General features: G+C 37.1%; 7 protein-coding genes across 8 annotated transcripts; 4 read left to right on the plus strand and 3 right to left on the minus strand.

Moving 5' to 3' along the window:
• Window positions 1–3,499: 3,499 nt before the first annotated feature.
• Window positions 3,500–26,621, plus strand: ell2 (elongation factor for RNA polymerase II 2). The gene is made up of 12 exons (XM_052104535.1): window positions 3,500–3,673; window positions 7,563–7,610; window positions 8,861–8,973; window positions 9,065–9,228; window positions 12,511–12,770; window positions 15,590–15,714; window positions 15,828–15,894; window positions 19,839–20,493; window positions 22,075–22,138; window positions 22,306–22,477; window positions 24,025–24,069; window positions 24,187–26,621. The coding sequence occupies exons 1-12, from the start codon at window positions 3,542–3,544 to the stop codon at window positions 24,301–24,303; spliced, it is 1,962 nt and encodes a 653-aa protein (XP_051960495.1). The 5' UTR covers window positions 3,500–3,541; the 3' UTR covers window positions 24,304–26,621.
• A 1,163-nt stretch (window positions 26,622–27,784) lies between these two features.
• glrx (glutaredoxin (thioltransferase)) lies at window positions 27,785–37,297 on the plus strand. The gene is made up of 3 exons (XM_052104579.1): window positions 27,785–28,103; window positions 29,277–29,392; window positions 36,931–37,297. Exons 1-2 carry the CDS (start codon window positions 27,897–27,899, stop codon window positions 29,388–29,390), a joined length of 321 nt encoding a protein of 106 aa, XP_051960539.1. The 5' UTR covers window positions 27,785–27,896; the 3' UTR covers window positions 29,391–29,392; window positions 36,931–37,297.
• Window positions 36,946–66,220, minus strand: rhobtb3 (Rho related BTB domain containing 3). Its single transcript, XM_052104580.1, has 12 exons — window positions 65,603–66,220; window positions 63,085–63,325; window positions 61,283–61,475; window positions 58,044–58,201; window positions 56,305–56,413; window positions 50,946–51,332; window positions 44,600–44,709; window positions 42,239–42,345; window positions 41,862–42,031; window positions 40,023–40,189; window positions 38,735–38,831; window positions 36,946–37,064 (listed from the first exon to the last, which is right to left on the minus strand). Coding segments are annotated over exons 1-12 (1,860 nt in total). The 5' UTR covers window positions 65,605–66,220.
• Window positions 66,221–81,914: 15,694 nt separating this feature from the next.
• On the minus strand, window positions 81,915–87,960 carry rfesd (Rieske (Fe-S) domain containing). The gene is made up of 4 exons (XM_052104777.1): window positions 87,833–87,960; window positions 83,020–83,192; window positions 82,761–82,795; window positions 81,915–82,645 (listed from the first exon to the last, which is right to left on the minus strand). Exons 2-4 carry the CDS (start codon window positions 83,165–83,167, stop codon window positions 82,340–82,342), a joined length of 489 nt encoding a protein of 162 aa, XP_051960737.1. The 5' UTR covers window positions 83,168–83,192; window positions 87,833–87,960; the 3' UTR covers window positions 81,915–82,339.
• A 430-nt stretch (window positions 87,961–88,390) lies between these two features.
• On the plus strand, window positions 88,391–89,826 carry nudt2 (nudix (nucleoside diphosphate linked moiety X)-type motif 2). Its single transcript, XM_052104472.1, has 3 exons — window positions 88,391–88,532; window positions 88,857–88,983; window positions 89,229–89,826. Exons 2-3 carry the CDS (start codon window positions 88,860–88,862, stop codon window positions 89,546–89,548), a joined length of 444 nt encoding a protein of 147 aa, XP_051960432.1. The 5' UTR covers window positions 88,391–88,532; window positions 88,857–88,859; the 3' UTR covers window positions 89,549–89,826.
• Window positions 89,827–90,014: 188 nt separating this feature from the next.
• LOC127627875 (ubiquitin-conjugating enzyme E2 R2-like) lies at window positions 90,015–102,659 on the minus strand. 2 transcript variants are annotated; one of them, XR_007968590.1, is made up of 7 exons: window positions 101,962–102,659; window positions 101,009–101,209; window positions 96,032–96,118; window positions 95,739–95,836; window positions 94,433–94,567; window positions 91,045–92,652; window positions 90,015–90,923 (listed from the first exon to the last, which is right to left on the minus strand). XR_007968590.1 is itself a non-coding variant. In XM_052104471.1 (6 exons), exons 2-6 carry the CDS (start codon window positions 101,183–101,185, stop codon window positions 92,400–92,402), a joined length of 750 nt encoding a protein of 249 aa, XP_051960431.1. In that variant the 5' UTR covers window positions 101,186–101,209; window positions 101,962–102,659; the 3' UTR covers window positions 90,015–92,399. The 2 variants fall into 2 exon arrangements, 1 of the variants encoding a protein (XP_051960431.1); XM_052104471.1 differs by having other exon boundaries at window positions 90,015–92,652.
• A 1,927-nt stretch (window positions 102,660–104,586) lies between these two features.
• ubap1 (ubiquitin associated protein 1) lies at window positions 104,587–110,774 on the plus strand. The gene is made up of 7 exons (XM_052104264.1): window positions 104,587–104,743; window positions 105,702–105,750; window positions 105,872–105,996; window positions 106,759–107,562; window positions 108,208–108,378; window positions 108,489–108,590; window positions 109,812–110,774. The coding sequence occupies exons 2-7, from the start codon at window positions 105,711–105,713 to the stop codon at window positions 109,950–109,952; spliced, it is 1,383 nt and encodes a 460-aa protein (XP_051960224.1). The 5' UTR covers window positions 104,587–104,743; window positions 105,702–105,710; the 3' UTR covers window positions 109,953–110,774.
• The last annotated feature ends 7,257 nt before the right edge of the window (window positions 110,775–118,031 follow it).

Below are 118,031 nucleotides of genomic sequence, written 5' to 3' on the forward strand. Positions count from 1 at the left end.
TTGTGCACATTGCAAACGGCACCGGGATTGTGTTGACTGGGCTCTGAATTTGTGTGGGGAATGGATCTGACTGGTTTTCAGATGATTTTAACCATCAAGTGCCATCTACATGAATATTTCAGGTCAAATACAACTTAAACTTGAAGACTTGAAGACAAACTTAAAGATGCAGTTGATGACTGCAGAAAACAAATGTACCTAAAAATGTATTTAAAAAAAAAAAAAAAGCATTTACAGTAAAGCACTTAAAGAGGAAGCCTATGGGGCAAGTGTACTGGATGGTTGAAAAGCCTAAATGTTAAGCTTGTATTTGTACTAAAGCAATTACATTATTTATTCAGTAAAATGTTTATTATTTCATCTGAAAAGTTGTCTAAATTGTCCTTTTGAGGTGGGACTACTTTTCCAGGAGTATGAAATTCTGGTTCTGTGGCTATTAATAGAGCTCACTTTGTAATATTGATGATGTTTTTCTTCTATCAATCCACAGTGTCATTGGCATTACCTTGTGCTATATTTATCCATCTTTCCTTCACTTTCCAAAAATTCTAAAATCGCTTCTTTGAAATGCTTAGCCAGGTGGGTTTCTCTCACATTTTTTTGTTTTCTGCTCGTGGGCATGGACATGTGTTTAGGTCCCACAAGGAGTACGAAGGTCAGAACCACAGTCTTGTAATCTAACTCTGGCCAGCTAAAGTAAGCAGAACGAGTTTGGGTGATTGTACACACAGACTCACACCCATTTAAATAACATAAAAAAAAAAATATAAAAAAAAAATAAATAAAAACAATTCACCAACACAACCAGATGCCTTCAAATAGTTAGACTTCCCAAAGGAAAATTGTTTTACTCAGAGGATTGTGAAAAAGTGGGCATTACAGAGCAGAATGGAGCCAGGTGGTTGTAGGGGAGGGGCTACAAAAATAAAAGGGTTTGGTGATGTCAGATGAAAATAAAAGCTGTTTTAGAGGTGGAGCAAGTTATTACATTTCACTGAACGATTGTAAAGACACGTACCAAAAAACGTGCCCTGATGAATCATGCAAAATTAGACTAGAAATGTGTATTAAGAAAGTAAATGGGGTCAATTTTGATTTCAAAATGACTGGAAATGTGTTTCTTTGTTAGGTTTAATTGAGCCATCTACTTTGTCTCAGATGATTCTCTTATGTCTATTTGGAAACAGTCCATTTTAAGAGAGGATTTAAGAGAGAGCACTCATTGCTCTCGTTAATCAGTGGTAAACCACATTAATTGCTACAATCCTGTCTTTTCTTTATTGTGTCAGCCATGGCTTTATGATCAACCAGCCCGGTTTAGCAGGATTTAGCCATGACAACACCTTGATGACACATGAGTGTGTCATCAATGCAGTCGAAATCAGAGTAAATGCAATCAGATGCGAGGACTTTAACATGCCCGAATGGTTTCACTACTAAACCATTGTTAAACGGACAGATGCGTCAGCATTACAAGATACTAATTAACACCCACTCAATTAAGTGTTCATTCAGAACACATTTCATGCAGAAACCACTTATAATCCTGTTACTCTGTCTCTGTAGCACTCTCAACCAGCATGCATTGCAGGACTGACACTTTAAACTCTAAATCAACTAAATAATGTTTTCAGCAATGGGTGTGGTAGGCTTTTGCAGGCCTAATCTCAAGGATTCACAGTGGCTTCCCTACACCCAGCCTAAAACTACAACACCACACCAAGACATTCTGCATAATCACACTGTTCCATACGGTTCACTCTTTAAGACAGAGCAGGTGTGCATGCTGGTGTAAAATATCCAGGTGCCAGTTTTGCAACGAGAGATGCTTGCAAACAAATGGCCAACCTTCTTGGCTGACACTGTAGATGATCTAATGTTTTGATCAGTTTCAGGTAAATAAAATGGCTTGATTTAGATAAGGTTTTGTTTGTTTGCTGTATTACGTAATAAGAGTTATGCAATAGTTCACTTCTACCTGTGCAAAAATTGGTCTATTAATCATATTTTGAAACTGTTGTTTCTAATTCAGCTTGTTCCTGAAAATGATCATAATATAAAGCTTTGAGGTCACCATTATTAAAAAAAATGTGTAAGCAATCACACTGTATGCATTGCATTGCTGTATGCATCCTGAAGTAGGACTGCTGATTATATATCAATCATATATATTTATTTTAATACACTTAAATATTCATCCTTTTTCAAGAAGTCAATACCCCCAATTCCATATTACTTTCAAGAAAAAAGGAAAAGCATGCACTTGGTTCACAACCGTGATGATGCAATTGGCCTACATGGTTGGGAGAGTTACTTTTGAAATGTATTCCAATACAGATTACAGAATACAAGCTGTAAAATATCATTTGTAGCATATTCCATTAGATTACTCAAACTCAGTAACATATTATAAATACTTTGGATTACTTCTTCAGCACTGGTAGATTTTTTTCACTTGTTTTGACTATAAAAACTAAATATGTTATGCAGTGTTGTTTCTAAAACAAGATCAATCGAATTGGTCTTGTTTTAAGGATTTTTAGATATTTTTACAGGAAAACAATACAAACATTATCATCAAGAATACGATTTTTGCCCTAAAAGAAATTATGATCCAACGTGAATTTTCTTGATAAAAACATATGATTGTGCCTGGTAACATGTGCATGTAAAATGGCTAGAAAAATAATTTTGGCTTAGCGTAAAGCTGACAATGTACATAAGGTTTATTTCTATTTCTTGTGCTCCAAACTTACTTCAAACTTACTTATCTGTCTGCTCGTATGAATGTAACGCATCATAAGAAAGTGTTTCACCGCTGTTCAAATGCACTTTGGATCGCTTTGGATCATTTATATGTAGAAATGTTTTCCATCTGAAAGGACTAAATATTAAATTAAACAAATGACAATAAAATGCAAAGTACTTTTTGAATGTAACTGTATTCTAATTACCAATAATTCCGTTACTCCCCAACCCTGTTGGCCTATTACTGCAATGTATCACTACTTACTGAGGCATGTACAGTAAAACACCTAAAAAAGCCAAACACTTATTTAACACCTATTGCAGTGCTTCCAAGAATGCCTTGATAAAGAAAGGGAGTGGTGAGTATGACAGCAGGCTAACCAAATTTGAGTCCAAAATGTAGGGACTATGGATAAAGAAAAAAGAAAAAAATTCCGAACAAAGCAATTCTGTTTGTTTTTTAACGAAGGAAGGGGAAAGCGAAAAGGACAAACAAACCCAAACAGCCTATTAATATTATATTAAATATTATAAAACAATATAAATTGTATGTTATTTTATTCTATTAAAATGGAAAGTGCTTTGCCCCGGATGGAGGAAAATGATAACAAGTCTCCAAACTTAATAACGGTATTACAGATATATATTACAGAGAGAAACAACTTTATATCAGTATAGACTAGACAAGAGAGAGTGAAGAAAATAGGACTTTTGATAAGGTCCCTCCCTCTGTGCGCATTAGAGTAAGAGTGTGCACGTATGTCAGAGGGACTATGGTGGAGGGCTGGTGAAGATGATGGCAGCTCTCTGCGAGGATGGCACATATGTACTCAACTGTGGGCGCAGAAGCGACAAAATCTCAGTTTTACATGTCAAACTGACAGAATCAACCTTTAAAGCGCTAGAAAACTACCAAAACTGTAAGGTGAGTGTTAAACAAATAGCATTTTATGGTGAGAGAGAGAGAGATAGAGAGGAGTGAGTGAGTGAGTGAGAGAGAGACAGAGAGCTTGATGGCCCTAAAAGGCATTGGAGATGTCAAATAATGTTGTTTTATTCCTGCTTAAGCAATGCAACATGTATCTCAAGTTAATAAATGTTGGTTCTTTGTTGATGTCCTTGTAATCTAAGTAGAATTGGTTGAAAAATAATTATTTAAAAAAAAGGACAAAACACTTTAGTGGCTGAACGGCATGCCAACACGCCATTTAAAGTGCTATAAACTCTCTGCATGTCATTTCCTTTATAAAAGCACATTTTTCCAATCTTAAGGAGCTTCCGAAGTCAAAGTGAATCAAAAGGTACGCATTAACGGAATACAGGCGGAATCGTTGCGTTATTGTAATGTTTTATTGTGTTTCATCCCCGAAAGATTAGCTAAAATGCTAAGGCTTAGGAAAAAACTTTCTTTACAAATGAATAACATCGATTCTGTTGTCTGTCATTTCGACCTTTTGGTCAATTGTGTTAGTTTACACTATTTTATGATTAATTTATTCATGTACAATGAGAAAATTAAAGTTTGGTGAGATGCTAATGAATAAGCATTGCTAATGTTACTAGCTGGCAAGTCTTCAACAATGGTTTATTTAATAAATCTGTCATTATTCGGCATATATTTATATTTTATTTACATATTCATGATGGGTATGTCAAATATACAATGTTTAGATTTACCATAAGACCAAATGGTATCTACATTTCTCTGAATAACATCTAAGCTAAATTTGCCTGCTGACTTGGCTAGTTAGCTTCAAACCCCCACACCTGAAGAGTTTGTGTTTTATGAAGACGGATTATACTGGTTTAAACAACAATAATCATCGTTATTCATGCACCAACCATACATAATTCACCTTAAAGACAAGGCAAGTAAATTCAGTTTGGTTTGGACTTAATATTTCCCCTTTGCTGTTTGGCTAAATGGGGAAACTCCACTTTTTCTTAGGAATAAAATACACGAATCATCTTCCTTTTTAGATGTGTAATTTTTTTTTACCAACTTTCTTATGTAGTCAGCTAGTCCTGACTACAAATGATGCATACAGTTATTTCCATTTGGGTCATTCAAGTGGGTGTGGATTAAAAGTACAAAAGTGTCAAAAAGTCAAAGCCTATATCACCAAGATTAAAAATTGAATATCAATTTGGATGCAGTCCTTCTGGGCATTTCTGTCAGTTCAATAGGCTGAACAGAAAAAACTTTCTATTGGCTTACTAGGAGAAATCAGTCAGCTTCAATGAAGAGCTGCATTGTCTGGATTTTTTTTAAAGCTCTATGCTGCTCAAAGTGCTTACCAGGCAGTGTTTGACTTAAAGCTACAGCTGGCCAGTTGAAAAACCATGCACCGGGTTCATAGCGAGATGGTTCATTCGATTCTAAAAGGCCAAATCTGTGGCAGTTAGGCCTCAGATTTGATTTGGGGTTTTGGTGATTGGTCATTCGTTCCACACGTTTAATCCAGGTCATCGATAAACGAACAAACCGTTTAAGTAAACCCATTTTGTTTCTAATTTATTCTCAAAAGACATTGGACTTTGAAGCCTGTTTGAGACTAAATTTAGCTTGGCAATCAATCAGGTCCCTGGCTGCATTTCTTCTGTGTGTTGTTAATTAAGTATCTAGGCCTATATATTTTGGTGTGTTTGTGTGTGTGTGTGTGTGTGTGTATATATATATATATATATGTATGTATGTGTGTGTGTGTGTGTGTATATGTATGTATGTGTGTGTGTGTATATATATGTATGTATGTATGTGTGTGTGTATATAAAAATCGGATGGTAGCGAGGAATTACTACTTTATCCATTGAGATTTTAAACCATCTGCTTTTGTAGGCTTAATAAACAGAATGCTTTCTGTAGTTGGTCTATCTCATCTGTTTTTGTGTAGTTGACATGAAATACTTTAGGGAAGGTGACATTTTCTGTTGTGACATGCTACACTCCCACTTAAACCATTCTAAATGGCATTTTGCTATGTTTTAACTCTACTAAGCTTGCAGTTTTATAATAATAAAGAGACTACATTAAATATTTTAGACTGTCAAATATCATAATCTAAAATTTGTCACACCGAAGGGCCATTTAAAATAAACTAGTGCAGGCAAAAAAAAAGTGATTAAAGTCATAATATGTAAAATAAAAACTTTACTCTATATATTATACGTTCATCTAAAATCGTGCCGTTGATTAAAAAAATATTTGAAGTATGAGTTAAGGCTATGGTATACTTCGGTTTTCCGCATGCTGTTACGTATCATGCACGGTTGAACACTCTAGCCTTCCAAGTATACTCTCTTGACCACAAGCACGTACATACATGGTTGGCGCATATCAGCTTTTTGATTCTCTTCAGTAGTCAACTCAAGGCGCATGTGCAGATGACAGAGTCGGCATCTCTAGAAAAACTAGGCTGCACACGTACTATGCTGATGACGACATTTGCGCCACGCACAGTGGATATGTTGTAGCACTACGCGGAAAACTAATGAATACTTTGGCCTTTGTGTCTCGTGCACAGAGCATGCGATGCATATTTCGTCATCGGCACAGCGGACTGTCAGCGTGCAGCACGGTTTTTCTAAACATGCGGACAGTCATAGTCTTTGCATGTTGTTGATGCATGTGCATGGAGTAAGAGTAAAGCAGTCGTTGCAGAGACTATTTAGCAGAGACTCGCAAATTCTATTAAAATAAATGGGAGAAATTGGAACACCAAACGGTCAACAGATGTAGAAAATGAAGTCCCGTCTTACAGGTAAAAGAGCCAATCACCGTTTAGATACAAACATCGCCTGTCAATCAATTTGAGAACGCACATGCACATTTGCTAGACAAGCCAGGAAAATTGCGTTTTCTACCGTAACCTGAAGTTAAGTAGCACAATTTATGAGACCAGTGTTGTCAGATTTGACTGCTGATTGAAATGGGTTCTTTTATCGTAATCTTGACCTACCGTTTTGGAGATTTCAATCTTCCCCATTGAAGTAGCTAGTACTTGTATTCTGTTTTTTTACATAGAAAAATAGCTGCACAGTCTGCCCGAGAGCGTTCCAAAGATGGACGCAGAGTGGACTGATTTGCTAAAAAGACTTTGGTCGTAGTAAGAATGTGACGAACGCATCCGTACGGGCTTGCAGTCTAGAGTGCTCTATTGTGCATGAGAAGTAATATCACACTGAAAAACAAGGTGTACCCTAGCCTTTGTGTAAAATAAACATTTAGTTTTGCCTACTTTTAAATTAGCTACAGGAAGCTAGTTAGTTAGCTAGCTTGATTCTTTCTCTCAGTGAACAGAGTATTGACAGTCTTGGCTCATGTTGTCCTGGTCTAGACCTGTTCTGTCTTGCAGCCTAGCTGAGCTTGTGGTTAATCATTATTTATTTCTCTGCAGTGGTACAAGAGAGCCAGGGTAAAAGACAGGGAATGTGTTAACCTTAACAGATCATTATGGAGCCGTTTTTATCTCCGTATGAGCAGAATTCAGGACTCTCCAAAACCATGTCTGTGGTTTGGAGTTTATTTGTAATGTTTGCCCTGCAAGGGGACTGCTTATGTAATTGTATGTATTGTATTTTTGCTGTCACTGCCCCAGAGGTGTTTCTATCTCTTGTATTTATTGGTGGTTTAGGCATGACAATCAGAAAGCTTAGATCCTGGTTCTTCATGCTTCTGTAATGTGATCTTGTCTGCATACAAGAGTTTTTGGGGGTGGGGGTTCTTGTGAAACTTTTTAAACTTTTTTCATAATTTCTTTTTAAATCCTGGTTTGTTGTGTATTTTCATATTGTAATATTCTTACCTTTTTCAGAATGCACCATCCTCGCAGACAACAATACGTTTCCAGGGTCTTCAAGGGGTAAGATGTCATCAGAGTGACTGCAATATGGACCCGTTGTTATGATTTAGCACGCAAGTGTGTTTTTAGCTTTGCCTCAGTCTGTATCATCTCTGGCAGAAGTGTGGGGGTAACTCGTCAAGTACTCTTTAATTGCGAACCTGTTGTCTTAATGGAGAGCCTTCAGCCCTCTCTGGTTTTATGGGGCAGCTTCTTGTCAGGTCTCACTTTTCCTCTATGAAAGTGCCTGGCTAACCTCTGACCCTGTGCACCATGCCGTAGTTTACTTCAAACACTGTGTGACTATAAATACTAGGCCAGTGAGAGAGAGGTTCTGGTTCATTCTGTTTTACACTCATGAATTCACTCTCAAAAGACACACTTGAATGTGTTGCATCACATAAAAAAAAAGAAATGGTCTAACTGATCTGAAAACAATAGTTCTGTTCCAAAAACCTAGAGAGCTGCCTTGCTTTCTAGTCCTAATTGAGATTGAACCTCATTAATAACTGATTTGAAATGTTCAACATGGGCAGCAGCCCTCACATAGGGAGCACGCATGTGGTGCATTGAAATGCATTCTTGTTAGGCAGCAGACTATGGTTTGGAACAAAGCTAATCTTTGTAAATTATTGAAGTTGAGCACTTTATTTGGAACATTATTGTCCTAATAAAGTGCCCGACATGGTCTTCTGCTGTTGTTGCCCATCCGCCTCAAGGTTTGACATGTTGTGCCTTCTGATATGCAATTATGCTCACTATAATTGCACAGAGTGGTTGTCTGATTACCGTAGCCTTTCTGTCAGCTCGAACCAGTCTGGCCATTCTGTGTTGACCTCTCTCATCATTAAGGCTTTTCTGTCTGCTCACTGGATGTTTTTATTTTTGGCACCATTCTAGAGACTGTTGTGCATGAAAATCCCAGGATATCAGCAGTTACAGAAATATTCAAACTAGCCCATCTGGCACCAACAATCATGCCCTTGTCAAAATAAATTTTCTCTGTTTTGATGGATGATGTGAATATTTACTGAAGCTACTGACCCATATTTGTGTGATTTTTATGCATTGCACTGCTGCCACACGATTGGCCGATTAGATAATTGCAGTAGGTGTACAGGTGTTCCTAATAAAGTGCTCAGTGAGTGTATACCTGTACTTGCACTTCTAAATCAATAAATACAATTTGTTCTGTCATAATTATGCTGATTTATATATATATATTTTTTTTTTAATGTGTTTTTTTTTTTTTTTTTTCTATGCTTTTTTAGCACATTAAAATTCCAAGAGCAGATGGGTCACATAACTTCGACTTCTATCTGTCCAACTTTGGCAAGGACAATCCTCAAGGGAGCTTTGAGTGTATTCACCAATACACATCCAGGTAAGGTGTAGGCCAGTCTCCTAAAGTGAGAGAAATTATGGCTAATTTTGCTGTTGTCCCTTTTCTTAAACTGCTTTCTGTGTCCTGTTAGCTATAGTGTACCCCACCTGTCTTCCTTGGGAACAATTCAGGACAAAATCACAGTATGTGCCACCAACAACTCCTACCAGGTGACCAAAGAGCGTGTGACCCAGGCAGAAGGGGATACACAAAAGAATGGCAACAAATTCATCAAACCTAGAGGACCAATCAGAGGTTGGTGTATGTTTTAGATATTGGGTAAAATACCTTGCAATTTGTAACCCACACACTAGTCATTAATGCTTGGAAAGTACTCTAAAGGAGTGGTTCTCAACTGGTTTTGCTTCTGTAGCCAGATTTTACATTGGACATCAAGTGGCTCCCCAACTCAAATTATTTATCATATATTTTGTTAAACAAATTTAAATTACTGAAATGTATCAATACTATGGCTTTTGAAGATGAGGCCAAGTGAATCAACCTGTCCATGTTAGCCTGAGAAATTTGCGCCACAACACCATAGTTTGATTGTCCAAGCCTTTGACATTAACAACAAAGATATGGGAAGCTTTTTCTTCTCACTTTTAAAAGTTTATAAGACCATTTTATTACTATCGTAACTATACAATGATTATATGCTTGGTTGCATTTAATTGTTTTTATTTAGCATTGTTTTTTCCATGTTGTCCGCAGCCCTACCAGAACAGACCTGCAGTCCACTTTTGGGTTGCGACTCACCCATTTACATACATTACCATAAATTATTGTGTTACTGATGTTTAAGGCCTTTGGCCAGTCTACATAGCAAGTTAGCATTTCAATTGAAACATTTCTTGTTTGAATAACACATCTGATGATTACTGGAATCTGTACAGGATGGGGTTTTGTTTTCAGTTTCTGTTTTCAATTGCATTTCAGATCTTTATTTAGAAAAACGGTATACAAGTGTGTCTGTATACGAAGTGGTTTTCAAATTCCTATAGATTAATAAAGGTGATGTCGCTTTTGTCCTTTTGAGACAGCCTTACCTGTAAAACTTTGTCAATTTAGATGTCCCTGTACCATATATCCATGCACTGTTAAACCAATTGAAAGCTTTACAGGGGTGATGTTAGGATTAGGGTCAGGAGAAAAAGTAAAAGTTCATCCTATTTATCTGACATGGCTTAAGGCCTTTGCACACCAAACGCAATCGGTTTCGCGCCACAATCAACGTTTGGAATCGAAACAATAGATTCCTAATGAGCCATTCTCACCTATAGCGAACATTTGCACCGAATGACTTTCTGTCCGACAAAGAAAAATCCTGACCAATAATACATAGGCTTTAGATCACGTATCAGAAGCCGTGGCAGTTACCAGAACCAGATCAACAGGTGTCACTTAAGCACAGAGAGCTGTTTTGACCACCAAAATTAAACGCTGAAGTAACTCGAAGAAATCCTGAAATCCAGTAGTGAAGATGTTTATTACATCTGCATCAAATGCATTAAAAACTGAAAGAAAATACATTCTCATATGGGTTCTTTTAACATGTAAATTATATTGCTGCATCACTGATGTTTTTCACAAATATTTACATGTATTTGTATTTATTTATTTTAAGGCATAATTTACAATATCGTTTTTTTTTTATCAAACTGCACAACTATGACTCTCAGACGTTACAGAAATGAGTTTCTTTTTCTGTTTAAGCATAAGTTTGTTTAAAACTGCTTTGAAATGATGTGTTGTGAAAAGCACTATACAAATAAAAACTCATGTCCAGCTCATTATATTTCCCTTCTGCCAGGCAAGACCTGTCTCTCAGCACCTGTTCAGTTGTCACTCCCCTTTGGGAGGCCATGTTCTCCTTACCACAGCTGGCTTCCACTACCAAACTGGAAAAGTCAGTTTCGCCTCAATCCCTCGGCGCTAAACCGCAGGGGGCATTTGCATTTTGCGCAACCAAAGGAAATGCTAAGAAAGCTAGAGGTTTTTTTGTTATGTGAGGCTTTACAGCAGCAGCTGGCAATCAGGAAGCCAGGTCTCACTATTTTGTGTGTGGATTTGAATTTAACCTTAGAGATGCAATAAGTAATATCAGAAGTCTAAATTTCCAAAATTATTGTTTTGATTTTTTGTCAATGATAACGTATACAAGACTAAAGACACACATCATGACGATAATTAAACTAGTTTATTAAAGCTTATTGTTGATGAAAATATGCGAAAAAAATTATAATGCAAGATATTAACAGTGCAAGATTTGAACAAGAAGAAACATTTTGAGAAACATCTGTATATAGAACAAGATATAAGATATGGAGTCATCTAATCTAATAATCCAGTATGTTGAGAATTTCACCGCTTGAGCTGCGTGTTGAACGCGCTGTAAAATTAACCGCTTTAAAATTGGTTAATTACCTCACTCTAACATATCCTATTTATAGTCTGCATGAGATTATAATGTAATGTACTTCAGTATAGTCATTATATGCTATTTTTCAGGAGCTCAGGTTTTCACACCATGAACCGTTGCAGAGTATTTAGTATGTAGCCTATCTTTTATATGTTTGATACATGCTTAAATTAAGAATGTTTATACATTAGTTTTTTAAATGTTTGAATATTATTATTAAAGTTTGGTCTGTTACAGATTGATATTAGATTTTGTCATTTTGTGCATTATCAACCAAAATATTATTTTCGCGGCTATTAAAACGGCTATTATGATATTCTCTTCCATAAATTCTGCTGGTCTGCCTTAGGTGGGGTATGGCCAAGTTAGATGTGTGATGGCCAAAGCTTATTATCCACTGACGCAAAAGTTTCACCTAACTGGCAGGAGGTGTGACAGTGAAAGTTTGAGCCTGAATCTTGTCCAGTCATCAGCACATGTTCAGGCAAAAAAGTCAGTGAGAAAGACCGAAGGATGGATGGTTAACAAGTTGCTACTCTTAATCTTTTAAATAGCTTCTGAGAATTGCATAACAGCTGGGGAAAGGTATTGAGAAAATATCAAGGTTACTCAGAGCTTCCTTAGACAGTTGAAAGTTTCTAATCTGGGTCTCCTACATAACTGTTTGCATTCTATTTGCATGCTTCTATGCAATAGAAATGTGTACTTCACTAGTGTTTGGAGAGTATGTTCTTTTGAGCAGTGATTAACTGATATCAAGCATACTGTAAATTTAGGCCTGTCACGTTAGTTAGGCTTGCAGTCAGCTGATGCTCAGCTGATCATGGTGTCTACAATACAATTCAGATGCTTATCAAAGCCGTTCGGTTTAAGTTCTATTTAAATGTGTTCTTTAATCCATTATGCAAAATGGGACTGCAATCTTAATCTTACATGCTATTTAGTAAAAATAGTAGGCTAAGCTAATTGGAATTTAGCTCCTTTTGCTTTGTTCACCTCAAAATAATGTGCAAGGAGATTTTCCCAAAATTCCTTAACATAATATCTAAATTTGTCACTGTTGTTGCTTCTCCTCTAATTGATCTCCAATCTTTCTGTTAATGGTGTTTGCATAGACAAAAAAGTCCATGTCCGCAAGCCAGCTCCCTCAGCCCCCGACCCGGTTCCGGAGAGGAAGCAGACCACCCCCATCAACCCAGCCAACACGATCCGCAAGTGCCTAGCCAACAACCCCGTGTCCCAGCGGCCGTACCGGGACCGCGTCATCCACCTCCTGGCCCTGCGCTCATACAAGAAACTAGAGATGATGGCCAGACTGCAACGAGACGGCATCAGCCAGAAAGATCGCAACTCTCTGGGCACTACACTACATCAGGTAAGAGCGAGACTGCATATGAAATCGTGAAAAAACTTTAGTTAATAAATCAAACCTCTTCCATGTTAATTCAACATTTTGGTCACTTCTGTTTTGATCATGATGTGCGGGGTAGCTCCAGCCATAGTGAAGTCTTATTTGGTCCAAAATCATGCACCGCAAAGCTGCATATTATAAATTATTTTTACAGGCCCAGAAGGAATCTGCCATTTTTTTTTTTTTTTTTATTTTGTTTGTGGTGGGAGGGGGTGCAAAATCTGTAATTTTCTCTGGCAACTTCAGAAATCTGTGGAGCTAGCATGGGCCTACACATGTTATTTTGTCACTTTTCACAGTATTTTCAGTGAATATGAAAGAAGTGATGCTTTAAACTTGTTAATCGCTTCCTGACTGACCTACTGTCCATTCTTCCATTCTCTTCATGGCAACTCCTTTTAATGATTGTTTATTAAGGTTAACGGTGCCCCTGATTGGCTCCAAAGTGCGTCGGCCCACCGGGAAAATGCCTGGTATGTCAGATTACAATCCAGCCCTGTCTGTGGCATGTAGGTAAATTGCAGACAAACTTTTATCTTATCTATGCTTTAAGTCTCTGCGAACCTTCCTGAACACATCTGACAGTCTTAAAGTTGCATTAAGAGAATTCATGTTTATTTGCTCTGGATTATGTTAATGCCTTTGCAAGTCTCTTTAAGACTGTCAGATGTGTTCAGGAAGGTTCGCAGAGACTTAAAGCATAGATAAGATACAAGTTTGTCTGCAATTTACCTACATGCCACAGACAGGGCTGGATTGTAATCTGACATACCAGGCATTTTCCCGGTGGGCCGACGCACTTTGTGGCCAATCAGGGGCGGACTGGACATCGTGAGAACCGTGTGGGCCGGCCGCGAAACGGGCCAAATGGGCAGCGATAAGTTGAACGGGCCACAAAATGCCGTTGCAATATGCCAAAGGGAGCAGCGATATACAGAAAAGTTCAGCGACCAGTCTCTATGTAAAGTCCTGGGCTGATTTCTCTTCCCAGTCCACTCTTTGCAGCAGACTTCTGCAGACGTACGGTCATGTATTGCAAGTTACCCTTTAACAGCCTCGACACAAAAACCTGCTTTCACCTCGGCTGCATGTATAGCACAAGGCAAATTATACAACCGTAAATTAAGCCTATTAGAGCAATTATGCACATGCACACTCGCTCAAATAGCTCACATGCTGAAGAGAACTGTGTACTTAATTTCACATGGTTAATCTATGGTCACGCTACATACAGTTGTTTAATTATTTTCATCAATATGTTGAGTATAACTAGCTATTTCAGTTCTCCCCTCTATTTTCAATGGAGAAATATTGTGATTCTTCTCTTTTAAAGCATCTTTATGATGTCTGGGGTGAATTCATTCAAGCTTCATAAAGGAAGTGTGAATCAAGTCTCCTTTTTTGGAAATGCAGGAAGGACTGAGAAACTGTCCATTCACCGGGTTGTAATGAAATCAATTCTTCAAAACTGGAAGTCAAAGCGCTTACTCAATTTAAATCAGTGGAATAATCTAATAATAGAGTACATATCTATTACAAAAATCAGCTCTCCATAAATCTGCATGCCGCCCTTTGGGGAAAACTGGAAACCATTCCTAAACCGTTTCAAACTTAAAATAAAAACAGATTGATGCCACACACATCTCTGTGAAGACCTTAATGTACATACACTACCGGTCAAAAGTTTTGAAACACATTATTTATTATAATATTTTTTTCTTCATATTTTAGAATAATAGTGAAGTCATCAAAACTATGGAATAGCATAAATGGAAATATGGGAATTATGTTGTGACTAAACAAAATCCAAAATAAATCAAAACTATGTTATATTTTACATCTTCAAAGTAGTCCCTTTGCCTAGAATTTGCAGACATGAACTCTTGACGTTTTCTCAACCAACTTCTTGAGATATCACCCTGGGATGCTTTTTCAACAATATTGAATGAGTTCCCATCTATGTTGGGCTTCTTTTTTTTTATTCGGTCCAATTTCAAACTTTTTTATTTTTATTTTAGTTTTGTAATAAAATAAATTAATATGGTGGCACAATTATATTTTTTTCTAATTTCAAAAAAAAAAAAATATTTAAGTATACACCTTCAGATCAAAAGATTTTTAAGATCATAAGAAACATTTCAGTCAAGTGTTTCAAAACTTTTGTCCGGTAGTGTATATTGTTTTCCTTTTTTGTCTGTTTCTTTACCTATTTTTGTTATTATGGTGGTTGCTGCCATTTATTTTTCACATTAGCACTATAATATGTATTATTGGTCATAACATCTATGGTATAACTTACTAAATATTTTTATTTTGATATGTATTACTAGTTATAGTATTTGTTTGTCTGCCTGTTTTAAATATACCTACTTAATACTAGTTGGCTATACAAAGCATACACTCTCACTCCCATTAAATTTGCAAGAATAATACGTGTAAGTAGTGGTGCTTGCTTTTAAGCATCATTGTTACTATTGCTTGTTAGTGTTTCCTACTGAATTCAGCTCTTGCAGCAGGGGAAAATGCTCTAAATCCCCCTTTATTAATGATATGATTCTTCTAGTGAAATTGGTAACTAAATTATAAATTTATATTATTTGTATAGTTTTTCATTTTTACATTTATTTAAACACCACCCAGAATACCTTAGCAACTGCATAGCAACACTCCACATACAACCACCAAGGACACCCTAGAATCATAGTGGGAGTTTTGCACAGCCAAGCACCAAGCTTCAGATAGACGGAAATGTGATGAATGCAAAGTATTTTTCATTCCAATAGGTGGCCAATCTAAATCCAAAGGATAACTCCTATTCACTGAAAGACTTTATCTTCCGTGAGGTCCAAAGGAACTGGCCGGGCTACACGGAGGATGAACGCGTTCAGGTTGACAGGATTCTGGCACGGTAAGTCTCACTGGTTACATACAATTAAATGAAGAGTTACTCTTTAATTGAACATGAATAATGATTTAAATAAATAATTTTGAGAGCTTGAAATATAATTTTTTTTTTTCCAGTAAACTGGGCTTGAACTCTGAGTCTGTCTCATCCAGCAGTCCAACCAAAGAGCCCGCGTCCCCTCTGGTAAGAGACCCATACACATTTTGCGTGTATACAGTACTGTGCAAAAGTCTTTTTATTTATTTCTTCCACTTTAGTGTGTCAATAGGAAATATAAATTTTAGACTCCCAAACATTCCTTTTGTGAATAGAATAGAAGAACAGGGAGCACTGCAACAGATGGCATGGTCCTCACAGAGCCCCCCACTGAGAAATGAGTCAGTCTGGGATTATATGAAGAGACGGAAGCAATTGAGACAGACTAAATAGATAGAAGAACTGTGGTGAATTCTCCAAAAAGCTTGGAGCATTCTATCTGCTAACAACCAAGAAAAACCATCCAGGTGTAGCTAGGAGAATTGGTATGGTTTAAAAAGCAGATATGGACAAACCTCACAATGCAACATTTTCACAAGGGCCTAAAATTTTGCACAGTACTGTATATAAATATTATATATTTTGTATTAAAGGTATATATTTTGTATTAGATACACTCAGTAACTTTTGTCTTTGTGTCATCTTGGTCTTGCTCGGACACCTAGCGGCTTGGGTACAGCATAATTTAAAATCAATAGTTTTATGTTTTAGAAAGTATTTTAGAAATTTAGTATTAACAGTCAACCATGACTGTGAATACTAATTACTTAAATCAATGAGTGAAAGCGTCAAATAACAGGATGGTTACTGAGATTAAGTGAGTAGTATTCAACTGGTCATGTGATTCTAACATGGCAGCCCCGTGTGCGCGTGGACTAAAAACATTTATTTTATAATTAATTTTTTTCATTTCAGTTTGTACTGAGCAAATACATTTTTTCCGATCAAGTTAAAATGTTCCGTGGCCTCCTTTCCAAATGGTTACTGGTTAGAACGAAATAAAGAACTGTTAATAAAGTTCTGTTTTAAATGACAGTACTCTGCGCTAAGGGGGTGGGTGAAATACCAATTGCAGCGTGGCAAGATCTCACAACAGAAGCAAGCAATCTGGTCTGGATAAACAAGCTCAAAATAAGCCTCTTCTCTTAAATCTGCACTATGTAACTTTGTGCTGTCTAGCGACATCTGTGGTTGAAAACTACACTTGTATTCACATATTTTGAATAAATTAATTTGAATGTAGTGTCTGAAAAGTGCTAAAAGTGTCTAAGTGCTTTTACATAAAGAACAGGGGACTCAATCACTACCAGTATATTTTGAAATAATTATCTACTATTAATGTTTGTATTGTACTACACTTATCAATTTAAGAGGTGATACTCGTGATATGGCCAGGGTTGGGAGAGTTACTTTTGAAATGTATTCCATTACAGAATACATGCTATAAAATGTAATTTGTAACGCATTCCATTAGATTACTCAAGGTCAGTAATGTATTCTAAATACTTTGGATTACTTCTTCAGCACTGGTAGATTTTTTTTCACTTGTTTTGACTATAAAACTCTGCCAGTACAGTAAAACACGTGTTATTAATACACGTGTTAAAAATTCATTCTCTGAAAAACCTAAATATGTTATGCAGTGTTGTTTCTGAAACAAGATCAGTGAAATGTATCTTGTTTTAAGGAATTTTAGATATTTTTACAGGAAAGCAATACAAACATTATTATCAAAAATAAGATTTTTGCCCTAATATCTAAGGTCTTTCTAGAGAAAAAAAAGAAATGATGATCCAGCGTGAGTTTTCTTGATAAAAAAAAAATATGATCGTGTCTGGTAAAATAGCATTTTAGCTTTGCGTAAAGCTGACAATTTACACAAGGTTTATTTATATTTATTGTGCTCCAAACTTACTTCAAACATACTTTTCTGTCTGATCGCATGAATGTAACACATCATAAGAAAGTGTTTTACCGCTGTTCAAATGCACTTTGGATTGCATCATAAATGTTTTCCATTTGAAAGGACTGCATTTTATTGCCATTTGTTTCATTTAAAATGTAAAGTAATCTCTTCAGTAATCAAAATACATTTTTGAATGTAACTATTCTAATTACCAATTATTTAAATAGTAACTGTAGTGGAATACAATTACTTATATTTTGTATTTTAAATATGTAATCCCGTTACATGTATTCCATTACTCTCCAACCATGGATATTATATTGTACAGCCTCAGTTGATGATGCAAATGAACTGTAAAATATTATGTCAATGAATGCACACAATAACATAGTAAACTAAAAACGTAAAACAAGTATTCAATAATGATGGGGATAAAATATACTTTATTAAACATGAAATGCAATATAACAGTTAGCAGTCAATTTCAAAAGTCAAAAATATTAGTTAACATGCCACAGTAATTCCCCTGACAACGTAGATGCATCGTGATCGGTTAACGCACGAGTATTGTTCGATTCATACAAGCAACATTAGCTTCAACAACCCTACCAGACAATATATCCAAGCACTAAAGCAGGTAAACAACTTCGGCAAAAGTTCAACAGATAAACATCCGTCCAGGTTGTTGCGATGCTGTCTGTAACGATGTGTGTGTGAGTGAACTGAACTGTATTTTCTTCTTTTTAACGGCTACTCGCAAACTAAAACAGTGCATTACTGCCATCTACTGTTTACTTGGAACGAGACAGATGGGTCTTCTTTCCATGTCCATGGACATAGTCCATTTTAATAGTTTTTCAAAAATGTGCATTTTCAAAATTTGCTCTGTGACTTGAGATTAAAGCTTCCAGGATCAGTGAAGACAGCAGAGACCCTGTGTAATGTCCTGCTAATGACAACAAGCATTAATTGAATATAACTAGGTTCACCATGTAGCACAAAAGGAGATGCGTGTAAGCTGCGCTTAAGGGACATTCACCAATTAAAGGGAGATCTGCGCTTCACTCCCAAAATTGATAATGGTAACAGCAATGATACGCAACCTGTGTGATACTACACAACGTGGTGCGGGCGAGAGTGTCTTTATAAGTCCTATATGCTTACGATGTTCTTGGCGCTATACGATTACGCCAGAGCACTCATTAATCTACGAGCATTACTAAAGTTGCCATGCTTTTGGGAAACGGGTCGCAAAACTAAAATGAATCATAAAATTAATTCTACAATCTACTTAGATTATGATGCTTTTGCGAAACGAGGCCCTGTACAGTTGTGGTGAGTAGAACAGCATCTCAGAATGATTAACTGATGGAATAAAAAAAGCAGACTTATTTAATAACATCAATGAACTCCTGTTTTGACATGAGCCATCAAGGAGCTTCAGGTAATAAAGTAGCTATCTAGGAAGGCCTACATTTCTAGATATTTTTTTAATTGAATAGGCTAAATTAAAAATGTAGCCTATTTCAGGATGTGACTATAGCTGATTTTAGTTTTTAAACAATGTAAATCCTGAACTCAAACTTGGGTTTTACTCAGATCTCATTGACCGTGTTTTACATCACAACATAATTGTTTTTAATTATTATTATCATTTGTTTTACATATGTAAATTAGGGATGTGTGAGACTAGTCGACTAAATGGTACAGCTGCTGCTAGTCGGCATTGGAAATAATAGTCTGTTAATATTGAATTCACAATTTTATTTACACATTGCGTTATATTGTTTTTATCATTACTTCTTAAATAATTGTGTTAATAATTATTTTTTAAGCGTTTATCTGGAGGATGATTTCATTCTTCTCTTTCACTCGCGGTGTGCACCGAACAATGTTCTGATGAGCAAAACATGGTATGTTATCAAACCGTCACACTGATGGTACTCAAAAAAAAATGTCCAAGGTTGGCAGGTCTGTATATATAATATTATTATTTTCAAACCAAAAGACAAGACAAGACAAGACAAGACAAGACAAAACTGTTCATATCAAACAAATAAGTCTGGCATCGGTGCAAAAAAAAAAAAACAAAAGCTCAAAACAGTCAAACTTGCATGACAAAATGAATGGGTCAGGCTTTACATTAAACTAAAGCACCCAGGATTTGTTTTTCTTTGCTATTCAGAAGCGCCAGCTTGAGACCGACTTCATTGATCCTCTGATGTCTAAGAAGCCACGAATCTCCCACCTCAGCAATCGAGGGCCACCTGCCTCATCAGGCCGTCCTTCGGAGACAGAGGACAAAAAACCCACACCCCCCGTCACTGCTGCCTGCCCGGGACCTTCTTTGCACCCTCCCCGTGCCTCAGGCTCCAGTTCAAACTCCCCGAGCACACCAGAGGGTCGGGGCTCTCAGGATCTGCCCCTGGACCAGAGCTCTATATGCGGGACCTCCTCGGAGAGCTACGCCCCCCGCAACCACACACTCAGTCCCCGCAGCCGGCCTGTTCCCACAACTTCCCACTCGTCCTCCTCCACCTGTACTGTCTCGACAACCACCATCACCTCCACCACGACCACCAGCAGTGGCCTCCACATTTCCTCTGCCACATCTACAGCCGGCCGCGACTGCAGCAAAAAGCCCAAGAAGTCAAAGAAGCACAAAGATAAAGAAAGTAAAAGAGAAGGTGAGCGAGAGAGGGATAAGGAACGGAAGAGGGAAAAAGAGCACCGCAAGGAGGATCTTTGCAATAATGAAGTGAAGCCTAAGAAGAAACATCGCAATGAGGCAGAACAAAAACACATTCCTGCCAAGATCAGCCATGAATCAGAGGGAGAAGGTTTGTTTTGTCCGTCATTGTCTCTCTGATTTGCGAACAATCCTTTTGGTTTTGGTTTAATTCCTATTACTGTTCATTAGGGATGCACCGATCCGATACCTTGATTGGTATCGGCTCCGATACTGAAGATTTTAGACAAATCGGGTATCGGTCCAACGAGCTCGATCCAAATCAGAAACTGTGTGTTAGACATGTTCGTTACTGTCAAGCTCAAAAAATTATGTAAAAGAACCATAAAAACACAGTTAAAGCAGTTCATATGACTTAGCCACTTGAAGTCGTGTGATGGCTCTGTGAATCACAAAAGGCTGTGTTTAATAAGTAAATATATAGTATGCGCAGCACCAGCGTGTTCAGAGTGACTTGTGGCTATTTTTAGCCTTCACAGCGTTGTGCAACATTTGTGCAAAATCTCATATTTAGATGCTCAATAGTGCGGTTCACTTATAATATCCATTTAGAATGGCACCGAGTTGCATTTTACCAGAATTTGAATAACAAGCTAATTAAACTACTGTGAACTTGCCTACAAACAGACACATACAGGACGTCCTGGAGAGTTTAGAAAGCGTGAGGGTTTAAAAAGTGCACGATTAAATACATTACTGTTGTATTTAAAATGATAAGTCAATAATAATTATTATAATATTAATAACAATTCATTATATTATTATTTATTATTATTATTATTATTGTCATAAATATTTGTTTACAATTTATAACAATATTTAAGTTGAATGGGTTCCAAAAAATTTGAGAATGAAAAGTAGACTGATGTCTTACAACTAAATTGAACAAAAAAGAGATCTGAATCCTTTGAAGTCCAGATGCAATTTGAAACATTTTTGTAAAAAGAAGACTTGAAGATTATCCAGTATACTAGTTAATAATGAAGTGTTTCTTAATAAGCTATACATTTATATTGAAATAATGTTAGAGGTTTGTGTTTCTTTACATATTAAAGAGTAATCCCAATTAGTTCCACACAGTAATGTAAAGATATTCTAAACTGATTCTGCAAAAAAAAACAACACTGGTATCGGATCGGCGTCGGCCGATACTGAGATTTCCAGTATCCGAATCGGAACGGAAGAGAAAAAGTGGTATCTGTGCATCCCTACTGTTCATTATTACTATTATTCATACATGGCATTAGGGATTTGGACAATACCATAACTCGAAGTGTACTTTCATGGGTAACTCTTCATGCACCATTTGTGCTATGTACATTCAAATTATGTGATTTGAGCTGAATCATTCTTGTTTGACTCGAAATTGACCGCCTGTAATTTAGCTGATTACAGCAGCACTAAAAGTTTCATTTAATAATGGTAGCAGGCAAAACTTTTCCAGAAAAAGATAATATAATTACCTGGATGGCAACAATAATAAATGAAAATTGAATTCTGCTCCGTTATGGCTAGTTTTTTAGGTCAAATCATGTTCCTTTTGCCTCTGACCCATAAACTGCATGTCACATTTAGGTTAGTCAGATCCTGAAGACTCAGAGATCATACATAACATGTGGTTGTGAAAGGGCACATTTCCATGTTTGTACATAACTTGTGTATCTCTTTACAGCTGGCAAAGACAAGCCTGTCCATACCACTGAACTTCCTGTCCCAGTGAAGTCTGATTACATAGTGTATGTGACCTTTGACCTTTTATCAATGACTGTTTATGGTGCATGTTTCTGCATAATCCTACTGTATGTAGATTAAAAAGGACAAGCTAATTGACAATAAATGACAAGTTTGACAAAAACAATTTCTAGCTGTAGCATCATTGGCTTTTGGTGTTGTTTTATTGCAGTAAATACACTGCAGTGATATCTATGGATCAGAGGCAGCGCTATAAGGACGACTTCAACTCAGAGTACGATGAGTATCGTGGCCTTCATGCTCGTGTTGAAAGTGTTACACGCCGATTTACACAATTGGATGCCCAATGCAGAAGGCTAGCACCAGGAACCAAGCAGTACCAAGTAAGGGAACAAAGGACAAAAATTGTTAACTGAAACATTTTTTTAAAAGTTCAGTTTGTGCCCCACAGTTTGTGACTGTGAGGGCATTTACATGCACAACAATACTCTGATAACCCTTTGTAGCAACTGATAACGTAATAATAATGTCATTATTAAAAGTTTAAAGTATTTAAATTTAAATGTTCATAATGTAAGAATTCTCTCAAAATATAATTATTACATTATGTTAGAGCGCATAATGTAATGGATTATTAGAAATGTATTACATTTATAAGCACATCAAAACATTTTAATAAAAAATATAATAATTTTTGTCACATTGTAATAATTTTCCAAATCAAAAAATAGTAGCCTTTTTAAGGCATAGAATTTATTTATTTTTTATCTGAATCTACACTGGATTGAAATAATCATGCATTTGTTATTATTATTACCGTACATTACTAATATATTTACAGTATACCATTACTAATGATAATAATAATCAAATGTTATATATTTGTTTTTATTTACTATACATGAGACGATGACACTTGTAGTCTTCAGTTAAGAGCATATTAAATGTTTTTCAATTTGACAACTGAAATACATACTGATAAATGACAGTGTGAGATGATGATGATAATAATAAAATATACAAATATAGCCTACATTGTCAAAAAAAAACACCGGGTATATTATTCAATATGTCTAAAAACGCGAGTGAACCGATCATTTTCTGTACTTTTAAAACAAGTGATAACACAAAATAGAATATGAATGAACATAAGAGGACATGTTGAAAGGTACAGTACACCTCACATTAATGTATTGTCTCATATAATCGCACAATCTGTGTTTCATTCACGGGAAGTTGTCAATAAAACCTATCATCTAATGTTACATTTACCTCAGTTGAGTTAGGCCTGTAATGTCCTTGGCTTGTTAGGTTTGCTAGAAAAAATGAACTGTAGAGGAGCATATAGCTAAACATATAAATGCTTTATTAATATATGCAGAGTGTATGTACATTATGTGACATTTTTTTGCAATATGTGCTCAGACATTTATGTTTTGAGAATTACATTATGAACATTTATTACATTTAATTTATTACAAGATGTGCTGTTGTTACATTGTTTTATTACATTTCAGTTGCTACACCCTTAAAAGCAGATTTTTATGTTTACATGGAAATCATTGAACTTACAATGCAAGAATATTTTATTTTTTTTTTTTAATACCGCTTCCCTGTTCTTGACCTCTAAAGAAAACACTCAAAACTCAAAAGAATGTTAAAACTTAAGCTTGGAAAAAATACATATTTAAATGCAAATAAAGGTGTTTCCATGCTGAGGAAAATTGGGATAAAGGGCAAAAATCAAGTTTTCTTAAAACATTTATTAACATTATTGAATGTATTTAAAAGGTCTTAGACATACATTAGTTGATGTAAGATCATTCATATAGACACTTTTTTTTTTTCATAAACACTGCTTTCTCAAATGGTACCTGCTTTTAAAATTGCTCTGTTTGAAGAATAAGTGTCTCTTTGTCTTGTCTAACAGGAGGTACATGAACGGGTGCTGCAGGAATACAAAAAAATTAAACGAGTAAGTGTATATGTTTAACCCAATATTTTGATTCCTTTAGACTTCTGCTATTACTGTCATACAGATATTTATTCATAGAGGCTGTGTTTTAATATAGAGTTTATGTTTGTCTTACAGCACAGCCCGAAATACTATGAAGAAAAGCAACGCTGTGAGTACCTGCACAACAAACTGACCCACATCAAACGGCTCATCGCCGACTTCGACCAGCGGAAGGGGCAGTCCTGGTTGTAGGGCGTGGGACTAATCAACCCCCTCAGTCAATCAAGAGCGCTTCTTAGCCAGAGGGCCATCTTTACGGGAGTGCGGGGATCAGACAGCTCCTTATTTATTCTTATCAATTTCCCGCTCACCTTTTCCCATACCTGGCCTTCTTTATCAGTCTATTTCTTCCTTTCCTTCTTCTTTTCCCATCCCTTTATTCAAAGCACTATTTCTTCTGAACACCACCTTTTGTTTTACCAAGAAGAGAAAACCACTCTTCCGTCTAGTGATGTCATGTGTTCAGGGGAGTAGCGCTTATCTCTTTCTTTCTTTCTTTTTTATTTGAAGGACTTCGAAGAAAATAAAATTAAACTTTTTTTGAAAGCATAAAGAAAACCCATCTGTAGTTATGCAATGCAAAACCGTGGGCCTTACATACAGCGCATATTTCTTGAAGCCTTTTGCACAGGGGTGATTGAGACCTTTTATGTGAAAATGTGTCCATAAAAAAGGTGTTTCCAAAAGCCTTGATGCTTTCTTTTCTCCCGGGGCCCTGATTTTGAACAGCTTCAGTATTCACACCCACAGTGCAAATGCCTTAAGGTATTAATACAGACATATCGATGTGGAGTCAGTGAGACTTTCAAGCACCCAGGCCAGTGGGGAGAAATTATGACCTGATCACAGGTCCAGCGCACATTCGTGGAAGGTTTGAGCGATATGTGTGTGATTGTGTTGAATGAAAGGACAGGGAAAGCAACGAGTGAAAGTTGTACATTTTTTTTTTTTTTTTTTTGGGAAGGATTGGGCCAGAAAGGATTAAAAGAACAATGTTTGGGGAGAAGGGTTGGTATAGATATCTATAAAAGAGGAAAAAAAGGCAGAAAATGAAAATCCCTTAAAAAAAAAAAGCTGCTATATATTCTTTGAACAGCCAGAGCCATTGGGATCAACCGGGCTTGTGTTAAATGTTATTAATTGGGCCTGCTGTGTTTAAGAAAATTATCAAACCATCTAAGGAAAAGGTGCTACTTATTAATAAGGAAATGCATCAAGCAGAGACAGACCTGTATATCCATTTCAAATGTATTAATTATTAAGTCTCAGAGCAGAGTTATTTATGAAATATGAATGGCGCTATATATATATATATATATATATTATGTGGTTCTGAATTGAAAGGAATTGCTGGAATTTTCTTTAAAATGAGAGTATTGAAGATAAAACTGATATACAAATATATGTAAAAGTCTATTTCATGTATCATTAGTGAAGAGCTACTTAAAGATTAAGGGAAACGTTATGTTTACATAACCTGTGTGGTTGGACGTTTTGCCAAAAAGAGAGAAAGCGAAATAAAAATGCTATCAATCTTATGTTGATGGTATGGAATAAAACTTGTTTCTCTGAGCGCAATAATGACACTTTGGTATCTATAAAAGAGAGCTTTTGGAGCATGGTTGAACACCTACAGTGTCCTCGTTTGTTATTTAAATCTTATGATAGGGAAACGATCCAGAGCATATCACTTACAAATATGCAAATTCTCCACAGTGGATTCTGATTGGCTAGTTATTTATTTAAGGCTTGCTGCTTTATATTTGCACAATGTTTTAAGATGTCATTTTAAGGGCATCTGAAAACAGTATCTCTAAAATCAACTTGCAGATACTCATTTCAGGATCACAATTATTCCATTTGTTAAAAGCTGAAAGCCAAAGAGGTGTTCTCTTTGTTATGTAAGTGTTGTAAATTCAATATAAACTCAAGTGAGCCATTCTCAAAATAACTAATGACAAATGTTCATGTGATGTTTTTGGGTCAGCAGATGGGATCTTATCTGCTTTATTTAGGGGATTAAAGTTAAGTCCCCATTATGGATTTATCATCAATGGTGTATGACAGCCAAATACCTGTCATGGTTATTTATCAGAGAACATTAGCAGCACTTTACCTGCAGACTCTCTTTCCAGCATCTCTCAGTCCCTCTGCAGTTTGTCCAGAGATAATTTGATCCTCTTTTGACATTACTATTTATGCCTCTTACACCACTAAAGAGAGATGTTTATGTTGAATAATAAGCCGAGAATCTCATAACACTGTCATCTCTTGTTTTAAAGGTGGTATGGGGGTTGTTTCAGACTGTAAAAGAATTACTGATCTGTCCACCTGAAAATCTAGTAAATCATTTCAATAAAATGTGAACATGAACATTAATTGTTCTCCCTTCTGTACTTGTTTTCGTTTGATATTAATTGTTATTTCCATTCTACTCTTGATACTTTCAGTGTCTGTTTGTACAGATGATAATCAAAAGATCCATGCCTCAAATAAAATACCTGGACATCTGTTTGGCATGTTTTTGCAATCCTATCTGACAGGGCCAAGACACAAACTTAGGCCATTGCTGTCATGGAAAAATGTAACCTGAGTTGGTTCTCTTAATTGGGGGTGAGAGGTAGACATTAAAGGGATGTTCACCCAAAAGGAAAATTATCTAATTTTCCCACCCTTATGCCCATATGCTTCTGGTCACCTTTAACTTAAATTTTATGATCCTACAGAGGTGAGAAATTCTTCTAAAATCTTTGTTCATTTTTGGGTGGACTATCCCTTTAAATGTGCACTCATTTTTTCCTCATTGAGAAGTTTGACTTTTAAAGAAATTGGTTTTAATTCTAAAAATATTGAAATATGAATAAAATCGGGTCCATTCACATGAGATGAAGACTCCATATCAGTAGCCTAATAAAAGCTGTTTTATTGTACTTCGAGAAGGTCTCCTCATGGGCGCTGCCATGTTAGGTTCACGTGACCTGCTGAATACTGCTTGCTTGATCTCAGTAACTTTTATTCAAATGTTAAATGAATCATGGCTGACTGTGAATAGGGAAATACTACAGTGGCATTAGTTACTGAAAACTAGTGTGTTTGAATGATGCCGCAGTCCAAGAACAACAAAATCACTTGAGTGTCCCTTGAAAGCATGGATCTTTTCACAATATTGCAACTTTCAGATTCACAGTTTCCGCATCTTTTCAAATAATGTTTCCCCTGTTGCCTTGGTTTGTATTCTAAGGTTTATACGTCACACTCCATTACCATCCATAGGAAAACCAATAATGTCAATGGCGTCAAATCTGCTTGCCATTGTCCCATCATGAATGTGCTTACAATGTATGAAAAAGAGCTGCATAAACGTTCAAAACATCTACTTTTGTGTCCTTTGGAAGAAAGGTCATACGTGTTTGAAACGACATGAGAGTGAGTATATTATAGAATTCCCTTTTCTTTGTGTGAACTGACCTTTTAAATATGTGACTGCATTGTAAACATTATATTATATATTACAATTTATTAGAAAAAGGGAAGGTCGTCTTGTGGATTTGTCATCTGACTCCAAGTTAACCGTTACCCACTGACGTACATTTGAAACTATTTTGTGCGGGTTTATGCACATTTTACCAAGGAGGGAGTGGTTAAATGTTAATCCCGCCTTTCTTTTAAAGGAAGTGCCCTTAAAGAAAGTGTGTGTACCGAGTTACATTTTGTCTGTGTTGACCTGAAGGTTTAAAGCTTTGCTAGTTCTGGTGGCGGTCGGATAAATAATACTATAAAGAACAATGGCAGAAGAATTTGTGAAAGCGCAAATTAAGGGAGACAAAGTCGTTGTGTTTTTAAAACCGAAGTGCCCATACTGCACGCTGGCCAAAAGTGTTTTGTCAAAGTATAAATTCAAAGGTGGACACTTGGAGTTCATCGACATCAGTGGACGGAACGATATGGGCAGCATACAAGATTATCTGCAACAGATCACTGGCGCTCGAACTGTGAGTATTCTGTTACACTGTTGCATTTGTGTTACATAATCGTTCTGACGTCACAATGCAAAGTATAGCGCTAGTGCTGAACTTCAGACATAAATAAAGTCCATCAAATGCTATTTTTGTCTGTTTGTGGTTTTTATTATTATAATTTTTTTAATTGTTTTATATATATATATATATATATTAGTACCTTAGAATACAGAAGCTCTGAACCGCAAGGTGTCTCAGTTCCCTAAAAAAATGTCTCTTCTAAAAATGTTTTTTTCTCTCTTATTGGACATTATTGTTTACTTCTGCAATTAATAGAAGGTGTTGGCTCGCCACTTGATGTCATGTATAAAATCTGCATACTGAAGCAAAACCAGATGAGAATTACTGGTTTAAAGAATATATATTTTTGAGTCACTTTAACCCCCCAATTTTTTGTTTTGTTTTATGCACTTAAAATTCTCTCATTTTCTCACCATCATGCCATCCCAGATGTATATGACTTTCTTTATTCTGCTAAACACAAACAAAGATTTGTACAAGAATATATCAACTCTGTACTTCCATACAGTTTTTCAGATGTAAATGTAAAACTAACCAGGCACCATGTTACTTTCAGATGTGAAAGTGAAGATTTAGAGAAAATAAAGGACTTAAATATTGAAAGTTTCTCTCCCACACCTGAAGATATGGATTTAACCTTTTAATATAATTACATTTCAGCATGAAAGTCTGCACATGATGCATAGCAACAGAGAAAGCATTAAAAGCAAAAGATTGCATGTTTACTGATAGGTGGCACCTGGTGGCCAAGGTTGGTACCTCATTCCTTTTTTTGAAGAGAGAAAAAATTTTAATTTGAAGAGAGAAAAAAAAATTAAAGGGAGAAAAAAATGTAAGACTTATGCCCAGGAAGGAACTGAGACACTTTTTTCCTTCTTTTTTTTTTGGATTATAATACGGAGCTTCCATATTATAATCCATACTTGCCATACATTTAATAACAGGGTAGCCAATATGGTGAGGCAACTTGTTTTGCTGAGTGGACCATAAGTTTTGGCCCTGACCATTGCAAATATAAATTCAAGATCTTCAAATATCTGTTATCCATATGTTTATTAATCTTCCGTTATAATATATTACGTTTATTTACACCCATGCTTGTTTTCTTCTGTGCGTTCTTGGTAGGTTCCTCGAATCTTCATAGGGGAGCAGTGTATCGGAGGAGGAAGTGATGTCCAGAATCTTGACAGCTCTGGAAAACTGGAAGGCATGTTGCAGGCAATCAGAGCGTTGCAATGAAGGTATACTGTACTTACCTCTCCTTTAGCAAATATTGAAACAATTTGTGACCTGCTTTTGAGTTATTTTGTCACAGAAACACATTTTGAGTATTGTGCAATAAAGTAAAAAGAAAAGTCGCAGCTTTCTAGAAATGTAATTATTATGTTTCTTCTCCAAAACATTGTCATGTAATAATTTGAATACTTTCCTCTTCATTTAAAGGGATAGTTCACCCAAAAATGTATATTCTCTCATCATTAACTCACCCTCATGCAGTCCAAGAGGCGTATGACTTTCTTTTACCAGCAGAATATAAAAAAGATTTTTAGAAGAATATCTCAGCTCTATAGGTCCTTGTACGTGCTGCAAGTGAATAGAGGCCAGAACTTTGAAGCTCCACAAATCACAGAAAGAAAACATCAAATGAAGTCATATGAATCCAGAGGTTAAATCCATATCTTCAGAAGTGATCTGATGGGTGTGGGTGAAAAACTTTCAATATTTAAGTCCTTTATTTACTCTAAATCTTCACTCTCACATCTGAAAGTAACACGGTGTCTGTTTAGTTTCAGTTTTACATCTGAAAGCATTGTATGGACCTACAGAGTTGAAATATTCTTCTAAAAATCTTTGTTGGTGTTCAGCAGAATAAAGAAAGTCATACACCTCTGGGATGGCATGAGGGTGAGAAAATGAGAGAAATTCTCTCTGAACTATCCCTAAACTATACTTGAGTTCATAAAACTCAAAAATGTTTTTTTAAACCAGTGATTCACAACTGGTTTTGCTTCAGGATGCAGATTTTACATATGACATCAAGTGGCGAGCCAACACCGCACCAAAATTATTATTTGCAGAAGTAAACAATGTCCTTGAAATATAAAAAAAAAAAAATGTATTACATTTTTATTGTATTAATTTTATTTAAATTCGTTTCATGCTCTTAGTATCCAATAACTCATCACGAAAAACATATTGTTGTTGGCACAAACCATGTTTATCTTTGTTGCAAGCAGTGTTGGGTAAGTTATTATAGTTATAAAAATATTAATTAATTACATCTTCTACAGTTTAATGAATTACTATACTAACTATTTCTGAAAAGTAATTGTATAACTTATTTCAAATTACTTTCTAAAACCTTGATCAACCTCAACCAGATGAAAAATACAAGGATAAGCATGAAACTGTTCTTTTAATTAGCTCAAATATATAATATAAAATCATATAAATTATTCATGAACTGGTCAAAGAATTGGTATTAAATTAGAGAATATAAATTTTAATGTTAGACATAAAATTTTGATTGAAAATTCACCATTGTTTTACAGAATTGTTATAGAGTTTATACAGTATTTAATGCATTACATCTGAAGTAACATTAAATAAATTACAAAAAAATTAAGAGTAATCCCTTTTACTTTTTTCAATGAAAAAGTAATTTACAGTAATTACTTGCTTAGTAATGCATTACACCCAACACTGGTTGCAAGTAAACTTATATTTAAAGGAATTTTCCGGTACAATTTAAGCTCAATAAACAACATTTGTGGCATAATATTGATTACCACAAAAACAAATTTAGAAAAAAATCACGGTTACAGTAAGGCACTAACAATGAATGTGAATTGGGCCGGCCCATAAATGTTTAAATACACACTGTTTCAAAAGTATAGCCACAAGACGTAAAGATTATACATATGTGTTAACATGATTTAGTGTGATAAAATCAGGGATTTACCAACGTTATGACTGTAACCCGAGTTTTACCTGTGTTACGTCATGACAGCAAAGTTGTAATATTGGATATAGATTTACACAGATAAGGTTAGTAAGCGATTTGATTTCACTAAAATCAAGTTAACACATGTATTGTTTACATCTTGTGGCTATACTTTTGAAACAGTGTGTATTTGAATGTTTATGGACTGGCCCTTCCAATTTCTTATTTATTTTTTCTTAATAAACGAGGGGTGAGTCAAAATATATTTTTGTGGCCTTCAATATTATGCCAAAAATGCTGATTAAGCTTAACTTTTATTGAACCGGAACATTCCTTTAATGTAGTCTGGGTGGTTCTTTCTGTTACCTAACATGGTTTTATTAATGGTTTTCCAGGATGGCGGCATGTCACGCAACCTGTCCATGTTGGCATCTGCCTAGTCTGCCATCCTAACAATACATAATTATATTTTACATTTTATTATTTGCATTTAGTATTGTTTTCTCTGCTATTCGTAACCCAATCAGAACAGACATGTGGCCCATTTTTGGGTCGCAAACATGACAGTTGAAAACCACTGCTTTAGACTTAAAATATCCAAACTCACATATTCTGTGAACATAGGCATATATCCTTCTAAAATGTCTTTATTCAGCATGAGATGAGGGTCAACATAACTGGATTAGACTGAAGATAGCCAGAATAGGCTCTATGTCAACCAGACCAAATGCACAAAGAGGCAATCCACATGTTTTTTTTTTTTCTTGAAAAAAATACCAGATGTACGTGTTACAAAAATAGTTGCCTCAAATTAAAATGTTATGGGGGAAAAAAATAAACATTTAAAATAATGGTCGACCGATACGGTGTTTCTTTAGAGCCATTACCGATAATGATTATTAGTAATCAAGGAGACCGATAACCAATATTTGATTTTGATTTTTAAATGAACAGTCAAAAAGTCTTTTAAGAACTGGGCAAAAATGAGGACATTGTGGCCCAAAGACAACCAAAGTAGTGGACTATGAGGGATCTTCTACCATTTATATATATACATAAGAAAGATACTGTATGGGGGTTCAGGGGTAACCCCTGAGAGAAAATGTATGAAAAGTCTTAATGAACCATTTTTTTCCTTCAAATGCAAATCTACCAAAAACAAACCAACAATGTACATCTAAATAATGCAGTTTAAAAAGATAATTTGCTGTGAAATGTCTGGGTCACGTGATGCCATGCGAAGACCAGACTTGCTCAAGCTGAAAGCTCTGATAGGCCTGCAGACCGGGGACTCGATTTGGATGACGCGGCGGGAGAAGAAATCCAGCGTCAACTGTCCAACGTGTCTGTGATGCTGACGAAGGTTGTCGCTGACTTGGAGGATCTCGCTGTAATACGTTGATCGATTATAGCAATGGAAACTAAATTCTCTGAGTTGGTAACAAGAGTGGCAGATCTTGAGAATTGATCGATTATCTGGAGTCATTGGAAAGGGAATTATTCGCTAATCTGCTCGTGACCAAAATAGACGTGGAATTGTTGTTTGTTTTTTTTAAACTGGAAGATCTCGAAAATCGGAGCTGAAAAAATTATGTACGGATTGTTGGAATTCCTGAGCATGAAGAAGGCAGAGATATGGTGAAATTCCTAGACGAACTCTTCCCGAGTCTGCTCGACTTAACAGGCCACAAGCTGGAAATCGAGCTAGCTCGCAGATCGGCTGAGAGAGAAAGGCCCTGATCAATTCTGGCCCAATTTTTTATATCATCTGATAAAGATCTCGTGTTGCATGAGGTGAGGAGCAAAGGAAAGCTTTCTTGGAAGAATCACAATATTTTCTTGTTCCCGGATTTTGCAAATTCGACAAGATAGAAACGCGATCGATTTCAAGGAGTGTAAGAAACTCTTGCATCAACAGAAGATTGCTTTTGCACTGATGTTTCCGGCCAAACTGAGAATAGATATGAAGGATGGCCACAAAGTATTTACATGTCCCAAACAAGCACCTTCATAAATACATTGGAGTAAGTCATTTGGGGGGGTTTGATTGTTGCAATAATGTTGGAATGTGGTCTGTATAATCTTGTTTTTGACACATTTTATTTTGGCTAATATATAAAAATGTCAAATGTTAATATGAGTGGGTTATCTTTCTCCACATGGGATGTGAATAGGCTGGGGCACCCCATAAAAAGAAGGCAGGTTATTTATTTTCTTAAGGGTGAGAAATGTGATATAGTGTTTCTTCAAGAAAGGCATTTTTCCCCACAGGAAGCTGAAAAAATTGGGAAGATATGGGTGGGCATGTTTTCTTTAGCGCTGGCTTAAGTAAGAGCAGAGGAGTTATTATATTGAGAAGTAAACATCTACAATTCAAATCTCTCAAACAGATTGAAGATAAATTAGGGAGAATCATTATTGTTTTAGCAGAAATTCAGGGGCATAGTTTGATTTTGGCTATTATCAACGTTGATGATCAGGGCTTTTTTATTGATCTTGAAGGGATGTTGCAAGCCACTGGCACCCCTCATGATATTATATTGGGAGGAGACTTTAATCTTTTGATGGACTCAGTCCTTGATCATCGTAAAGCAAAAGTGTGTAAGCCACCTAGAGCAACATCAGGATGTGTTCAAATCTTGGTCTTGCAGATATTTGGCGACTTTTGAACCCATCTGGTATGAACTATACATTATTTTCATCAGTCCATAAGATTTATTCTAGAATAGATTTTTTTATATATCTAAGTCCCTCATTTCATCTGTTGTTGATTGCTCAATTGGAAACATCTTAGATCACACCCTGGTTTATTTAGAGATGTTGCCATATATGGAGAAAAATAAATCATATAGTTGTATCCCAGTTGCAAAATCCTGATTTCCAACAAATATTAAAGACTGGAAATCAATGTTTATATGGAGACCAACTGGTCCTCCTCAGTACTTAAGGCGGTTCTTAGGGGTCGGATTATACTGTATGCCTCATTTACCAAAAAATGCCATGTGAATGTCATCTGCAGAATGTCATCTGATGGCCTACAGATATAAAACTATTTTGTCACGGAAAGTGGAGTTTTGGTTATTTAGGTTAAGGCAGTCATACTTTGTGTTGGGGGACAAAGTAGGGAAGCTTTCGGCTAGATATATAAAGTGGAGAGAGTCTTTTTTTTACCATTCCCTCAGTGATATCTGCTGGTGGTGAAATTTTTACCTTGGCCATTGATATTAATAATCCCTTTAAAGAATTCTATCTTGATCTCTATAGTTCCACATCTTCGTCTACTGATGAAGATATTAGAAACTTTGTGGAACTATTAGAACTCCCTAAACTGACGACTGGGCAAAATATTTCTCTTGATTTTTAGAGGGAGGAGTTTGGCGAGGTAATTAAGGCCTTACCTACAGGCAAGTCTCCGTGGCCAGATGGTTTTGCTGCTGAATTTATTTGATCTTATGCTACAGAACTGGCTCCACTTTTGTTAGAAGTTTATACAGAATCATTGAAGAATGCAAAGCTTCCCCCAACCATGACACAAGCCTGGAAATTTATAAAAAGGACCAAGCGAGTGTAAAAGTTACCATCCAATTGCTGCTGACAATGCCATTCAGAAGTTGGAGACACAACCCATGTCTTTTGGGGATGTTTTAAGATCTAAGATTTTTGTTAAAGGTTCAGAATTATTTGTGTGACGTTTTGGGCACAAAAATTTTACTTTGCCCCTGGCTTTGTATTTTGGGTGATGGGGCAGTTATAAATTGGGGGCTCTGACTAGCATGACTTGCAAATTATTTTAAAGGGTTGGATGTCCGACGGAGCGCCACCATTTCCGAAGTGGTGTGTGGAGATGGGGAGGGTGGCGGCTTTTGAAGAGCTGACAGATAGAAGACTGTGTTTGGGGGACTAGTTTTTCAGGAAGTGGGGTAGGTATTTGGTGGTTTTGGGGACTCTCGGGGAAGGGATGAGGAGAGAGAAGTTTAATTAATTAATTAATTATATATGTTTATTATATATATATATATATATATATATATATATATATATATATATATATATATATATATATATATATATATTTGTATCTATTTTGTATTTATTTATTTTTGTGTGTTTATTATTTTATGTGACCAGAGGGGTGTTCTTTGCGGTTGGTGTTTTGGGAGGGATATTAGTGAGGGTTAAAAGTTCAATGTTGATTCGTTGTGTATGTGTTGTGTTTTTTTCTCTTGTGTTATTTTCTTTGAATCATAAAAAAAATTAATTGCAAGAAAAACAAAAAAATACTATTTGCTATAGTTAACTATAAATGGCCTGACTATCAAATGATGGAAATGTTTTTCATCATAAGAAGAGAAATCGTAATTTCAAAATTTTGGTTGTCTTTCTTGCCATCCATGCCAGAGATGATGTTGTCTCTTCACAAAATGTAAACAAAAATCTGTTTATTATCAATAGGCTCGAAACAACATGTTGATTAATAAAGCTAATTTTAGATTAAAAATAATAGTTTCTAGTCTAAAAACGCTCTGGAACCACGATAAATTGTCCTGTTACAAACCTTGCTTAGCTTAACCGTCAGAGTCATATCAGACACATGAAGATTGTTTCTGCTTCCTTTTTGTTTTCTGCCGTGTATTTAAGCAAAAGATGTCAGTATCATCTATATTGCTGCTCACCGTATTTCTCTGCTATGGTCTTCTGTCGTGAAAATAACAGCATCTGCAGCTCTACTATGCGGCGCCTCGTGTCGCGGGCCTGCTGGCAAACCATGCGGAGCATGAAAGGGCATTAATGAAGTGTGTTTGGTGCTAGAGAAAAATATTCAAGGATATATTGCTGAAAGATCAGTGCTATCTACGCACACAACTCTGTTGTTTTGTCATGCTGCCAAACTAAAGTGTAGTAATGGTGAGATGGGCAACAGTTGTAATATTGTCTCGCAGCAAGATGGAGCAATACCGGAGTCTGGACCCTGACCATGTACCTATAATTTGTGACCGCTGGCATAGAGTATTGTGATGTTTATTGCCACTTCAGTATCTGCATTCATACCTTTGGAAAACAGCTTCTCCTCTCAGTGATGCATCTTTCTCTTGCTGCTGCTTTCCTCTTTCCCACCTCTCCCCCATGAATTCGGAGTACAGTGTTGACTGGCCATTTACACATGACATATAACCAATCTGATTATACTGTGGGCGAGACACTAAGCCAGACTACAAGCAGTAACCTTTACAAGAGAGGCAGTGGCATCAGAGCCAACGGAGTGCATTTTAAAATTGATCAGCAATCAGATCAGACAAAATTATGATCCTGATAATTAGAAAAAGTATGAATATCAGATCGGCCAGGCATCCTAATTTGAAGAACTATTCAAGTTATATTGCAGGAGTACCACTGATCAGAAAGAAACACATTATCTCACCATGAAATAACATGGTTAACTATGAGAGTATGATGTTGGCCCTACCCTGTTTAACTCTTTTGGGTTTTATCCATCGTAGAGGAAGTTTATTGCACCATCCAGGCACCATTGTTTGGCCGTGGTCATACAGATAATATAGTTACAGTATTATCCACAAAGAGTGACAGTCTTTGATATAGCTGTGCTATTAGGCTCTATATGACATCACCACATTCCCAGGCATAGGATCCATTGTCCACTGAGAATTCCTGGCTGTCTGTTTTTATGTCACAGGGTCAGAGGTCAAAGTTCATGTAAATGCAGTACATCACAATCCACACTCGGCCCAGAGGTCAAACACGGGTCTCTTGCATCCTGAATGTACTTGTGACTTGACTTCGTGTCCTCTCTGTTTCGCCCCTCTTTTCGGTCAACAGGGCATCAAGACGGGGTCACATGATGCTGCAGCGAGATTTGCGGGCCTGCCGTCTGCGTTGCTGGTACTCGCTGAGCTCCTGTAGGTATCCTCTGGAGGGCCAGCGCAGTCGCTCCACCTGCTCACGCTCCTGGTCTGTCAAATATCATGCATCACCATGACAATGCAGAATGCAACAACATACCACCCACCCTTTCAATACCACCATGGCATGTTTTTTAACTTTGGTTAATCTCCGTCCAACACATTTCTATATTATATCTCTTTATAATGTGCTTCAACTGCAGTATATGCTGTTGCAAGCTATTACATGTTTGCATTTATATATTAAAGGGAGATTGATGAAAAATAAAATGATTCCAATTAAAGTTTGCTTGTTGTATTTATGGGCACACACATGTATTGCTGTCTTAAAGGAATAGTTCACCCAAAAATTAAAATTCTCTCATCATTTACTCACCCATATGCCATCCCAGATGTGAATGACTTCCTTCTGCAAAACACAAAGATTTTTATAAGAAAATTTCAACTCTTTAAGTCCATACAATGCAAGTGAATGGTGACCTAAACTTTGAAGCTCTAAAAAGCACATAAAGGCAGCATACAATTAATACATAAAACTCCAGTGGTTTAATCCATGTTTTCTGAAGCGATCCAATCAATTTTAGGTGAGAACAGACCACAATATAACTCTTCCTTTATTATAAACCTTGACATCAGCAGTCTTCTTCGCAATCATGATTACAAGCTCAATTACACTTCCTACGCTTCCATTTTGAAATCATGGTTGTGTCTAGAGACTGCAATGGCAAGATTTATAGTGAAAAAGGAGCTGTATATTTTGGTATTTTCTGGCACAAAATTGATTGGATTATTTAGGAAGTCATGGTTTAAACCCCCGGAGTCTTATGGATTACTTTTATGCTGACTTTATGTGGTTTTTGGAGCTTCAAAGTTTTGGTCACCATTCACTTGCATTGTTTGGACCTACAGAGCTGAAATATTCTTCTAAAAATCTTTGTTTCTGTTCTACAGAATAAAGAAAGTCATTAACAACTGGGATGGCAAGAGTTTTTTTATTTTAACTCGTATGATTTTATTTCTAAGGTGGAACACAAAAGGAGATGTCACCATCATCTCAGTCACCATTCACTTATTTTATGGAAAAGTGAATACTGGCTGAGGCGTTCACTCTGTTTGATCTCCCCATTTGTTTTCCACACAAAAGGAGATATCATAGAATATTGTCTGAAAATACTGTACTTTCAGTATATCAAAGTTTTATGCTTATACATTTTATACTTGATTTGCATACATACATACATGCGAACATAACAAGGTGCTGCATGGCCTGCTGTAATTGCTGTATTGAAAATAATTAAATCAATTTACTTTTATCAAAAACCTGTCCATTATAATAATGGATGCTTGATGAAAAATGAAAATACTCCAGTCACAGTTTACTTGTTTTTTGTTGACATACAAATCTATTGCTGTCTCTTAAACTATATTTACTATATAAACTATATACTCTTATTTATTTTGCTAAGTGTGCATGGAAGGGCAGGACGTACTAACTAGGTGTGGAAGTTATGCATTCATTTTAAAACTGACCTTACATTTGCACTCAGTGTTTGCATAGACGAACCCTGTAGTGATTTGTATGGGCTTGTCTACAGCACCAGCTGTTAGCAGTGGTGTCAGGGAGATAGAAACAGGCTTTTGTAAGAGTCAAAGATAATTGTGTGTGTATGCATACTAATGCTCATAAACATCTTTCCCAGATGGTCAATGAGGCAGCTCACCTGATAGCTCCAGGAAGTCAGGCTTGTGGCTGAAGATTAAGTAGTTATTGGCAATGAAATGAAGGAGCCAAACATAAAGCTGATCAGCATTGTGGCACTGTGATAAGAGAGTAAACAAGGGATGAGATAGAACATGAAAGAACTTTGTCAAAGTATCACACATGGTGTTTGGAAAGGCTTGTAACGGTAGTATTCATACTATTTCATGTTGTGGACGATATGCACATTTTGTGTATGCATGGAAAACCTGGATGACCTGTTACTTTTAGAAAATTGCAATTGCACATTTCAAATGTTATGAATGGATCATGAGCAATATCAACCATTAACCTTTTTTATATATATATATATATTTTACTTGACTCATTATTTGACCAGATTGCCAAAGTTAAGATATTTTAACAAAACATTTTTTTTTTAATAAAATGCAAATTAACTATATATATTTTTTTTAAATGAAAACTGGATGCCACTTGCTGACTTAAACATGTAACATCGTTTAAGGTCATATGATAACAGTGTAGCATACTGTTTGAAATGTTTAGTACTGCACAATGCATACTGTTTCATATGCATTTATTTGAAAAAAGCATACAAACTCTATGTATTGTGCAGTGAGAAGTATGCTTGTATTGCTAATATAGCCACACTTTGTCTTTAAAAAGTGTTTACACTTTTTAAACCTTAGAAATATGCGTTCTGTTTCACATAGATAAAATCTATGTGAAACAGAACGCATTACAGTAGTATGCTGTATTGTTGTCACATGACCTCATTAAGCTGATTTAGTTATCCTCTTACCAATAAAAGCTGCCATTTTTACAATATTAATCAATATTAACCATTTTTAATTATGTGTAAAAATGTCTTGGCATTCTGATAAAATAATGAGTTAATAAGGAGGTGTTGAACATTATGGCTGATATTACATCTGATTCATTCATAACACTTGAAATGCAAGGTCAAGTCGAGTGAGGGTGTATACTACACATTTTGACAAAAGAAGTACATCATCTGGGTATTCCATGTATACAGACAAATCACATACTGTGCACAATATGCAGTACATATTGCAGAAATAGTATGAGTATTATGGTACTATGCTATTCCAAACATAGCCGTTGTGTTTTGCCAATAATTATTGTAATGTTATATTACATATAAAACTCTCAAGTTGTTTAATCCCATGTATATTTTTTTAGCCCATAAAGATATTATAGGTTAATGGTATTTAAAGCAAAATCAGATTGGGGATAGCCACGAAGACCTAAATGTGATTCGCACTCACCTTTGCCCTTTTCAGCAAGCGAATCACGCTGATGCCTGTAGACGCTAGCTCTCGACTGGGCATGCTCTGTAGATAAGCGCAGACACACACCTCGCACAGGTGCTGCAACCGTTTCACCTGATACATTTCTGCGCAGACGAGAACGGCCATGGCCTGCAGCACACTGGCTGAACACACAAACGCACACCAACATTAGACATCTACTCTTTTTCCTCCCCCTCATCCATCTCCTGCAGCGTATAATCACCTACTGTCAATCAAGCTCAGCTTTTGTCTGCTTTTTTTTTGTATTATTATTATTTGTTTGATGCACAGCAGAGCATCCATCAACTTGATTGACAGACTGAGTGGAGCGATCTGACTCACTGACGAAGCATTCCTTGTTTCATGATAAATACAACCTGAACTACTCCATGTCATTGTCATTTAATCATTTGAAATGCGTCTTTCTATGAAGCTGGTTGCTTCTTGTTGGTGTTTAATGCGTTTATATCCATTAAAGGGATGGTTCACCCAAATCTGAAAATTCGAAAACATTTACTCAAAACAAAAAGTCTTTTGTTCTTCCATGGAACACAGGAGAAATGATTGAAGAATGTTGTTGACCGTGCTTTTCCTCCAAACAATGAAAATGAATGGTGACTGAGGCTAACAAGGAAGATAGAAAGTGAGTATATGATCGCAAATTTTTAGATTTAAACTAACCCTTTTAAGTCTTGAAGAATGAATTTGTGTAACACTGAAAAATAATAATAATAAAAACTTTTCCTACAGAGTTTTTATTTTGTCTTGTTTTCAGAGAAATCAGACCAAATTTAGGAACATTTATGCTTAAGCTAAAACAAGATAAACACTTATTTTAACATAAATTTAAAATGTTTTATATGGATAGTTCACCCAAAAATGAAAATTCTCTAATTATTTACTCACCCTCATGCCATCCCAGATGTGCATGACTTAATTTCTTCTGCTGAACACAGACAACAATTTTAAAAGATTGAATTCAGCTCTGTAGATCAATACAATGTAAGTGAATGGTGGCTAGAACTTTTGAAGTTTCAAAAAGCACATAAAGGCACCATAAAAGTAATCCATATGACTCCAGTGTTTTAATCCATGTCTTCAGAAGATATATGATAGTGTGGGTGAGAAACATCAATATTTAAGTCATTTTTTTATAATAAATCTCCACTTTCACTTCACTATGAGCTTTTTGGACCTTCAAAGTTCTGACCACCATTCACATGCATTGTATGCACAGCAGAAGAAAGAAAGTCTTGAGTGTGAGAAACTGATGAGAGCATTTTCCTTTTTGGATGAACTATCCCTTTAAGCATAAACTCCACTAAATTTGGTTAGATTTCTTTAAAAACAAGACAGTCAGTATGCTTCTCAAGTCATTTCTTCTTGATTTAAGGATTAGATATTTTTACTGGAAAATAAGATAAGATACACATTTTTGCATTGACGGTACAAAAGGCTGTCCTATTTTGTGAAAATAATCATGGCTAAAGGGAGTTTTTGGGTACAATACACAGCACATTCACAATATAGTGTAGCCACAATTTATTTATTACTTTTTATAAAATATGATGGACACCAATTTTAGTTTAAACAATACAAGGCAAATTAATTAAGTGCTATTCTTCCACTAGAACATATTATCCCCGGCTGTTTTGGAAAATAGTCATCATCTATGAGTAGTTATATGATCGTGTTTTTCCTCTCACCTGTTACTATATCATATATTGTAGCACAGCAGGAATGCTGTATTGACCAAATCAGAATCCAGGACCAGAACTATCTGTTTTATAAGAGCATTTAAAAGCACACACTCACCTGGACAGCAGGTGTCAGTGTAGAGGTACTCTAGGAAAGCAAGGAAGGTGTCTGATGAGACTCCGTGGATTGGCACCACACGACTTCGTGCCTCTGCGTACTTCCCACTAAACATGGCAGCCATAACATCACACCGGGCCACAAGCACAGCTCTGTGTGCTGGCAACACGCTTCCTAAAGCAGACCCACAGAAGACCTCTTAAGCAAAAACGCACTTACACACACAGAGTCTAGCATTACACATGGGCTTTGATGGAGACAAGCCTTTCCCTTGCAATTAGCATTTTTAACCTCTGTGAATCAATGTATGCCATTGTGTATGCATGTGAGGGTGTTTTTATACAGTATTTGTGCACATGCAGGGTTAACATTGAAACTTGCCTTGCACCATGAAGATCACATCGGAGTACAGAGGAGAATTAAACAGGCTGCCCAGTGTCAGAGGACCTTGTTGAGAGCGGGGTGTGGGTGTGTCCCTGGGGGCCTGCATACAGAACAAGTCAACACAGCAGTGTATAGTCTTGTGAGATCTGATTAGTACTGTTAGTATGGAGTTTCCTTTGTGTCTTTATTATTCAATCAAACATACTTTGTTTGAGAGTAAAATTTATTATTTTGTAATTAAAAAAAAATAAAAGAGTGCAAAAAAGTCTTCTAAATGCTCAAAAATAAAGAAGTTGATAACAAAATTATTTGCAGTGCGTGTAATCTTTTGAAAACTTTTTTTTTTTTTGTGCACTTCAAAAACTTTTCATCACAAACCCACACATCTCTTTTCTGCTGTCTTTTTTGCCGCTGTAAATATTTTGCTTGCGAGTTGAAAAGTTTTGCTTGCGAGTTGAAAAGTTTTGCTTGCGCGTAAAGCTGTACCTCAGTGAGCGGTCTCTAACAACCAGATGAAAGGCATTTTTCTATTGGTCACCCTCGATTGAAGTGACCGGTTGGCCACGCCCATTACAGTTTCCCGCCGCTGCTGCTGCCATCATCGTCGCACTGCGGTCAAGCCAGCCGTGGTTTGAAAATACACGGTCAAGCCCAGCCGCCAAAAAAAGAAGTGTGTGCGCCTATTACTATGAATACGGTAATTTCAGTAACAGCACAGAAAGAACGCGCTTTCAGAGCACTTGAGTTGCCCAGATCGATCCGTCCGTCTGTCTATCTATCTTTTTTCTTTCTTTCTATGTCTTTTTTATCTATCTATCTATCTATCTATCTATCTATCTATCTATCTATTTCTAAAGGCCAAATTTCTAATAAGTAGAAAAAACTAATGGTCAGTTCTTGTAGGGGACGTCCCATACCATACAGTATACTCACCTCATATCAAACCAGTTTACTGTAGCATTTTGGAGAAATGTCACATTATTTGACTTCAGAGGCCCATTAATACCTCATTTCTAATAAGTAGAAAAAAATAATGGTCAGTTCTTGTGGGGGACGTCCCATACAGTATACACACCTCATATCAAACAATTTTACTGTAGCATTTTGGAGAAATGTCACATTATTTGACTTCTGAGGCCCATAAAGACCTCATTTCTAATAAGTAGAAAAAAACTAATGGTCAGTTATTATACGGGACGTCACATACATTATACTCACTTCATATCAAACCATTTTACTGCAGCATTTTGGAGAAATGTCACATTATTCGACTTCAGAGGCCCATTAATACCTCATTTCTAAGTAGAAAAAAATAATGGTCAGTTCTTATACGGGACGTCCCATACTGGGCTGGCTTGACCGTGTATTTTCAAACCACGGCTGGCTTGACCGCAGTGCGACGATGATGGCAGCAGCAGCGGCGGAAACTGTAATGGGCGTGGCCAACCGGTCACTTCAATCGAGGGTGACCAATAGAAAAATGCCTTTCATCTGGTTGTTAGAGACCGCCCACTGAGGTACAGCTTTACGGCGCAAGCAAAACTTTTCAACTCGCAAGCAAAACTTTTCAACTCGCTAAGCAAAATATTTACAGCGGCAAAAAAGACAGCAGAAAAGAGAGCAAAATGTGTGGGTTTGTGATGAAAAGTTTTTGAAGTGCACAAAAAAAAAACAAGTTTTCAAAAGATTACACGCACTGCAAATAATTTTGTTATCAACTTCTTTATTTTTGAGCATTTAGAAGACTTTTTTGCACTCTTTTATTTTTTTTAATTACAAAATAATTAATTTTACTCTCAAACACAGTATGTTTGATTGAATAATAAAGACACAAAGGAAACTCCATATGTTAGTACCGTGAACATTTCTAATTAGGAAATCGGGTCAACCATGCAAATCTCCTTGGGCAAGCCCTTGAAAAATATATATTAACACTAACTTTAGTAACTATGAAAGAAATAGAGATAATTTTGAAGTTTCATACTAAATCTGTTAGGGGAGAGATGGAACCTATTTTATTTAAACTATGGCAGTTTTAGTGGGGGGTATGCAAGGAGAATGCAATACCATGACTGCACAACTTCTTTTAATTAGTTCTGCAACCTTTTCTGCATTTTGGTTATCCACTCCATCTCGAAAGCCCTGGTCTTAGTGCAAGTACCACAGGAAAAATAATTTTGTTACTATGCTATATTTCTATGATGGAAACTATTGATTGGTGTGTACATCCATGAATATGCCTTGTGCAGTTCATTTCTATTTTTAATGTCTCCATTAAACCTCAAAGATTTGCCAAGAACTCAAAGTGCAGTCATAAGTAAAGTGCACCGTGCTAGTTAGAAGAATAGGCCTACCTTTTCTCTCCCAACGAATGAGTGTATTCTGTCCATCAGCTGGGCTACAGCCAAAGAGTTCTTCAGTTTTTCAGCGATGGCTTCCTCCAGGTATTCCCATTCCCAGGCCCCTGCAAAGAATACACATCACAACAGTGCACTGACCCGTTAACACATCATGCTTGCTCATGCATTAACTGGCTGTCCGTTTGACCACGGCATACATTTCGACCTTTTACACTGGCTGCTCAGATTGGCTGCTGTTTAACCAGCAATTCAACCTCTCAAAGGAGGCAGAGAGCTATTAGATTCTGTTACAGCTTTAAAAGCAACGTTGTTGGAGCCTTGGCATAGCAGTTAACATGTTGAGCCATGGTACTTATGCAGGATACAAAGATTCAAATCTGACTCACAATATCCTGTTTTCCCATCCTTTTCGTGTAATTTCCTGTCCCTTTATAGCAAGGGGTCTTTAACATGGGATCTGCCAATTATTGTTTGATCACAAACAATTTTGGTGAAAAAATTCCAGTATGTGTTAAAGTTTAAGTTTGTAATTTCTCCTACACCAGTAGCATCATCAAACAATATTGGTAAATCACAATCAATTTATTGTAAGGCAACGTCGACAATTAAAAATTGTTGACAAAAATGTTCTTTGTCGAATTGACTTCCCAGATGCACCCTAAACTTTCCAAACAGCTTCAGGTGATGTAGATTGCAAAGTATGAGGGAATTATACAAATAAGTAAATACAGAAGCACTCTCGTTGTGGAATATGTGAAGCCGGAGCTCTTTAAAGGAAACACCCCAGTGTTACATCTTAAATGCAATTATTTCAAGTTCAAACAACATGGAAGCAGGTCATGTAAATAACTACAAACTCTGAAACTGCCATTCCTCTGTGCAGTCAGCACCACTTCTATGGGCAAAGTGTCCCGATCTAAGGGTTTAGAGATTGAAACCGCACCCGGCTGATGCACACTGTCACGGGGACGCTCGTCCCTTGAGCGCGTATGCTTAGTGCAGCTAGATTATAACGTGATGACTCGTGACTTATTGAATCATAATATATGTCACTTTGTTTCTTATCGTGAAAACAATTGGCAATACGCAACTTTATTAATAAAAGACAGTTGTTGTTTTTTTGTGAGTTAAAGATGGATTGAAGTGAACAGAATGGTGAGATAGTCTATGCCCCATTATACACTGAAACAAAATATGTTTTTGATTTGTCCTTGTTTTGGCTTGTTCTCCAATACAAATATCTAAAACACCTTTAAAGCAGAATTTTTTTTTATCTTAGATTGTTGAATATAATATTACAAATACAAAACAATATCTAAAAATCCTTTAAAAGAAGATGCATTCACCTGAGAAGCAGCATTTAAGATATTTAGACTTGCTTTTCAAGAATAGATCTTGAATATAATTATATTTTGTCTTTACTGCACTCGCAGATGTACGTATAAGTGAAAAAATACACTTATATACAAAATACACTTGTATTTAAGAGACATTCTCTTAAAGGGGTCATGACATGGTTTTTTTTATTGTATTATTATGTTCCCTTAGGTGCAATTATAGTATTAATATATTTTTTTTTAAGAAAAACTTTTAAAATCTAGTGATTTATGACCTTTTCCCACCCTGTTTCTCATCCTCTGATTCAAACAGTCTGTTTTGGGGGCGTTTTCCATTTAAGACTTCAGTGTTAACGCCCACTGTTATGATTGGCTAACGTCAGTGCCTATGTATCAATTATTGACGCCCCAGCCAGAACAATATGCAAGTAAACTAAGTAAAAACACTGTGATTATTCATAATGAATGAAATTGCGCTTTAAAAAGTAGTTTAAAGTTTAAAAGAGATTACTTACAGTTTGCGTCGTCGTTGTTCCCAGAATAGTCGGCACGGACTTATCTTTGAGCAACAGTTTTCTGGCAAAGCCAGCATCATGTTGAGATTTGTTCTCAAAACAGTCATCCTTAAAATGTACAGAACAAACGCTTAAGTTAACACTGCCGTGACTGGGTCGTCCGCAAAAAATAAACTACATCCATTTTTCCCTGACGTCTGGATCTTTCGGCAGCTTATTCAGAGGTTTTGTTTGACCACAGCCAGGAACAGCACATCTGTGTGGCATCGTAATTTTCCTGTGCACAAGTAGTCTCTGTCAGAGCTCGCTGTCCATCGACTGAACACTTGTGAGGCGCACGGCGATACTGAAATGAGCGTAGTCTTGCGCTTAAAGCGTAGTTATCTTGTGCTGGAGGCGGTCATATGCAAACGCTGTTACGTCACTTCTAACCGACACGTCACTTCTAACCATGAATCCAGAACGAGCTGTATTTTGAGCTTGATTAAATAAATGATTCGTTTAGAATGGGGAGGACGTCTTAAAATATTAAACTTGCAGGACGTTTTAATGATACAAAGACCTCTTATATACCAAAAGATCAAGGCAAATTTGGTTTCTCATGTCATGACCCCTTTAAATCAAGTCTAATGTTGCTTCTCAAGTTAATGTATCTTGTTTTATAGATTTTTAGCTGAATAACTGAATAGTTGGTCAAGAGCTAATGATAATCATTGCAATAATCAGCAAATAGTCGAATAATTGTTCTAATAATCATTAGATTAATCGATTATCAAAGTAATCATTAGTTGCAGCCCTATAATGCACAAGCAGTGCTGGGTATTAATTGATTACATGTAACTGGATTCAATTACATTTTAAAATACTCATAATCAGACTACAGTAACTTTTTTATAGATTACATATTAACTATACAATGGCAGTAAATTGTTAATAATTTATTGATCACTTTCATATCAATATCATCATATTCTTTCCCCAAAGCGCAATAGTCTCACAGATGAACATTTTGAGCATGTGCTCCTTTTACATTACAACAGGAAGATATGCATCCCAGCGCTGGATTAGGTGATGACTATTACTAAGTAGTTTTGAACTGCTAGCTTTGGCCTAGCAATGTCATTGCTGTTGATTTTTGGTTCATTAATGTTTGTTCATGTAATGTTTCTATTGTTTTATGCACTTAAAATGAGCTAGATATGTTTTTTCAAAAATTATTATTATTTCTTACTACCTCACCAATGGTGTGCAGCTCACACGTTGAATTTAATTCCTTCAAAGGATCTAGTGGATGTTATCTCTATGGGTCCTGCCTGCAGGGTACACAATAGTTCAAAGAATGGAATACATTTTCTTCTTCTTTGTACTATTATGTTAAAATGATTATCCTCAAATGCATGTGACATAACATAGAATTAGGTTGAAAGTATTCTAAAAGTAATCGGATTAGATTACCTCAAAAATGTGAGAGATTTTAGAGATTACGTTACTTATTGCATTTACTGAAATAAATTCAAGACCACTTATCTATACTATATTGTGTTACAAATGGCAAAAAGGCTAAACGTACTGTAAGGTGGTGGTAAAGGCAGACTAACAAGTTGATCTCCATAAAAATCAAATTGTGAAAAGATATGTGCTGTTATTGACCTATTTGAGACATAACATTTACCTTTTGACAGCTATCACAAAAGAAAAAAAAATCAATTTAAACATTGCTTTGACATTTGTCACATAAAAACATTCGTCAGTCACAGTTCAGATGCTATAATGTTAACTCAGCCTTGTTCATAGATCTGTCTAGACAAGGGCTGAGCAAGTTCTTAAAGAAACCTCGCTGAATGACTTTCCGTGCCTCATTTCCGTTAATGTAACGATCGCCCTTGGAAACGGCCTCTGCAAAATCACACCATATATCAACACAGGGATGAGCTGATCTCATCAGTAAGGGACTCACCTTCAGAGCTTGGCCTCACTCTGATAAATGACTCTATAATATCCATTCAATTTTCCCAGAATGTTAAAGCCACATATGTGAACACCTAATTGAGATGTATGTCCATCCACCTGCCTCCATTTTACATTGGAGGTCCCAAAGAACAGGAAACGGGATGTTATATTCCTGGCTTAGGTAGAATGCAGGTTGTGCCGGCCTGATATCAGCAAAGATTCACAATTGTGTATTCGGTGTATCTCATGCAAAAACATGTTCGGGTCACATTTCACCACAAAAATCAAAACAACCATTATAAGACACTAGGGCAAAAATCATAGTTGGCAATTATTTTCCTTGATGTTGTAATTGCGATTCATTTATATTTATAGATTTTACATTAAAATACTTATTTTATGTGGGGCAAATTCATGCCATTTTCTAAATGTATGCAACACATCCAAAAGAAGCCAAGAACTGTGATTTACATGTAAATTATTGCTGTTTTATACATCAGTAAATCAACTTAACATTACAACAAGGTTCCATTTGTTAACATTAGTTAATGGATTAAGTATCATGAATTAACAATGAACAATATTTTACAGCATTTATTAATCTTTGTTAAGGCTTGATATGAAATAAAATGGTTCATTGTTAGTTCATGTTAGGTCATAGTTCATTATGTTAACATATAAAACTTTTGGAGGGGTTAAAAAAAATCATTTTTGTGGAATCACAATTATGCCTTTTATTAATTATGCTGTTGATTGATCTTAACTTGTATTAAATTAGTGTAATGTGTGTGTAAGTTTTACTTTTAATGTTATTTCTTATTCCCATTTTTCTCAATTGTGATTGTCATTACTGGTATGCAGTTTTGTAGTATTCTCATAGTATATTATAATTTAATTAATAGGTAATTTAGTATAGCTAATTTATATTTAATGTTATGGTATGATGTATAAAGTTTATCAGTATTTATAGAATCTAATTTAAAAAAAAAATGTAATGTAATACAATGCTTTTTTTGGTTTCAGCATAAAATATGGGCAGTACAAGAATTACTAGAATGCAGTAAAAACACTTTACAGTAATGAGAATGGGGATGTGCTTAACTGTCATGAAAATAAGGTCACAATTAATTCAATCAAAATAGGCTTCCTTTTATTTAAAAAAAATATTGTTTCATATTTCTTTGTGGTAAAATATATCTTGGACATGTTCATGGGAGGATTCCTGAGATTCACCCATTCAGCACTATATGGCCACAAAGTGTCCTATATATCAAGATGTCCTATAGAGGCACATATATTTTATATTTCTCATTTCACTTCATATGCATTTACAGACACACACATATACACATTTAAGCATACAAACAAGCGCACACACATATCTCTCTGTCCTCCCAACCATGGTAATCAGCTTCACAGCTCCAGGGTTTTATAGAGTGGACTGCCGTCATACAAGGCACGTGCAGAGAACCATAAATCAGGCCGGCCTAAGATAAAAACACACAGCCTCCATACTATCCAACTTGTAATTAAGAAACAGTTCCATACAAATGCCTCTATTCAAAGACGAAAGAAAACACAATTGCAGAGCTGAAGAGATAAGGCAGGAGAACAGAGGAAGCGTTTGTAAGCTGTTTTCTTCAATAACGCTATTTTCAATTCGGATTTTCTTGGAAGATATTTTTATTGCTCTATTTTATTGCGTTCAGTAGCACAGGAGATTTAATTGAGTTTTCAGTCATGTTTCATTTAAGTATACATTTTTTTCTCTGATGTTTCTCCTAAAATCTGTCTCCTAAAATTCAATTGTTTTGCTTTTTTTAAACAAATAAGGGACAAGTCTAAATAATGTTTTGTGGTAATTAACAGTGTAAGTGTTTGAGTAAGTTACTCAAAAGTAATCCACTACAAATTACTCATTACTTATCTCAAATTGTAATCAGATTACTTTACTGATCACTTCACTGGAAAGTAATCACATTACTAAATACTTTACTTTTAAAATTACTTTCTAAATGATTTTTCTCAGAAAAGTTGTTTTGTTTGTTTCCTCGACAAATTCAAAATAATTTGCAGTCGCATGCAAGTCATGCACTCGTTTCTCCCTTACAATGACTCGTTAGGAGGCGTACGCCTTTCAGCTGTCACAGAAAACGCAAACAGATGTACATAAGAACATATTTCATTTAAATGATAAATAAATCTATTTTAGAAAATTTGTATCCAAGTAATGCACTTAAAAGTAATATACTTTATTGAAAATGAGTAATTGTAATCTGAAAAACTGCATTACTAGCATTGAAAAACTGTAAAGATTACACCCAACATGGTAACCAACATTATGCCACAAATGCTGTCGTTTGATCTTAACTTGTATTGAACCCAGAACATTCCTTTAAAGAGATCTCATTTGTGATTTTTCTTCACCATATTTTTTTTCACCTTGAAGAGCCAAAATATTATATATTGTTGTTTTTCCGACATAGATTGCCTTGAACAACATCAGCTTTAATATTTCAAACAGTGCAACTGTCTCACCTCTGTAAAGAAACATTAACGTCTCCCAAAGGCATAAACACAGCAGCGGGTCCTTCACAACCAGCCGGGATAGGTGTCCAGGAGGGTGTCCGTCTGCTCTAGGCAGATCATCCACGGCTCCATCCCAGGTGGTTAAAAGAGAGTGCGGGCCATCTCTGTCCCTACAGGTGCAACGTGAGACGGGTCTTTCCCAGGCTTGTCGTCCCACTAGCAGCTGTCTGAAGTAGGGGCTGATGGCACACAGCAGGGATGCGTGCGCCCAGCCCAGCTCCTTCCCAGAGTCGGCAGCGTAGAACGCCACATCGGCAAACTGAACGCCACGTTCGAGCAGCCACTGCAGGTCTTGAGAGAAACTGGATTCCTCTACTCTCACCGGTGGAAGACGTGCTGGAAGACATATAGGTCATGAGGGTTCTAAGTTATGTTTCATTCAAGTATAAACTTTGTCGCAGATATCCCTGCTGAAAATCAACAGCTTATTCCATCTTAAGGTTATTAGATGATCTCCAATACTGGTTAAGCTGGTCTGTTTGAATGGTTTTAGAAAGGTTTGGGGAGTTTGATGCTGGTCAGCCTGGGAGAACTTTAAAATGAATGTGGAAAGCATAGCTCAGATCATTTGGAAGGATGGAAATGTTTGAGTTCATATTGATCTTTAGGTTAAACAACGCAAGTTATCATGTGAGCATGCGAGCCACTGTGAATGAGCGCTCATGAATGCAACAGACTCAATGGTCATCAAGATTTTAACTAAAACAATTACTTAAATGTTCAGTTGTTTCTCACCAAAACCCATCTTATATTTTAGAAGACATGGATATGACATACAAGTCACATGAAAAGCGAGACTACTTCTATGACCCCATTTACCAGTGGTGGGCCGTGCATTTAAAATCTAGGCCTTCTGTGTGATTCATGCCATTAAGAAAACACAGTTTCACAATGAATAAGACACCCTATGTGCCTTTGAGCATCATACATAATGTTACAGCTAACTAGTAATACCAATTGACATTTTAAAAACACGTCCACACACGAAAGCCAGAAATTGAAATGACACTCAATACAAAAGCAAGCCTAACTTTAACTGCCGCATGACTGTTTTGTGAAAAGCAGGTCTTTCAACAGACATTCAAAAATCATAATTTTTCATATGAATCTATCAAGGAGGTCTATAATACCTGGAAAAATCTATCTAATAATATTTGCAATTTAAATGTTGCTTGCAATACATTTCGTTTTGTCAGGGTACACAGTTATGCTGCGTTCCATTCAAGTTGGATGAGGGATATTCCTACTAGATATCTTTGACCATAAATGCATTCCATTCCCCAATATTCAGAACTGCAATGCTCCCGTTAGCTTAGCAGGGGTTTGACTCTCATTAGAGATGTATCCTAGCAACCCAACTGATAAACAATGCTGCAGCACTAGCATTTGTGCTTCAGGTGTACGATTAGTTGTTGAGAATTTCTGCACAAGCCTACAAGTTGTAATTCCGCGTTGAATAGAACGCAGCACTACTTTTCAAAACTTAATCTGACACTGAATGCTCAAGCAGCCTAATTTACACTTGTCGCTATAGCAATGCAAAAAGCACTTACCAATTTACTTGAAGTGAAAATCAGTCCTCCTTTCCTGTTTAATAAATTAAACAATCACACGGTCATACAGAACATCTCGTGTTTTTAAATCCATAAGGATCTCTTTCTCAATGGTGATGTGGCAGTAAGCCGACTTGTCAGCAAGATCTGGCACTTTTCGCTCTTGAAATACATACATCACTTTAAGTGTGATTGCATCATTCAACGCCAGCTTGAAGGCCTCGACTGGGACATATCCGAAAGACCACACCCACAAGAACAAATAAATCAATCTAATAAATTGGCTGATGAATCTGACAATCTGATTCACTGCAGTGTTGAGGGGATTCTGTGGAAATTCTGAAGGCCTGATGGGGTGGAGCTCAGACTCACACGCTGCTTCGGCTAAGGAGCTTGGCTTCGGGCATGCGATTTGTGAAACATTTGTAACACTTTGATTGTAAACATCAAGGAATAAATTCTGACTGGATAAACTAAGTTTTTCACAATTGTTTGTAGATTATTTGTAGATAGTGTAGATTGTAGAGTGGAAAAGATTGATTGATTATGATAGGATCAAAATATTTATTTATTTGGCATGTTAGGCCAGCAGAGAAGGCTTTACTAGCCCTGAGAATTCGCCACTGCAGTTTACACTTGGTATTAAGATGCGTCTCGGGTGATCCGATCACATGTGGTCAGGTAAGACACATCGCTGTTTACCACTGGTAGCTTAAATGCATCTCCTGTGACCACTTGTGATTGGATTTGGAGGGCAGGGTCTGTTTCATGACGACATACATCACTTACTATGTCAATGTGTTACTGCATGATAACAAAGTGCAACAAAGTTAGAAAAGACAAAGCATGTATGGAAAAAGTGGTGCACTGTTTCTCCCAGATGTGGTTGAAATGTAATCTAAGCACAAATGCATCATGTCAAGTAGAATAATCCGTTATTTTAGTGGATTACTTGTTTTAAAGGAGCTTCAGGTGTTCGTGCTTCTCATCTGTGTTGATATCAGACAAACTAAAGAAGATCTGTGAAGCTCTCGTGCATGTGTATGTATCCGCTTTTTAAATTTTTCAATCGGACGGTTATTTCCTTTTAAAGCCACTTGTAATCGGCAAAGTTTAAACCCAAATTAAAACTGTGCAGCAGTTGATTGACAGGTGAGGGGTGGCTCTTCACTGCTGCTGGGATGCATACAGGATGGATTAGCGTTTGAACATCAAATGTGATGTATCACATGCGTGTTTGACTACATTCGTATGTAGTTTTTGTGATCTGATCACAAAATAGTTCAGACCCGGTTTACACCTGTATTTAAGGTTGACCACATGTGATCGGATTACCCGAAACACATCTTAATACCAGGTGGAAACAAAGTCTTTGATACTTTTGGGTCTATGATGTTTTTAAGCTTTAAAGTGCATCCCTATCACTTGCCATTGCAGTCATTAATATTTTTCACTTGTGTTACGCATGAGAAAAAGTCATAAGGGTTTGGAATGATATGAGGGTCAGAAAATTTAGACAGAATTTTCATTTTTGGGTGAACTATCACTTTAATCTCCTTTCCTATGGGAAATGTTAAAGAATTTATGGAAACACAAATGGAAGAGTAAAGGATTTGAGAAAGGGGGAAAAAGTAATGGGTGAGACCGAGAGAGAAACAAGGTGAGCTAAGCAGAGGATGATGGGTAAGGAATTTTTAAGTGTGAAGGAAACAAGAGAGAGAAAGAGAATGATGAGGCCAGCAAAACAAAGAAGTATGGATGATCAAGGGGATACAGTAATAAAAAAATACAAAACGACAGTAGTGCAGAGAAAATAAGATGACTTGTGGGTCTTAGCTGGTTTAAGATGGCCTTAACTGGTTTAAACTAGTTTGCCAGGATGGTCTAGCTGGTCTCCTAGCTTGATCAACTGACAAGGGCCCATAACCACCTTAAACCCAGGCAAGAGACCAGCCAGACCAGGCTCAGAGACCAGGTAAGACTAGAGTTCGCTGTTTTTTCCAACAGGGTAACCATTAAAACTGCGAATAAGACTACCCTTCCGAAAAACATCTCAAACCAGCTTAAGATTGTTTGCTGGTTTCAGCTAGTCTCTCACTCTGAAACCAGGCAAGAGACCAGCCAGGGAGACCAGCTAAGACCAACCAACAAACTTTAGCTGTTTTTATTTTTAACAAGTTAAGCACTGAAAACAAGCAAATAAGACTACCTTGCAAAAGAAAAAAAACATCTTAAAGCAGCTTGACATTGTTTATTGGTCTTAGATAGTTTAAACTGTTTTCTTGGGCTGGCCAAGCTGGTCTCCCAGCCTGATCAGCTTAAAAGTACCCAAAACCACTTTAACCACAAAAGAAACCAAGTTGGGGGACCAGCTAAGACCAGCCAACTAATTTTAGTCCTCTGCTAAATAATAAATCTTGAATCATCTTAAGCTGGTTTGCTGGTCTAAGCTGATTTAAGTTGGTCTTAGCTGGTTTAAGCTAGTTTCTTGGGTTGTCCAAGCTGGTCTCCCAGCCTTATCAGCTTAAAAGTCCCCAAAACTACTCAAACTAGCTAACTGACAAGCTTGACCAGAATGGGAAACAGGCTAAGGCCAGCCAACTAATTCAAAAGGGCAAGCATGCATCAAAAACAAACAAATAAAACTACCCAGCTGAACATTTTTTAACCACCTTAAGATGGTTTGCTGGTCTTAGCTAGTTTAAGCTGTTTACTCAGGATGGCCAAACCCACTCTAAAGCCAGCAAACAGACCAGCCAGACCAGGATGGGAGACCTGCTAAGACCAGCCAACTAACTTTAGATACTTTTTCAACAGGGTAAGCATGCATTAAAAAATGAGAAAATAAGACATCTCAAACCAGCTTAAGATGGTTTGCTGGTCTTAGCTGAGTTAAGGTAGTTTCTCAGGCTGGCCAAGCTGGTCTCCAATCAGCTGAAAAGTGGCAAAACCCACATTAAAACCGGTATCAGACCAACCTGTCCTGAATGGGAGACTGGCTAAGACCAGCAAACTAGCTAAAAACAAGCAAAACGGAAACAAGAAGACAAGAATACACTGCTGAAAAAAAAAACTGCTGGTCTTAGCAGGTTTAAGATGGTCTCTAAGACCAACTAGCAAAACGTTTTTTCAACAAGGTAAGCATTGGAAATGAGAAAGTGACATGAAAGTAAATGTTAAACGAGGTGTTTTATAGGAAGGGCACATTAACTCCACATGTTAAAAAGCAATATATTACGTGTACAACAAACAGACGTTTATCCATCATGTCTTTTATTGGCATATTTGTGATATATTACTGCTGCACTTTCATACACCCCATAACCATTCAGTTATGACCATGCCAAAAGTTTCCCAGGATTCATTTCTTTCATATTTTATGGGCTGTGCTCTATAAAAAGAGCCTAAGTGGTACTGGTGCCACACATACAGAAAGCTTTTGGCTTTTCTTTCTCAGTGCCACTGCTCATAGCACTGTGTTCATATTGTGTAGAATGCTCCTAGCCATTTTTTCTTTATGAAATCCTGTAAAGCAAATGCCAGACAAGCCATTGACTTGGTTACTGATGAACACTGTCATTCTGTGCATACTGTGCAGCCTAAGAGCATTGTAGATATTAAGATAATGTGTCCAGCAAATTATCAGTGGTTATTAAGGAGATATTCTTATGAGAGGATACTTAGAGTGGAAATCATCAGCTTTAATGTGCACAATAAAGAGATATCATATTTGAAAAATCTCTTCGCCCACTAACCTGGTTGGTCCAGATGAGGGGGGCGCGGCTCGTTAAACCTCTGGCCCCGTCGCTTGTCTGGACGCTCTTTGGCTTTCTGCTTCAGACACTGAATCATAAAGTATTCCAGCTATATGAAGATTAAAAATACAAGAAAAAAATTTTTAAATACATTTTCATAACATTTAAAACACCCAAATCAAATATGGTAGAATAGAGATTTAAACATACATCCAAGAAGGAATCTATTTCAGGTTTGATTAGTTGACAAGTTATGCTTTGTCGACCACTAGATAGAGCGTTGCACTTGCGATGCAAAGGACCGGAGTACGAGTGCTGAAGAGAATGTGAGTCGACACGACACAAGAGTGTACAGACGTAGCAGACATTTAGATCAAAGGTTTAGGTCAAAATCCATTGATATTTATCACTTCGTGCTAATAGTTTTGAATGAATACATCACATCCGTTCGGTTGGTCGCATACGGTCTAGTTAAAATATTAGTTAAAATATTTCAACTCGGATCCGGAAATGTCATATATGTCTGTAAACGAGTTTAATGGAAAGGAGGAGGCGAGAACCGGCTTAACAATATAAATAATATTTTAATGAGAATCTTAAAAGACAAACACACACTTGACGGACATGTCCGTAAACTATCACCACGTCTGCCATCGGCCTTTATCCCTCTCTGAGGCTTAATTAGCCTGATAAGGGACCGGGTGTGTATAATCACGACCCAGCCCCGCCCTCCACCCTGCCACAATGTCATATCTGTCTGCCGCAGATAGTCAGAACTCAACGCAGCCCCCGCACGACTCAACGGCCCCCCGGTCTATCATCTGTCGTTTGCCTGATGCAGTGAATAGCCGGCTTTAGAGAAGCACCACAAAATGACGTGGTTGCTTTAGCTCACATTTGCTTTTGTGACACTATTTGTTAGGTTTAGGTTTAAGGTTTAAGGTAGGGATGAAGATTTTGTTTATTTTTTCCTCATTAAAATGTTTAATTCCTAAAGACTTGAATTGTAATTTTGCAATATATGTAGGAAATTATGAGCACTCACATTAAAATGATGACTCCAGTCATATCAGTAACCTTATAAAAGCTGTTTTATTCTACATGGAGCGGGTCCGCACATGGAGGCTGCCATGTTAGAATCACATGACCAGCTGAATACTACTCGCTTAATCTCAGTAACGTCCTGTTATTTGACACTTTCACTCATTGATTAAAGTAATCATGGCTGACTGTGAATATTACATTTCTACAATGGCATCTGAAACTGAAAACTATTGATTTTAAAATGCTGCATCCACACCACTAGGTGTCAGTGTAAGTCCAAGGTGACACAAAGACAAAAGTTACTGAACCTCATTTGTTTTTAATCTAACATTTGATTTTCTGACACTACTATATTAGATTTAGGTTAAAGGTTTTCTGTAATACTTGTAAGGAACTATTATTATTTAGCAAAAATGTTGCCTCAGATACGTAGTTTGCATGACATTAGACTTGAGATATAATAATAATAATTCTTTGCAATCAGATGGAATGTTTTATGTTTTGATGTTTATTTATCTTTCATTTCCACTTATGCATTTTAGTAATTGTTCTACTCTGTTCAAGTTTTATTCCTTGTAATCCTTGCCAATGCTTTGGCAAAACGGTACCTTTTGTCATGCCAATAAAACACATTTGAATTGAGAAATGAAGAGTGATAGAATTTGTGGCGTGTGATGGCTAATGCTGCTACTCACCACACTTCCAAAGTAACGGCCCACAAAAAAGTTGTTTAGAGAGGGCAGCTCCAGGTAAGTGGCCCCCAGGTCCCTGGACAGCTGCAACCCCTCACTATGCGGCACACAGCTGCTCCAGTCCGATGCACACAGAGGGCACGTGCATGGTGGGCCTTCATCTGCGGAGGATGACAGTGAATAATGCAATACAAACATGTACATGCACATAAATTAATGTGCTACTTTTATGAAGCACAGTGCAAATGGCATTAATAGGTCATGTGGCCAAATAAAGCAAACCATGCAAACATCCCAACTCGTAGTGACAGAGGGCACATAACATTCTGAGCCATGTCAACAGGCAGACATATGGAGCGATGGAATCCGAGTAGTTATTACATAATAATACACACCAGCTCAAGTTTATACCAGCATAAAATGAAACCCTAGCATGAAAGACTCCATTTGCTCTCTATTTAATCTCACATGCTGTCTAAGAGTAACAATTGAGATTTTAAAGAGATCTCGTTTGTGATTTAGTTTCCTACAAGGCGGCACTGACAATGAAAGAGCAAGGATAGCTGGCTAAAATTGTGTGCGCGCGCTGTGGCGAGTTTGACATGCCAATAATAGGGCGATTGCCCTGGGGAAGAAAAGAGCAAGGAAAGAGATTGTAGGAAGAGACAGCTAAATGGATAGAGAGATAGATGGCGTGAGAATGGAAGAAAAGAGAGGAAGAGGGCATGGTCAGCTTACTGGCAGAGTAAGGTATGAATCACTGCAGCCAATAAAGGCACAAGCCTGGAGAAATAGATAGAGACATATAGTGTGCATATGTGTGAGTTTGTTTTGTGTGTTTACACTCTCAGTCTTCCTTGAGTCCTTCTATGGCCAAGCAACAAGAAATACAGCACAAATCTCATGCCAAGAATGAATTAATGGTGTTTACTAATGTAAATAATTTAAACAAACACGTAACCCCAAGAATTAAACTTTGGCATGTAACCCAGCCTGTGCTCAAGCTCAAATTGCATGGCTTGTTGAGTAAAGGTTTAAGCGATCCGATGATTTTTGCCTGGAGGACCATAAAATAAAGCATGTTCTCATGGAAATTACATGACTGTGGCAACATTTTTGTAAAATTATATTAAGTGGTTCCATACATGTATTGCGGCAGTTCCGACGTGAAATGTCCACTTTGTGGTGCTAAAAGCAAGTCGAATGCTTTTAAGGCTAAAGGTGCTGTAAGCGATTTTTTTTAACGGAAAGGTGAGCAAAAAAAATTCAGACTCCCTGAAAAATGTTAATGAAATAAGTGTCGTGAGACATCTCACCGGTCTCTATGACAGCTCTCGACTCTGCAAATATCAAGCAAAAACGTGTCTGCGGGCCACGGTCTCTGATGCTTTCTGCCTGTCAATCATTTTTGCGCATTCTCAAAGTATTGTAGTTGCAGAGAATTATTGAGGCTAATGCCATTTCATGCCATGTTGCTCATAAAAGTTGTCAGTTGAGGGTGCTATTTTGCTGCTGTTGTTTTTGACAAAAGCTGCTGCTCAATGCCTCAATAAAGCTTGTTTGCGCTGCATCCGAATATCCATACTTCTCTACTATATAGTATGCCAAAAACAGTGTGACAATGGAGTAGTATGTCCGAATCCACTGTATTCATATAGCATTAAGCGAGAAATACCCAGATGACCTACTATTTATTCCTCACTATCTATTTATTTTTATAATACTATATTTTATTTGTAATTATTTAAATATAACTATTTATAATTATTTAATCATGATATATTAAATTATTGTTATTTGTGGGCTTTCACTGTAAATATTCATATATGCGATTCATTGCGATTCATTAGATTAATTATTCAGAATACCATGTAATTAATTTGATTAAAAATTGTAATCGATTGACAGCCCGAGTTAATATGTAACACCGTACAAGTCATGCACTAAATTAAAAGTGTTTGATGACAAAAGATAGCATTATGTGAATCATATGGCAAAAAGTAAGTGTTTATGAACTGATAATCTGCAGTTTTACTCATCATTTGTGTGAAAGTGAATAAAAGTCATTGTTTTTTGCAGCGCCTCTAGTGTAGCATTTAATCAAGAAAGTGCCACGATATGTTCATTGAGCCACTTAAAAATAATTTTGCAAGAATTTAGGTATAATCTAGTTTCAAATTATGGTTTTCAGAAGCAGAACTCTAGCGAAACCTCAGGTCTAACGCAAACCCATCAGTTCACTACTTTCCCCCATCATCCTTCAGGGATAAGTGATGTAGCTGGATGGAATCACATCTTGATAAATTATACATCTCAAAGGTCACTGTGAGCAGAGAGCGTCTGCTTTTACATCGAATCCATGGTCTAAGTACTTTGAGTCTATAAATGTTTACCCATGAGCATATTCAACAAACACTCACTGCAGGGACGTAGCAATCATTTCAAAAGTGAGGGGGACATAACGATTAGTGCAAGACGAACATAAATATATAAGATATGTTTTTAAGGCTCTCAATCGATTAAATATATTTTATTGAATTAATAACATGATTGGCTAGTGAATTTTAACTTTTGCATTTACACATTTAGACATTTGCTCTATGAAAGGCACAGCGTAAACATATTTTCCCTGTGAAAAAGTGTGGGGAACGAACTTTGGTTTTATTGAACGTGAGGGGGGCATGTCTCCGCATCCCCCGTGTATTTTACACCCATGGCTCACGGCACAACTGTGCAGCAGATCAAAAGAGCATAAAATCTCAGTTTGATCAGATTATTTTCTTTTTTTAAGTCAAAAGCTCCTCGGGTGCTGTTTTGCTTTTCAAGATCAGAAATGGTTCATCAGTTTTTTATACCATATAATTAGTCAACAGCTATGAGACTATGCTGGTGTTCCAAGTTTTATCTATTTCAATTGGGTGAATCTTTAAATTTGAGCCATTTGTTTTTTGTTTTATTTTTGTGTACTGTAATGACATTGAGTAATTAAGATTAAGTTATACATAATCCTTCTCATCTTTAATTCTTGATGGATTTCCATTTGTTTTGCTTACAGTCCTTATGCTGACATTCCACATGCAAACCATCAGCCAATTTTTAACTTGTTTGGTTAAACAGTTTCCATCATGTCCATTATCTCTGCACTGCAAAAAGTGGTGGATGATCATTTATTTTGCTTTAAAACTTCGTAATAGAGAACAATATCTCAAATTAACACTAAACATATCCATAATGTATCTCACCATTTAGCCTTGCCCCCACAGCGACCAGAATCACAGGCAAGCCCCAATGTCGAAGAAGAGGGCGAAGTCTTGGGGCATAACCATTTCGGACCTGCTGAAAGGCCAACTTGTCATTCACAGAGTACTTAATGACCACGATGTCGGCCTGCTCCAGAACGCTTCGCACGCTTGCCCAGTCGCTATCCAAAAGGTCCTGAGGGAAAAGAGAATACAAAAAAAAAAGGACAAAAAAAATGCAGGATGTTTAAGAGGTATAGTGGTGTCCAATATCTGATACCACTAGTAAAAATGCTTCTATTTTGCATAATTTTCTTATTTCATACTAAAATTTAAATGCTGATCTTTAGACAGGGCAAGTGTTTGTCTTTATATCGGACTGTAGTAAGGGGGCCACCTTGATTGTTTTACCATCCAACTGAAACTGGAGGGGCACATGGAAAATCCAGGGGTAAATGATCACCCTAGCCCCCTTTAGACCCAGCCTTGCTATAAATTATATTATCGTCATATCAATTTGATTGATTAAAAAATTTCATTGAAAAACATTTACATGAAGTCCCCCTTTTGGCATGAACTCCACAAGTTTGCAAAACCTGATGATCCATGTTATTTGAGAATGATTCAAAGAGCATCTTGTGTGTTTCGATAGAAGCAAGAAAATTTGACCTTTTGTACGACGTAGTTAACATGTCACAGATTTACTTACATTTGATTAGTTACCTACACTTTAAAAAAAAATGTGTGTGAGTTTACAGTAAATTCCTGGTTACAAGCATGACTTTCACAGTATATTTTACTGTAGTAGTTCTACAATGTATTAAAAGACAACTGTATACTTTGTCTTCATGGTGAACAGGTCCAAGAAATTAATGTAATGTAGCAGTGCTGTGTTGTAGAATCACAATGATCATCTGTATTTTATTTATTTACAGTGTTTGTTCATTGGCACCATCTTTGAGTTTTGTATGCTTATTGTTGATATCTTGCATGCCTGACTGACAGCTCATGATAAAAACTTATATAAATACCATATTATAGTCTAGCTTTGGCTATATGTTCATTCAACACATTGTTCATTCAAAATGATACTATTTCTTTCCTTTCAAATGCATCACATAGTGTAGACATTCTACATTATGGTCAGATGTAACGTCAACCACTAAATTGACAAATTTCCTCCATACATCGGTTAAAAATCGGTTAAACACAAATGCACTATATGGGAGAAAATTTATTGAAAATAAATAAGATAAGGTCCCATTCAAAGGGAACGCTAAATACCATAATGGTGACTAAACATGATTTCCCATAATGCAGTGTGATTTCTTTTTTCATAGTAATTTGATGTGTTGTGACAGAAAATTACCTAGTCTGCACTGATTTTGCAGTAAAAAAATTGAAAACTGTATTATAATGTAAGAAATTACTGTTAAATCTTGTAAAACCCTGGGAATGTTTACATTGTAGTGCAGAATCTTAAATATTCCTTTTCATTTTACATCATAACTTTCTTTGTTTTGCATGTTTTATGTCTAAAACTTTGTATATTTCCATGTTTAAATGACAACTAGAAAGAAAGAAAAATCCCAGAGTGTCAGTGTGGACTTTGCAGCTCCACTGTTTCTCAATAGCACAGCATCTGTTCCACCAATTAGCCCAAGAATATCACCTAAATACCTCATATTCCTCCAATCAGGCAGAAACAACTCACTTCCCGAAGCCTTTGGTAACACTTAACACTTATCCTGCTTTTTTATCCCATTATCCCTCTCTCACACTCACTCATTTAGTTCATTACTTACCCAACTAGGGCAATCTCGCACCATCACTCTAACATCCCCAAACACTCTTGACTGGTACTCCGTAAATGCTGGATTCAAAGGATGCCTTGATGGTGTCACAGAGTTTTGGTCCAGTTCTCGAGCTCCATGGCCCAGGTAACTCCACAGCAAGCCACCTTGGGTCTGCCCTGGGCCGGCATTCTCCTCCCCTGGCCCTACACCCCCCGGATACTCACTACCCAGAGCCACTATGTGGACAGACCTGCAGGACATTTATACAGTTACACAGTGGGCCCTTGAGACACAACAAGCATGACGCCTTTTAAATTAGAATGCAACTGTTTGTATTTATATAATCTCCCACCTCATAGCATTAACACAGAGTCCTCCATGTTTATCATGAAATAACTGCATCATGTTGTGTCATTGAATGCAGGACAGAGGCAAAGCTGAATCTGACATTCCAGAATAAAACACTAATTATGTGTATTATATGATTAATTATGATATGACATTAGAATAAAATATAACCTAATATACAAAAAGATATATACAGTATAAGCATATATGTGTGTGTGTGTGTGTGTGTGTGTGTGTATACTGTGTATATATATATATATATATATACACACACACGCACACACACACACACTGGCTGTTTGGAATAATGTACAGATTTTGCTGTATTGGAAGGAAATTGGTAATTTAATTCACCAAAGTGGCATTCAGGTACACATACTGGTGTAAAAAATAGCACCATCACTATGTGAAAAAAGTCATTTTTGATCAACTCTATACAGGCCCCATTTCCAGCAGCCATCACTCCAACATCTTATCCTTGAGTAATCAAGCTAAATTGCTAATTTGGTACTAGAAAATCACTTGCCATTATATCAAACACAGTTTACATTTACATTTATGCATTTGGCAGACGCTTTTATCCAAAGCGACTTACAGTGCAATTATTACAGGGACAATCCCCCTGGAACAACCTGGAGTTAAGTGCCTTGCTCAAGGACACAATGGTTGTGGCTGTGGGGTTAGAACCAGCGACCATCTGATTAACAGCCCTGTGCTTTAGCCACTACGCCACCACCACTCCACAGTTAAAGCTTTGGTTCGTTAAATGAAGCTTAACAATGTTTTTGTGTTTATTTTTGAGTTGTCACAGTATGCAATAGACTGGCATGTCTTCAGGTCGATATTTGGTCAAAAATGGCAAAAAAGAAACAGCTTTCTCTAGAAACTCGTCAGTCAATCATTGTTTTGAGGAATGAAGGCTATACAATGCTTGAAATTGCCAAAAAAAAACTAAAGATTGCATACAAAGGTGTACACTACCGTCTTCAAAGACAACACAACTGGCTCTAACAAGGACAGAAAGAGATGTGGAAGGCCAGATGTACACATAAACAAGAGGATAAGAACATCAGAGTCTCTATTTTGAGAAATAGATGCCTCACATGTGCTCAGCTGACAGCTTCATTGAATTCTACACGCTCAACACCAGTTTCATGTTCAACAGTAAAGAGAAGACTCAGGGGTGCAGGCCTTATGGGGAGAATTGCAAAGAAAAAGACACTTTTGAGACAGAAAAACAAAAAGAAAAGTTTAGAGTGGGCAAAGAAACACAGACATTGGATAACAGATAATTGGAAAAGGGTGTTATGGATCTTAATCCCATTGAGCTTTTGTGGGATCAGATAGACTGTAAGGTGCATGAGAAGTGTCCGGCAAGACGGCCACATCTATGGCAAGTGCTACAGGAAGTGTGGGGTGAAATATCACCCCAAACTGACAGCTAGAATGCCAAGGATCTGCAAAGCTGTCATTGCTGCAGGTGGAGGATTTTTTTGATGAGAACTCTTTGAAGTAGTTTAAGAAGTTATGAACTTTTTTTTTCTAATTGCAATAGTAATTTTTCACATTATTAATGTCCTGACTATACTTTGTGATCAGTTGAATGCCACTTTGGTGAATAAATGTACCAATTTCTTTCCATAAGAGCAAAATCTGTACATTATTCCAAACTTTTGGCCACCAGTGTGTGTGTGTGTGTGTGTGTGTGTGTGTGTGTGTGTGTGTATATATATATATATACACACACACACACACACACATATTATATACATATTATATACATGCATATGCCAATGCTCATGTGTGCATATTTGTCATTTTCTGTCTATATATTTTCAATATATTAAAAACAAGCCTTTAAATAGCCATAATAAAAAGATATAAATAATTATAATTGTTGTTTTATTATTATGCTTGCATTTTCATGCACTATTACAAAATATAAAAATGTATAAATTATTATATAAATTACCTATATTACATTTGTATAATATATTACATATTATTATTATTATTATTGCACATGCAGCCTATTTATGCATGCTCATATCAATGCACAATGACAGCTATAGTGCGTTGATATTTTTATCTCTGTTCTGTATCATAACGGTCCATTTTGCGCCATAGGGGCTGCAATCAACGTCAGAACTGGCAAAACAAAAATCATATGCATACTTACATGACAACAGCCCTCCGCTGGATCAAGGCTCGGGGAGCACGTTCTTCAGCGGCGGGCTTTTCACATCAGTCCTCCGACTGTATTTTTCCGCAGTGAAGGTCGGGCACGCTGTAATCCCTCAGCAGAATGAAAAAGCGGCTGAGTTTTGCCCTCTCGGGTGCCTCGTTCATTCATTAAACAATCGCTTTAGTGAGCGCGTCAGGTGCGCAATGATCCGCTGGGCTGCGCGGCTGTAAACACAGAGATCACGCAACAAAAGATCAAGTGGATCGACACTGCGCTACAGAGGAAACAAGTTCACTCCACCAAAAAACAGGGCTCCGGCGCTTCCCGGGACGCATGGCACAATACAGATCCTGAAAGCAGACGTCACTTGAGCATACCATCAAAACTCATGGGTCAATGAGATAAGAATATAGAGGAAAGTGGAGAGAATGTGGAGAAGAGAAAAAAAAACAGGCGAGCCTGAGTTGGTGCCTCCTGACTCAGCAAACCATTGTGAATACTTTGATTTCCACACCACACTCGCACAAGGCTGGCTGTGGTTTCTTTTCTGTTTGAACCAATAGCACTTTCAGTCATTAATCCGCGATAAAAGCGAGGCTTCGATATTCCACGGGCATACAATGTAGTCACATTGCGAGCTCCATTAGTTGCAACAGCAGCAAAATCAAGTAGACATGCTGCATCTTAAGGCAAGATCCTATATGGACACAACAGCATGACGCGTTTGGGACGTGTGTGACCCAACACAACTGTATGATGTGCTCAGCTTTCTATTTTGGGTTTTCGAGGCACTTATCCCTTATTAAAAGCTTGCAATGGTAACGAAATGCATTAATTTCCTAAAATCCCCTAATAAGTATTAATAAGACTATGTGCTGTATTTTTCCGGCAAGATGATATGCATTTGTTTCTTAGGAAAAAATAGAAGTGAAATGCATAGTAGAAAGGTGTGTTTGACTCATACAGAGTCAAATGGTGCGGTCAGTTTCTACTGTGGGCTTTCGAGGCACCTATCCCCTAATAAAAGCACGCAATTGCGTGTATTCCCTAATAGTTTTATGCATTTGTGCATTGTCTTAATAATGAGATTTCATTTCAGAGTGCATTAAGCTATGTTTATGAGAATAAAAAGGGGTGAAATGCATGTGTAGTACCAAGGTGTATGACTCAGTATCTTAAAGTCTCTTTAAGGCTGTGTTTTTGTGAAAAACATTGTTTATAAATAGAATATGGCCCTTTAACCTTATCAGAAATTATTAAAATCGTTTTTTGTAGTTTATCCTCATTACTACGGAAGCCCTGAACCACACTGTGAAAAAAAAATAACTTGGTGAAATGTATTTTTATTTGTGTTTTGTGCCTTCCTGAGCCTATTTTGTTTTCTCAAAATATATATTTTTTTATTATTTCCAATTTTTGTTCTTTTTCTCAAAATATTATTATTTTTTTAAATTCCAAAAACAATTTTCTCTCTCAAATTTTTTTTTTCATTTAGTTTTTTGCTTGCTAGCTAACACTTAGTCCTGAAGGACATTACTAACTACAAGACATTAGATATACAGTGCATTGACATATGAGCACAGGTTACTGTTACTACTGTATAATCGTGAAACATTTTTGTAAGGGTGATGATTTCTTAAACTGGGTTATTTCTTCAACCCAAACACTGAATTGAGCCTGTTGGGTCATTTTATTGGCTTATTTTCGCAGTGTTGGGTAATTTCTGTGTAACCCAGCCACTGGGTCAGTGGCTTGGTAATTTTCACTGACAGTTGAAACTATACACCCCTCCCCTTACCATGATAGGACCCAGCGGCGGTGTCAGAACAGCCCAGAGTTACCTGGCACAGGCTTTTAGGAAATTGGAGGATTGGAGTTATTCCCTACATTCCGACAGAGCAATACAGGCCTACACATATATTTTGTATTTTTTTAGTCTTAGTTTATTTACGTTTGTGGATTTAAATATAGATATTTTTTTATTCATTTCATACATGAATTGCTATCAACATCAAATTAAAGTTGAAAATGAGGAAGGCAATCAATCTCCAATACAAAATTTAATTAACAGGCAACAAAACATTACAAAGCCAACACATATCAGCAGACTAGCTGCCTTCAGGGCATGAGAACAAACACATGGGTATACTTAATTGGCAGCGACCAATGAGCTTTAATCATTGATCAATCATTCTATTAATCTCAAAGCAGAGGACATTCACATTTACATAATATAATATAAAGACAAAATACCACCCAAAAAAGTCAACAACATCATCATATATATGCAAAACACTTCAAAAGTTAATGGATATGAACTATTAACACATACACATTAAACACATTTGTTTAAAAAAAAACTGCATTTGAAGCATTAACCTCAATGATGATGTTTTTACATTTACATTTATGCATTTGGCAGACACTTTTATTCAAAGCAACTTACAGTGCACTTATTACAGGGACAATTCCCCCAGAACAACCTGGAGTTAAGTGCCTTGCTCAAGGACACAGTAGTGGTGGCCATGGGGATCGAACCAGCAACCTTCTGATTAACAGTTATGTGCTTTAGCCCACTACACCACCACTCCAGGAACCAGGTTCTCTTTTTAAAATACAAAGCGACAAGAAATATTTAAAAACTATATTGAATGTGTGATAATTAATTTTTATCCATTATTAGTTACATTCACATTTTCTTTCATTTAAACTTGCCTCAAGCATATCCCAGGACATTCACTTTAATACTTTCAGACTCATGCTTTTCATGTGTTGGTCAAAGCTCGACATGATGATTGCGTTGAGCGGTGTGTTGAAGCCCTGAAGCCTGTGACGAGAGTGATGTCAAACGGCTTTCATGTCAGTGGTGTACCGCTCATGTCCGGTGTAGACTAGGTGTTATAGACTTTGAATTAAGTGTAAATAAAACAAGTAAGTGACACATTTAAGATTAAGAATGCAGGATTTAGACAAAAGGAGATGTTTGCATCACACAATAGTCAGAAAAAGTTAATAACAATTGTATGTAATGCACATAATATGATATAGATACAAACATTGACTGAAATCCTTATTTCACCAAATAAATCCTCAAATTTTCTAGCGCTGAGAACCGCTCACTCCTGAAGATGATCGTAAAAGCCTGCACCAGGTAATTCAGCTGCTGGGCTATATGGGAGGGGTATATAGTTTCAGCTGTCAGTGAAAATGCCACTAACCCAAAAACTACCCAACACTGAGAAAATAACCCAATAAAATGACCCAACAGGCTCAACCTAGTGTTTGTGTTGAAGAAATAACCCAGTTATTTTTAGAGTGTGCCCCAAAATAAAGTTATTGTTTTTCTTTTAAAATTACTCATCATCATCCTTACAAAAAAGTTTCACGATTTTAGGTGCTCATATATCACTGCACTGCAGGCCCGGATTGGCTAATCGGGAGTACCGGGAGAATTCCTGGTGGGCCGGTCTGTTTTTTTGGCCGCAAGGGCCAGTGTTGTCATGGCACTGGTTTGAAATATGGATACTGTCCCTAGGCTGCCTGCTTTCACAGCAGCCCACTCTTTTTTATTTTTTATTTTACCTCAGCCCCATTATTTTTATTTATTATTTTTTCACAGCCCACTCGCAGTGTGCAGCCTGCAGGTTAATGACATATTTATCTTTTGACTCCCCCGACAGCGGCACCTTGCTTAAATAAAAACGTCACTTGTAAACTTCAGTCACTGGTGGTTGTGGTTGATGGAGGATATAGGCAGAAGGCGGCGCTGAAAAGGTTCAAATTTCAATTTCTTTAATGAATTAAACTTAATAAAAAGTATTTTTCCCTTTAATTCAGTGAATGTTGTTTAGAGGTATTTTTAAAAGATGATTTTGTCCTCTTTATTGTTATTAAGCATGTTTAATACAACCTTTTAAGTCAGGACTCAAGCTGAATAATCTGTTAACAGTGATTATTAACACCTGCTCAATGAAAAATGCCCTGAGATAATTAATGATACCAGATGATTCAGCACTACATTAATGACACTGACTTGACTTGATCAGAAAGCTTTGTAAAAAGGGGAGATTTGTGGTGAGAATTATGACAATTTGAAAAATTTTATTTTGTGTCAGAAGCAGAGCCAGGACCCAGTTGTAGGCCTATGCAAAAGATTGATGCTCTCACTGTGGAAGACACAGGTAAGCTGTTTGAATAAGCAAACATGATCCCATTAGTTACACTAGGCCTATAACAACTTTCTATGCCCAAGTGTTACTATTTACCCATTATGTTTTTTATCAAAAGATAGGCCTATATACAAAATGCCTAGAAAAATGCAATGAATTACAATGCTGTATAGAACAGTGCACTATTGCAGACTTATACTGAGGTTTTAATTACATTATTTTAATAGTCGTGAACTAAAGTGGGCCTAAGGCATGAAACTCCAGGGCTGAAAATGAGTTATACTCCGGCCCTGTTGTGTTGTATAAATATATATCCCTGTTGCGTTGTATAAAGGTCAATTTAGGGCTTTAGAATCTCCAAGATCAGTGGACAAATTATGAATAAAGTTTTCCTCCTGTGTAATAGCCTATTTTCTGTTAGAATGATGTTTAATATTAGGAAACAAACTCGATAATAAATAATATATGATAAAAACTAAAATAATGTGCTCCAATAAATAAATATGCTCATCAACATTTAAAAGGAGGGAGAGAACTTTTGTTTTTGACATCAACAACAAAAATAATGTCACATTTATATTTGACCGTGAACAGAACTACAGTATGAAAGTTAAAAGAAAACTTTTGTACTTTACTATATGGTGGGTTCCCACTTGATGTCCAGTGTGAAATCTGGGTCCCAAAGCAAAACCAGTTGAAACACTAGAAGCACTGCTCTAAAGAATTTCTCGTGTCTGGGAGCGACATTGCATCACACAGATCTGGACAATTATTGCATAATTGTAATGGCAACAGAAAGATATGTTCTTATTGAACAGATTTGCTTAGAAGGCATGTGAGTAATGTGAATCTGCAGTTTAAAACTTAAATATTTGCTTAGAAGACATATGTGAGTAATATGACTGAGCAGTTTAAAACGTAAATAGGCCAAAATAAATAATACAAATTGGTTAACAAAGGAGATTAGGGTGAGAGCGTGCAATGAGCAATTCAATCTTTCTCTCTCTTCTTCCTCCTCCTATTCTTCCTCCATCCAATGGATGATTTAAATAGTTCTAGTCTAACGTGGCAGTCACAAAATGCATGCTGCATAATGGCAGTCATGTTACAAGTGCACAGTAGGGCTGATATAAAAGAAATATATTATTGATATGTTTTTTTTTTATATATATATCTCCATAACCGATTACATTGTCAACCCCAGCTTTACTTCTCCTGGAAGCTTGGTAGAAAGACTTTGCAATGGCAAGATAGGAGCAAGGACCTCATGTTTAATAAAGAGCCAGGGAGGGGCTCTCTCAGGTGGAAAAGAGGGGAACTTCAGTGGGGAAACTCTGTAGTAGGTAGCTGAATTTTGGAATACAATACATTTTTATAACATTTACCTTCCCAGTCACAGATAAAGGTAGTGCAGCCCATCTGTCCACATTGCTCGAAATGTTTTTATTAAAGGGTCAAAATTAAAGAACTTAGAAAAGGAATTAATAATTCTGTGGATGCAAGGCATATATGTAGTGGGGTCGGAGACGAATGATAAAATATAATCTGCGTAAAGCAAAAGCTTATGCCATTCCTCCTGCCACCACCCCTGGAAAATCCTTTACTTTCTCATCATGGCTGCTATTGGTTCCAGGGCAAGACAGAACAATAATGTGGAAAGAGGGCATCCCTGCCGGGTGCCCCTATCCAGAGTAAAATAATCTGAAATTAATCAATTTGTTTGTACCACCACTACCAGGTGTCTATAAAGTAACGTAATCCATCCAATAAACGTACTTCCATTTCTAAAATCTTAAAAAGATAATCCCATTCTACCATATCAAACTTTCGATCATTTCCATTTCGGCATCAAGTGAGATGGCAGCGACTGGAGTCTGATCGTTCACCACTGACCACATGGTATTGATGAAACGCCTAATGTTATCAGGAAAGCTGCGGCCCCAAATAAACCCCACCTGATATATATGTATAAGAGATGTCATAACTTTACTTAATCAATTAGCCAAAATTTTTTACAATATTTTAGCATTCAGCTGGATCAGGGAAATTGGATGGTAACTTTTACACTCGCTTGCATCTTTGTCCTATTTAAGTATCAGACTGATCCGGGCTTGTGTCATGGTTGGCAGAAGCTTTCCATTCTTTAATGATTCCATATAAACTTCTAGCAAAGTGGTAGTATAAGATCTAAAATATTCAGTGGCAAAGCCATATACGTAGGCAAGGCCTTTATTACCTCGCCAAGCTCCTTCTTTAAAAGCAAAATGAATATCAATGAACGAGGTAAAAATTACACCAACAGCAGATTTCACTGAGAGAATTGTAGAAAAAGACACTCTCTTCTTTATATATATAGACAAAAGCTTCCCTGCTTTGTCCCCCGTCTCAAAGTATGACTGTCTTAACCTGATTAGCCAAAACTCCACCTTCCATGACAAAATAGTATTATGTCTGTATTTCAATCTGCGCTTCAGCTCTGCCTCTGCACTTTTAATATTCCTTTCCAACTCCACGAGTTCTCGTGCTTTGGAGTTTTTGATGAATGATGCATACTGTATGATCCGATCCCTTAAGAACCGTTTAAGTGCCTCCCAAGCTACGCACACTAAGGATACTGAGGACCAGTTGGTCTCCATATAAACATTGATTTAAGCCTTTCACATTAGTTGGAAATCAGGATTTTGCAACTGGGATACATTAAAGCACCGACTATATTATTTATTTTTCTCCGTGTGTGGCAACACCTCTAAACTAACCAGGGCGTGATCTGAGACTATAATGTTTCCAATTGAGCAATTCACAACAGATTGAATGAGGGACTTAGATATAAAAAAAATCTCAGATTTCTCAAGTCTGGTGCTTCTATACAATTTCTGTGAGAGAGAGAAAAACACACAAAAAATAATCTATAAAACAAACTCCAGCCAATAGGAGGCATAAGCACAAAGAATGTGCAGATTCTTCCACAAACTGTCCCGAAGGAGTATTATTCCATAAAACAAACGCCAGCCGCTAGGCGGAACCAACACAAAAAAAACAATACAGGGGTCAGTCTCACTGGGCTGCATCAAGAGCATCACACAATGATTTACATGTGGGCATGTAAATATTTTGCAGCCATCCTTATTCAGTTCTCAATTCTATATCAGTTCTCAATTTGGCTGGGAACATCAGTGCAAAAGTGACCTACTGCTGATATAAGAGTTCCTCACATTCCTTGAATTGATCACTTTTCTCTCTTGTTGAATTCGCAAAGTTTGGCAACAAGAAAATGCTGTGCTTCAAGCCGTCCTTTACTCCTCGCCTCACGTAACACAAGACCTTTATCGGATGATCTCAGAAATTTGGCAAGAATTGATCTAGGCCTGTCTCCCTCAGCAAATTACACTTGAGCTGGAACTCTGTTAGCTCACTCAATTTCCAGCTTATGGCATGTTATGTCGAGCAGACTTGGGAAGAGCTCGTCTAGGATTTTCATCATATCTCGGCCTTCTTCGTTCTCAGGAATTCCAACCATTCGGACGTTGTTTCGCCGGTTTATTCTCAAGGTCTTCCAACTTTTCTCAAACGCACTCCAAGTCCGCCTTGGTCACAACAGGTTAGCAGGTAATTCCCTCTCCGATGACTCAAGATAATCGATCCATTTCGCCTCAGTGAATTGCGTCTCCATGGCAGTGATCGATCGACGTATTTACAGCAAGATCCTCCAAGTCAGCAACAACCTTCGTCAGCATTGCCGTCATGTTCGACAGTTGATGCTGGATCTCTTCCGCTGCATTAGCCTGTTGTTCAGGGGCTTCATCTTGAGCATGTAAGTGTCTTTTAATGTCTCCAGAGCCCAAGGATTTTGAGTTATTTGACTTCATAGAACAGTTATGAAACCAAGTGTATCGAATCTCACCAGATTATAACACAACAAGTATTAAAAGTAGCAAAGTTACTTGCCATTCACACGTCCAAACATCGCATGGCACCACGCAACTCTCTCGTATATACTGCTATATAAAGTGAACCTGCTGCTATACATGTGTTCCAGGTGACATGCTCCCACTGCACTGCACTCCACTGAACAAACAGCACATCAGAGTCGTGCATAGACTGCTTTTATGTCATCTGTTCTTCAAAATATAATAAAGGGTGTTTCTTCAAGCATGTGTCTTTGTGTATGTAGTTCAGCCTACTGATGTCTGTCATTTTAATCCTGAATTCATCTTGTAATGCTATGACTTTATTCTCAAAATATTACCAATCTCATAGTGATATGACTTTATTCTCATCATTTTGACTTTATTCTCAAAATAATATTACTTTAATCTTGTAATTTTGAATTTATTCCCCAAATATTATGACTTTATTCTCGAAATTTAAGATTTTTATTTTATTTTATTTTACAAAGACACCTAAAAAATGTTACTTAGTGAATTTTTATTTTCACAGTGCGGTTCAGGGCTTCTGTACATTTAATAATAATAATAATAATACATTTTATTTATTTGGCGCCTTTCTGGACACTCAAGGTCGTTTCTCCCCTAAAGGAATTTAGAATTATTTTTTTGCCCAACATGCCTCTCATAAACCTTTCCGAGCTATACATGCAGTTTCTATTTTTAGGAAAGCATTGCTTTTATTTAGCCTTGTTTGCCAGAATATGACATCACACAATATCAGCAGCCTTCAGATCACCCCTTGAGATCACCAAAATAGCATAATCTCTCATGAGCTGCAGTGAATAAGAGCTTCCACCCTGCCTTAAATCTGTCAGTCATGCCATCTTGATCTCTGAAAGGATTATTTTAATTCTTCCATAACAGGTCTAATATAATTTACAATTCTAATGCAAGGAGGAGCTTTGAATCATCATACTGTTTACAGAATGATAACAGAACTCTAGGATATGTATCTATTGTGTAATGCAGGGCTGTTTTTATGTCATATCATTGATCCCTGTGGGATTAAAACTTTAAAATACAGGATTTGTAACTTCAGGAATTGTTATACATCCTTATTTGATGAAATCAAGCTATATTAGTCCTTTCCATTCAACTAAAAAAGGTAACAGTTGCTGTTATTTAAGAGTTAAAAGAATAGTTCACCCCAAAAATGAACACTTTGTAATTATTTACTCTCCCTCATGTCATTCCAAACCTCTATGCTGCTGTTTGTTCTGCAGAACACAGAGTTTCTTTTCCATTTGATGATAGTTAATAGTGACCATGTCTGTCAAGCTCCAAAAATGGCAAATAAGCCCTATTAAAGTAATATAAAAGTAGTCCATTTGACTTGTTCATCATATTTTACATCTACTGAAGCCATATGACTGCTTTCAATAAGGAACAGACCAAAGTTTAAGTTATTTTTCATGGTAAAACTTCCCCTCCACTGCAGCTCTTAAATCTCATTCTCCATTCCAAATATTTGCACGCAGGAGAACCAGTGGTGGTTTGAGAGACTTCAAACCTGGCGCATAGTGGTGCCATTTTTTTGTCTGAATATAGGCACCTTTAGGGAAGTTGAAAGTTTTCAGTGAATAACTGAAAATCACTTTCAGTGGAAACATTTGAAATGATTCAATACAATTGAATGTATGTCCCTCACACAAAGCTATCATATTAATTCAGAAGACTTGGATTATCCCACTTTTATGGTGTTTTTTGCCCTTTTTGGAGCTTGACAGTTGTGGTCACTATGAGCTGTCTTAGTATGGAAAAGAACTGCAAAATTATTCTTAAAAACATCTCCTTTAGTGTTCCTCAAAAATAACCACATTATGGTTTTGGAACAACATGAGGGTGAGTAAATAATAACAGAATTATTGTTTTGATGAATTTTCCCTTTAATTATCACTAGTCAACATGCACAAACTCTGAAATGTATAATATTACATGCATTTCACCAGCGTTGCTTAGAGGTGTATGTGCTATTTTAAGGCTGGTGTTGGTTGGTGTACCATTAAGAACAGTTGCTCCAGAAGGGCAGAGTTGGGTTACTGTAGGTCATCCGCAATGCAAAGTCTTCTACTCGATCGCACAATCATGTGCCTCTCGTGTGCATTCTTGGCCCAGAGATCACAATCACTCCACAAGGAAGTGTATGTCTTGATCATACTCACAGTACACACATTATTCATCATTTCTAAAGGGAATAACAGTACGTTTAAAGTCATTAAGCAACAAAAAGCATTACCGTAGAGCTTTGGGACATTGTGCTTGTCTTTATACTGTAACTGTAGTAAGAGAATAGAAGGCATGAATGAACTGCTTTCTAGTTTGCTTGCTCAGTCTACGCTCTGGATTATCAATGTCTGCATTATCTTCTCTTTTCCTTACTTTGCTCGAAGAGTAGAGATAACATCTAGGTTATGTTGAACAGGCTTGCACTAAAGACACCTTTAACTCTATTAGAAATTGTGCACTCTGTTAATATATTCGTAATCAATAATTCCAGATCATTTCACAAATTTGACTTAGTCAGCACACTGCAGCATGTACAAACTTGTGAAACCAGTGAATGTTATGGCATCATCATTCATAATGAATCCTGCAGCGATAAACATTTCTAAACATTTTGCATACTCAAAAACTGTCAAATAATATAACATCAATAACTACATTTATAGATTTAAGAAGAAAATGTGAATAGTGCTTGTAGGCTACGTATCGCGACAGTTTCTTGGTGAAATCAGCAACGACAATGACTTTTATTAGCTTTCAGACAAATCACAAGTAATATGACAGATGATCAGTTCATATACACTTACTTTTCACCCTGGTCCTCACACAAGGCTTTCTTATGACACTTTTACTATAGAGCAAGACTTGACAGGCGATATACATTTTAATGTTTGCATTACATAGCCAACTGTATTAGCTTATTCGAATGCAAACAACTGATTTCCATGTTGCAAATGCCAAGGTATGAGTCCAGATAAGCATGCCAGTCAAGAGTGAGCCAAAAGGGTAAAAAAGCAACATAGTCCGATTCGTGCAGACTTCTATCTCAGTGAATAATTTGCTGCTGTTTCTCTCTCAGTAAAACAGTATTGTGATATTTAAGAACACGGAGAACAGAGTGCTGGAGGAAGTGAATATTTACCTACAATCATTTAAAACAAAAGGAGAGGTTAATTGAGAGGTAGCGTTTAGAAACTTCAACTAGTGCTGTATCTTATGAATAGCACGATAACATCGAAGACGTTTTCGCATCCATCCACGCTTTTTTATTTTTTATTTTCCTATGTAAACATGTTCTACACGGACGTCTTTGATCAATCTGTTCACCCAAAAATAAAAATTCTCTCATCATTTACTCACCCTCATGCCATCCCAGTGTAAATCTTTCTTTCTGCAGAATCTACAGACGAAGATTTTTAGAAACATTTATGTATGTAGGCCCATATAATGCAAGTGAATGGATACCAAAAAATAAAAGTCATTTTTATTATACATTTGCCTCCCTGCCCAGTAGGTAAGTGATATGCATGAAGAATGTGCAATGCCAAAAACAAAAGAAGAAGCATGTGGAAGTGAAAGTAAAAGTGGAGATTTATAGTAAAAAAGGACATAAATATGTATCTGTTTCTCACCCACACTTATCATATCGCTTCTGAATATATGGATTTAACCACTGGAGTTGAATGAATTACTTTGATGCTGCCTTTATGTGCTTTTGGAGCTTCATGATTTTGGTACCCATTCACTTACATGTATGTACAGAGCTGAGATATTCTTCTAAAAATCTTTTATCGTTTGTGTTCAGCAGAAGAAAGAATGGCATGGGATGGCATGAGGGCGAGTAAATGATGAGAGAATTTTCAATTTTGGGAGAACTATCTCTTTAAGTTTGCATAGGCATGTATGAGTCTTGTCTGAAACTCGACCTTCTCAGTCTTAACTCAGACTCGGATGAACTTGTCTCGACTACAACACTGAGCACAACACAGTGGATATTTCACCTCAGAGCTGCCGTGATATGTGTAAAAAGCCATGTAATGTCATATTGCAAATATGTCGCCACAGTCACATACTGTCATGTTAATGAGATCAGGCTTATTTTTTTACCCATTTCTTTTCACTCCAAAGGTGAAAATCTCAAGTCGGATTAATTAGAAAGGTTACAGTGCACCTTTCAACAACAAGTCACATGAGTTGAGGTAGCCTATTCATTTGTGTCCATTGCACAAATGGTGCAGGACAAGTTATGCACCAAAACTTAATAGTAATAGTAATTGCCTTAGCAAGAACCCCTAATAATGAGTAAAAGCAGTAATCACATTTGAACAGCCATGCATGCAAAGTAAGCACAACATGCCTCATTCAAAAGGTCAATTGTTATCAGCAACCACATGGTACAACTGTGTCCTTAAGACCAGGAGATCTGTCAGTGGTGCAGGGGCTGGCAAACGAGACCTTAAGAGCAAGGAGTCAATAAGGTGTGATCCCGTTTATGTGGAAGTGTTTAGATTGCTCCACCGACCCATTGCTCTGAACGTACATTTTCTTGATTATTCGCCTAGCCGCCAGCAAGCCTTACTGAAGACTTCAAAGGGTTATAGTACTATGTAACTAAGGAACACAGTACCATCAGAGCATAATGTACATTGCATCATTTCACCAATCTTTTAGAAGGAACCTTGTGAAGTTTTGGCCGACATGGGCAGAATGACTTGGTTCATTGTCTTGAGTTGCTCTCCACTGATAGCCTACTGGTGTCAGCATGTCAGCTGTGAGACAATTTTACAACATTATATAGTAACAGTGCTGTCATTTACAACCAAGCAATGACCCTCACATAATTAAGCAGTTATGAGGATTTTTTTGGCACGGTAGCCAAACAAGTAGAATTTACAATCATAGCATTAATTGAGTTAATGGCTTTTGTCTTTTTTTTATTTGGTGTATCATCAGTTCATGTGAAATCAAAATTGACCCTAATTATTTTCTTAATTCATTTTACTGGTCTTATTGTGAATTTACTGTATGTCCATATAATATGCTTTATCATTCTTTTTATGACCTCATAATCTTTAATCATAATGTCTTAACTTACTATTCACTGATATGACTGACTCTTCTCTGTTGACATATGCGCGAGCGCACGGCATGTATGCGAGTTGTAGCCCTGCCCCTTCAAGAGCCTGTCCTGTACACAAACCTGCCGCAGAGATGGTGAAGAGGTGTGGGTGGACCACAGACTCTAGGGGGGTCCGGGAGCACAGTCCCCCGTAAGAAAATATTTTAAATTTTAAAGTTAAATGCATCAATCTTGTGCACATTGAGAGCAAAATTAAGAGGCTAGAACTATGAAGAACATTGTGTTCTTGTACAACATGTTGTGCTCTAGTAGTAATTTAATCAACATTGGTTGTATAGATATGAATGGTGATGACATGTCAAAAAAAGTCACACCACATAGCATGGTAAACGAGACGGAGTTTAACACAGTTCACAAATGGTCAAAACACAAAATCAACTAGAGCATACAGTACATTTGAGCCATTAAAGAAATGATGCAAAAGTGGTTACCTGTGTTGAACTTGCTCCACAGATGCTGAAAATAGTTTCGTTGTCAGAGCCGCTGGTAATAATGTTAATGTTAGATAATAACGTTACATACATTATACATTGCTTTTCAAGACGAAGCCAAATGTGTCAGTCTACATAAGCATTCATGCCCGGTTTGTAATAAGTGACACAGGCCTAGGCTATATCACAAATATAGCCAGCTATTTTTTTTGTTATTGATGTATCAGGCTGCTTGTCCGGTCGGACAAGTAAAATTCTCTTTCACTTGTCCCATACAAGCGGTACGCTAGGTATACACATCCTCCATGAGCGGCGCATTTTCGTTTCGGCGCCCATATTAATTTATTACACCGTTCTGACTGAAAAAGCATGAGTCACGAGGTGACGTGTCCCAGAAACGGCCCAGATGTGGCAGTGAACAGATAGTTTCTGCATTGAGCCTATTTTTGCTTCGCGGCTCACGCTGACCTCAACGGCTCTGGGTGCAATACAACACAAAAATAATCAGGAAATTATAGAAAAGACACAAAAGCATGTCAAAAATGTTCAAACCGAACCTATAGTACACTACAATTTATATGTCTGCATGCAAGTAAACTCAATAGAAAAATTAAGTAATAAAGGAAAGAATTAATTAAATTAATAAACTGCCTAACCTTTTGCCATTCTGGGTATTTAGGTGATAGTATAGACAAAACATTAACAATCACAACCAAGTGTGCTGATAAAGGTGAAGTGCATGTGACTGCCCGCTGTTGTCCTTGCAGCAGCAATAACCTCAAATTATTATAACCTTATTAAAGAATACATTTGGCATAGGATTCCACTTTATTCTCTGAACAGAGGAGCTGCTGCTTCTCGCAAAAGAGATGCGGCCAATGTGAACTGCATCATCTTAAACACAACACAATCTGACCAAAACAATAACACAACCGCTAGCTGTTAGCTACTAGCTCGTTGTGCTGCATAAAGCAGTTGTTGCATGGTGATTTTACACAAGTGTTAAAGTTAAATTGGTGTTTTAAAAAAAAAACAGCATTTCAAAGCTTAATACGGGGAGACAAAACACGTGAATTTCGACCCATATGGCTTTCCATACAGCAGGTGGTTCGAGTGCATGTGTTTGAGCAAGCGTGCATACAGCAGGGGGAGGGGGGACTGACTGACTGGAAGTGAGAGATGCTTTGCCGAAGCAATGGTGCAAAACACAACGTTAGAGATCTTTTATGTTATTAGGAGAAGTGTAAAATATTTTCAGTTCATTATGAAACTGTGGGCCTCCACACTGTAGGTGATTAATGGGAAGCACTGGTGGACCCAACCCCCTTCTGGCATAACCCTGCCCTCTTCTGGAATTTTCCGCCCTCTTTTGGAGTTTCGGACCCAGTTTGGAGATCTACTTGGAGAAAGTGGTTGGAGTTTTTTTTTTTTTTTTTTTTTAATGCAGCCATTTTTCAACGGTATCTTGGGAGGTACAGCACAATTAAGTGTTCTTTATTCTTTATATTTAGTGTATTGTGACAACCTTAAAATATTGCAATCTTTTACTCACTTGTTTCTCATTCATCTGCATTGGACTTGCATAACGTCTCTAGCCTTGTCATGAACAAGGGCCATGATGTGCTGTGTTTGTTTGTGGGCTAGATTAATGTTGTCAGTTAGATCGTCATTCGGTTCTAAAGTCAGTGGAAAAGCGGGCCGGAATTGAGGTCGGTTCTCAGATTCCCCGGTAAGCTGCTGTCATGAGCAGCAGAGTGGAAAGGGTATATGTGTGTGGCTGTAAACTAAAAACTATTGGCTATTTTTTTTAAACTGGAGGAGTCATTGGACATGCCCGTCATCACTTACAGTCGTTCGACATGCTCCGTCCTCATTTCCTGTTTCAGTAGGAAATACTTTAAAACACATAGTACTGCACATGTCAAGGCACTTCACTGCAACTTTAACATGAAAAATATGATTGAATGTCTATTTAAATGTTTGCTATAGTTCAACCAAATTGTTGATTATTAATTTAAATGTAAGAAAAAATATGTAAGCATGTTTTTGGGGTAGTGATAGTCACTGTAATCAAATTACTTTTAATGTCATAGTGTAACGTTGTGCAAAAAGTAGTGTAACATTACATTTTAAATTCTTGTATTCAGATTACATTTAGTAACTTTGAATTAAGTTAATTCATTTTAAGTATATTACATGGATTAAATATATTTCTAAATAATATTATGCAGAATATCTCAAATTAAAACATGAATTATGTTCATATTTACTTTTGTTTGCATTTCTTTGTCAGCTGAATTGTGTGTAGAGACACACCATTAATGTATTCATTATTTTGAATAGCGTAAAAACGTAAAAACACCTTTCTGTGAAATGTGTTTTAGAAAGGAAATTAAAAGAAAAGTAATTAGTAATGTGATTAATTTTTGGTGAAGCAATCAGTAAAGTAATTTGGTTATAATTTTAGCGAAGTAAATAGTAATCTGTAATGTATTTTAAAATGTAACTTTTTGAATTTGGTGATAGTAAAGTGGTGTCAAGTACATTTTACTACTAATATGAAAAAAGATTGTTTTGTTGCTAAAATCACCATCACCATATCAGAAAAGTGGATTTTCAAAAAAACTTTTATTATATTCATTTGAGGAAACCAGTGCTAGAAAGTAAAAAATAGCACATAAACAACCATTTATATGCACACAGTCCATTGTCATCTTCACTTTCTTCATTTTACAGGTTGAGCTTACAATTGACTTATAATTAGATCTTACAATTGTATGAATTGTTCAAAATATCTCTTTCTCAAACAGGGTTGTCGCAAAACAAAGACTATGACAATCTCTGGAAAAAATTAATGATTCATGAAGGTATGGAAAGAGAATCTTGACACATACAAAAATAAATAGGGGAGCATATTATCATTTTGATTCATGATATAATATCGCACTTTTATTCATGCAGACTGACTTTGAAATCATCAATCTTAATCTATGCAGTTCCCTTAGGATCTCTGAAGCTCTTGTCTCACTGATGCTGCCAGACTAAACATTTTCATCTGCATCTGCAACTTCGCCATCCGATTCCTTTGCATTCCTCAGCTCGGCCCTGCCCTTCTCTGTCTGATAATAGTCTGACTCAATCCACCCGGGGCAATCAGACAGCGTCACAAAAATATCTTCATCCACCTCCGTCACCTTGTGCACTCTCTGCTTTATGCCTTTGGAATACCACCGCGGGGTAGGGACTTTTTCTGCAGGGTTTTTGGCCCTGTATAACCCCTCACCTTCTGCAAGAGTGATCTTGTACTTGTGCTTTGGACATATAATGCAGAGCTTGTTGTTGATTTCCTGCACGTGAAAGAAATATTAAATTGTGTCAAAGTTAACATGGGTGGTAACAATGCATGTGAAGTGCTGTCATGAATCACTGAATGAGTAGATGTGCCACTTCAAGAAGTTTTACCTCAATATCGCCGTTCAACAATGCACTACCAGCATCTGTTGAAAAAGCAGACATACACAGAGAAATGACCCCAGCAACTGACCTTTTGTTCTGTGTTTTTGCCTCTAGTATTATTGCAACACAAACATTAGTGATCAGTGTGCTACTTTGTCTCCCTCTTGTGGTAACATTGATTAACTATGCAGAAATTGAGAGGACAGTGTGTGGAAAATTGGCATCAAATATATGAATAAGCATAGACGTTTTTAATGTTACTTACGGTAACATTGCATGTCCATTGCAAATAAAGTTCTTTGATGATATATAATGAGTACGTCCCTTCCGCCCAGAGTCACACTCGTTCTCTTGGCCTGAATGAGGTCCTCTTTCTTGCCAATATAATACATGTAGGACTTCTTTTCAGCCATAGATGCGATGGGGTTTTAACTGTCTCTTCAATAGAAATACAAAGTTTTAGGGACATTAATGTTTGTTTGAAAGTCAACCATGTCTCTTAACATTAACAATCATGTTTAAATGAGTTGTAAAGGTGTGAAAAAGTGATATGTAAAGGGTACAACAGAATTAAAGGCACATCTTAAGAAAATTCGCCTTTTTTATTTTCTATTGATGGAGCAACATAATCTGTGTGAAAAAAAATAATAACAGAAGGCTGTTTTTATTTTTTTACACTTGGGGTCAAGGCCTCCCACATTTAATGTTAAAGGCCCCCAGGGGGTTTAAAGTGATATTGTGTAAATATAGGTAGCCTACAATAGTTCCCCTTCTGTCGCTCTCTCCACGTTGTGTCAGAGAAGCGACACTAGGGGTCTCTCTTGAGCGCCGATATTCACCTCTGATCTATGAAAAAAGGCCAATGAGAGTTGGCAACCAGTATTTGCATGTCCCGCCCCCGGACATACAGGTATTTAAGCGGCGCAAATACGGGAGTTCATTCACAAAATTTCTTCGGAGACGATGGTCGTGTTTGCAGACTGCTGCGTTTTACACACCGAGTTCCTGCTATCCTCTACTGCGTGCTGTTGGATTCTACGGCGCACAACAGCAGCTTTCTCCTGTTTGCACGGCTGTGCACTTTCTGCCCCTGAGCGCATCGACAGTTGCAGATAAGAAAGAGCTCTCACGAGTTCTTTCATTCATAAAAGAGTGATTTTATTTAAAAGAGTAATTTCCTCTAAAAGAGCAAAAAAAAAAAACACAGCGGCGTTGAACGTCCTTTTAAGGACGCGTCTTTATAAAGATGCCTTTCCGCCCCTGTGTTGTTCCTGGATGCGGTAGAGTACTCTCCGCTTCCGACGGCCACAGGCGTTGTCTCGTGTGTCTGGGCAGTGATCACACTGAGGCTGTGTTTGTGGATGGTTCATGTTCTCATTGCGAGAACATGACCATGACAACGTTGCGGTCGTGGCTTGCTTACAACCGTAAGCAAGCCACTCCAGCCGCCCCCCGCGTCGCTCCTTCTTCCCACGGGATTGAGGACGATGCGGCTGGCGATGGAGGCGATTCGGGGATGGCAGTGGGTGCAGCTCCGCCGGGTACGCCCCCTCGGACCACCCGGTCCGAGGGGAATCCCGCTCACAGCCTCGCCCCCCCCGGTTCCTTTCTTCCCGGAGGTGCATGATGAGCTGACGTCTTCGTGGAGAGCACCCCTCTCCACTCGTCGTACCGACGCTCTGAGCAGCTCTTCGTCTGCTTTGGGGGACAGCAGAAAGGGAATGCTGTCTCCAAGCAGAGACTCGCCCACTGGGTTGTCGACGCCATTTCCCTGGCTTATCACACCCAGGCCGTGCCCCCCCCCCCCTTTGCAGGTCCGAGCCCACTCCACCAGGAGTGTTGCGTCCTCGTGGGCACTGGCTAGGGGCACTGCCCTAGCAGACATTTGTAGAGCAGCGGGCTGGGCAACACCTAACACTTTTGCGAAATTCTACAATCTCTGAGTTGAGTCAGTATCGTCCCGTGTTCTCTCAGGTACCGAGCCCGTAGAACTCGGTGGCACGTCCACGATCTGACCGGGTGAATCGCTTGCACCCAGCGCCCTTCCCCTAACCAGGGGAAACAGTGCGCCTTCATTCCCAGGAGATCCCAGGTTTGGGACACTGGTTGACTCCTCCCTAGCCCTCGTGGGTCGCAGTTCTGCGGAGGAACTCGCCGACCCAAACCACTGCAGGTACCGCAAGCAACCCTGTACTGGTATAGGTGCCCCACAGGTAAGGCCTCCTGTTCGGACTCCCCCTGTGTGTAAAACCACGGTTCTGTCCCCTCACGAGTTGACTCCGTGTTTCCCTTAGGCAGTTACAGCTGCCTCGGTTGCCGTGCTGTATGCTTCCCCCCTCTGCGAGGCTGGATCTACCACCACACTACTTTTCTGCATAAGACCTAAGTATAGGCCATGCGATGTATTTGCCACTCAAAATTTGCCTCCCCTCCCGGGTAGGTGTGGCCTCCGCAGGGTCTTCTCCGCCCTAATAAGGGCTAAGACCCCCTTCCCTCAATGCGTGTAAGGGCCCCGGCCGTAGTTGCTCTATGCGAGAAACATAGAGAGAAAAGAGGCCCAGCCAGGCTGGCCCGTTCCCATGTTGGCGGCCATCACCTTGTTCCCCCCTCCAGGGTAACGATAAGGAATCCTGATGGCTTAATTGGGGCATTGGGGAAGGGTACGTGCAGCCTGATACAGTTGGTCGTTCTGCACGTAGGAATACCTGCTCACTCCTGTATCAGCAGATCACGTACACGGCTCAGCGCATGGCTCTTTTTAAGTGGACCCCTAGTGTCGCTTCTCTGACACAACGTGGAGAGAGTGACAGAAGGGGAACGTCTAGGTTACGTATGTAACCTCCGTTCCCCGATGGAGGGAACGAGACATTGTGTCTCCCCTGCCACATCGCTGAGTCGAGCCCCCTGTTGTGGCCGGACCGTTTCCGGCTCCTCAGAAAAATCCTGAATGAACTCCCGTATTTGCGGCGCTTAAATACCCGTATGTCCGGGGGCGGGACATGCAAATACTGGTTGCCAACTCTCATTGGCCTTTTTTCATAGATCAGAGGTGAATATCAGCGCTCAAGAGAGACCCCTAGTGTCGCTTCTCTGACACAACGTCTCGCTCCCTCCATCGGGGAACGGAGGTTACATACGTAACCTAGACGTTATAGGGCAACATTTTCAATTTAGTCAAATACATTTGAGACAGCAAGATGCTTTTTTTTTTTTTGTAAATAACTTTACAAAAGGTTTAACCATTTCACACATTTGGCATTTAATAACATCTTAAGTATTCAATAAAAAAATGAATCTCCATTGTGATTGAATCAGTTAATGTGAGCACACTTTGAAAATTTTTCATAACAAATATATTCGCGCCACTTAGGGAAAACAATGTGTTTTATAGTGGGCCTTTAGCCCCTGCAACAGGGGCCTTTACCCGATAAATATATATTTTTTTTCTCAAAGATAAATGTGATAATATCCACTACATTCAAAATGATTCAATATTAGATTGAATAACCTCTGAATTAAAAGTTTGACATTGCACACAATGATCTCATGGATAATTTTGCAGAACATAATATAATATAAAAAAACGTTATATAGATTATATATCTTAGAGAGAGAGAGAGAGAGAGAGAGAGAGAGAGAGAGAGAGAGAGAGAGAGAGAGTACTGTGCAAACGTTTGAGGCACTTGTGAAAAATGTTGCATAGTGAGGATGTTTTCTTGTATTACAGATAGGATTTTCCAAGTTTCTTGGAGTATTTGCCACAAATCTTCTATTTATTTTGTCTGTCTCAATTTCTTTATGTAATATCAGACTGACACTATGTTCGGTGGTTGGCTTTGTGGCGGCCATGACATCTGTTGCAGGGCTCCCTGTTCTTCTAGTCTAATCTTTTCTATTTACAAAAGTAATGTTTGGGAGTCTAACATTTATATTTCTTATTGATGCACTAAAGCTGAAGATATAAATAACCATCTTAACAAATGCTTTTGTGAAACATCTTATGTGCCTAAGAGTTTTGCACAGTACTCATATATATATATATATATATATGTATGTATATACAGTGTTGGGGAGTAACGGAATACATGTAATGGATTACATATTTAAAATACAAAATATAAGTAACTGTATTCCACTACAGTTACAATTTAAATAATTGGTATATAGTTACATATTCAAAAAGTGTATTGTAATAGTTACATTCAAAAAGTATTTTGATTACTGAAGAGATTACTTTGTATTTTATTGTCATTTGTTTCATTTAATATTCCGTCCTTTCAGATGGAAAACATTTATACATATAAATGATGCAATCCAAAGTGCATTTGAACAGCGGTGAAACACTTTCTTATGATGTGTTACATTTAGAGAAGTAAGTGTGAAGTAAGTTTGGAGCACAAGAAATATAAATAAACCTTGTGTAAATTGTCAGCTTTACACTAAGCTAAAATGCCTTTTCTAGAAATTTTACATGCAAATGTTACCTGACACGATCTTTTATTTTTTATCAAGAAAATTCACGTTGGATCAATAACTTTTGTTCTAGTAAGACCTTTGATATTAGTGCAAAATTATTATTATTATGATCAAGAATTATTATTATTATTCTTGATCATTTTTATATGATATAGCCTATATACACACACTTACATATTTATGGTATAGATGTGTATATCATACAATTATATTATAATATCTTAATATTATTATAATTATATATATATATATATATATATATATATATATATATATATATATATATATATATATATATATATATATATATATATATATATATATATATATATATATATATATATATATATATAAAATATATATTTTTATATAAAAAATACATTAAAAAAATAACTACAAGACAAATCAGTTTGTCAGCTTTGATATAGGCCTTCTCTAATATTAAGACCTGTGGGTTGTCGTTTTAATAATGAACGATGGATTTTTCCGCATTTTCTTTGTATTTAACACAACTATCATTGCGTCACGATGTGCAATTAACACCTACATTTTACAACTGATACAAACATACATTTTTGAAAAAATAATTTAAACAATTTTACCTCTGAATGCCTCGTCCGCACTCCGGCAAGATGTGAATGAAATTCTTCATTTGAATGTGCGTCATTGTAAGTTTCTTCTAGTCTGAAGAGGGTCCCGTTATCTCGAGGCCCACCGGGTGGGGCGTTTATCCCTATCAGCAATGCAGATCTGTTTCCTCTCAATATGCTTTAACAGTATCTTTGTTAAATACTTATTACTCAATAACACAACAGTAATATGTTGCGATTTTTTAATTATTAAAATGAACACAATAAAAACAAAACTCGAATTTGGATATGATTCTAATTTTCACTCTAGCACATTACCCAACATATTTCAACTATTTATTCACAATTATTTTAATAAAGAGTTAGCGCATTTTTTAACCAGTTATCTATTTATTATGAAATATATAATGTTTTATAATTATTATATTAATGCTATAATATATAAATATATTACATATATTTTTTTCATTTTTGGTTTAAGATTACGTTTATTCAAATTAGCACCGGGCGAGCCAATCAGACACAGACTCGCACTGTGTACTGTTGAGCATCAAAGTTGCACATCTGCTGCGCAGCCGCGCCATTATACGCAAATCGCATACTGCTTTTTCAATGTGCATCGGTTTATGAATGTGCGAGGTTATAGTCCATCTGTTCTAGACAACAGGGATCATTCAATCCAGATCAGCTAGACGTAAATCAAATTTCGCTGGTAAGCACAAGCCAAATCTCTCAATAAAAGCAAACTTTGAATGGTATGTTAGCCTGCTGGCTAAGTCAACCTGTCTAGAATCAGGAAATACATGTTACGTATAAGCATAAGCATCCCTTTTAATAGTATTATTTCATAACATTTCCAACCCACAACTTGCACTTTCACAATTAAAAAATAAACTTGCTGAATATTTGCAATCCACAACATAGAGCCTATAAATTAGGGCATTTATCTGAGCTATTCACTTTTTCAAATATTCTTATGGAAAAACAGTAAAAACAAAATAGACAATTTGCATGTTCTTTACTCAATTGTTTCCAGGTGATGGCATTGCGGGCATGTGGATTTATCATTTTTCGTCGTATGCTACAAAAACCTCCTCCAGATAATATAGAGTTTCTACTTCTACAAACCTCCTATGGGGAACACCATTGGACACCACCCAAAGGTGCAACTGACAGTCTTCTTTCTGTGTCTGACTACTCTGAATCACAGGCTGAGATGCATTTAGCTATACATCCATCCAATTCAGTATGACCTTCAGCAATATCTAAGAAGGATTCATGAATGTTAATCTCATTTTAACTCCGTGAGGGACAACAAGAACTAAGTGTACGATTACTGTAATATTGATTGATCCTCCCCTCTCTTGTATGGCTGTCTAATGACTAGACGTTTGTTTCCCACTGTAAGGTCATGTTGACCCTGGAGAGGATGACTTGACCACTGCCTTGAGAGAGACTCAGGAGGAAGCAGGTTTGGGTAAAGATAATCTGTGCATGGTGGAAGGCTTCCTGCAGAGGTTACACTATCAGGTGAGGGGAAAGGACAAAGAGGTCCTCTACTGGTTGGCTGAACTCCGTGACCCAAACACAAGGGTCATCCTTTCTGAAGAACACCAGGATTACCGCTGGGCCAAACTAGAGGAAGCCTGCAAACTGGCAGAATACCAGGATTTACAGGACACACTTACAGCAGCACAGCATTATCTAGAGGCAAATGGCAAACAGTAACATGTAGAACTATCTACTAACACTATCAGCGCTAAATACTTCTTTCATCTTTACAAAATGGTTTTAGGATACTGTACTAAAACTCCCTCGTTTAAGAACGTAATCTGAGTATGGTTTACAGTGTAAGGCTTTCTCCTCAAAATGCATTTGTTCAATATTGCAATTTCATACTAGTAATCGAATATCAAATCATTGAATGTCCAGAATCTTTTTTTTTTGTATGTCAGTCATTTTGTTAGCAATCCTGCGTCATGCCAAATAAAATACATTGAAACAGTGCTCATTAACTGAAAGGACTTTTAAATATGTAGTCTAATGGTTTAATTGCTAAGGCGCATTTAACTCCTCTACATACACACAAACAAAAATGAATTGCATTGTGATCATACATACAGTTCTTAAATTGATTATATCGGACATTGTCTCCCCCCAAACTTAAATACTCAAGTTTAGAATCGAAATAGTTACAGATTTGATTCATTCTTACGGTTTCTCCTTAATTGAATGTTTACAATGGTATTCCCTTTAACAACATTGCAAGAAAAAAAAAAGGAAATACGTTGAACTTAAGAGCAAATGACTCAATTTGATCTAAACCAGGACCACAAATCCTGGCAAAGATTACAATTGTTTCCAAGTGAAAACACAAAAGGTTATTAAATCATTGATGAAACATTAAAACAAACTCATGACACACAAAAATAAAATCCTTCAAGACAAATCCACTACTAACTAACATCACAACACTTTTTGCTGGGGTGTTTGAAATGAACTTGGTTGTTTTACTGTGCACATGGGTGTAATACACCAAAAGTCTCTTGCTGAATGTGAAATCCAGTCTGTTTCAATTGACTGACATCCCCATTTGAATATGTTGTGAGCCCTTTTAGCCCAAAGTCCAGGGATTCAAGGGAACAACTGAGTTGGGAACAATTTTTTTATATAATTCACAAGTTCCTGATGCTCAACAGGAGAGCACCGTTACCTCAAGATTAGATCCATTGTCCCTTCCAGAAGGGTTTTGTAGGACCAGGATCAATATCCTAGTGTCTCCTTGGCTGGTTTGCAGGAATAAAGGTGTACCTGAGACCCCATGTGCATAAACATCTATACTTCCACCCCTTTAATGAGACCTTAGGGAGTTGTGTGCCTCACTGGATGATTGACATCATATAAAACACATTAAAACACACAAGCATGCTCTTGAAAGCTACGGCCCACTCAGTTGCTGTTACCAAAACAAAAAAGCATTCGAAGAGGGAGGAGGGGGCTTACTGGTGAGCAAAATGTCCTCAGAAGTCACTGATCTCAAACCCCAAACTTTATAAACTCCTCTGATCAAGGTTATCATCAAACTACCAGACAAAGTCAAGATCTGTGTAAAATCCACAAGGAAAGGGAGAAATGGTCATGGTTTGGTTCAGCTGCTCAGACATTCATACATGATCATTTAACATGAGAATGTGTACATTAAAAGTATAACAAAGTATGATTACCTTCAGCCAAATTTGGAGGATCCAAAATGGGGCAGCAAATGTGGGACATCCTTATATTGACTTGAACAGTATCATTGAAGTCTGTTGGTCATTAAGATATAGCAGCTAAAGAAAGGTGTGCTGGAAGTCATTTTAACACTAGTGTCCATTCTGCAGCTAAGTACTTGAAAGCTCCTTGATGTGCCATACACTGACACTGCAATTTAATGGTTCAAAAAGCTCAATCACAGTTATTAGCGGGTACGAGCTGCTTATAAGGAAACACATTTAGTTACTTTAGTGAAGGTGACCTGCTTATGTAGATGACTGGTCAAAATTATGACAAAAATTTGAGAAAAGAATAGTCTATTCATTCTCCATTTATCCTCTCTTTAATACTTACCTGTTGTTCTGGAAAATGCTCAACATGAAATGGGAAATTAGGTAGATAATTGAGTGGCATCAGAGAAGCCCTACACTGTGAAGACAGTTCCAGAGAGTTGAAAATCGGGGCAATGAACAAAACATTAATTTGTTGGCGATGAAAGTGTCACCACTTACAGCTAAAGGTTATGGGTGGTTTAAAGGGGTATTTCACCCAAAATGACAAGCCTGTCATCTTTGACTCACCCTCACGTCATTTGAAATCATATGACATTCTTTTTTTTCTGTTGAACACAAAAGAAGAAAAATTAAACTTCCGCATTTTGTTTGTTTTCCAGACACGAGAGAACCAGTGGATTGGTGTCATTATCGACTTAAATTTCGTTCTGATCCTCACAGAAAACTATCGTATGGCTTCAAAAGACTTTGAATATAGCGTATGGACTTCATTTAAGAGGCTTTTATGCTGCTTTTCATTCTTTCTTGGAGCTTAAATGCCTCTAGTCACTGCTTTCGTTGTATAAAGAACAGATGCTCAGACATTCTTTAAAATTTCTATTTTTGTGTCCCACAGAAGAAAGTCATTTGGGTTCTGAAAAAAATTATGGTGCAGAAATTATTACAGAATACTAAATTTTGTGTAAAATAACCCTTTAAAATAACTGGAAAAACCATTAAAATATTTAAGGTGGTCTGACAAGCTCAGAATATCCAAAAGCCCTGAGGTTAAGAGGCAAGAGAAATTGGGATATGACATGTGACTATAACAACTTTGTGTTTTACGAGTCGAGAAAGATGTCAGGGGTCATATGGTGTACTTTACTGAGGAACTGTAAGGTGTGGTAAGGACAAAGATATGAAGCTATGATGTTTTCAAAACTGAAAAATAAAAGCTTTAGCATAGGAAAGAGAAGAGAGAATCTGAAACATGAGGCTCTTGGGGTTAAGAATAGTGAGAGGGCAAAGGTCCATGTCATGTTAACAGTGGAAGGTCAAGACTCCTCGTTGCCAGAGTCGTCTTCATCGCCAAAACAGTCCCCGGCCATTTCTCCACCTATCCCACCGGCCTCTGCCTCATCGTCATCATCCTCTTCCTCTATGTCATCGTCATACAGATCATCGTAGAGCAGGTCGGAGCTACTATCGTGAGAAGGCACTTTGGTCTGGATGCAGTATTCAGCAAGTGTCGTTGGTACTTTCACTCCATCTCGCTCTGCATCGGCCTTGGTGGACATCACCTGCTTCCTGTATGTGGTAAAAAGAGACAAATTCAGAACAGCTACAATGTCTACAATCAAATCAACCAAGGCTTCATCACATATAACAGCTTCATCTATTAATATATAGAGTGGGGTCCATGTAATTTTTTCAATGAATCTTTTCACTAAAATCGTTTTGCTGACAGTTCAATCTGTAATAAAAATGTATTATTAATAGAGGCAAGGGGTGGGAAAAATACTGATTTTCCAATGCATCGCGATCTTAATTTGAAAAATCTCGATAATGATTCTTAAATTCCAAGATTGATCTTTCACTCTATGCAGCAACCCTCTACAAACAGAGGAAATCACTCTAAAATGTGATGTGTAAAATGTGACTAAAATGTATAATTTTAGCAAACGGCTGGTAAATGTTCAGACTTTACTCGCCAGTAATTGTGTAGTATCGTGGTGAAATATTCAGCAGCGAAATCCCTTTACTGTGTGTTTACTGTAAAAGTTGTTCCATGTAATGTGTCCAAAGAAGACCCAAGCAACCCATCTGTCATTGAATGTCTATTTTAATACCTTTTCTGTTCTCTACAGTTTGGTGAAAAGCAACAACAACAAAAAATATTTAATTCTAATCAAGCATAGCACACAGAGATAAAGCCATTCGAGTCTCTCGTTAACATGCGTTCATTTACAGACACTCTTTACAAAAATGCTGGGTTTCCTTAAAGAGACAGTTCCGGTTTTTAGCATGTGTTTAACAAATAAATGTAAACAGAACAAATTATGCAATTAAGCAATAAACATAACCAAAAATAATAAATGCAATATAATATAATATTTACTGAATGAATACATGGATTTGTAAATTTGTTTAAAACGAAAATGTGACCAAAATAATGAGAAACAAATAAAATATAATTTGTAAAATGTATATTTTTGTAATGTACAGAGTTAGACGGTTCCCTGTATAATTAACAGCATTAGCTGGGAAGGACATTTTTTCATATGTAAGCAAAAGGGACAATATACCTGAAATATACTCGATATTGAATCTAAATTGGAATCGAATTGAATTGATAGCTTGTGAATCGTAATCGAATCGTGAAATCTGTATCAATACCTGGCCCTAATAAAAGCATTTTTACTAATGGTATTAGACTCACTGCATTTCCTTTTTTATAGCGGCAAAGCAGCAAATTATGCTGTTTTCTTCCAAGGGACCTGTTTTGACAGAGAATATTGTCAATAAGGGAAAAGGTCATGATATTTTTCACTTGTGTTTGCTTGCCCAAGGGAAATAAAGATATATTCAGAGCATTGTGTCCTGAACTTCAGTAGAATGGTGCAATGGAAGCGTGATGGGCCAACTTTTTGTCTGAGCAAAAGTTTAATCTAAATCTCAGCCAACTTAAAAATTGCCACTGGGATGTTCAGGTGCTCTGGATAATTCCCAGATAATAGCTAGTGTGTATTAAGTCATTACAATTTACCAGTCATGTAAATCACAATAGTTTTAATTGATTAGTAATTATTAAAATATTAATAATTTAACTGTATGCAGCTGTAGTTGATGGCTGCAGGTTTGATGTATGTGAGGTTAAAAAAATCAAAACACAATAGGACAAAATATGAAATTCTGAGAATTTGGTCCTGAAAACATTTAGGTCATGTAAAGTCACAGTGCAGAAGAAAATGTCAGACTAACCTTTAAACTTAAACATGAAGTGAACTGAAGAGTATGGAAATGTCATTAGATGCTAAAATATTTTTTTAATGTACAGATTGCCATTTGAAAGCCCAAGTGATTGTACCTTATGATCTCTGCATATTCCTTATCCTTGCCTTTGCTGTCCCTCCACTTGCGAAACATGACTGAGGCATCCACATTTGCAGGAGAAAAGGTGTTGGGTTCATTCAGCAGTGAAATCACGCTCAACAGGATTGTTCTACGCACAAACACACACGTAGTCCAAGTCATTTTGGAAGTTGAGACTGGACTGTAAATGCCCTGTAAATTCTTCTTCATTCTTCGTTCAGGGGTTAAAAGAAGTTCGAAACAGCCGTGCAACAATATACTTTTGCAAACATTCAGACATCCACCACACTGCTGTGGGAAGCGTTTAGAGGAGCATTAAATGAGGAAGAACAAGACTACATGTAAACCTTAACTAACGTGACAATAAATGTGTTATCAATGACTCTATGCCTCATTCTATGAGTAGAATTCACACTTGATCAGTAAAAGATGCTTTTTAAAACCACTCGATGATGATTTAAAGCCACGCTATTCAAACTGTGAGGCGCATCTCCCTATGAGGACACCAGAGCTTGTCAGGGGAGGCGTGGAGATTGATGATAAATATTCAAAGTAAAATAAAAAAAATACATAAAACAATAAAATATATTGTCAAGATAAATGAAAATGAATAGCTTAATGGACCGTAGTCCAGCTTAATATACCATAGCTTTATGGCGTTATAATAAGATTCAATTTGTGAACAAATGCATTTCATGCGAGGGCGCATCCATGTACCGGTTGCGTGAGAGCGAATTTGTCCGCTCGCAAGCAGATTTCCTGAACGCGCGCTCTCAAATATATGCTGCTCTAAGAAATATCCCTGCTTGCTCATAGAGTGCGTGCGCATGCTCAAAAAGTGTTCTGTGCACTTGTGAATCTATTTTAAAGCCATTTACAACAGTTCTGCCGCTGTTCATCTGTCACGACGTGTCCATTGTTACGAGTTCAAAATGATATCAGGTCGATGTGTCTTCATGTGTTTTTGACAAGTGCAGTTTCACATAAAGACTTGAAGTGATGCGAATGTGATGCAAGTTTATCAAAAATACAATTTTTAATAAAAATCATGCAGAATACGTTTTCATGTTATTAACATATGTTTATAGCCATTACTCTCACACAATTGTATGACGTATTGCTGAATTAGTCTGTCAGACTGAATTTAAGGTTATTGTTCATCATTCACCCAGGCAAGCTGTTACTAACCACCAAAACAAACTCAAAAATAGATTTTGTTCTAAATGACATCATACCCGTTCATTCTTCGATTTCGTATGAAGTATATCAGGCCTTAATGGTGTCTGGTTTGACTGTACTACCTGACATTCTGTGTGGGGTTCCATCGCTCTGAGGGGAGCTCTCCGCTCTGTGGGTCATCCACAGGAGGGTGGAGAATGGAAATACATACATCGCCATTCTGATTTTGAGAGACATTGAACAGGTCAACAGTAGTATAGTAGACTTTTTACACATTTAAAAATTATCTTTGTAATAACATGCACAGATGAATTGTGCACAATAAGACAAGGACAGTACATAAGGAAAGTAAATAGGGACATTTTTTTATTTTACGTTGAATGGTGGCTATAAGTATATAAATATAATGGTTTACCTCGTAGATGTTTGGATGCCACATCTTGGTAAAGAATCGGAAGGTCGGGGGAGAGTATGGGTAATCAATAGGAAATTTTACATGGGCCTGGGAAAAGCAAAAGAGAGAGCGAGAGAAATGGAGCTGTTATAAATCAGTTCCTGAACTGGAAAAGACACATTATAAGCTAAAAGAGTTTGTATACTCATAATCCTCATAAAGCTAAACATTTTGTACTCTTTATCAGGTTTCCGATGTGGTGCTTAAAAGAAGCTTGAGACATCAGTGCAGTGCTGTACTGAATGCTGTAGCCTTCACCGTGGTCCTGTATTAAATGCAGTGTTGTTTTGACTGAGATGGCAAATACATTTAAATTGATAAATTTAGCAGATGCTTTTATCCAAAGTGACTTACAGTGTATTCAAAGTGTACTTTTTATCAGTTTGTGTATTGTCATGCTCTACCAGTTGAGTTGCTTGAACTGTAGTCATTTTAAATTGTGAGTGCATTGGTAATTATGGCAGTGAGTTTAGTTCTTATGATATTTGTGGTTATGACTTAAGTACATTTGACTGCAGTGTTAACTGTAAGACTGATTTTGGTGTACTAATGGGTGTCTCTTCTCTGCATGATACCACCTTACACTCACCAGTGCTGTTGACTGCTGATTATGTGACAGACTATATGAACTGGCTGGTGCTCATGAGGCTGGGGCTCATGATTAACCTACTCTGGTGGTAATCATTAGAGATTAATGACAACAAACCAGATAGGTCTTTGTAGCTGGAAAAAGCCAGGACATCTGATGTAATAAAAATAAATAAATATTCAATTCACTAGAGAGAGACACATAAACCTAAATTTATTCGCCTTGTGGGAGGTGCTCATGCCTGCCTCTACACAGATACCATTATCTTCTTTAAATCATGCTGGATCGCCCTATCTTTGCTTTGGTCAACCTTTCACCCATATGGGTTAGTATTAGGTCACACATAAAGTTTTTTTCAGGACACTGTCTTTTAAAGAGAATTTTGTAAAAATCCAAATAACCCAAATAAGGGTTTAAACAATGTTTTCCATGCTTGTTCAATGAACCATAAACAATTAATGAACATGCACCTATTGAACAGTTGTTAAGACATTAACAGCTTTCAGACGGTAGGCAAAATAAGGTCACAGCTATAAAAACTTAGGACACTAAAGAGACCTTTCTACTGACTCTGAAAAACACCAAAAGAAAGATGCCCTGGGTCCCTGCTCATCTGTGTGAACGTGCCTTAGGCATGCTGCATGGAGGCATGAGGACTGCAGATGTGGCCAGGGCAATAAATTGCAATGTCCATACTGCCGATGCCTAAGATAGCACTACGGAAAGACAGGAAGGACAGCTGATCATCCTTGCAGTGGCAGACCACGTGTAAAACACCTGCACTGGATCGGAACATCCGAATATCACACCTGAGGGACAGGAACAGGATGGCAACAACAATTGCCCGAGTTACATCAGAAATGCACAATCCCTCCATAGGTGCTCAGACTGTCCGCAATAGGCTGAGAGAGGCTGGACTGAGGGCTTGTAGGCCTGTTGTAAGGCAGGTCCTTACCAGACATCACCGGCAACAACGTCGTATTTGGGCACAAACCCACCATTGCTGGACCAGACAGGACAGGCAAAAAGTGCTCTTCACTGACGAGTCACAGTTTTGTCTCACCAGGGGTGATGGTCGGACTTGCCTATGAACGTTACACAGAGGCCTGTAATCTGGAGTGGGATTGTTTTGGAGTTGGACGGTCCGTCATGGTCTGGGTTGGTGTGTCACAGCATCATCGGATTGAGCTTCACAATCTCAACGATGTGAGTTACAGGGAAGACATCCTTCTACCTCATGTGGTACCCTTACTGCAGGCTCATCCTGATATGACCCTCCAGCATGACAATGCCACCAGCCATACTACTTGTTCTGTGTGCGATTTCCTGCAAGCCCAGATCTCAATCCCATTGAGCTCTCTGGGACATGTTGGGTGAGGGCTAGGGCCATTCCCCCCAGAAATGTCCGGGAACTTGCAAGTGTCTTGGTGGAAGAGTGGGGTAACATCTCACAGCAAGAACTGGCAAATCTGGTGCAGTCCATGAGGAGGAGATGCACTGCAGTACTTAATGCAGCTCCCTTGTTCAGGGATACATTATTCCATTTCTGTTAGTCACATATCTGTGAATCTTGTTCAGTTTATGTCTTAGTTGTTGCATCTTTTTATGTTAATTTTGCTGAAAATAAAAGCAGTTGTAAGTGAGAGGATGTTTCTTTTTTTGGTGAGTTTACCACTACAGAATCCCTTGCTGATTAGTTGCATATGGACTAAGTATGAAGAGAAAATGGACTCAATATATTATCCAGGTCGATTAATAGCCTTTTAAGATTAAAGGGATGATGACATGGGAAGTCAAATTTTACTTGATCTTTTAACAAACAAGAAGTCATTGTACTATATAAACATACTGTAAGTACAGTTTCAGAACACAAAACTTCCTCCTCACTGCAAAAAGTGCATTTATTGAAACTGCCAAAACGACTTGTTCTCTACTTCCACCTCATTGTGATGTCACACTGTGGTAGACATTTGTATCTGACCACCTTCACAACAACACATCAAAGCCAAATTTACCTTTTCACTTCCATAGCCCACCCAGTAGTGCTGAGCATTGAGATGGCAATGAGAGAGAGCAGGTCAGTCAAGAGCAGAGAGTCAATCAGAATAGTGGGAATTTACTGTCAAGTCTTAAAGAATACAATTCTGATGCTTTGAATAATATTCTGATGCTAGTGAAACTTTGTAGTATGGCACTTTTCATACCACTGTCTCCTTAAGAAAATTCACTTATGTTTTCCTCTTTTGTAAGTCGCTTTGGATAAAAGCGTCTGCCAAATGAATAAATGTAAATGTAAAGGAGAACAGTACCAAAACCAAGCATTTTTGATAGAGGGTCACAGGAGGGTTGTTGTTTTGTGCAATAAACTTTACTAATATTATAAGTGAACCTGAAGGAACATATTAAAATAATAAAAAAGGCATGTCATGACCCCTTTAAGGCAAAAACGCAGATGCGAGTGCTTGGTCAACACATGGCCAGCGCGTGGTCCCATTGTACATACATTATATGCGCTCTTGCTTTGCTCTGGCAGTTACAAACCTCACAAGGGAGTGAACAAGTCTTTATACAAGGAAGTTGATATTTCTTGCCAAGCATTTTCAATCCCTGTTTTATATTAATGGAGAGGGGACGATGAGTTGTATATATATGTTTGTATAACCTAACTTTTTTTTGGCAAGATTCTCCTCAAATTGCTGTTCTGCCATGACAGTTGTAGATTGAAAATAAAGAAAATCTGCCTTGCGGTAACGCTGAGAACACAGCACGTACTTACTAGCACAAGACGCGTCTGTGTTTACATACTTACATAGAGTATGTTTGGGCCTTTAAAGACCAGCATTATTCGCTAACCATGCCCACTTTGCCGACTAATAAAAGAAGTGGTATTTCCCCCTTTTGTCACATTAAACTCAGTGATGTAGTTATTTATTTTATCAGTCGACAAATTTCATCATCCACTCGGATGAAGAGAAGCACATTTAGGCTGGAATACACTAACTACACTGCTTCTAAAAATATTTACACACACTTTAAAACTATGAAAATGGCTACAGACAAAACTGGAGAAATGTTAAATGTTTTCTCCATTTTGATCGCTTATTTGGCATCTCCTTTTTAGATTGCTCACCTCCTTTTTAGGCTGCTCACCTTATGACTTCAGATTTAAGTCATGAAGCATTATATAATACAAGATTTCATCTATAGTCCGCTTTAAAATATCAAATAGTTTTTATATCCTCCTACTAAATTGAACATTTTGAATATCTGTCCATTTTGATGAAATATTTTGACTTCAGAGCAACTGAATCATCTCCATCTTACCTCAGCACATGCTGACCTCGTACAAAACTTCAAAATGTTTATATTATGGCTCTGTTCATACATAGCATCCAAACTTTTCAGGTAATGTTACAACTTCTCATTCACAGAAATAGGCAGTGCTAAATTGACCGGTAAATTTGAACGGGTAGTGTTCACGCATGACCTCTAAACTGAAAATTGCAGTTAATGTTCTGGAAAATGCTGTATGTGTCCATTTCTAATGCAACCATTATCTGTTGCACTTTTTGAGAATTCTGAGTTATTGTTGTGTAAAATGAATGATATAAAATAAGTCAAATTCTGTGTACATCATGCCATTAAATTGTATCATTTATATATTAGAATCATATCGGCCAAGCTGCTTACTAGATATCGGACCCTGAAAAAACCCACGTTGTTCAACCACTAGAAAATAATATGTTGTACTTTAGTACTTGTCATTAATTAAATGTAGCAACAAAACTTACAATTAAATAACAATATGCATCTCCAAATCAAAATGAATTGCTATTTCAAACTCCTATCACAAAACATCACCGAAGACTGTTACATCATCACCATATAATAATATGCATCTCCAAATCAAAATGAATTGCTATTTCAAATTCTTATCACAAAACATCACTGAAGACTGTTACATCATCACCATATAGTAATGCAATTACATAATTCTGAGTGGAGGCTATTTTATTAAAGTACTGACAATTGCCATTAATTATATACTGCTGAGAATTAGCAACTACAGGGAATATGGTTGAAACTCCTTATTGTCATGTCATTAATATCTGTGCTATAAATAGAGGTCTGGATTATAAGGAATGCACAACCGGGAAAAGAAGAGCCAGACAGAACGAGACATGAGTGAATAAATAAGGGGTAGTGAGACATATTTTAAAATTAAGCAGAATTTGAAGACAGGATATGAATGCTTGATCTCACAAATCCTGGTATAGTTGTAAGTATTTGAGAACAATTGATGTGTCATCAATCAAAACACCATACCACGTAATTCCCTAAAGACTTACCTTGAAGTAGCCACCTTCATAGAGCGTGTTTGGGGGCCCAAAGATCGCCACCTCCCAGTTGTAGAGATCCGACTCTTCCACCAGAGTTATTCGAAAACCCTCCACTGGCTCCTCCTGCAGAGATTTCAGCTCCAGCATCAGAGCTTTCTGAGAGCTCGGCATCTGCTGGTGTGCCATGACAGTCCCAATCCGTCAGCTTTACTATGGATTATAGATAAAAAAGGGTTTAGGTTTTTCATAATGTTGATAATGCTATATGACAACTATGATTCCTTAATTTTTTATCTAAACATCTTGCTGCTATTAATCATTATTGGCATTGATGGTTATGGCATTTATATCCAAGGTGGATATTTTGATGAAGCTGAGAATTAGCCATAATTATTAACCACAAACTTCAAAGTGAAAGAAAAATAATAACAATAATGAATACTCTTGGTAACACTTTACAACAGGTTTCTAATTGTTTACATAAGTAAATGCATTAGGTTAAATTAACTAACAATTAACAATATACTATGTACACAATATACTAATATAATTTTTACATGTATTAATCTTGGTAAATTTTAATTTATAAAAATACATACAGTACGTTCATTGTAAGTTCATAATGTATTGAGTAATGTTAACATTAACAACATAATTTAAAATGTATTAGTTTAACATTTAAATAACATTAACTAAGATTAATAAGTGCTGAGAACGTATTCCTCATTGGTAGCTACATTAACTAATGAAAACGAATAAAACATATTTGTTAAGTGTTACCCTGATTTCAATATGCATTTTTAATAAATATAAAGGCATCTGGAAAATAAATATAGGACTAGTGCTAATACATACTGAGATATTGATCAACGGATTCATTTATAATAACTACGTAATAACTAGGTAACAGTTCGATCAATAGCAACACGTTTGTTTATACACTGTTTATGACCTTTTATTACCTGCGGTGTTCCCCAGGAAATGTGATGATTGGGCGCCTCAATCTTCCAGCTTCATTAAAATATTAAAATGTAGCTAATATTTATTTATTCCTTAGAGCCCAGAAGGGACCGTTAACCCTATTTCTCGTGTTATTTCACGAATAGTGTTACTTTTCCGTTAGACGAGAAGACTGCCAGCCCTCAATGAAAGTTAAAGATAAATAAGTCTATTTATCACCCTCTAAAATCAATGAAAAATAAACAACACTTGCTTTGTTTTTTCTATCTGTTGCTGTCCGCAATGAAGGAGTATGCGAGAGGGTTGGAAGGTGTCCTCGTCTAGTGCCCTGCCGTCTAAAATATTTACAGCATGCAAATAAATCACTAATTTCACTTTATATGCTGCAGAATATGTTTGTCAAACCCTGTGGCTCGCTGTCATCACGCCGTTTCGTCGCGTGTCTTCGGCCGCACAGCTGATCTGTTGCTTGTTTACATTTGTTCTGCCGCGAGGCTTCAACGCACCTACAAAAAGCCCGTTATCGCACTGAATTTCACAGCCAACTCGGCTTTTTCCGTCCGAACCCACTCGACAGCGAATTAAAGAAAGGCAATAGGCGTTATGGAAGTTGGATATGGTTATTATTGTGAGTGCAAGAGAGAGATATGAACGCAATCGACAGGTGATGATTTCTTTTGCTGTTTTTCAATCGTTTCTATTTATGCTTCCGGTTATCACAGTGCGTGCCTTAACACGTCTGTGCGTGTGTGCGTCATGACGCATGGCACGCAACTGTACGCCATAGACTTCCATGGAAGAATATGTTGTTGTAATTTTTACACTGCCATAGAGGCAAGCTATTTATTACATATTTGTGAGATTTAAGGCATTATTTCTGATGTGATTTGCCAAATGCTGAGATGACATGAGAAATGACAGGCTAGATACCGCAAAAGTCACTGAGAATCTTTCTCAAAGGCACTTTGGATAACAATCTGAATTTTAGCTATTTTGTATGGGTTTTGGAATTGTGTTGAGTTCATGGGGGTCACCCACCCCTGGCATCAAATGTGTAGCCCTCATGTTACCAAAAAGAAAGCCTTCAAAGATTAGTTCACCAAAAATGACAATTTTGTCATAATTTACTTCCCTACATATCGTTCCAAACCTGTATGACTTGATCTTCCATGGAAAACAAGATGAGAAATTTGGAAGAATGTTGACACTGCTCTTTATAGAAGAAATAAAGTAATTTCAGTTGGAACAACACGAGGGTGAGTAAATGATGACATAATTTTCATTTTTGGCTGAACTATCCCTTTAACTATTAATCAATCAGTCAAATATTAGCATTAGCATGGGCCTGGAGCAGCACCCTTTTTGTTTTATGGATTTCCCTTCTGAATTTTACCAGTCCTTTTTATCTGCTTATTTTCTTTAAAGAAATAAACAGTTCTGATAAAGTGAGTGTATGTCACAAATGTACATCATGTGCACAAATGAACGAAACAGATCTTTGAAATAATAATAAGCAATGCTTTTCAGTGATATGTTACCATTAATTTATTTTTATTTATTTTTTTGCCAGCAATTACGTATTAGATATGGTAACATATACCATGTTTTTGACATCTACCTTGGCAATACCATTATATTTTTTGCAGTATCTTGGTGTACAATGTAAATACCATGGTATATGATTATGGTTATTATTCAGTACCGTGGTATATATCAAGGTACCATTGTATGAACACTTGATACTATACCATATTGCACCACCACAATACTTGTTCTTAAAGGGATAGTTGACCCAAAAAATGAAAATTCTCTAATTATTTACTCACCCTCATGCCATCCCAGATGTGCATGACTTTCTATCTTCTGCTGAGCACAAACGAAGATTTTTAGAAGAATACCTCAGCTCTGTAGGTCTTCACAATTCAAGTGGCAATACCATTCAAGTGAATTGTGATCAGACATTTGAAGCTCCAAAAAGCATATAAAAGTACCATAAAAGTAATCCATAAGACTCCAGTGGTTAAATCCTTATCTTCAGAAGCTATATGATAAGTGTGGGTGAGAAACAGATCAATATTGAAGTCCTTTTATCAATCAAACCCGACTTTTGGAAAAATATATAGTAAAAAGTGCTGAAATATTGTTCTGTTTCTTACCCGTATCCATCGTATCACTTCTGAAGATATGGATTTAACCACTGGAGTCTTATAGATTACTTTTATGCTGCCTTTATGTGCTTTTTGGAGCTTCAAAATGTTGGTACACGTTCACTTACATTGTGAGGACTTACAGAGCTGGGATATTCTTTTTTAAAACATCTGGGATGGCACGAGGATGAGTAGTCTAAATGATCATTTACATTTTTGGGTGAACTATCCCTTTAAGGCTATGCACAAGAGCAGCTTCTCTATTTGATCTCTCTATTTATTAATGATCATAGCAATTTCCTAACAAACAATATCCAATAAACTAAACCGATCACAATATTGATTTTTTAGGTTTATGCACTCAAGCCCGTGCTGGACCCATGTGTAAAGTCCGACACAGATGACAGCGCGAATCCACAGCTCGTCGCTGATTGGTCGAAGCTGTAGTCATTCAGCGAAACCCGTGCCGTCACATAGGAACCGAAAGAGGCGGTCAAACCAAGATGGCGTTCCGCGATGAAACAGGAAACATACTCGGTTTTCAGTAAATCTCCTCATCTGAGAGCGTCAACAGGAGCTTGTATCTCCGTGGACACGTTAAAGACCTATTCGGAGACTGAAGACAGAGCAGATACTGGTAATAACACCGGCGGGACACGTAGGGACCGTTTAAGGGGCGGTGGCAGAGGAAGTCAGGCCCTGTTAGGTCGCTTTTATAAACAGAACAGAAACCAAACTGAGCAGCTTGTTTTTTTGTAGCTTTTTTTTTATCTGCCTCTATATTTGTAGACATTGAGTCTTCGCATAAACCAAATTGTCTCATCAATATATTTAAAGATTTTTAATTACAATTAACTGGTGTTAGGGTTATCTACCTTGCTGTCTGTATGAATTTGTCGATTAACGCTCTGTTTTTGTATTACGCAATAAACGTGGCTGTATGTTGTTAACAAGTTGGTTTCTTTTCTGGTCAGCCGATGTACTTTGATGAACCATGTTTTTATTCGACGAATAAATTAACGGTGAAATGACATCAGAACCGGTTTGATCAGTTTGTGTTTTAGCATGTGATGTAGTCTTGTTTTAGTCTCTTGGTTATCATGTTGTAGGTTAGCAGTAGTTTTTAAAGTTTCTTTTCATGAAACTTTTTGAGGTCCTATGAACGTTGAAGCTCATTTGTTTGGATTTTCAGTTGAAAAGAAATCCAAACAGTGCTTGTAACTTAATGTTGCTAATATCAGCTATGTTTTTTTGCTGGTGATGACGTAGTTTCGTTTTTTGATTTGTGTGAATATTCTTGAGAAGTTTAAAATCAATACTAATTATCTGTCGACATTCTATATATTAAAACAGTTTGGCAGTATCCACAAACAAAATTGAGAGTTTTGCTTATTTGGCTTTGTCACATTTTGTAAAACAAGTAAAACAAAGTAAAAAAAAACCACCAACCTAAGATAATTTTGTTTTCAGATATAAAATTATATTAGTCATTTATATGTCGGGTAACTTCCAAAGAGAAAAGGGATGTACTAGGGAGATGCATAGGTCACTATCTAAAATATGTGTCAGCAATGCTGTTTGTATATTCCCTTTAGTTTCTCTAAATGGCTTCGAGGAAGTCTGGATCAGATATCCACAACAACGGTGAGTGAGGCAGTCATCTGTTATGTTTTTTTATTTTGTATTTTATAAACTGCATCATCCTAAAATAGTTGATTTTTTGAATAATTTTCTCTGCTCTTTCTTTACTGTAATTTGTTTCAAGGACCTGTCAGTTACCTTGAGGATGTTCCCTTCAAACTCAATGAGAAATTCCGCTGTCCCTCGAAAGTGGGTCATCCCATTGGCTTCTGCATGCCCGACTGTAATTCCATGCTCTCTGAACTTCAAGTATGATTTTTCTCAAACACTTCCAGCGATGTTGATGATGATGTTAGAGGAATAGTTCACCCAAAAAGCTCATGCCATCCCAGATGTGTATGAATTTCTTGTGCAGAACACAAACAAAGAGATTTAGAGGAATATTTGAGCTCTGTTGGTCCATACAATGCAAGTGAATGGTGGCCAGAACTTTGAAGGTCCAAAAAGTACATAAAGACAGTATAAAAGTAATCCATATTACTCCAGTGGTTCTTCAGAAGCAATATGAAAGGTTTGGGTGAGAACCAGATCAAAATATTGTTTTTGTTTTTTTACTATAAATTCTCCACCTTGCCCAGTAGGTGGCGGTATGCACACAAAATGCAAATTGGCAAAAACAAAAGAAGAATGTGAAAGTGGAGATTTATAGTAAAAAAATAAATAAATAAAGGACTTGAATATTGATCTTTTTTTCAGCCACACCTATCATATTGATTCAGAAGACATGGATTTAACCACTGGAGTCTTATGGATTTTCATGCTGCCTTTATGTACTTTTTGGACCTTCAGAGTTCTAGCCACCATTTAGTTGCATTGTACAGACCTACAGAGCTGAGATTTGTTTCAAAAAAATCTTTGTTTTTTGTTCAGAAGAGAGAACATCATATGCCGTGGCATGGGGCAGAGTAAATGATGAGAGCATTTGGGGGTGAATTATTTCTGTACAGAAAGTTCAATGATGTGTCAAAGTGATAAAGCATTTAATTTGATCTATTTTCTTGTACACTTTAGTATGACTTCAGCCTAGAGAGGCGTAGTGTGCAATGGGGCGAGGATCTTGACAATGCACGAGCCTCTGAGGCTCGAGCAGCGGAGGCGGCACGGGCGGAGTGTGAAAATGAGAGGCAGGCTTCTGCGCATGATGCAGATGTCGGATTGGTTGGTGGAAAGAAAGCACGGCCCTCTGATGAACAGGAACTTGCCCCACCAGCATTAAACCCAGTTTTGGCTGGTTTTTGGCACAATGAGATCCTTACACCACTTCCAGCACCTACTTTTGGACCAATGCAACCAGCACCTAGCAACCCAGTCCCGCAGAGTCTAAACTTAGCTGATTTTGAGCGAGAGGAGGATCCCTTTGACAAACTTGAACTTAAATCACTGGATGACAAAAAGGAATTGCGGAATATCCTTCAGAGCCAACCACAGTCCTCCGTTTCACCTCCTCAACTTCCTCAAACGGAACCTCACCCCCTCTCTCCAAGTAGTACGCCTCCCATCCAGGCCAAAGCCGGAATCTTCCATAAACCCAATGGACTGGTTGGACTCCTGGACTTACACCGGGGAGGGGTTGTGGGGAACCACAGGGGACAGATCGATGCGGATCGACCTTGTAACATTCGCTTACTGACTTTCCCCAAGCTATCAGATCCAGGAGACACGCCCTCAGAAGCATCTCTCGGCATTTACCCAGCAAACCCCCCACGCAACATGTCCAATGGCACACCACCATCCTTGCAGAGAACAGCCCCACATACAAACACAACATTTCCCCAAGAGCAAACTGTTTTTGCTCAAAATGGGACACAGAAACAGGTATTATAAAATAGACAGAAACATCAGTCAATTTTAAAGGAATTTTCCAGGTCCAATACAAGTCAAGCTCAATTAACAGCTTTTGTGGCATAATGTTGATTTACACAAAAAAATATTTTGACTTGTTTCTCCTTTATTTAAAGAAGAAAAGTACAAATCGAGGTTACAGTAAGGCACTTACAAGGAAGTCATTTGTGATCTTGCGTAACATTTATAATGTTTACGTCCTGTGGCTAAACTTTGTGTATTTTGGCCACATTTTCTTACCACTTTTTTTAATAACCGAGAAGTGAGTTTAAATAATCAACAGTATGCCACACATGCTTAGATTGAGCTTCACTTGTATTAAACACGGAATATTCCATTAAGTGCATATTATTAGTAAAATGGGCCTCATTCATAAAACACGAGCAGAACTCATTTTTGTGCAAGTTAGTGCGTTCAATTCTACACAATTTACGAAATAATGGTTTTACAGATGATTTTCACAGCATATTGTTCCGCTTGTTTTTCACATATTAGACCATTGCGTAAATCATCATATTCAATTCAAGAATAGTTTTATGGTCAATTAACATAAATCCTATCTGCTCATGTTTAAGAAATGACGCCCATTGTGTGATTTTCTTTTTAATGTCTTTTCAGTCAAACTCTATCACAGCACTCAACCATCCACCATCAACTTCACCTGCTACCCCGATTGTTTTTGGCCTCTCTGCCAGCGAACGACAGTGTGTGGAGACCATCGTGGGCATGGGCTATACTTATGAGGGTGTTCTCAAAGCCATGCAAAGACAGGGACAGAATGTGGAACAGGTTATTTTTAGTCTTTTAAATCCTGGTAGTGTGCATCAGGGTTATACTGTTATGCATTTTAGCAACTCATAAACTCTTTAATTATTCTGTTATTGTCCTGTTTCTCGTAGGTGCTGGAATACCTTTTTACCCACAGTCGACTGTGCGATAAAGGCTTTGATGCCACAACTGTGGAGGAGTGTCTGGAGATGTACCAGGGCTCGGAGGAAAAGGTTGGCAAATATTAACCGCCACCAATACACACAAAGACTGAATTACACAGAAAATGGCTCAAAATATCTATTTTGAATACCAAATTTGCATAATGTTTTCATGTATTTGTAAATACACTTTCCCAATTGTGTCAAAATGACACTATAATTCACAGCATGGTGGTGGTGTTTTTTTTTTTTTCTCAAGAGGCTGCCAGGTAAATTTAATTTCCGCACTCGTCGCTTTTGTTGTTGTTCGAAATTTGAAAGCAGTTTCAGTACAGATAGTTGACCTTACAGAGTTAAACGTGGAAGAAACAAAGTTGCTGTTTACTTGGTGTCTGATAAAGGGCCAAACTAGCATTAGACCAACAGCATTTGTGTTATATTGTTTACCACAAAAATTAATTTAAACTTTCCCCATCTGTTTGTTAAAAAAGCAACAATCTGGGTTATGGTGAGGCACTTACAATGGAATGCCGTTGCGCTGTCGCTCGTGTCACCGAACTCGCCAGCTCTCATTGAAAATGAATGGTCTTCTGTCACTTTGTGGTTGCGAGTCGCTGACGATGTGAACGAGGCTTTAGGAGACAATGTCGATTTAAAAAATCTGCTGATAACTGATGTCCTGTGTTTTTTTTTTCCCCCTAACTAAAATAATGCCTCAAAAATATGATTATATTTCAAGTTTCAAAATTTTTAATTTAGATTCTCAGCCCTGTTGACAGCCCTACAAATCATCCTATCCAGACGCGACATGATAAAGATAAAGCGATTAAAAGAGATAGATCTAGTAGGCTTTTTTTGTCCTAACTATCCACAACAATGGACAGGACATTTTGTTGGTCGCTTCGTTTTTATTTCTGCACCATTGTGCTGGGTTGCCCCACCCACAGTAAAATCTCAAATTAAGTCTTTATAATAAAAAGTTTTGTAGTATATTAAACAAATGCAGAATACAAGCATTTTCATTAGTGATCTCAGACTTTTGGACCCCATTGTATGTTCTGAATGTCTTAAGAAAAAATTAAAAATTCTTAAATTCAATAAAGTTCGTAAGATGGTATCTAGCTAGAAGTGTTGACAGTTTAGAACATTCCTAAAAAAATAAATGCTTAAGTTAAAAAACAAGAAATTAACAGTTAAGAAGAATTTTATTCAATATTAGATTTATTTTTATTCATTTGCTTAGAAAATCCGTTTTATATGTCCTTTAATGAGACTTTTTTTTTTCCCCTTTAGGCTCTAGAGTTTTTGCAGCTGATGTCCCGGTTTGGGGAAATGGGTTTTGAGAGGGACACAATTAAAGAGGTACTGCTGGTGCACAATAATGACCAGGATAAAGCGCTGGAGGACCTGATGGCCCGAACGACTGCGAGCTGAGCCTGAAAAGTGTCTCCTAGAGCCACCCCTTCCCTGTCCCTCAGAGAGCGAGAGATGAAAAGAGCGAGAGGGAGGGCGTGATACTCTTATCTCTGAGACAGGACAACTGAATTATGTACCCTAATAAAGATATACCTATTGGGGTAGGGATTGACAGCACCACACAATGGTGCATTGATCCCTCCTTAGATGTATGTCTTGTTAAGTGATCTTAGAGTGGTGATGAGTGAGAGGATCCCGAACCCTCCTCTGAGAATCAGGATTGGCTGGATTCTCTATTGCCATGGTGACAGGCTGTACTGGGCGGAGCCCTTTGGAAACCCAGTTTTGCAGAATATGGACTAAGAGTGTCACTCAAAGCTATTACACTGCCATATTCTGCTGGACCCAGACTTTCTGAACTGAAACCTGCACACGCACTCAGACACACCCCATGGTTGAACCGAGAACCCACAAAAGTGCCCTCTCTCTGTTTCTGTCTTTACTGTTTGTTTGTTAATATATGTTATGTTTGGAAGACAAAAAACACTTAATCTATCTTTATTTTGTCCTTTTATAGATTGTTTCTTTGCCCTATGGTTAGAAACTGCATTAACAGAACTAATCACCAAAAATGTTTCCCAGATGACTTGTGCCCTGGAGTTAACACATTTGGCGAGATTTACTGGCAATGCAATATTTAAACAATACCAACACATTTTCAAACAATTGACATGCAAATACTGCACAGACACACTGAATCACAGATGACAATTAATATAAACATATTTAAAGATCTGTAAAGATACACTGTCAATTTCCATCTGTAATAAAGAAATTGAGAAAATAACAAACAGTAATGTGATTTAACACATTGATATGAGACTTACACTGCAATTCTTTTAAAAAGTACTAAAAAACTGCACATATACAGGTGAAACTCGAAAAATTAGAATATCGTGCAAAAGTTCATTAATTTCAGTAATTCAACTTAAAAGGTGAAACTAATATATTATATAGATTCATTACAAGCAAAGTAAGATATTTCAAGCCTTTATTTGATATAATTTTGATGATTATGGCTTACAGCTTATGAAAACCCCAAATTCAGAATCTCAGAAAATTAGAATATTACATGAAATCAATAAAAAAAAAAGGATTTTAAATACAGAAATGTCGGCCCTCTGAAAAGTATAATAATGCATATGTACTCAGTACTTAGTTTGGGCCCCTTTTGCATTAATTACTGCCTCAATGCGGTGTGGCATGGATGCTATCAGCCTGTGGCACTGCTGAGGTGTTATGGAAGACCAAGATGCTTCAATAGCGGCCTTCAGCTCTTCTGCATTGTTTGGTCTCATGTCTCTCATCTTTCTCTTAGCAATGCCCCATAGATTCTCTATGGGGTTCAGGTCAGGCGAGTTTGCTGGCCAATCAAGCACAGTAATACCATGGTCATTGAACCAGGTTTTGGTACTTTTGGCAGTGTGGGCAGGTGCCAAGTCCTGCTGGAAAATGAAGTCAGCATCTCCATAAAGCTTGTCTGCTGAAGGAAGCATGAAGTGCTCTAAAATGTCCCGGTAGAAGGCTGCGTTGACTCTGGACTTAATAAAGCACAGTGGACCAGCACCAGCCGATGACATGGCACCCCAAACCAACACAGACTGTGGAAACTTCACACTGGACTTCAAGCATCTTGGATTGTGTGCCTCTCCATTCTTCCTCCAGACTCTGGGACCTTGGTTTCCAAATGAGATGCAAAATTTGCTCTCATCAGAAAAGAGGACTTTGGACCACTGAGCAACAGACCAGTTCTTTTTCTCTTTAGCCCAGGTAAGACATTTGACATTTGAAGCCCATGTCCAGGACCCGTCTGTGTGTGGTGGCTCTTGATGCAGTAACTCCAGCCTCAGTCCACTCCTTGTGAAGCTCCCCACACATTTGAATGGCCTTTTCCTGACAATCCTCTCCAGGCTAAGGTCATCCCTGCTGCTTGTGCACCTTTTTCTTCCACACTTTTCCCTTCCACTTAACTTTCTATTAATGTGCTTTGATACAGCACTTTGAGAACATCCAACTTCTTTTGCAATTTACCTTTTGAGGCTTTCCCTCCTTGTGGAGGGTGTCAATGATGGTTTTCTGCACAACTGTCAGGTCAGCAGTCTTCCCCATGATTGTGAATTCAACTGAACCAGACTGAGAGACCATTTAAAGGCTCAGGAACCCTTTGCAAGTGTTTAGCTGATTAGAGTGTGACACTTTGAGCCTACAATACTGAACCTTTTCACAATATTCTAATTTTCTGAGATTCTGAATTTGGGGTTTTCATAAGCTGTAAGCCATAATCATCAAAATTATATCAAATAAAGGCTTGAAATATCTTACATTGCTTGTAATGAGTCTATATAATATATTAGTTTCACCTTTTAAGTTGAATTACTGAAATTAATGAACTTTTGCACGATATTCTAATTTTTCGAGTTTCACCTGTACATGAAGGTACCAGCTAGTTGTGCAATAGAATGGATCTGAAGGCAAGACTGTGAATTCTGGTTTTAGAGCCTTGACCAACATAGGAAACCTGTGTGTGTTTTCAAATATCTCCAGATTACCTCACTTGCGATTGGCCAATTTATTTAATCTTGAGATAATAATTTCCACCTCAGACATGGGGAAAATAGGCAGATCTGTGCAATTTGAGAGTTTTTCCTGACAAGTAGAACTAATGAAATCAAGCATATCTGACTTTTTGGCTGTTTCAAATATAGGTTTTTGAAACAATGGATATCAAAGTGTGAATCTCATGAAGACATTTCTAGGTATTTTAGGACATTTCTAGGTATTTTAGGACATTTATGATCTTTTGCATTGTAACAATCACAATATTGAAAATCCAGACACTTATTTCTTTTTAATTCAAAATCTAATACATATGGTACATATGGTTCTTTTTTCTTCTTTTTTAAATTTATTGTATGGTCTAATGTTTTGTGGGATTCACTCCAAAAATTATGTGTTTCATGTGCCTGAGACACTCATTTGACAAGTCTTCAAAGCAGACAATTAAGTAAGTAAAGTTTATTTATAAAGCGCTTTTCACAGATAAAATCACAAAGTGCTGTACAGGAGGATAAGTAAAAAACAAACAGTATAAAATGTATATACATATGTAAGATTAAAGTGACACTAGTAAAAACCCATCAACCAAAAGCCTTATTAAATAAACATGTTTTCAGCACCTTTTTAAAAGAGGCAACAGTGTCTGCCAGACGCATGGACAGGGGCAGGGCGTTCCACAGTCTGGGAGCTACAGACTGAAATGACATGTCCCCTCGGGTCTTATAACGAGTCTTAGGGACCGCAAGCAAGTTCTGGCCAGAGGACCGGAGAGTGCGGTCAGAGGAATACAACTTCAAAAGGTCCAGGATGTAATGTGGGGCCTGACCATTTAAGGCTCTGAAAGTCAGCACTAAAATCTTAAAATCAATCCTGAATTTTACAGGGAGCCAATGGAGATCCATTAAGACTGGTGTTATGTGAGACCTTCGAGGGGCACCTGTTAAAAGTCTAGCAGCAGAATTTTGAACAATTTGCAATTTGTTCAAAGCAGACTTATTCAGACAGATAAAAACAGAGTTGCAGTAGTCAAGTCTTGTTGATACAAAAGCATGAATTATTATTTCCAGATCTTTCTTTGATAACATTTTGCGAATTTTAGAGATGTTCCTAAGATGATAAAAACAATTTCGGACGAGCTGTTTAGAGTGTGTCTCCAAAGACATGGCCTGGTCAAACACAACCCCCAGGTTTTTGAGGCTGGATTTGACAGAGCGGCCCAGAGAGCCGAGGTGCTGTTTGATCAGCGGGATCTTATGGTCTGGGGCAAAAATCTGAGTTTCAGTCTTGTTTGGGTTTAGCTGTAAATAGTTTGTGGCTAGCCAGTCTTTGATGGAGGACACACACTCTAAAAACAGAGACAAACGATGAAACTCAGACTCGTTAAAAGAACAATACAACTGGACATCATCAGCATAGAAATGGTATGATACATCCTTGAAACAACCAATAATTTGACCAAGTGGCAAAATGTACATTAAAAACAAAATAGGACCCAAAACTGAACCTTGTGCCACTCCACAGGACAAATTGGTCACATCAGACTGTACATTGTTCACAGCAACATTAAAGGTTCTGTCATGAATATAGGAAGAGAACCACTGAAGGACAGATCCTGATAGTCCCATCTCATTATGAAGGCGATTGATCAGTATACCGTGATCCACAGTGTCAAAAGCAGAAGTCAAATCAAGAAGTAAAAGTACAGTGTAGCGGCCAGAGTCCGCTGCCATCATCACATCACTAGAGACTTTGATAAGGACTGTTTCAGTAGAATGTAAATTTCGAAAGCCAGATTGAAAAGTATCAAACAGGTTGTGCTGCTCCATAAAGGAGGTCAGCTGGCATGCCACTACTTTTTCCAAAATTTTGGAGATAAATGGAAGTTTAGATATGGACCTACTAACAGACAAACTAACAACCTGCCTAAATATAATTATTTCTGCTCTTTATGCGTAAGAGGTGTGTACCTGGTATAGGATGGCATTAATAGCTTACTTGAGACAGTCCTGAGAAACATGGGTGGGTTGCTGTTGCTACAGTTAAAATTACAATAAGCACTTTTCTCTGAGATGGGGTAAATTTGGAAAAATACAACGTTTGAAACTGTGATGTGATTCAATAAATGTGCTACTCTTGAGATCCAATATATTGGATAGCCCGTCTGGCCCATCATTATGAATAAATGTGCTGCATTCTTAAGCAGCTAGATGTGCATTCTTTTTTTTTCACCATTGTAGGTATGCAAACAGCTTCTTTAAGCTCACTTTTCGTGTGCAATGTATTTTTATCAGTGTCGCTTCAAAGTAATCTCTAGTTTAAAGTTGTAATGTGTGGATACTTGCTGATCCATGTGAATCTCACGAAGAAATTATAAGAAATTACATTTTGCATAAAGAAAATGAAGCCTATTTGAGAAACTTTACAATTTTTACCAATATTTGGCTAATAATTGAAATATTAAAAAAATCTTCATGGTCATATACTGTAAACAGGCATCATTTTTTTATGCAATATATATATTAACATTTCTTTTGATTTTGGAGTGAAATATGACCCGGTCATGTTCTTGACAGGTGGCCTGTGATGCTGACATGATGTACAGGGTGCTTCCTCGTCTACTTTTTTGTATCAGCATCCCTTAGTCAAAGCCGGTGAACAGACCACAGTCAAAAAGGCAGAGAAGAATACAGCATACATAGTGCTTGTTGTATCACAAAGAGAATTCTGGCCTGTCAGGAGGAGTGAGTCTGCACTCAATTGCAGATCTATTGTTATAATTGTAAATGGGGAAAAGTCCTGATGTACAGCTAAAGAACCTGATTGACAGGCTAAGCAGAATGGAGACCTGTTGCTCGTAAATGTGATTTAAAATATTCAATCTTTTAAATATTTCAGACTTCAGTATGATTAAACTTACTCTTCTTTACAATAAATGTGGCTGTCATTGGTATTTGTAATGATGGAGTAGGCTACCTTATATAAGTAATAATTGTCTCTATAATTGGTGGGGGAAAAATTTAAGGTATAAATGATATCTGAGAGGAATGTTACAGCAGCTCTAAAGAAAACTGAACTGTAATTCACCTATTTGCTGGTATTGCCATTGGTGAAATCTACAGTGGAACAGAAAGTGAACAGCAATAAAGAAAACGTTACAGGGATTGTTCACCCAAAAATGAAGCTTTGTAGTCCTCACAATGCAAGTGAATGGAAACCACATTCTGAAGCTCCAGAAATCACATAAAGGTGATGTAAGTAGTCCATAAGTCTCCAGTGGTTAAATCCATATTTTCAGAAGTGATATGATAGGTCTGGGTGAGAAACAGATCAATATTTAAGTCATTTTTTACTATAAATATCCTTCCTGCCCAGTAGGTGGCGATATGCACGAAGAATGTGAATCGTTAAAAACAAAAGAAGAAGAAAGTGAAAGTGGGAATTGATTGTAAAGACTTAAATAGTGATCTCTTTCTCACCCACACTTATATTGCTTCTGAAGATATGGATTTAACCACTGGAGTCTTATGGATTACTTTTATGCTGCCTTTAGGGGCTTTTTGGAGCTTTAAAATGTTGGTATCCATTAACTTGCAAGAACCTACAGAGCTGATATACACTTCTTAAAATCTTTGTGATCAGCAGAAGAAAGTCATACACATCTCTGATACAATGAGGGTGAGTAAATGAAAGAATTTTCATTTTTGGGTAAACTATATCTTTAAAGTAATTAATACCTCATGGAGCGGAGGGGGGCGGGGCCGGGTCGGGTCGGAATATCGCGAGGGATAAAGGCGGCCGGTGACGATGGATCGAGAGAGAGAATTACTGGCATGGTCATCATGTGTGTGTGTTTTGGTTTTGACTTTCATTAAATATTATTTATATTGACAAGCCGGTTCTCGCCTCCTCCTTGCCCATCCTTTAACTGTGTTACACCCAGTTTATGAATGTAATCGTTTAAACAGCTTTTTGTGTGACAAAGTAATTATTTGTGCATCAGCACACATATGCATTGTAAGTTAAGATTGTAGAAACATTTTCATCACATAGTGAAATTCAAATCTTTTACATGCCAATACTTTTGGTAGTTAAAATTTGCAAAAGTAGGATTCAATTCAAGACACTTCTCATTCAGCAATCTAAATAAAAGTAGAAAAATAAAAAATATAAACTACCCAGGTCTCCTAATCAACCAAACCCGGTTGCTAGGGAGGGTAGAATCACATGGGCTTAAATTCTTGAAATTAGTTTGATGACAAATAGACAGGGTTGGGGAGTAATGGAATACATGTAATGGGATTACGTGTTTAAAATACAAAATATAAGTAAATGTATTCCACTACAGTTACAATTTAAATAATTGGTATTTAGAATATAGTTTTGATTACTGAAGAGATTACTTTGCATTTTATTGTCATTTGCTTAACTTAATATTCCGTCCTTTCAGATGGAAAACATTTATACATATAAATGATGCGATTTGCATTTGAACAGCGGTGAAACACTTTCTTATGATGCGTTACATTCATACGAGCAGACAGAGAAGCAAGTCTGGAGTAAGTTTGGAGCACAAGAAATAGAAATAAACCTTGTGTAAATTGTCAGCTTTACACTAAGCTAAAATGCCTTTTCTAGCCATTTTACATGCACATGTTACCTGACATGATCTTTTATTTTTTATCAAGAAAATTCACGTTGCATCAATACATTTTGTTCTAGTAAGACCTTTTGATATTAGTGCAAAAACCATATTCTTGATGATAAGTTTTTTATTGTTTTCCTGTAAAAAATATCTAAAAATCCTTAAAACAAGTTCAATTTGATTTAAAATGTTTTAGAAACAACACTGCATTTTTCAGAGTATTTTTACTGTACTGGCAGAGTTTTTATAGTCAAAACAAGTGAAAAAATCTACCAGTGCTGAAGAAGTAATCCAAAGTATTTAGAATACATTACTGACCTTGAGTAATCTAACGGAATGCGTTACAAATTACATTTTACAGCATGTATTCTGTAATCTGAAGTGGAATACATTTCAAAAGTAACCCTCCCAACCCTGCAAATAGACACTATAAATATTAATTTATTTGCAAAACTTACAGTTTTTTTATTAAATGTCTCAGTGAAATATTTGTGATATGAGCAGCTGTAGAATGTTGACCAGATACAGTGGGGATATGTACTGATTCAATAGCCGTCTTGGAAAGCATACAATCAGCAACAAATGTCAGAGAAGATTTACTCATTGAACTGTACCACAGTTTGTTTAGACTTCATAGAGGTGGTATTGATGTACTTTTGTTGGGTACCAGTTCATGAGGGACTGAAAGGATATGAGTGTGCTGATAAACTAGCTAAAAGGGCATTGCAAAAGGAAGTAACATTACCAGTTCCACTTGGAAAAGGAGAAGGAAAAACTTGTTAAGAAGAAAGGAATGGAGATATGGTAGAAAAAGATGGAGGAAGACCAGAAAGGAAGGG

The sequence above is a fragment of the Xyrauchen texanus genome, chromosome 34 (genome assembly GCF_025860055.1).
Source record: "Xyrauchen texanus isolate HMW12.3.18 chromosome 34, RBS_HiC_50CHRs, whole genome shotgun sequence".
Taxonomy (NCBI): domain Eukaryota; kingdom Metazoa; phylum Chordata; class Actinopteri; order Cypriniformes; family Catostomidae; genus Xyrauchen; species Xyrauchen texanus.

What these genes read in the sequence shown, in the direction of transcription:
- ell2 (XM_052104535.1), top strand. Translation starts at nt 3,542, where the DNA reads ATGATGGCAGCTCTCTGCGAGGATGGCACATATGTACTCAACTGTGGG. An exon ending in CCATGAATCAGAGGGAGAAG is followed by an intron (nt 20,494 to 22,074) that starts GTTTGTTTTGTC and finishes ATCTCTTTACAG; the next exon opens with CTGGCAAAGACAAGCCTGTC. An exon ending in GTGAAGTCTGATTACATAGT is followed by an intron (nt 22,139 to 22,305) that starts GTATGTGACCTT and finishes GTTTTATTGCAG; the next exon opens with TAAATACACTGCAGTGATAT.
- glrx (XM_052104579.1), top strand. Translation starts at nt 27,897, where the DNA reads ATGGCAGAAGAATTTGTGAAAGCGCAAATTAAGGGAGACAAAGTCGTT. An exon ending in AGATCACTGGCGCTCGAACT is followed by an intron (nt 28,104 to 29,276) that starts GTGAGTATTCTG and finishes CGTTCTTGGTAG; the next exon opens with GTTCCTCGAATCTTCATAGG.
- rhobtb3 (XM_052104580.1), bottom strand. An exon ending in GCCGTTACTTTGGAAGTGTG is followed by an intron (nt 56,414 to 58,043) that starts GTGAGTAGCAGC and finishes ATCTTCATATAG; the next exon opens with CTGGAATACTTTATGATTCA. An exon ending in ATCTTCATGGTGCAAGGCAA is followed by an intron (nt 42,032 to 42,238) that starts GTTTCAATGTTA and finishes TGCTTTAGGAAG; the next exon opens with CGTGTTGCCAGCACACAGAG.
- rfesd (XM_052104777.1), bottom strand. Translation starts at nt 83,167, where the DNA reads ATGGCTGAAAAGAAGTCCTACATGTATTATATTGGCAAGAAAGAGGAC. An exon ending in AATGGACATGCAATGTTACC is followed by an intron (nt 82,796 to 83,019) that starts GTAAGTAACATT and finishes CTTTTTCAACAG; the next exon opens with ATGCTGGTAGTGCATTGTTG. An exon ending in TGTTGAACGGCGATATTGAG is followed by an intron (nt 82,646 to 82,760) that starts GTAAAACTTCTT and finishes TTTCACGTGCAG; the next exon opens with GAAATCAACAACAAGCTCTG.
- nudt2 (XM_052104472.1), top strand. Translation starts at nt 88,860, where the DNA reads ATGGCATTGCGGGCATGTGGATTTATCATTTTTCGTCGTATGCTACAA. An exon ending in CCATTGGACACCACCCAAAG is followed by an intron (nt 88,984 to 89,228) that starts GTGCAACTGACA and finishes TCCCACTGTAAG; the next exon opens with GTCATGTTGACCCTGGAGAG.
- LOC127627875 (XM_052104471.1), bottom strand. Translation starts at nt 101,185, where the DNA reads ATGGCACACCAGCAGATGCCGAGCTCTCAGAAAGCTCTGATGCTGGAG. An exon ending in ATGAAGGTGGCTACTTCAAG is followed by an intron (nt 96,119 to 101,008) that starts GTAAGTCTTTAG and finishes TGCTTTTCCCAG; the next exon opens with GCCCATGTAAAATTTCCTAT. An exon ending in AACCCCACACAGAATGTCAG is followed by an intron (nt 94,568 to 95,738) that starts GTAGTACAGTCA and finishes GTTTGTGCGTAG; the next exon opens with AACAATCCTGTTGAGCGTGA.
- ubap1 (XM_052104264.1), top strand. Translation starts at nt 105,711, where the DNA reads ATGGCTTCGAGGAAGTCTGGATCAGATATCCACAACAACG. An exon ending in ATCAGATATCCACAACAACG is followed by an intron (nt 105,751 to 105,871) that starts GTGAGTGAGGCA and finishes ATTTGTTTCAAG; the next exon opens with GACCTGTCAGTTACCTTGAG. An exon ending in AAAATGGGACACAGAAACAG is followed by an intron (nt 107,563 to 108,207) that starts GTATTATAAAAT and finishes ATGTCTTTTCAG; the next exon opens with TCAAACTCTATCACAGCACT.